The sequence below is a fragment of the Thamnophis sirtalis genome, unplaced genomic scaffold (assembly GCF_051295495.1).
Source record: "Thamnophis sirtalis isolate CommonGarterSnake01/CBP01778 unplaced genomic scaffold, rThaSir2_p1.2 scaffold_5, whole genome shotgun sequence".
NCBI classification, from domain to species: Eukaryota; Metazoa; Chordata; class Lepidosauria; order Squamata; family Natricidae; genus Thamnophis; species Thamnophis sirtalis.
In genome coordinates this window covers 29194684-29338862 of record NW_028261385.1, presented here as the reverse complement: position 1 = coordinate 29338862, position 144179 = coordinate 29194684, and the positions used below count along the sequence as shown (strand labels likewise).

The following is a 144179-nucleotide window of genomic DNA, read 5'->3' as shown; positions in this document are numbered from 1 at the left end:
CTCACACACACTCTCTCTCTCTCTCTCTCTCTCTCTCTCTCACACACACACACACACACACAGAGAGAGAGAGAGAGAGAGAGAGAGAGAGAGAGAGAGAGAGAGAGAGACGTGTTCTTTGGGGGGGGGTTGAATTACTCCGCCTCACTGCGCAAAGTCGGCTCAGCATGTGTTCGGCCCCTGCTTACGCTGAATCAAATCTGCAGCCGGCGGGACCATTTCAAAGCTGCCAGTCCTCTTGCTCCTTCTCCTTCACCGGCAAAGCAGCGGCGGTGGTGCCTCCCCCTTCGCTCGGAGCACCTCAGCTGGGCTCTGGGTTATCCCTGCCATCGCCTCCACCTCCGCCGCTTTCCTACTAGCTCCCGCGGCCTCAAAAGCATGGCAGAGGAGGAAGGGGGAGGGATAACGCGGGGGCCAGCTCAGGTGCTCCGCGTGGAGAGAGAGGCACCACTGCGGGAGCTTTGCTGGTGAAGGAGAAGAAGCAAGAGGACTGGCGGCTCATCAAAACAAGTCTGGGGAGGTCCTTTGCAAGCGGCCAGTTCTAGCTGCCTGCAAAGGACTTCTCCACGTTTGCTTTGGTAGAAAGCTCTGCGCGGCAGTTAGAAAGCTCTGCGCGGAGGTTTCTAGCGACGTGCGCGGCCGCGCACGCGCGCACCTTAGAGGGAACAGTGCATTGGACCATACCTAGTCACCAGTCCCAAAAGTAAATTGCTGATGGCGTTGATGAATGTTTCTTGTGTGAGAGAACAGGAAGGAAGAATTTGCAGTCAGACAGTGCAACAGCCATAGGACTAAAGGGCAATGATCAGTGAAGAGGTGGATATGGATTCCAGCGAATCAACTGCATAAGAATCTGCCTGGAATCCACACTGTATATCAGACATTAATACAATTGCAAGGGGCCAGAGGTATTTCACGAGAAGAATCCTTCACTCCTCTGCTCACAATAGAATCCCTTATGCCACCAGGCTTGAAATTTTGGGCTTGGACAAACTGGAACTACGCCGCCTACAGTCTGACTTAAGCATAGTACACAAAATTGTCTGCTACAATGTCCTACCTGCCAACAACTCCTTCAGCTTCAACCACAATAGTACATGGGCAAACAATCAATACAAACTCAAGGTAAACCGCTCCAAACTCGGTTGCAGAAAATACGACTTCAGCAACAGAGTGGTCAATGCCTGGAATGCTCTACCTGACTCCATTGTTACATCCTCTAACTCCCACAGCTTCAACCTTAAACTGTCTACCGTAGACCTCACCCCATTCCTAAGAGGTCCGTAAAGGGGGCGTGCCTATCTTTCCTGTCCTACTGTCCCCAATTTATTTGTACTCATTTCCTTTGTTCATGTGCATATATTTATATTTCTCTGTTAAATCCAAGTCATATTAGTAAGCGCTGCTCAATTAGCGAAGATTTAGGGAAGATATCAACAAAAAATGGATCCACATATTCAACCATATCACAAGACTCTTACTGGTGGTTGCTATTATTAGCGGGTTTTAGAATTTGGTCTTGGTGCTTCTGTATTATAGAATTTATTGGAGTGAGCAGAAGATAAGTATGAGGAAGCTAGTAGGCAATGGTGAACAATAGAAGGTTTGGTCTTTGCATATCACATGGCTTGCATATATCGATCCTATTTTCTCAATTACCAGGCATAATGCTGTTCCATCTTCTCTTTTGTAGTAAAGATAAACTGCTAATCTAGGCCGATTCTATATGTAAAACAAGACCGTGTGTGGTTTGTGTGTGTGTGTGTGTGTGTGTGTGTGTGAAAAAGGTGTTGGCCAGGCCATGAGCCATGTGACATTTTATAACTTCTCCTTAGGTCACTCGCATTGCTGCGAAAGTAAACTGCCTGGAATTGCACTGGCATTATGTTAATCGCCACCTGAATATTTTGCCGAGAACCTGGAAATCAGTCCCTCCAGAATGGAAGAACAAAACTCAGAACATTATGTACATGAATAAAAGTGATTAATCATTAATGTATCCAGGAAACAACTTGATCAAAGTAAAATGAGGCTAAGAACCACTAATCAAAGTGTGAAGCGTCTGTGGCTCCTGTGTTCACACACCTTGAAATATGCTCCTCCAAACAAATATGTATAGGACTTCACTGCAGAGTAACTAAATTACGCAAACCAAACATTTGCCATACAGGCTTCATGTTTCATGCCATGGTCTTTCCATGTTTTATTTCAGACATAAAAGTATATCTATGTAGTGTAAATCGGTAAAGATTTTACAATATAAGTGTTACAACACAAAACAAAACTTACAGCCACATGCTTTATTAGGTGGGAACGCTGAAAGATGCAGTCCATCACATCAGTAGAGCATCAGCCTGAGTATAGTCTCAGATTTCTCCCAGAAATTATTGTTATATGGGTTATGGTTTTAGCTCCGAGGTACTTTAAATGTTTCAGAAAAGCTGAGATTTTTATTTTGTCACTCGTCATTCTTCTCTTATCATTCTCTGTCTCTGTCTTTCTCTGTCTCTCTGTCTCTGTCTTTTCATCTCTGTCTCTCTCTGTCTCTCTGTCTTTGTCTTTCCATCTCTGTCTTTGTCTGTCTCTGTCTCTCTCTCTGTCTTTGTCCTCTCTCTGTCTCTCTGTCTCTCTGTGTCTTTCTGTCTCTGTCTTTCCATCTCCCTCTCTGTGTCTGTCTGTCTGTCTCTCTCTCTCTCTCTCTCTGTGTCTTTCTGTCTCTCTGTCTCTTTCTGTCTCTGTCTCTCTGTGTCTTTCTGTCTGTCTCTGTCTCTGTCTCTCTGTGTCTTTCTGTCTCTGTCTCTCTGTCTCTCTCTCGCTGGGCCTTTCTGTCTCTCTCTGTGTGTCTTTCTGTCTCTCTGTCTCTGTCTCTCTGTGTCTTTCTGTCTTTGTCTCTGTGTTTCTCTGTCTCTCTCTGTCTTCCTCTGTGTGTGTGTGTGTGTGTGTGTGTGTGTGTGTGTGTCTTTCTGTCTCTCTCTCTGTCTGTCTCTCTGTGTCATTCTGTCTCTGTCTCTTTCTCCGTCTCTCTGTGTCTGTGTCTGTGTCCGTGTCTGTCTGTCTGTCTCTCTCTCTGTCTTTCTCTCCCTCTGTCTGTGTTTCTCTGTCTCTCTCTGCCTTTCTGTCTCTCTCTGCCTTTCTGTCTCTGTCTCTATTTGTGTGTGTCTCTCTCTCCCTCACCCCTCTCTCTCTGCACACACATATATAATACCATGCTGTTTCTTTTCAGGACAAAACTAATGTTTTGGTCCTGAAAAAGGTCCTGAAAAAGAAAGTGTGTGTTTTTGTGTGTGTAGAGAAAGAGACACAGAGAGAGAGGAGGGAGGGAGGGAGGGAGGGAGGGAGGGAGGGAGGGAGGGAGGGAGAGAGAGAGAGAGAGAGAGAGAGAGAGAGAGAGAGAGAGAGAGAGAGAGAGAGAGAGAGAGAGAGAGAATGAAGACTGTAGTCAAGTAATCTGGTGTCATGTAAAATATGCGCCCTTTGGAAGACTAGACCATTCAATATACGCATTTCCAGTGCAATACAAGAAACCTGATCAGAAGCAGCCATGAGTTTTTGTAGTATCTCAGAATGTTCAGGTTTCTTCTGGAATAAACTAGCATGAAACAGTCAATGGTTACTACTTAAAGTAATACTACTTTACATATATCTATGTGTATATCTGAATGTTATGTAAAAAGTAAGGTCTGAAGAAAATAGAATACAAAACAATGCAGCAAGGAATACAATGTGTGTGTGGGGGGGAGGGAAGGTTCATGGATCAAGTGCACAGTCATGGCCCCAACTAAAATGTGTTGGATATCCATTCTAACAAAGATGACCCTGCTGTGCTGATTGAGCTATATGAGAACTGAAGTCAACCTACACCTTACATTATGTCACTTTCATATATCCTACTCCCCAACAGAGTTTCTTGCAAGGGGGAGAGGTGGGATCAATGGTGAGTTCCTACGGGTTCTGACCGGTTTGGATGAACCGGTAGTGGTTTAGCAGCCTGGGTCGCTGGAACAGTCAGCGGCCCAGGATGGCCACACCCCTGAACTGGTTCTCTGGGCAGCGCCTATGGTGTCGTCGTTTTGTTTTTTGCTTCTGTGCATGTGCAGAACAAATTTTATTGCACTGCGCATGCCCACGAGTGAACCGGCAGTAGTGACTGCAAGAACCCACCCCTGGGTGGGATTACTTTCTCCCAAGTTTTGGTCTAGAAAGGTTGGGAACTTTTTCTGGTTAGGTTTTATTGTTGCTGGTTGGATTCATGAATTGGTTTCATGCTATTATTCTCATTGCATATTTGTTAAGTATGTTGTGAGGTGCTCAAGTCAATGTAGAGTTTGGCAGTGCATAAACTGAATAAATTGTGTTTGCACTGCATTATATCAAAGCCTGGTGGATGATGGGAGATTTGAATTTCATCCAAAGCACCACCTGCACGTCTGCCACAAAGCAAAATCCAATGTGTGCTTCTTACATCAACAGCCCTGGCACAAGCGAGACAAACAGATTTTTGAAAAGATAAGCAGGTTGGAATTTTGTGTTGGCGGTGGTAGAAACATTTGTCTATGTTTGAGTTGATGCACTGTAGCCAAATATTTTGTTATTCATTTCCACCATCCAGATTGAATTTTTTTCTTCTTCCATGAACTGAGATGGAGATGCTTTTCTTTCATAAGTAAAATCATGTGACATTCACATTTGATCCTGTGAAATTCTAGTTAGATCGGGAGATACAGTTTTAATAGGCCGCCTTTGGACAAATTCACATTGATGCTCAGAAGTTCATGGTCCAAGCAGAAGTTAAACATGAAAGCAGTTGAGTAAAGTCAATCGTAGCTCATCCTCAGCAGAAGCAGAATGAAAATGCTGCTCCCACTGTGAATACAGGCCAGTAGGATGTCTGCACAGTGGGAGCCACATTGGTGCAGTGGTAAAAGCGGTGGCCTAGAAAGCAGGAGAGTGGGAGATTAGCCTCTCTTAAGCATGAAAGCCACCTGAGTGACAATGAGCCAGCCACTGTCTCTTAGCCTAACCCACGTTGCAGGTGTTTGTTATGAGGAAAAGAGGAAGAGGAAGGAATATTGGTATGCTCACTTCACTACCTTAAGTTGACCAAAACACATTACAAAGATGGGATAAAAGGATTATTATAGTTTGTCTCCCATAGTCAGCCAGATGTTCAGACTGGGATTTCTGTCCACCTATTGGATCTTCCCCAAGGGAAGATGTTGTTTGGTGATGATAAAGGCATCATTGCAGAGTGTAAGCTGTTCCAACTATACCTTCCTTCTGCAAATTGACTGATGGGGATTTTGTCAAAGCTGATGGTGATCAAGTGGTGCTTCAGATGTTTTGGGATTATATATAAGATGCCTAATACTATCACTAGTTTTACCTGTGAGGTAGGTTGCTTTGCTTTCTTCATGTTTTGTGATTTTCTCCAATTCTTCCTCTTGCAAAAAAGCTGAAGAAACAGTGAGCCACCTAATTAGCTGTCCACGTCTTCCCACTTGAGACTTGAAACTCTTAACTAAAGCCGTCTTTGGTATGCCTACACCAAATATGGTAGGACAGGTGATGGAGAGCATCTCAGAAGATTAGGAAGACTGGTGGGAAACAGCTTCTTCTTTATCTTTCTGGTATTTTGTGATTGTTCGTGGCAGCCTTTGAGTGAATCCTGCAGTACTGAGATGAAGACATTTGAATGGCAACTTCCCATTTTCCTAGTGTGAAACAATGAAAAAGGGGTGACAACAGTGTGATTCATAAGTCTGAAATGGGACTTAGCCCCACCGTTTCCTGAATGAGCTCATCTGCTCCTCATCTTGCGCTAAATAACTCCAAACAGCTTGTGTTCGACACCTCTATTTATATACTGCGTCATCTCTCTCTCTCTCTCTCTCTCTCCCTCTCTCTCTCTCTCCTTTTCTTTGAATCTTCAGCTTATCTGTCCAATATATTACAGGAGTTAATTATATGGTTTGTTTTGTTCCTTTAGGTAATCTTTTTTCTAACTTAAAAGACAGAAAATAACTAAATTAAAAATGAGGGGAAATGTTGTTTAAAACTGATTTTTAGAGATTTAGAGATTTTATTAATATTTGTAGGCCGCCCTTTTCCCTGAGGGGACTCAGGGCGGCTCACATAAAATCAGGGAGGGGGAATACGAAACAATGACAAAGACACATATAATAAAAGTAATAAGCAACATACATTCATCATTCGGGAGGGGCGGCTATCCTTGTCCCCAGGCCTGACGGGCTAGCCAGTTCTTAAGGGCTGTGCGGAAGGCCTGGACGGTGGCGAGGGTACGAATCTCCATGGGGAGTTCGTTCCAAAGGGTCGGGGCTACTACTGAGAAGGCCCTCCTCCTTGTGGTTGCCAGCCGGCATTGGCTGGCCGATGGGATACGGAGGAGGCCCAACCTGTGAGATCTAATTGGTCGCAGGGAGGTAATTGGCAGAAGGCGGTCTCTCAAGTATAGTAAGAGTCAATAAAATTTTCATTCATTTCATTTGCTTACTTTTAGATCAGAGAATTCAGCATACTTGTAGGATGTGCTCACATTAACAGAGTTTGTTTGGGCTGGTGCAATATGTGAAACCGGTCTACAGCCAGGAAAGATCATTATCAGTTCTCTAGAAGATGGTTGATACGTGTCATAAGGTTCCAAGAAATTTGGCATGCCACAAAGCCATTATTAATTCATCTAGCCCAGTTTGCCCTCAAGGTATTTTAGACATCAAACTTGTAACCTTGAGGTGTTGGGAAGGCTGGTCAATTCTGACAGACAGCAATTCTCTAGAGTCACAGGCAAGGTCATTTCCACTTCCATAATCCAAGAAGTTTTAGGATAAAAAACCTGGATGCTATATACACCGCCTCTCTCTTCAAAACAAACAACTCTTTCAACATTTTCCCATCTCACACGGTGCAAGGAGAGACTTCCTTCAGGGCAGATGATAGTGGAAGGAAGGTAATGTTATGGTGGACTTACAAAGGCTCATTTCATGCTCATTAATTTGTCCCAGAATCATCTGCACTAAACTCCTGTTGAATCCAGCAAAGTCCCAGCGCTGGTTCCTGGCAATGCACCACAGGCTGATCTTGCCTGTGTGTGTGTGTGTGTGAGAGAGAGAGAGAGAGAGAGAGAGAGAGAGAGAGAGAGAGAGAGGGAGGGAGGGAGAGAGGGAGGGAGAGGGAGAGGGAGAAACAGACAGACAGACAAAGAGAAAGTGATAAGAGAAGATTGACCAGTGGCAAAATAAAAATCTCAGATTTTCTGAAATGTTTAACATACCTCGGAGCTAACCAATATCCCATATAACAATAATTTCTGGGAGAAAAAAAACCCCTCCTCTTAGCCACAAGAGATTAATTTTAACAGCTTTGAGAGAGCTATTTTCTCCAAATTCTCTCCCATTGTTTCTCAATTAGATTTTGTTGCTGCCGCACAATGGAATTTTGACATGTACAGTGTCTCAGGGAACAAGCTCAGAGAAAAAGAAATTTGACCGGTACTGCAACCTTTATACATTGTCTGCTTTTGTTCTACTCTCTCTCCCCTTCCCTCTCCCCAATCTTTTAGCACTTCAAGCCTGGTAATGAAAAATGTTTACATCCTCCTCTGTACCTGACACTTCCTTCTTTTCACATGCCTCGGTCTTGCCACAATCACCAGAGAAGTGATACCGTCACTATTGACTACCCCCTCTGGGTCCCTCTGTGGAATCTGAAGAAAATCTGGGCATTCACTCTCAAACTTTCTAGCAAGGCTTCCCAGTTTCTCCTCGATCTTAGGATGGCAGATCATCCCCATTAAGATGATTTGTGTATATGTTGAACTTAGAAGGCAAAAGACCTGGTGCTTTTTCGAATAGGATGATTGCAGATGAACCAGTTGGCACCAGAAGCACTTCAAAAGAGAAAAAGCAGAAGTGGATTGAATCATGGTTTGCTGAGGGGATTACTGCACCGCATTTACTAAAAAAAACCACACATATTTGAGAGAGAAGACAGCTGGCTTTGCCTTGCGCGACCATTTTAACTCAGTTAATGAAAATTATTTTTGGAGGTACTGGCAAGAATCTCACTTACCTCAGTCTTGCACAGAGGCAGAAAGAGAGACAGAAAGAAAGAGAGACAGAGAGACAGAAAGAGAGAGAGACAGAGAGACAAAAAGAGAGACACACACAGAGAGACAGAGAGACACAGAGAGAGATACAGACAGACAGACAGACAGACAGACAGCAAGAGGCACACAAACAGAGATACAGAGAGAAAAACAGGGACAGAGAGACACAGAGAGAGACAGAAATAGAGAGAGGCAGAGAGAGAAAGAGAGAGAGAGAGAAAGAAAAAAAGAAAGAAAGAAAGACAGAGACAGCGAGAGACACACAGGGACAGAAACAGGGATAGAGAGACAGAAACAGAGAGTAAAAGAGACAGAAATAAAGAGAGAGACAGAGAGAGAGAGAGGCAGAAAGAGATATATATACACACACACACACACAGAGACACACAGACAGACAGCAAGAGGCACACACACACAGAGAGAAACAGAGTATTAATTTTTTTAAAAATATATTTTGTTGTATTTCCTCATCCTTCCACCTGCCTCTGTTCACAGTCAAATCTTCCTATTTCTCCAAAGAAACGATCTCTTCTTCCATTCCCATAAATGGAAAGCAAAAGAGGAGAAAGAGGGCAAAAGAACCTCCATGTTTCTAGGCACCCATACAAACCTCAGGACCTAATTATATCATCCAATCACCAAGCTCATTTCTAGAACCCAAAACCCCAAAGCTTTGGATGCCGGTACTTTTAGCCCCAATGAGAGAACAGCCAATGATCTAGTGGCAAGCAGTGATTGACGTATCGAGAATGGTTGCAGGAATTGGGTATCTCTGGTCTAACAAGGGATGACATGATAGTAGTGTTCCAATATCTAAGGAGCTCCCAAAAGGAAGAGGGAGGGGCACTCAACCTATTCTCCAAAGCACCTGAAGCAGGGGTGGGACTGAAAAAATTTAGCAACCAGTTTTCTGCCCGGTTCCTGGGTGGGCATGGCCATGATGGGTGCAGCCTCCTGCACCATGGCGGGGGGCGTTTTCACCCTCCCCAGGCTCCGGAAGTTTTCTTCGAGCCTCCAGTAGGGTGAAAATGGCCTCCCCCAGGTTCTGGAGGCCCTCTGGAGGCTGAAAATGGGCCCATTTCCAGACATCTGGGAGGCCCATTTTTCATCCTCCCCAGGCTCCAGAGCTTCCGAGAGGCCCAGTTTTTGCCTTCCCAGAGCCTCCGTGTGGGCCCTGCACTTCCTGGCATCCAAAACGGGCTGCGTGGAGACTCCTGGAAAGGGATGGAGCAGGGTGGAATAGAAGACCTCCAAGGTCCCTTGCAACTCTGTTATTCTGTTACGAAAAAAAAGCCTTAAATTATTTTCCACAGTAGCTGCCAATATGCTGCTACTTTGATTTTGTGTCTGTGTTAGGAAACACAGGGGAGCAGCGTGGTGAGGGTGAGACACCTAATTACTCCAAAAGTTATCTTTGGATATAAGATGAAAGTGGATGAATGAGCATGAAATAATCTGTAAATGGAAGAGGAGCTCTTTATTTCCCCCATCTACAACTCTTCCCTCAGATCTATTATTTTTTTCAGTTTGGCTGGGAGTTTGATTTTTTTTTTTTTTACTTTGCAGAACCTTAAGGTAAATCAATGAAATGAGTTGATTGAGTATGTTTTGTGAACTCAACCACTGCACCAAAAGTTTCTTCTCTAAAGCGACTGAACTAGGAACTTCAAAGGCAGGTTTCCAAGGAGCTTCCTAAATTATGTTATAGATACTGTTAGATGAATTCGGAATTGGGAATTGGTTCGGTTCCAAGTGGGGAAAAAGACACTGGGAACCTGGAGGCTGCTTGGAAAGATGGTTTAATGGTGGACAGCATCAGATGACTTGAGCTTCTGAACAGAAAAGGGGGATCACATGTTTCAAGATGCTGGGTGAAGAAGAAGAAAAAAGGGCAGAGATGCTGAAAGTCCCTGGTTTTATGCCCTCTCTGGCCTTTGATCTTGTATTCTAATTGGTTGTCAGACTCCCATGGGGCCATTCAGGGGCAACTGTAGGCTGTGCTTTGAGCCCAAGTTTGGTTGCCTTGCTGGCTGATGTAATTTTCCCAGGGGCCTTGTGATGTGTTTCTATGTAGGGTTAATCCTACCTTTGATATGTAGAGTAGACTAGCTCAGGCTTTAATGGCTCATTGACAAAGGTGGTGGCTGTTAAGAGTGAGTCTGTTTCCTGCCTAAAAACATGTTTCTCCATTTCTTATTCCGGGAAATATAATATTCTGCCTTTTCAATATTTCCCAGGATATTTCATTTTTGTAGGAGAGGGGTGGGTTTTAACTTCCTACAGTCTCACATTAGATGACCAAAATTTGGTGAGAGTAAGAATTGCACAATTTCATCAGGTTTTAGCAAGAGCTCAAGAAATTTCAGTATTTTTACTTGGGGTCTTATAAATAGGAAGGTTTGGTGGTTCCATGAAGACCCTGTGAGAAAGTTGAAATAGAAGAAATTGTGTGCTTTCATCATTTTATTTATATGAAATAAAAATATGCAAGATGAATGGTTTACCATTAAACAAAGTGGTCTAAATACCTAAAGATTTTCTTTACTGTCATTAAACACATATAGTTCTAGAAAACATGGAACCCAGGAAAAAGGAGAAAAGCAGAAGGCACCTCAGTCCCATGTTAGCTTTTAGATTGAGGATATAATGACTGCTCTGCCATGTATGTATCATTTCTGAGAAATGCTTCCATACTTTGGAGGGAATGAGGTTAAAAGAGGACAAAGCAAATGCTTGCGTCAACGGAACAGCTGTTGACACGCCATCTTGTGGTGAACATTAGCCAAGCAACATCATCATCCCAATGGGCACATTATAAGCAGCCCAGGCTGTTAGTCATTATACACACACAAACACAAACTCACACACAAACACACACACACACACACAAACACACATGTGTGTGTTTGTGTGTGTGTTGTGTTTTTGTATATGTATGCCCCCCCCTTTCTCTCCCCTCTATTGTCATTGTACAAAATAAATACAACGAAATTGATTGTATTTCATTGTAAATTCATTATTTATGACTATGGCTAAAAGGAGGTGGGGGTGAAAAACAGGAAGGGTGTATTTTCCTACATTTAGGGAATGAATTCAAGACTATTTATTTATCTCATTGATTTATAAGGCTGTCCAACTTACCCAATGTGACTCATACAAAATTGAGGAAAATAACTAACTCCATATATATTATAAAATACTGCACAGAATGGTGACCAAATGGAACAATCAGAACAACCAAAATATGTCTGTTCTTATTGTTGGTGGTGCTGGCCAACTCATTTATTCGTGTCTGACCTAAATCAGGATCTCCCAACAGATTACTCTAATGGTCATAGAATGCATTTGTGGGGACCTAGTAGGTCATCTACAAAAGTAATAGTCCTGGTCCTGTAAGAGAGAGAACTTACTTTTAAAAATAAAGAAGTCATAGATGTTTAAGTTTTGGGAAAGAAATTGCACTACAACTAGATCTGGGTGAAAAATAATTTTGGTTTCAATATTTTTTTTTTTTAAAGAATAGCACCCTAGACAAATTAGGAGGCAGCACATTTTTTTCAATAAATAGCTCTTAAAAATTAATACGGGACAGGGAAACAAAATAATATCTGTGCAAAGAAGTTCAGGACTATACGTCATACTCCTAATGTAGTTTTTCCTTCTTCCATACTTACAACAAAAAGAATATCTCACCAGTAATCAACCTTCAGAGAAGCTGGGATTGATACCAGGATTAACCTCACACAATCAAGCAATGAACAATACCCAAATCAAAGTACTATCAACCCAGATAAACAATCAAATGGTAAGCAACAGCCTAATCAAGGAGCTACCAAGGAGAAAACAGCACCTCCTGACAAGGAGAGTTACTGTATATAAACAGAAAGCAAACCTCACACCCTTCTAGCACTGAAGATGTTACCTAGTCAGGTAGTGAGATGTTTGCAACTAAACAACTAAGCTCAAAGGGCACCAAGGACTCAATAATTGAACCTTGAGTTACATATTCTCTTCAGTTGGTTGCTAAGAGTCAACACCACTTTGATGATACATAATTGATCGATCGATCAATCAATCAATTTTTTTAACCTGGTTTTCCTCAAAATTTCTCAATAAATTATTTTTTTTTAAAAATAAAGTAATTAAAACATGAAAGAAATTCAAAAAGAAATTTTCCATCGAAACTTTTATCACACCCAAGACTGCACTATGGTAGAGTTATGATTTTATGTAAGTATTCTCCAGTGGTCTGATCTGAAGCACTTCCTAAACTAGTTTCTTTTCTATTTTCCTAGAGGTGCATTAACTGGATAGCTGGACAGGATAGAGGCTATTCAGCCTAGCTAGTGACATCCTTGCTATAATTATCCTTTACTGGGAATACCTAGAAGAAGGGATCTTCTGGGGATATTTTAAATTATTCTCTTTTTCAGTATAACAATGTACCTTAGTTGCTGAAGGATTAAGGATCACTTTCTGGATGTCTAATTTTAGAAAATAGGTTGAAGGGAAATTACCTTAGAGGCTGAAAAGTCACTGCTTGTTAAGAATAGATGGTACCTATCTAGGTGGACCAATAAATAGTCTACCATATGAAATTGGCAGCTTCTAAATTTAGTTGAAATATTCTTGCAGCAGTTAATGTAAACAGTAATTACTAGATAGCTTGTAGCAATCCATAGTTATATCTAGTGCTTCCTGAAAATATGTGTCAGGAGCAGTAGGTGGGTTGCTATTTTCTCTGGGTTTGCATATGCCCTGAAGATTAATGGTATGGCAGCATTAACCCCACCAAGGAACTCTTACATTTCTGTGGTGTTTCTATTTGTAGACACATTGTTAGGAAGAAAGAAAGCTATTGTTGTGGGTGGCATTGGTGTTCTGATTCTCCAATATTTGAGGGCTGGTGAGCTCATTTCGAAATTTTTCAAACTTGTGGGCTTGGTTATATAGTTCCCTGGGGGACCTAATTAGCAATAGCAATAGCACTTATATACCGCTTCACAGTGCTTGACAGCCCTCTCTAAGCGGTTTACAGAATCTGCACATTGCCCCCAACGATCTGGGTCCTCATTTTACCCACCTCAGAAGGATGGAAGGCTGAGTCAACCTTGAGCCGGTGAGACTCGAACTGCCAAACTGCTGGCAGACAGTAATCAGCAGAAGTAGCCTGCAGTACTGCACTCTAACCACTGTACCTTCGTCGCTCTAGATTGATTCCAAAGCAAAGATTTGTTATAAGTCTATCTCCTACCGTGTTTAGACTAGACCCCCATTTTTTAGGACAGAAGTCCCCAACTTGTGGACTGCAGACTGGTTACAGTCCTTGGCCTGTTAGGAACTGTGCTGCACACATGGAAGGTGAGTGAGTGAAGCTTCATCTGCACATGTGCAAGACAGTGGTGGGATTCACTTACCTTCCCTACCAGTTCACAAATGTGAGCACTCCTCCCCTCATCTGCACATACACACCTCCTTCTGCGCATGTGCAGTGCCCACGCATTACATTGGGATTAGCCACCGCTACCAGTTTGCCCAAACTGGAGGGAACCGGCTGAATACCACCTCTGGTGCAAGAGCTAGTTTATGCGCAAAAACACACACCGCTCCATGGGAGAATTGTCTTCCACAAAACTGGTCCCTGGTATCAAACAGTTTGGGGGTCTGCTTAGAATGCCCCCCTCCCCTTGCTGTTCCTCTCGTCCCTTTTCCAGGCAAAAGAAAATTCAAGATAGCAATGATCCATCTTTTTAGTTTTTTAAAAGGAAGCTTAAGGGATCAATTTAGGACTCAGAGGTCTTGAAGATAAAGATTCCATTGGAGGCCAGTATCTTCTTCTTTTCATTAAAATTCTTAAAACTCATGTCAATCATGTAATTTGGTGAGGATTAACGGAGATGTCTGAAGTCATGTTGTCTATTTCGACACCTTCTGTGGATGCCCCTGGGAACAAAAAATTCCGAGTTACATTTAACAGCAATTCCTGATGGTATCACTGTTCAACATTTTTATTATGGATAGAAGATTCACTGGTTGATTTTTAAGAGAAGACCCCCATGGACGTCTAGCAGCAGGGATACTGTAGTCCTTGATTTCCTAAATCAGCAAAGAATTGGATTGGATGACGCTTTTTCTGAATATGATCAGAAATATTCTTGACCCAGTTAGCTATGCTGTTAACAATATGAGCTAAAGTCATACCTGAATAAAGAGCTACATCTATTTTTTCCCCATAAATCTCAGCATAATATACGAATAACAAATTCATTTATTTTCAGCAATATTTTTACACTACATATGTTCATTTGGAAATATTTTACCCCTCTCTCCCGCTCTGCTCACTCTTTCTCTCTCTCAAACACTCACACATCTAAAGTAATAAATTTACCTCCTGCGTCATCAGTTTCCAAAAATGTATTTTTGGCTTCAGCTGGCCTCCTGGAAGAAAGCTAGAGCTCTAGCCACAAAAATTGATATGAAATAGAATGACATTGTCTAATCGGTCTGAACTACCATCAGTTTCTGATAAATAATGTACTATGCACACACGTAAACAACTGTCTAATAAAACGGGGGACCATCTCGGATGATTTTTTTAAAAAAAATTGGAGTCTGTCAAAGAAATTTGGGCCTATACCCCACACAGATGTTTACAGGGACTTATACAGACTTTGACACATGCTAATTTACATGAATGTTTCTTGGAAAGGATTGAAAAAAAAGCAGATGGGCATACTACAAAATGTTAAAGCTAGGAATAAACTTGCTTATGACCCTACGCAAGGGTAGCTTATAGCAACTGTTTTCTGCCTTCATATTTCCCACCCCAGTCCCTGATTCAGAATTGGTGTTAAGTCAAGGACTGCTGATTCTAGCAGTGATATGCTTCACTGTTTTCCCAAAGTCCCCCCCTCCCCACCATATATAAACCTTTGGGGAGGGTTATCTCTCTTGGTAATGCCATTGCCATCAATAGCACTTACACCCAGAAATAGAGGGAAGAAGTGAGTTTGACTAAGTGAGTCATGCAGGGAACTTCTGTGACTGAGAGTAGTCTACAATTTAGGTCTCCCCACTAATAATTCTTAACTACTCGACCACACAGATTCTCTAAATACATATTTGGGAGTGGGGAGACTTATTCTAAGTTTTCTCTTATTTAATTTTTATCTGTCATAATTCTCCCATACAAGTAATGCTATAAACAAGAGACAAGCAAGGATTGTGAAGCCTTGCCACTCCAATCCTACCATTCCAGAACAGCTTAGTAAATCTGCTTTGAGCCCTAATTCAAACTCTAATTCTCAGACAGGTTGGTTATGCTGGATGTGGAATTGGGAAAAAATGTAGTCTGGCACACCTGGAATATATGAAATAGAGCAAATTTTAACTACCGGTATTTATTTATGTTTATTAATTTATTTAGTTTGTCACTCATGTACAAGATAACAGGAATAAGAATAAAACAAGAATAAGAACACAGGAAATGCGTACAAATAAATGGGGACATTGGGACAGGGACGGTAGGCATGCTGGTCTTATGCATGCCCCTACTGACCTCTTAGGAATGGGGTGAGGACAACAGTAGAAAGTTTAAGGTTAAAGTTATGGGGGTTTGAGGATGTAACAACAGTCAGGTAGCACATTCCAGGCATTGACCACTCTGTTGCTGAAGTCGTATTTTCTGCAATCGAGTTTGGTGTGGTTTACTTTGAGTTTGTATCTATTGTGTGTTCGTGTATTATTGCGGTTGAAGTTGAAGTAGTCATTGACAAGTAGGACATTGTAGCAGATAATTTTATGTACTATGCTTAGGTCAGACCATAGGTGGTGTAGTTCTAGGTTGTCCAAGCCCAAATTTTTGAGCCTGGTGGTGTAAGGTATTCTGTTGCGAGTAGAGGAGTGGAGTACTCTTCTTGTGAAATACCTCTGGACTCACTCAATTGTGTTAATGTTTGATATACAGTGCGTATTCCAGACAAACAAGCTGTGTTCGAGAATTGGTCTAGCAAAGGTTTTGTATGCCATTGTTTGCAGTACAATATTACTAGAGAAGAACTTCAAAAGATTAGGTTAACTACTCTTAATGCCTTTTTGGCAATGCTGTTACAGTGAGCTCTGGCACTTTACATCATTTGATATGAGTACGCCAAGGTCCTTGACAGAGGGTGGGGGGTGTCATCTATGAGGTTGTATCCGCCTAGCTTGTATTTGGTGTTCTGATTTCTTTTCCCAATATGTAAGACAGAGCATTTGTTAGTTGAGATTTGGAGTTGCCAATTGAACTAGTTGCTCATTTATTAATATTTTTTTCTCATACATGCAAGAAATTTGGAGTGGAAAAGCACGCAAATTGGTCAAGAGACATGGTGGCACAGTGGTTAGAATTCAGTATTGAAGGCTAATTCTGCCAACTGCCAGCAGTTCGATCCTTACCAGCTGAAGGTTGACTCAGCCTTTCATCCTTCCGAGGTCGATAAAATGAGGAGCCAGATTGTTGGGGGCAATATGCTAACTCTGTAAACAAAGAGGGCTGTAAAGCACTATGAAGCTGTATATAAATGTAAGTGCTATTGCTATAGTGCTAGTTCTATATAAATTAAAGCTGTCCAGATATTATTTAAGATTCCCATTGATCCTATCAGCTTAAGAATTGGCAAAGGACTTCAAGAATTGATCCCAAAAAATTGCTGGAGCTAAATTAGCCACCTTTGTTTTAGGTAAGTCCTGTCAATGGTGATTGACAGACAATGGTGATTGAAGGCATATTGGAAATAGATTGCAAAGATGTCCAGTGATTTCTACTTTTATTTTCTTTTAGAGAACTCTCTCTGTCCATTGAGCATAATGTGCCAGAGTCATATTCCCCAAAGTAGGTAGGTGCAAGAAGATCAGATGTGGCCTGGCAAAACTAATTTGACCTAATCCAATTCACGATTAATTAAAATAAAACCAATACATGCTGTTAATCTTCAAGCATTACATGTAGCAACTTGTGTAACTTTTTCTGGGGTTTATATCTTAGCCTTTTAGAGGAAGACATTCAGATTACGGCCTCTGTGAGACCAAACTGTCTAAAAATTCATTAAGGTGTAAAATCATGATGAATTTTCCTTCATTTCTTTGTCTCTGCAGCACCTGTTCTGAAGCACAATTCACAGATGCCCTCTTGTGTCCACTTAAAGCCATTCACAACCCCTTCAGACTGAATGCTAATCATTGTAAGGACTGCTCATAGGATTAAAATACTGAAATGTTGCTCTTTTACGTAGATAAAATGGGAAGAATGGTGGCTATATTTTTATTTTTATGTCTTGGCTTCTAAGAGGAGTAGAGCTTTTTGAAATGAAAACAGGCAATCCAAGGATTAAGGTTGGCTGGGAGGAGAAGGAAACATCTGCCTAGAGATGCTCCTGTTTCCATCAAATGACTTGCCAGGTATTATGTGCAACAAGATTTCTTCTGTCTCTTTATGTTTTCAAATAGAAATTTAACTTTTTTTGCATACAGTTCTCTGTGATCTCCTAACTTTTATATACTGCTTTCAGTACTACCTAAAGATAAAGATTCCCCTTGCACATATGTGCTAGTCGTTCTTGACTATATGGGGCGGTGTTCATCTCCATTTCAAAGCTGAAGAGCCAGCGCTGTCTGAAGACGTCTCCGTGGTCATGTGTCCGGCATGACTAAATGCCGAAGGCGCATGGAATGCTATTATTTTCCCACCAAAGGTGGTTCCTATTTTTCTACTTGCATTTTTACATGTTTTCGAACTGCTAGGTTGGCAGAAGCTGGGACAAGAAACGGGAGCCCTGAGTTCACTCCGTTATGTGGCGCTAGGGATTTGAACTGACAAACTGCCAACCTTTCTGATCGACAAGCTCAGCGTCTTAGCCACTGAACCACCCTGTTCAACGCTACCTGGAACAAGCTATATCATCGTCATCATCATCATCATCTTTTAACAAACCCATAATCCCTTGTGGGGTGGAGTCTGGGTAACTGAATGAAGCTGAGTGTTTACTGCCTGGATGCCCTTCCTGTCTCCAATGTGGAGGTTTTTTTCCCCCCAGCAGATATATTCTCAGTGTGCCCAGAAACAGAAATATCTGCCTCTACATAGGATTGAACTGATAGCCTCCTGATTGTGAGGTGAGAGCTCCACCTCTTGGCCACTGCACCACTCCTGGAACAAGCTATATGGTGACACTGAAATGCAAATGCTGCAATTATGTTCTAGCATTAAGGTGTTTGATGCAGACATATGAATTAGGGCATTTGCCTGATTACATTACCACTGATGTATTGCACTTTGTACCCAACTCCCTCAGGGGTACCATGGTTGTTTTGTATGTATGTATGTATGTATGTATGTATGTATGTATGTATGCATGCATGCATGCATGCATGCATGCATGCATATGATTGCAGTGATTCTGGAGATAAAACAGCATCCATGCATTCAGGGTGTGAGTCTTGTAAGTAATCTCAGAATTGTGTGACTAGTTGTATCATGGAGCAAGCCGAGGCTAAAATAGGCCATCCTGTATGTTCCAGAGTACACGGGACAGGTCTAAATTGAGACTGGATTATTTTCATAGGAATAGTCTGCTTCACAGGCAGAAAAATATGTTTAATATGTCTAGATTGGAATAGATTCCTTTTTTCTACAGAACCTATAAAGAAATAAATACTTGAACATGAGAAGCTGTTCAATAACCACAGATGGAACTTTTACAGAAGATTATTTACACATGATTACATTTGCTGGGTAATAAAACTTTCATGCAAAATTAGCTCCATCTAAGCCGAGGGAGATGTAGACTTGATGCTTTATCATACCCCCCCCCCCCCGCCTCTGTCCTAATTTCCCTCTTCTCAAAAGCTTTTTACTTTTCCCTACAGAAATTGTGAGGAAGAAAGTTCTGTTGCCTTTGCTAGTGGAAGAAAGGGCACAACAGATAAGGACGGGCAGAAGACACAATTTTCTTTGCTACTCTGGAATTGCACCATCTCTATTTTCTCTTTGAACTATCTGTTGAACTTTCCCGTTCAAAAGGCTTCACAGAGGAATACAATCCTTGGTCATTATTACTAGAAACTCCTATAGTATCATTGTTCATTGAAAGCGCAGTCTAGTTCAAGGGTCAGGACATGTGGACTTTATAGCTAATAAAGCTTTGTTGTCAGGTTCAGACAAAGTTTAGTATTTCCAGTCAGTTATAGTTTGTCATTAAAGAGATGAGGGTCATTAAAGAGATGAGGCTACTATTCTAACATTCACATGAACTCATGCAGACATTTTAATGAGAGCTCCCAGTTGTGGCCCGCCAGCGGCCAGTGGAGCTGGCAGCAGATCTGGACAGTGAGGAGGTTGGGGAGAAACATGGGTCAGTCCTAGAGTCTGGGGAAGGCTCTGATGAGGGCTCTGTGTCGGAGGCAGAGGGGGGGGGCAGAGCCATATGCCAGTTATCAGCTGTCTTCAGAGTCAGACATCAATGAGGCAGATTAGCAGCTGGAGCCTGTTCCCAATGTGCGCATGCGCAGAGTTACCAGTCAAAGTTAAAGAACAGGAGTTGACTTGGGAGTAAGGCCACAGGGAATGGCTCCTCCCAGAGGAAATAAAAGAGTGGTGAAAGGGGAGTGAAATTTGCAGGAGACCCATTAGTTCACTTAATTGGTTTGTGACTCTCCGAGAGTCCTCGCCAAGTTTTGCAGATATTGGCCTGGCAGCTCTTCAAGCCAGATAAGGTCTGTGGCTGTAAATCCTCCCTTGAAAGACTTTGCTATATGTGAATGAGCAGAATTCACAATAAATTAATAAAAGGGTTTTTTTTTTTTTGGTCAGAACAAGGAGTTTGCTTCATGCTCTCGGGAAGCCTCGATCGGAAAACTTTCTTTGAGCACAGCCAACATTGTTTAGACCAGTATACAACATTAATCTATTCAGGAGTGTTAGGAATATGATTTTAACGGTTGGGTTGGCAATATATAAATCATGTAACAATGTTGTTTCTGTTTCTTTAAACCATACTGTAAAATGTGATTGGTTGCTGTTTTCCTCAATCGGCCATAAGAGGGAGCCAGAACGACTGTTAGCTCTCTCTCTCTCTGTTTGTTAGATGCTGGGCTGAACTGATCTGAGTGCCGTGAGCTATTGTAAGTTTTGCAACTGTTAGCAAACTTTGAATGCTGAACTGATTATATGATACTGGACTATGTTATTTGGATTATCCCTTAACTGAACGACATTGATGACTGACTGAATTATCTGTGTATGACTTGGACTGTTTGATGGACTCTGATACCTCTATTTCCACAAAAGTAAAAGCCTATTTAAACTGCAATGTCTCTGTATGCTGGTTTGTGTGTTCTCCAACACAACTCTCACAACGCTTCGCTGAACGTACTCGCTCTCCCAACAGGGAGCTTACCTAACAAGGAGCAACAATTTACCCTTAATAGAGAGTTATTCTCAAGGGGCAAACTGCTTTTGATGTGAGCTGTTGAGTCTCCTATCGACTGGGTGCTCGGAACTCCTTATTTATCTTTCATCTAAGATAAGAATTCTGAAACTTGGTCTTGTTGTACATTGAGACATGACCTCATTGACATTGAAGATTTACATCCGAAAAAGATTTTCTAGTTGGTTTATACAATATAAATGATTAAAAAGTGAAAGCAGTGTGTCTGCAGGAGAACCTGAACAGTTAATCAAAGCAGATTTTCTAAGAGTTTCCAGGGCTCATAATACAGCTAGTCCTCAACGTACACAAGTTCATTTAGTGACCCTTCAAAGTTACAACGGCAATGAAAAAAGTGACTTATGACCATTTTTCACACTTTCGACTATTGCAGGATCCCCATGGCCACGTGATCAAAATTCAGACGCTTGACAAGTGATTCATATTTATGACGGCTGGCGTGTTCTGGGTTCACGTTCTGCTTTTGTGACCTGCTGACAAGTAAAGTCCATGGGGAAGCGAGATTCACTTAACAACCAGCATACCAACTTAAAAAATGCAATGAGTCACTTAACAACTGTGGCAAGAAAAGCCGTAAAATGAGGAAAACTCACTTAACAAAATGTTTCACTTAGCAACATAAATTTTGGGCTCAATTGTGGTCGTAACTCGAGGACTGCCTGTATAGCTTTCTGCCATGTAAAATAAATGTGTGATCTGGGGAAAGGAATGAAGAAGCATTTAAAAATAAATAATAAATCTTCCCATAGCAACCACACAATAAAGGATGACTATTAATCTGCTGACATACAAAGCTTTCTTGAGGGGAAAAAAGCAGCAGGGAAAAGACTCGACCCACAACAAGGTGTGAACAAAATGTCAGTGTCATTTTTCACACTGGCATCTATAAATGCCTTTGGATAATGAGCTAGGATAACTATTATGATGAGCTAAGACTTGTTCTTTAGGAAGCACCAGAATTTCTTCCCTTGGTTTTTAAAATGGAAATTCTCTTACTATTCACTGCAAAGGAGGTAGATCAGTGTTTCTCAACCTTGTCAACTTGAAGATGTCTGGACTTCAACTCCCAGAATTCCCCAGCCAGCGAATGCTGGCTGGGGAATTCTGGGAGTTGAAGTCCACACATCTTCAAGTTGACAAGGTTGAGAAACACTGAGGTAGATATTATGAATACACCAGACTCCTAATTGTGTTTTCAGTTTTCTCATCAATTGAATCAGAGGTGGGTTCCTACGAATTCGGCCGAATAGGTAGTAACTTGACCTGCCACGATACCGAACCGGTTCTCTCAGCACCGCTATAGGCACTGCCATCTTGTTTTTGGCTTCTGTGCATGTGCAGAAGGTTTTTTTTTTAGTACTGCGCATGCGCCCGCACGGCGAATCCCTGCACAAACCGCCAGTAGCAGCAGCTGGAACCCAGCCCTGAATTGAATCTTCCAGCAAGGCACAACTGCAGGTCAGTTCCAAATATGAGGAAGTTCTGGACAGGGTCTTGTGCTGGGACTCTAGGGTGATGGAGATCTGTTCCACTGTTCCTGCTTCTGGATGGTTGTGTGTTCAGACAACAAGGTTTTAATGCTGAGTCAGCAACTTACAGTCACAGAACCACAGTCACCTCCAACCATAACCTTTTATCTTTTGGAAGGTCCCTGGGGCCTGTTGCCAAAATTCATGGCAAATGGCCATTTAAAAACTCAGCACTTCTGATGTTTATTTTAATGAGCAGGACTTTTTTTTCAAGAGGGATATTTATACATACCGTATTTTTTGGAGTATAAGACAAACTGTTCCCCCAACCCACAAAAAAGAGGCTGAAAATCTGGGTGCGTCTTCCACACTGAATACAGCAATTTTGGCCTCCCGAAACCCTGCTCCCTTCACAAAAATGGATGTGCAGAGGTTTTGGGAGGCCTGCAAAGTGCTACTGGGGACTGGGGAGGGCAAAAATGACCAAAAACTGGGCCATATTCTGTTCATTTTTGTCCCCCCCCCAGTCAGTGGTGGGTTTCAATTTTTTTAGAACCTATTCTGTAGGTTTGGCCTATTTTGTGGGAGTGGCTTGGCAGTCATATGACGGGTGACAGTGGCCAACTTGATGTCACTCACCAGGAGATGTCATGGATTGGGTAAAATGTGGTGAAGCTCATTTAACAACGCTCTTGCTCAGCAACCAAAATTTTGGGCTCAATTGTAGTCATAAGTCAAGGACTATCTTTGCCTTCCTCTGTATGGCAGCCTTGTCCTAGTAAACTATTTTTCCTTTCTGGCAATTTTCCTCTCTGTTAGAGGCACTAAAATAATCCATACAATGTAGGGTTTCCTGCTGCAACAGGGGGTTGGACTAGATGACCTCCTAGTAGGCTTCTAACCCTAAATTGCTGTGCTGTTTTTCTTTCTTTCTGCTAACAAAGAAACCTGCCTGACGGCTCATTCCACATGCCTGACAGATAGAGATAATGACCCTAGAGAAAGTTTGGCTCCATTCACAAGCCTTTTAGAAACACAATGCTCATATTGCACAAACCCCAAAACTTCAAAAACATAAAACCATATAACATATAACCATATAACCAATTTGTTCTTTCCTGAACCTTTTCAATTTAAAATTATTGTGGACTTCAACTCCCAGAATTCCACAGCCAGGCATGCTCAGTTCCGATTTAAAGCGACAGCATTTGTTTTTCTCCTTTGCAAAAGAAGTTTCCTTCTTTATTTTTCTTTTTCTTCTATCTTCCCCTCCTTCCTCCCTCTCTCCCTCCCTCCCCCCTCTCTCAAACACACACACACAGAGAAGTTGGATTGGACTATCTCTCCTACCCCCTTCCCTCTCTCACTCACTCTCTCTCTCACTCAAACACACAGACACAAAAGTTGGATTGGATATCTCTTCCAATGGGTTGAAAGCAGATCCTCTGCCATCCCCCCATTCCATCGCTACCTTCCCCCAACACCTCCCCCATTGCAAATGCAGCCTGCTGTCTGGGTGGGAAATGCCTGGAAAGTAATAAAGCTCACCCATTCATCTCCTGCTGGCAGACTGGGGTGAGAGGAGAGGCAGAGAAGCTGGAGGGGAGCCGATCCAAGCCTTCCAAAAGAAAGAGGCTGGGGGAAAGTGTGTGTGCTACAGCATGGCTCTTTGTCTGGCTTCTTGCCTCCTCTTGTGGTCTCCTCAGTGCTTGCTTGTGCTCTCCCTCCTCAAGTGTAGTTTGATTGCAGGTGGAGCCACATTGTCTTTTCAAACTTGTAATCAGTGAAGCTGGGCTGGATTTTTATTTAGTTTTATCTAGCTCTGTGTGTGTGTGTGGAGGGGAGAAATGGATGGGGGCCTGGGGAGGAAGTCACTATATTTGGGGAGGGAGAGCATGAGCTAGCACTGAGGAGACAACCGGAGGAGGCTTTAAAAAGTTTTTTAAAAGTTCCAACGATCAGCTGTGTGACAATCAGCTGTGCCCAGGAATCATTGGAACTTTTAAAAAACTTTTTAAAAGCATTTCGTTAACCACCGATCAGCTGTGCAACAATCAACTGTGTCTGATTGTCTCTGAGATTCCTGCTTGTTGCAGGAGGCCATTTTGTGTAAAGTCCAGCTGCTTATGCATTGTGTGTGAGTCAGTTGTGCAACCACACTAGTGGTGGGTTGCAGGCAGTACGCCCTGATACGGGCGTACTGGAACCTGCCCGGAGAACCAGATACCATTCCGGTATGGTGCTTCAGAGGGCCCACCTGTCTGCCCGAGCTCCTTACCAGTCTTTTAAGTCTTCTGCGCTTCTGTGCATGTGCATGGCACATACAGCACCTGCGCGAAGCTCTGCTGGCTCACAGAGGTGCTCACGCGCCCATGTGGATGCCACTGGGCCAGTACAGTTGGAATGGGATCCGGAACCCACACCCGCCTGGTCACATGACCACCAATCCACACCCACCAAGTCACACCCACAAAACACGGTAGGAATTTTTCTTTGAATTTCACCATTGGGCTGCAGATGGATGAAGAGCAATAGAGCCATCTGAAAAACACCCCTAAAATATATTATAAACACCTAGAGTCTGAGGAGGAAAAATAGAAGCTTCTTCTGGAGGACAGAACTTGCTGCAATAATATTAGAAGTAATGGAAACTTCCATAAATTGTTTTAGGAATATAAAATAGTGATTTAGTCTGTCTCTTACTCAGTCTTAAATCTGCTTCACAGTCATACCTAAGTCATAGCCTGTTAACTGTGGCTTAATTAAGAAGCCCTAATTGGCAGTGCTCATATAGCACCCTGTGCTTTACAACACGTAATTGGCTGAGTTTTCAGTTCTAAGCCAAATCTCAGGAAACCACGTGGCATCTAGCAAAAATGTGAAGCCATGTTCTCCAAGTACCCAGTTCGCTAAACTGTTTTCCATTTTAGTTTGGAAAGACTAGACATTTAACCTAAGACGGTTTCATATAAAGTAGATGCTCCACCAAAACTGTGGCTGTAAGATAAAAATGCAGGCGATGTATCCTTTTTTAATATTAATATTCCTGTGCAAAGCTACTTAAATTCATTTCAAAGCAGAGGCTTGACCTCTGAGTGATGTGCTTTCTTTCATGGAAGAGAAGAAACGAGACTCATGTATTTTGAACTGTTTTCAGCCAATGCTAAAGAGAAGGCTTCTCTCAGTGCAATGGTATTTACTGAAACCACTCTGTCTGGAAGATTTTCTGCGCATTCTGAAGTTACTCCAGCTGGGTGGCTTCAGGGCACGACAGAGATTGCCCACAACACAACCAGCCTGGAAGATGTTTGGCACATGAGCTGCAAGCTGAACAGCTTCAGTGCAGGCTAGAATTTCCTGCAGTGTTTAGTAAAGCCACCCAGTGTTTGGTCAATGCAACAGAAGAAAGTGCCTCTAGTTTTCTTTCACAGTGTGAGCTCTGCAGAAGAAAGCTGAGAAGGAGGATACAAGCAGGACAATCCAAAGCAACACGGTCACTTTGCTTTTAAAGCGGTTGTGTTGCCTTAAACCGTTGCCCGGTCTTAGAATCAAAGTAACAGTGATTTTCACTTTATTATATTCAATGCACAAAACCTGAGTTTGAGGTGGGAAGAGCAGTCAGAGAAAAGAAAGCGAAGAAAGAATCTAAAGGCTAGATTATGAATCTAGCAGAAGCTATCGTTGGCCTTTTGAGAAATAACCATCCCCATCTAAGGGCTTCTGTCCACTCAAGAAGATCGAGATTGGTAGATTTACTTCAAGTACAGTATCTTCTCTTAAGTTTTTTTAAAAATTTAGCAACCGGTTTTCTGCCCAGTTGCTGGGTGGGTGTGGCCTTGGTGGGTGTTGCCAGGGTGGGTGTGGCATACTTGCCCTCCTGCGTCACAGGGGGGGCATTTTCACCCTCCCCAAGCTTTGAAAGCTTTTTTCGAGCCTCTATGAGGGCAAAAACGGCCTCCTGTGGGATACGAAGGCTCTCTGAAGGCCAGAAACTAGCCTGTTTCTGGACTTCTGGAACTTCTAAGAGGGCCATTTTTTGCCCTCTCAGTACCTCCGTGTGGTCCCTGCACTTACCTGGCATTCAAAATGGGCCACATGGAGACTCCTGGGAGGGGTGGGGTGGGTGGGGCCAGCCACCCCTTGCAACTACCAGTTTGGTGAACCAGATGTAAAATTAGCATCCAGTTTGGCCGAACCAGTCCAAACCAGCTGAATCCCACCCTGGGTTACTTCCTGGGATCAGATTAGCTCTTACCCAGTTGGGCTTCAAAGAAATAGCCATTAAAAGCTAGTTTTTAAAGAGAGTGGAACTGATCCGACCAGCCGCCCCATTCATGCTTTTATGTTTAAGTCTTCTTTGGATTGTCAAACTTTACCTAATTTAGTTGAAATTTTTCTTTTTTTGTTAGATACTTCTTCCTCATTGTTTTCGTTGAAAAGGAAGGAAGTGAATTGCTCGCTCATAGTCATTTTAGATTAAAGATAAGCCCTAAGAAGTAAATAACAATCAACATTAAAATGGACAGATTATTTTTTTTTATACCAGACACAAATATCATAAATGAATTCTTATAATAAATACAAACAAAAGAGAAAATGTATACTATATATTTTGTGCATCTGTTTGCATGTGTATGAAAATAAGAACATATATTTTGAAATATTTACGGATTATAGATTAGAAGGCTACTTTATGATAATCTGAAGAAAGAATGAGTGAATGTACCACCAACATTTCTATATTTTTTATTAACAGGTTAGATATTCTTGAGACAGTTATGAAGATAACAGCGCCCTCTGCTGTTTGAGGTCATGGCATAGGACAATGATGGTGAACCTTTTTGTCACTGAGTGACCAAAACAGAATGTGTGTGCATGGCAGTTTTTGCCTGCTTTTCAGGCCGTTTTCAGGTGGTCTGGCACTTGTGAAGACCAGCTGTCCAGTGCACATGTGCGCACCAGAAACCAAAAGTGCAGCTGGCGACAGCGCATGCCCACAGAAAGGGCTCTGCATGCCACCTCTGGAATGAGCACGCCATAAGTTCGCTATCATGGGCATAGGAGATGGTAAGCCCATTACTCAAGAATAAGTAATCAGATGTCCTGGTGAATTAAATATGCTGAAGGCTGAAGGCTGAAGGCTTTAAAGTTACCAGAGAAAAGAGCTTATTTCAGAACAAGTCCTTCTTCAGAAAAAGCTAAAGTGCTATTTTTGAAATCTGGAATGAAATCAATAGTGTGTTCCCATGTGGTCAATTGTCACTGAAGAATGTCTTGAACAAAGCACTTGGTTTAAAATATTTGCATTTACATCAAATAATGACCACCCTTTTAAATTCTGTACCACTGCAGTTTATCCTTTATAGCCCTATCAAAAAGTCACTACATATGGTATTAAGACCTTTAATCAATAATGTGAATTTGTATTCATTTGAGTGAGAATGAGAGTAGCTACAGAAAAAGATTGATTTACTTCAATTTAAATATAAACTGAGGTGTAAATGTTTGTTCTTAGTAAAAAAATCTAAATTTCTAAAATTAATAATGACAGTATATATAAACTATGGCTCATAGATACCTGTTGTGACTCAGCAGCAGTCTTCTGTGAGTCTTTTCAGAATCCAAGATTAACGATGCAGCTGGGGCTCATTAGTGGGGTTTTGGAGATAAAAGGACGGATGCTGCCATGCCCTAGTTGCAGGAGTCATTTTAGTCATTTTTTTTTTTTAGTCATTTTATTAAGATTTATAGGCCGCCCTTTTCCCTGAGGGGACTCAGGGCGGCTTACAATCACAAGGAAGGGGGTGCAATATCAAAGACAAACAAAATGTGAACAAAAGAAAAATAATAAAACACAACTTTCATTCAACAGTCAACACTCGGGCGGGTAAATTGGGAACCTATCCCCAGGCCTGATGGGAGAGCCAGGTCTTGAGGGCTGCGCGGAAGGTCTGGATGGTGGTGAGGGTACGGATCTCGACGGGGAGGTCGTTCCACAGGGTCGGAGCTGCAACAGAAAAGGCTCTCCTCCGTGTAGTCGCCAGTCGACATTGACTGGCGGATGGGATTCGGAGGAGGCCTACCCTGTGCGATCTAATCGGTCGGAGGCAGGTAATCGGCAGAAGGCGGTCTCTCAAGTACCCAGATCCACTACCATGGAGTGCTTTAAAGGTGGTCATCAGTACCCTGAAGCGCACCCGGAGACTGACAGGTAGCCAGTGCAGCTCGCGGAGGATGGGTGTAACGTGGGCGAACCGCGGTGCGCCCACTATCACTCGCGCGGCTGCATTCTGGACTAACTGCAGTCGCCGGATGCACTTCAAGGGCAACCCCATGTAGAGCCCATTGCAGTATTCCAGCCTAGAGATCACAAGGGCTCGAGTGACTGTTGCGAGAGCCTCCCGGTTTAGGTAGGGCCGCAACTGTCGGACCAGGCGAACCTGGGCAAATGCCCCCCTGGTCACAGCTGACAACTGGTGGTCAAAAGTCAGCTGTGGATCCAGGAGGACTCCTAAGTTGCGGACCCTATCTGAGGGGTATAAAATTTGACCCCCCAGCCTAAGTGTTGGAACATTAGCCAAATTGTTGGGAGGGAAACACAACAGCCACTCGGTCTTGTCCGGGTTGAGTACCAGTTTGTTAGCGCTCATCCAGTTCTTAACGGCCTCAAGACCCTGGTTCATCACGTCCACCGCTTCATTGAGTTGGCACGGGGCGGACAGATACAGTTGCGTATCGTCCGCATATTGGTGGTATTTTATCCCGTGCCTCCGAATGATCTCGCCCAGCGGTTTCATGTATATGTTAAATAGTAGGGGGGATAAGACCGAACCCTGCGGCACCCCGCATGTTAGGGGCCTCAGGGACGATCTCTGCCCCCCGACCAACACCGACTGCGACCTGTCCGAGAGGTAGGAGGAGAACCACTGCAAAACAGTGCCTCCCACCCCCACCTCCCGCGGTCGTCGCAGAAGGATACCATGGTCGATGGTCGATGAGTCAACATTCCTTCGTGCATTCCTTGGTTCGTACAACATTGCTTGATCATCAGTTGTGGTTTATGTAAGATACACTTGGATAAATGCTTTGTGTTTCCTGTAACCCTGATTCAAGAAGATACACTTGGAGAAGTGCTTTGATTTCTGTAACCCTGATTCTTAGAGACTTTGGAAGAAGTGTTTTGCTTTCGTTTTGTTCAACGTGTGTTGCCGTAAGAAAGATTTGTTTTCATTCCATTATCTGGTCAGAGACTGTATTTATGTTATTTTTGGGCTCGAAGCCAGTCTGAACCGAGAACTGATAAAGAAAGTTCCTTTTAAGTTTGTCTGCTCGCCGTTGGTTAACGAGCCGTGAAAGGGGGACAGAACAGATACCATATTGCAAAATGACTAACAATAACCCATTAAAGTCTTTGTTTTGCAGAATGTTATTTCCTAATCATTTTTTAAATTAAAAGAACCTAGAAACCTAACATTAGCTATAGCAATAGCACTTAGACTTATATACCGCTTCACAATGCTCTCTAAGTGATTTACAGAGTCAACATACAGCCCCCAACAATCCTCATTTTACCTCAGAAGGATGGAAGGCTGAGTCAATCTTGAGATGGTCAGGATCAAACTCATGGCAGTGAATAGTGAGTTAGCTTGCACTTCTGTATTCTAACCAGGGTCAAACAAGGAGTAGAAGGAGTAGAGTACCATGTGTTGGTAAAGACATTTTTTGGACATCAAGAAAGATGTTGCATGGATACTTTTACCCGCAAGCAAAATATTGGGGACTGAAACTCAAGAGAAAGTTATGTAGGGAAAAATGTGAAAAATTGCCAGTGAACTCATCAAAGCTTTAATGTTCTCATGAACCTTATTTGTAGCAGAGGCATCCAACAATGAACTTCTTCTACAGAGATGGAGGCTCCAGGTATGAAGAGACATCTAGGGTCTGCAAGAGGCCCTTTCAAGAGTTAGAGGACTCTTAGTAATAGAGACCTTTCCAAAACATAATAGAAAAAAGCGACAATAAGGTGACTTTTTCAGTAAATTCTTGCATACATCAGAAACTATAGCTCTATATAATATGTACTGGCTCCAGTTCTGTATTCAAAATTCTGGGTTCTTTATTTATAATCGGGCAGAGAAGAAATATGCTTTCAGAAATGGTCACTGACTCCCTGGCTTGTGTATGACAAAACAGATTCTCATGCCAGCTGCTATTTCTACCATTCATATTCTTGGCTAAGTACCTAAGTAGGAGAAGGAAAACTTTTCCAAATTTTGCTGAACAGAGGAATTAGATGAAATAGAATTTGCTTTTGAAATTTCTATCAAAGAAAAGAAATTTGAAATGCATGGAATGGTGTTCAAGGGGGCCAGCGTTTGAACATTAAGTTCTTGTTTTTCATTGTATAACCATTTCTCCAAAGATCTATGACGTTCCTTAGCTTTGACTAAATCCCAAGGGAAGAAATTATGACAGAATTTCTCCATATAGTGTTTTTGTCTGTGGTAGTGTTACCATTACCAATTAGGAAATGTCCTCCCTCTTAAAAAATGTTGAAGATCTGTTTTTTCATTTGGAGAAATTCAAATAAACCATCTACAGATAAATTTGGTGGGAAAAGTTTGAAAGGCTATCTGTACATGGCCTCTAGTTCGAATTGCCCTCTCCGGGTATGGTGGAAGCAAAATGGAAATGATCTAATTTTAGGAAAAGGAAGCATTCACATGGCAGATAACATAGAACAAGGAAAAAGGAGTCAGGTATTAATCATCTGTTAGGGATGTGCAACTCAACCAAGATCTGATCTTACTTTGTGATTCAAGAATCAACAGTGTGGAGATCTGATAAAATGTTCAACCAGATGCTATGCCTGACCAATGAGAAAAGTACTCTGATCCAACTTAAAAATAAAAACTTCCAAAAACTGTTAAAAAAAGTAAACTCTTATTAAAAATCAAAGACTTCATCAGTCTTGGACTGTTTGTTTTTCACAGTTGGCAAACTGGTTGGCATGGCTCATTGGCAGGTTGGTGATGCGGAAGGATGCCATTTAACTGGTCCTTGTGATTTAGTGCACAAAATTTCCAAAAAGGAGATCTTAAAAGATTTAAATTCACCCTTTTACCTTCTGACCATTCTCTTTCTTGGCAGCTAGGCTTGGCAAGAGTAAGGTTCTACATTTAGGCAACAAAAACGAAATGCACAGGTTCCAGTATAGGTGGTACCTTGCTCAACAGTAGTAACTGTGAGGGGGATCTTAGAGTCCTAGTGGACAACCATTTAAATATGAGCCAGCAGTGTGCAGCAGCTGCCAAAAAAGCCAACACAGTTCTAGGCTACATAAACAGAGGGATAGAATCAAGATCACGTGGTGTTACCACTTTATAATGCCTTGGTAAGGCCACACTTGGAATACTGCTTTCAGTTTTGGTCACTATGATGTAGAAAAGATGTGGAGTCTCTAGAAAGAGTGCAGAGAAGACCAACAAAGATGATTAGGGAACTGGAGACTAAAACATGAAGAATGGTTGCAGGAACTGGGTATGTCTAGTTTAATGAAAAGAAGGACCAGGGGAGACATGATAGCAGTGTTCCAATATCTCAGGGGTTGCCATAAAGAAGAGGGAGTCAAACTATTCTCCAAGACACCTGAGGGTAGAACAAGAAGCAATGGGTGGAAACTAATCAAGGAGAGAAGCAACTTAGAACTGAGGAGAAATTTCCTGACAGTTAGAACAATTAATCAGTGGAACAGCTTGCCTCCAGAAGTTGTGAATGCCCCAACACAAGTCTTTAAGAAGATGTTGGATAACCATTTGTCTGGAATGGTATAGGGTTTCCTGCCTAGGCAGGGGGTTGGACTAGAAGACCTCCAAGGTCCCTTCCAACTCTGCTATTGTATTGTATTGTATTGTATCTCATCTTTGGATCTGGGAAATGTTTCATTATGAGAATGAAAATGAAGAACATTACCATAAGTTGTGGTCGCACAGTGGTGAGGATGCAATATTGCAGGCTACTTCTGCTGCCTGCTGGCTGCCTTCAATTTGACAATTTGAAATCTCACCAGGCTCAAGATTGAACCATCCTTCCATCCTTCCGAGGTGGGTAAAATGAGAGCCCAAATTGTTGGGGGCAAAATGCTGACTTTGGAAAACCACTTAAAGAGGGTAAAAAATTGTGAAGCTGTATATAAGTCTAAATGCTACTGCTTTCTAATGTCAAGTCTTGACATTCTGATAGGCAGGATTTATGGAAGTAGCAAAACATTGGCTGGCTATTCATGGCACTATCAGAGACATCGTCACAGCACTATTTGTCATTACCTTGACCAGATAAGAACAGAAAGTTACAAACATGTTTGAGAATAAACAAAATCAAAAGCATTGGTGTAATGCTTGGTTGCCCAGGTTTGTGAGCAATGAAAGGTTCAGGTTTTTTTTTTTTTTTTGCTAATTCATCAACCCTTCCAAAAATGATAGGAAGTGTTGTGTAGGTAGAATTCAGTCTCTGTGATATGACCAGATGGACTGCCCCTATTTCTTATCCTGAATCCCAGAAACCCATAACATGGGACTTCTAATTCTGTGACCCAGACATCCTGTCTATGAGAGCTATGTAGTGAGATGAAAAAAGTTGAAAACCATCACGTTAAAGCAGTGATTTCAACCTTTGCAATTTTAAGGTATGTGGACGTTAACTTCAAGAATTTTCCTAGCCAGCTTTTAGTGCACTAAGTATGATTCAAGGACATTTGATCCAACTCATCACTTTAAATGGCCTTACAGACCAGACTCAAATTTCAATTCAAGGGATAAGTTGCTCGATTCACCTTCAAACTGAACTGCCCCATCCAAAACTGTGTAGTCCTTGCAACTCTAGGTATACTACATCACTTCCACATAGGGTTTGGGCACTGCTCCTCGATGCAGCTGGTTTTCTTTGATCCCATGCCATCAGTGTCTTTGGGCAGCCAAACTGATTTCCTTCTGGCATGACTGTCCCAAATTTCAAATGTCAAAAGCTGCACTTTGCTTGAGGTCTGAAATGCTTGGGTGAGTCATATTCTGCAATGGCTGTGCAAATAACATTGGAAGACAAGAGGAAGACCTGCAGTTAGACAATGGTCTGACAAAAAACATCTGAATCCAAAGCAGGGATGAGGTTGGAGAAAGCATCTGAGAAGGAACTCTCCCTAGTTCTCTGAAATGTAAAGGCAGGGGAGGGGGGAAAGCAAGCAGGGGTGGGATTCTACTGGTTTGGACTGGTTTGGCTGAACCGGTAGCTCTGACCATCAGCTGGAAGCAAATCGGTTGAACCGGCTCCCACAATGAAATAAGGCCACCTACCCACCTCTGCGCTTAACTCACCTATATCTTCTCAGCTGATTGCCATGCCTCAGCTGTTTTCCTCCCCAGCAGTAATGCCAAAGTTACTTTTTCTCAAAACTGTGCATGCGCGTACAGCGTGCGTCAGACGGGCGCACAAGTGAAGCGAACGTGCATGACGGAAGTGTGCGATCACCGAACTGGTTGTTAAACCAGTGGGATCCCACGACTGCTTGCAAGGTTCTGTTACTGCAATCTTAGACTCAAGCTCATGTTTTAGGACTCATGGTTTTTGTTTATTGTCTGGACTTCCTCAAAGGGCTGATAGAGATCCACTGGTAGGAACTCACACTAGCACTTGTACCTTAGCTCTCTTTTTCTGCCATTTGTAATATCTTGGCACTTCCATGTGACCCTTGCACCAGACTTTGGGCAGCCAGGCCAAAACTGCCTGGTAAGTAGATTGTGATGTCAGCTGGCTGTTCTTCCAGAGGTTGTATGAGTATCATCCTGGGCTGTTGCGACAACGGTGTTGACAGCTTGGGGAGGGCTTGGCTGTGCTCCTCTGGCCATTTGAAAGTGCCCCTAGACCACCCAGAAATCTAATGGCATGATGATTGCTCACTTGGAGCTGTTTATGGTGCTTTCAATTACTGTGTGCCTTACCACTGCTTGAGGCCTCTGAGGGAACAGAACGGGACACACGAAGGAAGCGTACACCAGTTAACCACATTTCTGGCAGGCTGACTGGCCCAGCATTCCTCCTCCTATGGAGGAACTCCAGCAAACCCACAGGAATGCAAATACAGCCACTTTTCAAGGTTGCCAAGTGTACAGGGCAGGAGGAGTCCATCATTCTTAGGATGGGTATCGGAACACCCTGAAACTGCCGTACTTGACTCTCCATTTTAAATGCATTGTTATATTTTACCTTGCTAGATTTGTTTCTAACAAAAAAAAAATGCCTGGCTTGAATTGGTTTTGAAGAACAGGCACCTCAGCTGAAAGATGCCATTCGAAAATAAACATCTTGTGCCCAGATTGTGAACTAAAGTGAGATTTTTTTTTCGAGACACAGCCCTTCAGTTTGACTTGAAAAGGTATAGTTAATCAGAACGTCTGCTTCTAAGTAATTCTGGCTCATGAATAGGATGGAGGTACTTTATTTCATGAACAAAAGACTGCTGCTAAAAATGTTCCCCTCTGCAGGTCAGTTTCCTATCGTCTACTCTGTTGTGTCTTGTCCTTCATATTCTTTATCTTGATACCATTATGAATTGGGTTACACTATTTTGGCTCCGAAGGAAACTGCTCTCCATTCTTAAGAAAAAACAGTTTTGTTATCCCTCTGCAGTAGCCATAGCAATAGCACTTAGACTTATATACCACTTCATAATGTTATACGGCCCTCTCTAAGTGGTTTACAGAGTCAGCCTATTGCCCCCAACAATCTGGGTTCTCATTTTACCAACCTCGGAAGGATGGAAGGGTGAGTCAACCTTGAGCCGGTCACGATCAAACTGCTGGCAGTTGGCAGAAGCTTCCCTTTTTTTCTGCAAATGAATTGAGGAAAGTCATATTTTTTTCCCGTGAAACAGTTGTTGGTTTTTTCAATCTTAAATTAAAGATTTAAACAAGTAAAAAGAAACTGAGTGGATTGTGCATGCTTCAGAAACGTTTTGAAAGACTTGCTTTTACATTGTGCAAGCACCGTGCCTGTCCTCTACTCCCTAAGACAGCTCCACTTTTTTCAGGCTATCACACAAACACGGCAAAAAAGCCCTGCCATTTTAATGAGATGGTTCCCTATAGTCAGGGGTGGGCTGCTACGGGTTCGCTTGGGTTTGGGAGAACCCATAGCTAACATGTTGGCCAGTTTGGAAAATCTCCAAATCCCACCACTGGATGGCCATGCCCACGCCCACTCCCACCCCTCCCCTCCTCTCCCAGGAGTCTCCATGCAGCCCATTTTGGATGTGAGGTAAGTGAAGGGCCCGCATGGAGGCTCGGAGAGGGGGAAAAATGGATCTCCTGGAAGTTCTGGAAGGCCAGAAACAGGAAAGCCTCCGGAGCCTGGGGAAGATGAAAACGCTCCACCTGGCTGTGGTGCAGGAGGCTGACTAGGCCATGCCCACCATGGCCATGCGCACAAGGCAGAGAACCCATTGCTGAAATTTTTGAAGCCCACCCCTGCTTATACCTGTTGGTTCTGCTAATGTCTCATGAAAATTAGCCCAATGACCAATGAGTATTTGTTTTAATGTACTTTGAATTAAAATGTGAAAGCAAAAGTTTATTTCAAAGGGTAGCATCAATTGAGAACCCAGGGCAGAAGGAGGTAGTCAACTATGGTCATCTAAGAGTCTCTGGCTTTGGATTAGATCATGCCCATACTCACACAACCTCTTTTCCCATGGATCCAAAACTTCTCTTGTTTTATGAAGGATCTGAAGGATGTGAAATAGTTGAAGGGACACCCAGAGCACCAAAGGAGGATAGGAAAGAGAAATCCAAACCAGCATGAGTAATAGCTGCTATTAAGGTCTATCTTGTGGTAGTAAGGGTGGTGAAATCAGTATTACATCAGAGGATAGTCATCTGGCTACCCTGTTCAAGGTAACATGGCTCTTCCGAGGATGACTGATTTGGAAATTTACTTGCAGGGCTACTGGGAGGAATCTGTTGGCATCTGTTGGACAAACTTGCTCAGATTTGCTCCTGGTTGGACAGTAAGTTAAATAAGTCCATCTACTTACCAGTCAAATCAATGAAGCTTATTTCTGAGTAAATCTGTCTCAGGCTGTATTAGAACACTTTAATGTTTTGTATAAATTTATTACACAGAACTGTGTTTTCAATATCTGTATAGTGAAAGATCTGGGGTTTTTTTAAGGGACATTTTAACACACTTTATTTATTTATTTATTTATTTATTTATTTATTTATTTATTTATTTATTTATTTATTTATTTATTTAGTACTCTCAAAAGTACTCAGGGCGGCTTACAATAAAAAGGGAGGGGGGGATATAAAAAATAAAACAACAGTTTAAAATTGCAACAACATTCACAACCTAGAATGGGGCTGGACAACTCAACAGCTCCAGGCCTGCCGGAACAGCCAGGTCTTAGTCGCTTTGCGGAAGGCTGGAAGGGTAGTAAGGGTCCGGATCTCAATGGGGAGATCATTCCAGAGGGAGCAGCTACAGAGAAGGCCCTCCCCCGGGGAGTCGCCAGCCGACATATAAGATGCATGTGCCAGGTTGTCTAACATACAGTACCAATGGTGGGTTTCAAATTTTTTTAGAACCTTTTCTGTAGGTGTGGCCTGTTTTGTGGGAGTGGCTTGCCAGCCATGTGACTGGGTGAGGGTAACTTGCCAGCCATGGGGCTGGGTGGGCGTGGCCAACTTTTAAAATGTGATGAAACTCACTTAACAATGCTCTTGCTTAGCAACCAAAATGTTGGCTCACAAACTGGCATTTGATGCACGCAAGTCTTAAAGCTGTCAAGTTAGAAGACTCTTGCACCCCTAACCCTTTAGAAAAAAAACCCAGGGGTGTTCAAACTTGACAGTTTTAAGACTTGTGGACGTCAACTCCCAGAATTCCTCCTCTCGCTCTTCATCTTGATGATGTGCAGACGGGCAGGGGGAGGGAGCTGGAACCTGTTCTAAACGGCACTGTGGATTTGTGGAACCTCTTATATAGAAGAGGTTAGAACTGGCAGGACCCCACCCCTGTACAGTACATATATATTTGGAATAATACAATGTTTCTAGAATACGTTTTAAGAATTAGAGCAGTGTTTCTCAACCTTGGGACTTTCAAGATGTGTGGACTGCAACTCCCAGAATTCCCCAGCCAGAAGTTCCATCCTGTTCTTCTTCTAGTGTCAGGCCAAGTAATAAGCTTCATTTGAAGACAATACTTATTCCAATAGAATGTGACCTAACATAATGGTGTTTTATAGTAGCTTTACCCAAAAACATTCTTCAGAAGTGTGGATGTCACGTCCAAAAATTCACTGCAAATATTGGTAAGAATTCTGGAAATTTACATTTAAAGAAAATAAGTAGTTTGAAGAAAGGTGTAGGGTAAGAGCTAAAATCATTTCTTTTTCAGTGGGAATAAGCTAGAAGATTTTATATATAACAATCTTAACAATCTTTCTGAAGAAATGTACTTGGAACTTCACTCGAAACCCATGAGCGCAGCACATTAGCAAGCACAAACATTTGAGCTGGTTCAACTAAAAATATTCTTCACTCTTTTTATTTTTAGCACAATCTTTTTTTAAAGATAGTTCTAGAAGTAAAATTAACATGCACTTGCAAAGAAGGAAACATGGACATTTTCATATGTGTGTGGGGGTGTATATATATTTATATAATTATCTCATATAAGAAAAATAATTTAACAGAATTAGGAATAGAATATTTTTGCACAACACTATCAATAGCATTTGTATGATATACACATGACTATCAGACACTTGACAGCTAATAGAAATTGTTGAAATAAGCCACACAGTCATCAAACAACAAGTGGAGGCATCTCATACATTCAACACAACTCTCTCTTCCACACAGGTTTATATACACTGAGTAGGTCGTTAAATATTGCACTGATTGGCCCAAGATCCCTCAGATTTGAGGTGTTCAAAAATAGAAAATAAATCTATTTTTAAGTAACATCTTCATGCAACATTTAAGACATTTCAGTTACACAAACACTATTAAAGAGTATATACATTCTGACAAGTCCAACTGAATCACAACACATTAGCTGACATTATTCACAATATGTTGAACAGGAATCACAGCACAGGTTCTATTTAACACTAGTTTGCAAGGTCACATGTCAGGATTCCCCATTCCTGCCAATTCATCATGGTTAGGTGGTAAGCAAATCCTAGGATCAGTTTCGTATGTTTGGAAAGAGAGATTAGGTGGTCAAAAAGTTAAGGTCAGTCTCTCCTTTAAAATGCCAAGTGGATCCTGTGTTCAGGAGCCTGCCATCTGCTGCCACTGTAAATATAGATTGTACAGGTTGGGAAGTTACTAGAGGCACTTGCTAGTGACCAGATGAATTTCTTGGCAAGTTCCACATAGCAGAAGAGACAAGGAGAGGAGAAGAAAAAGGAGGGGGACTAGAACTGTACAGAGATTGTCACCACTAAACTGAGAAGGGAAATGAGTTGCCATGAGAAATAAAATATATTTGGTAAAGTGGGACTTGAGCATTTACATACAGTAAATAAGCTTTAACAGTGATAACAACAAAGTTCTCTTAACCTGAATTGAGCATATTGAATTCAAGTCTTTCAAATGTAAAACTAAAAAAAACAAAAACCTACTTGCCTGTGGGAGGATGGGGGATGAGAATGAAATATGACTGACCTATTTACATGAAATAAATAAACATTAGCCAGCTATAATTATGGGAATTATAATGCTGGAATTCAGCATAATTTTTATGATTCCCATAGCTGTTAATACAAAACTATTTGCTGTATTTGGGAAACAATGTTCTATTGGCTACAGAACCAAGACTGGCCATATTCCTGTGAATTCCAATATGTCTTATCATTATCTAAGTTAGACAGGTCTGATTGGAGATTGGAGTTCAACATCTGGAGGGGCATATATGGCCCAATGCCCACCCCTGCTCTAAACTTTTTAGTAACTTATTAATTGAATGAAATGTATGTTTTATGAGTAACCAAAGCTACCTGAGATGTGAATGTTTTTGGCCTTTCTAATATACATATAAATATATGAGAATCTGCCCATATCAAAAACAAGCAAAATCTACAAAAGGACCCTCGGGGGTCTTGTCATTCCATAATAGCCCTGGTTTGACAAAATCAACATTCATAGTTGCCATACAGGCTTGTTTCAACAGACAAAAGTTCAAGCTGAGGACAGTTCAACATGGGTTCGTCTAGGATAATTCAGAGTTCAGTCCAGGTTTCACTGGATGTCTCTAGCACAATTTGGGTGGGGACATATGCAGATTTTGCCATCACAGAAGCAATTACATCATTTGATCCATATTCAAATGAAAATATAGTGGTACTTGACAGGAAGAACAAAACTTCAATCTACATTGAAAACTAGCTCTAGTAACTGTGATTGACAAAAACGGACATCAACAGACATGAATCTTGCACCGCCGTTACATTTTTTTAGAAAACAAGAAGGTTGCAAGTTAGGAGCAAACTCCAGTGAACGTAGTGCACCACAGCACTCTATTCTTAAAATAAGTAAGGTGCAGGCAGTACAGCTGGATGTATCAGAGCTGAGCTGACCAGAAAGAAAAATCGAATCTTTCAGACTCAAGCTCTGGAAAGGCCACATACTGTAGATCTAGCTATTCAGGTAGTGTTCCATGTCAATCATCCCTGACCAGGTGCCCTTTAGTGGCACTGAGCTAAAATATCCCTAACTCTCCAGCCAGCATGCTTGCTTGCTGGTGAATAATAACTGCAGTCAAGCATCTCTGAAAGTTGTTGGGTCAAGGGAGGCTGCACCATGCAGTGTACTGAAGGCTAATTAAGTTCACAATAATGCAAAACCATTTCACTTAAGATGGAGAAGAGTATTAAAGAAAGGTGAAAGCATGCTCAGGTCTTCACAAAGAAGGATTAGCTACATGAAGTGAACATGATTTCAGAGTGGCAAGGCAAAGTCCAGGAAGAATTTTTGAAGCAAGGTCTAAATATTTGCAATGAGTTGGGGAGAAGAGTTTAATCATGTCCAGCTCCTTTGGAAGCTCTCTCCTTCTTACCTTAGCAATGGACCAATCAAACCTACCACCCAGAGCAGTAAGTTACCTGTGCCACTCTTCTTTTGTGATGTCATTAGCACGATCGTATACGAATCTATGGTATATATACAATATAACTTTGTAATTCAGATAGTACTATAGCCTTGGAAAAAGAATCTCAGTTTTCCAGGAACAGTAATTTCTTGAATGTCAGGGAAATATACAATCCTGGCTAAAAAAGCACTTTACCAACACAGATAATTAATCCTCCAGAAAATACATTCCATTGCATTATTAATCATTTGGAAAAGCCCTCTGTATAAATACGAAAGTATAAATGGTTCCATTAACAGTCACATACGTTGCAGCTAAGAGAAAGGAAACATTTTGACAGAAAGGACAGACCAAGCTATTCTGCATTTTGTACATCAAGCAAACAGTTTTATATATAAGGTGTTTTTTTTCCTTTTTGTTTATGTGCTGCCTTGAATTAATGGCACACAAAATGACAAAGATCATTTGCAATTTCATAAAGTGAGTTTAAGCCCCAAATTATTAATTTATTGATAAGATACGTAAGACCTTTGATAGATTATGTTTGCATTATGTGTTTATGGACAATATATTGTAAGTGTTTGACTCACACATCTGTGGTAAAATTACCTACAAAAGGAGATTTTATGAAGAAACCTTATGCTCCTGCTGAGAGTAAAAACACTCAAGAATGTAATTTACTGCAATTTTCCTAATTAAATTTCTTGATTAAACATTGTTTTTCCCATTTCCTCCTCTTTTTTTCCCTCACTCAATCTCCACCTCAATTCTCTAACAATAAAGAAGCAAAATATTGGTTACTATCTGGTTTTCTAAACTTCAGTTTGATATTTTTGTAACCTTGTTGTATGTATTCTTAAATGATTTTAGTGCATTTAAAAGATTCTATCTAGACTAGCGAAAGTTGTTCAGTAGGAATCATGGAACGACAACAGCCAAATCACTCCTATTGTTTCAACTAATGACAGAGGAATTTTTAATTCGTTCTGTAACCTTTGCATGAATCAGCAACCTGCACTTTATTTGTAGAAAAGAAGAAATTATCCTGTGGATTATACCCTTCTTTGGAATGTATGTCACTTGTACATAGAATGCATATAATGTACCTCAGAAAGTTGCTTACTAGATTATATATATTAGGAAAAATTGTAAATATCATGCATATAAAAGCCTCCACCTACAGGCTGAAGTGGCGCAACCTGCACACATATATTTACCACTTCCATCGAGTCTAACCTACATTCGCTTTTTAAAAAATAGCTAATTTCTACATTCCAGTCTGAACCATCCCCTGTGCTGCAGTTTATCCTGACCCAAAGTTGTCGCTTGGCTATATAAATTGCAAAAACTGGTGGTCAAATCAGGACCACAGTGGATAAACAAAAAAAAATTAATTTTCCCTCCCCTTCTTTTAGGTTTTGATTTGGATTAGTTTTTTTGCACTTATTCTAGAGCACGGGTGTCAAACGTGCCACATCACGTTGATGTCAAATGACGTGTTGTGATGTTTTTCCCACTTGCAAAGCTGGAATGGGTGTGGCCCTGCGTGTGTCACATCGGCTCTGTGGGCCACCAGTTTGACACCCCTGTTCTAGAGTAAAACTCTCCTCCTCCACAACATAGTTTCTACCTAAAGAAATATATTAATGAGAGGCCAAAGTCAAAGGATGCTCTGAGACATTTGGGTCAGTTAAGACAAGAAAAACATAATAGTAGTGGTGAAGGGGTTGCCTGAACTATGTAAAAAATAGGGACATTGAATGTCCAAATGCTCCTTATTGGTGTATTGCACGTTTTTGTAATAGTCTCTTAGCATTTAAGGAGTTTAGTCCCAGATTCACACCTTTTAATTATCTGGGCACCAATTTGAAGTGGGAAAGAAAAATAGAGAGGCTAGTAATAAGGGTACTTTTATGTGTGTGTGTATATGTGTATATATATATATATATATATATATATATATATATATATATATGTGTGTGTGTGTGTGTGTGTGTGTGTGTGTGTGTGTGTGTGTGTGTGTGTGTGTGTGTGTGTGTGTGTGTGTGTGTTATGTGTGTGTGTGTATATATATATATACACATATACACACACACACACATAAAAGTGTGTGTGTGTATGTATGTATGTATGTATGTGTGTGTGTATATATATATATATATTCACAATATGTCACACATATATAAATAAGCAGGGCCAAAATAGAAGTGCCTGCCCTAATAATATGCATCCATGGTTATATAGGCCAGAAATTCAAGAAATACATCTATACATGGCATACATTGGGTTAAATCTTACTCTCCTTTTGTAGCAACAACCGATATATGGAAGATATTTCCTTGCAATTAACTATATTTTTAATTTCCATCTATTATTCTTGATCAATCAACCTGGAATTTAATCCATATTTAAAATGGGATGTAATGAAGAATGATAAACATGTAATATTTATTTGGGAGCCATGCTAAATTGAAGGCTTTTGACCCAAAGCAGTGAAGATGAAACATGCAGGTTGAGATAAAATTGCTTCCCACTTTCAGAAAGAGAACTAATTAACATAGTGTGAAGTAAATATCTTGGCACAGGGGACTATAATTAAAATATTTGGCACATTGCCCTGGTAAATTCATCCAGAGATTTCATAATCATTTGATGCAGTCTATGTTTTTGTGATTGTTGAATATTTTGTTGCTACTAATGTTGTTAATAATAATAATAATAATAATAATAATAATAATAATAATAATAATAATAATAATCAGAAACCATCCAAATTTAGATAATCTCTTTAAAAATTGCAAGAAAATAATCAGGGTCAAATTATTGCTAAAAGCTTATGATTCAGTCAAGATCTTTTATAGCTCCTGATGATATCAATGAAAGTGGAATGGAAAGGGAAAACAAAATTTTATAAGACCTGAAAAATGACTTTCCCATGAGAAATAGGGAATCTAGTTTTAGGAACCGGAAAAGCAGTTTTTCAATAGATGAGTCTCCACTGTTGTAATATTCCTTTAGAATAGATTTATCACATTGAAATTATAAGCGTGGTCCATGGACATGTTATAGTTACAGCTACTATCTTGCTGACTCTGGTTTCTAAGTGGAGGTCTTCATAATGTTTTAGGACCATGTAATGGCCAACATAAAGGAAATAAGTTGGAGCTACTGACCTAAACTTGTAGGAGAGCTTCTGTGGCAATGGAACATGAGATGTACAGTCTGTGATATGGCTGTAAGACTAATCAATTAATAAATGACTACCAATGTAAAACAGGATCACTGCAGATATCTTCAGCATCATCATGCTGTTAAGTTTGGCTGGACTTTTAGAAAACTAAAAGCCTTTACAATTTACTCTTTCATGACCAAGTATATTCCACAGGGACGATATTAAAAAAAAATGCATTTAAAGATCATAGAGTCCATGTATACAAAACAGATATGAAAAGAATTTAAATCACTTTCCTCTTATTATGCTCCTCCTGTGTTGAGGCTATTTGTATCTACTACCTGCAGTTTCTCATTAGTCAGGTATTATATGTACTTGTGAAGAGTTGTTTTGAATGAACTTGCTAAGCCCTTTAAAGATTGACTGCATTTAATTTTATATGTTTGTGTTTGATATGGAAATAAACATACAGACTGTATTGGAAATCTTAAAGTATTTTGCGTAGTGCAAGTAGGGGACAGCACCTGTTTTCTAGATGTCGGGCACCATTGTGCATTTCATATGACAGTGTGAATCCCTATTTTTAATGGGTTTTTTTAAAATGTCCCAGATCAAATCCCCTGAGATAATATGCAAAAATGCTGAAATCTCACAATTTTCTTTTTGCAGTCTCCTTAGATGCTATAAGAATCCAGATATCTGGAGATAGAATCTTCCTGTCTCCTTTTCTCTAATGAAAATAGGTACTATGGGGGCGGGAGGGGGGACAAGCTCTGTTACATTTTATTATTTGCATATGGACATTTGAATTAAACTTATTTTCCAAATGAAGCAGGACAGTCAGTTCTACTGATTGAATCAGATTGGAATTCTCTAAATCTTTTCAAATGATTTGGAAGTTTTCTCCAAATGGTTTCTGAATTTCAACTTGAATAAACATAATTAATTAGATTTGAGCATTGGAAAAAAATTGGATTAATTTTCCCTGAATCACATCGACAATTTAAACAGGATTTTGTCAGCTTCATACAGACTTAGTCCAATCTGTCTATCTTTCTTAGCAATTGTCTTCATGTGATCAGTAGGGAATATATATCGTTTTTTCTTAATGAAACTGAATTAAATGTTGCAATAAATGTGATCTAAATAAGCCAACTACTATGCAATAGTGTTTGGCTATGGATCCACTTTACCTGGGATTCTATGGTGAACTACAAAGAATTGGTGCACCAGACCAAAGAAATGGGCAACTAGAACAAACATTAAATGTAATACCATTTTAACTGAATGATAATGAAAATGAAAAACATGCAAGCAATGAGATTGCCATAGAATGTACAGGATTTAATAATTTTCTAATTCAGTCACATTAAGAATCATAATAGGATGGACATTTTTGGAAGGACTCTGGGAATTGCATCTAAGGTTTTAGAAGGACTGCATAGACAAATTCTGGTCTAATGATGGATGGGACCTTGCCAGATAATCAGTGCTGATACTAATTTTAAAAAATCCAATTAGAAGTAGGTAGCAGCAGGTTTTTGCAAAACCTATTTCTGAACTTCTATATCTTGGCTTTGAGTAGGAGACCTCACTTACGATGAAAATGAGAGCGTGGCATGCTTGTAATTATTTAGGGACACCGTATGATTTCTCTAAAAGTGCCAGATCCCTGCCACATGGAGCCACTCATCTTCTGGCAAGTTATTTAAATAATATACAGATAGTCCTCAACTTACGACCATTTGTTTAACAACCATTCAAAATTTGAACTGGTCCTTGCTCTTATGACTGCCGCAGCATCCTTGCAGTCACATGATTAAAATGCAGGCACTTGGCAACCACCATGTATATATGATGGTTGCAGCTTCCCATAGTCACCATATCACCATTTGTGGCTTTCCCAGAGGGCTTCTAATAAGCAAAGTCAATGGGAAAAGGGCGAGATTCGCTTCCTGACCACATGACGCAGTTAATGAATGTGGAAAAAAAGGTTAATCAAATCAGATGTAACTCTCTTAACGACTGCGTCGCTTAGCAATGGAAGTTCTGGTTGCAACTGTGGTTATAAGTTGAGGACTACTTACGGTTGCCTTTGCAGAATCGCATTGCTACACTTCAGCAGTTTTTATGTTGATCCAGAATGCTGAATAATAGGAGTCATATTTTTGAACTGCTTGGTCATTGCCCTGGAATAAATAGCAACAACTGAAAATGGGTGATGGAAGAGTCAACACCAGGCAGAATTTGTGACGGAGGTCACAGCACCAGCTGAAGCAGCGATAGATTTAGAAGGAACAAAGGAAAGATCACAGAGAAGACAAGCAGCCATCTAAGCGTTGAGGCCAAATGCAGAGAAATTAGAGTGTCCTTTCTTTACACATTTGTAACTCTGAATACATCTTTTACCAGGAGTGGACATTAAAGAAGAGGTATACTCCTCTGAAATGAACCAGTAAGACATTATAAATAAAGGCATATAGACCTAGGTAAATACTCTATTGGCCAAAGAACACACTGGAGTTGCCTTGGTTGACAATGATGTTATTAACAGCCACAGGTGGGTTGCTGCTGTGGTGGAGGGCTCTCCTTTAGTCTTGTGTTCTGTTTACCAGCAGCAATAGCAGGATCGGTCTCCAGACTTTCAGACATTTTGTCACAGATGATATCCACAAGCCGTTCAAAAGTCTGCTTGACGTTGATGTTGTCCTTGGCACTTGTCTCAAAGAATTCGAAACCTAGTGAAAGAGACCCAAAACACGGATATCATCAAACTTTAATCACCTCACTTTGGAATAAGGTTTGTAGACTGCAACTGAAAGGACTAAGGAAATCGATAAGGTAAATATAGATATGCATCTAGTCTTCCACTTAATGACAGTTCATTTAACAAGGGTCCAAAGTTACGTACGAGGGACTCTGAAACAATGAATGACCATCTGTATTTGCACTTACTATCATTGCAACACTGTCACAACACCCTTGCCGACACGTAATTGTCATTTGGGCACTTGGCAACGAGATCAAATTCATGATTGGTTACAGCATCCATGCTGTCGCATGATTACAATTTGTGACCTTTTTCTTTGGCAAAAAAAAGCCCATTGGGGAAGCTGGATTTGTTCAATGTCATAATTCATTTAACAACTGTTGTAAATGGTTGTAAAATCAGGTGTGGTCACATAGCATGACCAAAGATTCTGATCCCAATTGTGATTGTAGCGCAAGGGTTGCTTCTATCATCCTAGTTAAAACAATGATTGATATATTGTTTTGTTCCCCGTGTGACTAGGAGGAAAAAACCCATCTCCATCCATTTCTGATTAGTTCAGATCTTTGGGGGAAAGGAGAGAGCTAACCATGGAGTGCATCTAGATCAGCTGCCCACAACTTTTGGGGCACTAGGGACAAGTTCTATGGAGAGAGTTTTTCCCCATGGACTAGAGGCGGCATGGTTTGTGTGCTGCCTGCGTCCCACAGATGGGGCTTCGTTTGTTTGCACAGCCTGGTGTTGTGGCCCACCAGTGGCAAGCAGACCTGGCAGCAGAGTTGGACAGTGAGGAGGTTGGGGAGGAACATGGGTCAGTCCTGGAGGCTGGGGAAGGCTTGGATGAGGGTTCCACGTTAAAGGCAGAGATGGGGCCAAGACCGTCTGGCAGTTCTCAGCTGCCTTCAGAGCTAGACAGCAGTGAAGCAGAGGAACAGCTGGAGCCTGTCCCTAGTGTACGCATGCATAGAGCTGCCAGAAGAAAAGAACAGCTAAGAATCAGGGTCAACTTAGGAGTAAAGCCACAGGCGGACAGTGAATGGCCCCTCCCATAGGAAATAAAAGAGAAGTGAAAGGGGAGTGGGCTTTTGCAGGAAACCATTCATTCATTCATTTGTTCATTTCAGGAGTGTAAAGATCTGTCCGTGAATCTCAGAGACTCTGAGCCAAGTCTTTCCTTGCACAGCACTTCAGTTTTGAAAATATTTACATGGCAGCTTTCCAAGCTAGATAAGGTCTGTGGTCTTAAATCCACCTGTTTACCAGGCCTTTGCTGAATGTGAATGAGGGCAATTCACATTCATTTAATAAAAGGGGTTTTGTTGGGTCCAGGAATCTGCCTCATGCTTTTTGGGGAAGCCTAGGTCAGAACATCTGGTTTCTGGCATGCTGCAGATCAGTGCCGGTCCACGGATCAGGGTTTGGGGACCCATGATCTATATTATATTGTTACAAAATCCAAAATCCATATTATAAAGTAGGACAATGCTCTGGATTTGAACAGAGAAAAAGGACATCAGGACTGTAATGACATATGCAACTTTGGCTAGCAACTCTTTATAGAAGCTGTGTCTTCCCCCAGGATTGTGCAGTTGGCTTTGCATAATCTTGAGTAAAGATGTGATTAGTGTACAGAGGCACTGACAGGTTTTACATTCACATCCAAATAGACTTCAGAGCATTATTTCCCTTCCTGTCTAAAGCTATGCACAAATCCATTAGGGATGAGGGGATATCTTCAAGCCCATGGTTAATTCCTGTTGATTGCTTGGACTAGTCCTTGCAGTTTCCTTGGAAAGATTTTAGACAGGTTCGCTATTGCCTGCTTCCTAGGGCTAAGAAAGTATGATTGGCCCAAGATCTCCCAGCTGGGAGGGACTAGAACTCCCAATCTCCCAGAGTTCTATCTTATCCATTTCATCAAACTGGCTCTCCAATAGGGAATAAATATTTTCATTAGATCTAATCAAGGATTGCAAGGGTTAAGTACTCATGTTTTTGAGTTCTCTAAAGTTAGTGACCTGTATTTTCACATTGCTTGTGAAACTGCAGCTGTGCTTTATTATTTCTTCCTTTCTTATCCAAATTCTATGCCACTCATTTTGCCAAGAGGATTCTAATGCAGTGGTCATAAAATTACTTTTTCATCACTAATGTAAATGCAAACACTCCCTAAGCAAAGTCTCCTTGTATATACTATATTATATTATACATGTGCACCACTTCACTCCAACTAGATTTTAGGTAGTTAAAATCATCTGTAGCCAGAAGTGGTATTCAGCCGGTTCAGACTGGTTCGGTCGAACCGCTAGTGGAAGTCGCGGGTGGGCGGGTGGGACATGGGCACTCACATTTGCAAACCAGTAGGAAAAGTAAGTGAATATCACCTCTGTCTGTAGCCACCAAAGCTCTCAGTAACTGCAATCACATCAGTTTATCTATTACCCTTTCAAAAAGGGGAGATAGAGATCGAATGGGAGTTATTCATATTCACTGAATCTAGGGTGAATTTCTTGAGTATTGGGCAGATCAACACTGTCTTTAAACCTCTGTTTCTCTCAAGGAATTACTGATGGATGTCAAAGCTCTTTTGTTAAATGGAAGTTGGCCAGAATTAAAGGCAAGAGGTGGCATTCAGGCATTATGATCTCCTCTGTAATTAAAATCCACTGGGAAAAATGAGGACATAAGTGCCACCACTTCTGCTATCAATCCTCCACTACAAGAGAACCTTCCTCTACTATATTTGTTGAATGGGATACATTGGAAAGTTATTCTGATGAAGATTAAGTACTAGACAACTATTTATGGGTGGAGAAAATACTCCAAATAATCTGCACCCACCATATGGACGTTTGCCTCAGATATTCAATATCTCTTTATCCGGTATCTTTATTACACACTAGCCATTAACCTGGCATTGCCCGGGTATTTATTGGAGCCCCCTTGTGGAAAACTGTGAAGCCATTACCATGACAACTCCACGGTGCTGTACAGTAGACGCCATCGTAAGGCACAACAAGCTGTATCCTAATATTATCACACTACTGCACACTATCACTGTCAAAAGTACTGTGATTTGATACTATAGATATAATTCATTCCTTTTCGTTTCAGCGGCCCAGGCATTCCAGAGTTATGCTGAAACACAGACATAGACATAGACACACACACTGAGGGGTGTTATGGGTGTCTTAGTCCCACAGTATTTGCTTCTAGAGAGTAAGTCATCTGTGTACCAAATTTGATTGAAATTGCTCAAGATGTTCCAGAGTTATGCTGGAACACACACACACACACACACACACACACACACACACACACACACAGAACCATTTATATATTTACATATATACACATACATACATACAAACGTATATACATACATACATATATACATACATCATATATATCTCCCTTTATTTATTTATCAGCACAAATACAACACACACACACACACACACACACACACACACACACACACACACAGCATTGCTCCTGGAAGCACGAAGCCGAGCAAACAAGCCTGAAGATGACGAATGAGACTTTGTCAAAACGTCGCTAAGACACTTCCAATTTTACATGGGAGAAAACCCGAATATCTTAAGATCTACATGCTAACACCCACGAAAACCTCAGAAAACAAACATACATACATACATACATACATACATACATACATACATACATACATACATTTGGGTCTTTTCCTGTGTAAGATTGAGATTTGGCAACGTTTTAGCGAGGTCTCATTTGCCATCTTCAGGCTGGTGTTTTCGGCTTAAAGCGTGGTCGGAGCTGCCGTCTTTCTATAAATCTTGGTGGGGGTGTATGGAGTGCTGGCCTTGTTTCAGTAAGTGGAATGATTGGTTGTGTGGTTGTATCATGATTAGTAGATTGGTGCTGATTGGTGCTGGCTGTGTGTCCGTTGTTGTTTTGTGTTGTAATGGGCTGGGTGGTGGGTGGGGCTCATTTGTTGACTAGGGCTGGTTTCCAGATGTCTGGTAGGCAGGAGGTATCATCACGTTTATTCATGGGAGGGTGTTTCTCTATTTCGATAGCTTCCATTATAGAGAAACACCACCACAACATGAATAAACGTGACGATACCTCCCGCCTATCAGACATCTGAAAACCAGCCCTAGTGTTTGATCTATTTTGACAGTCATATTTTTCAGTTCATTTTCTTTGGCTATTAGGAGAACTAGGCATATTACACTATGTATGTATGAACCCTGTCCAGAAGTTCTATCCAGACAAATATGGAGAAGGATGGGCAAACCTTCTCCGGAATGGATTGTAGAATTCCCTGCTGTCAGGACTTTTCTTACCAAGTTGCTCTGCTAAATGTTTGCCTCTGTCAGCAGAGATTACACGTTCCTCTTCCATGTCACATTTATTGCCGACCAAAATAACCTGGGCATTGTCCCAAGAATACGTTTTTATTTGGGTAGACCTTATGAAAGACAGAGAAAGAAAACAAATCCGTTAATGGAGCAGCAAATTTACAAAACTGATCTTACCTTTATACAGACTTGGACAACAGCAAAATGCAGTTTTTGATTTTTCATAGCAGAACGAACATTTTATATGCGCTTACAGGTAGTCCTTGACTTATGACCACAATTGTAACAAGAGTGATGCAGTCAATAAGTGAAGCAATCATCATGTCATTGACATGATTTTATGACCATTTTTTAATCGCAATCATTAAGGAAATCACATGATTGTGAAGTGAATCCAGCTTCTCCAATTGACTTTGGTTGGAAGCCGACTAGGAATATTGCAAATCACAAATACATAATTGCAAGATGCTGCAACCCACATATATGTGAGCTGATTGCCAAGAACCTGAATTGCAATCACATGACTGCAGGGTGCATGTTTGAGGGTCGTAACTTTGAGGATGGGACCCAAGTCACTTTTTCCAAGGCTGTCATAATTTTTGAACCTTCATTAAATGAATGGTCATAAGTCAAGAACTACCTGTATATTAACAGATGAGTAAATTGCAATTGGATTTTCTAATTCAGAATCCCAAAGAACTTTTAACAGATTAGCAGAGTTGGAAGGGACATTGTAGGTCATCTAGTCCAACCCCCTCCCCCAAGCAGGAGACCCTATCTATAGCTGAGGCTTACCCCAGACTGAAAACTTCCATCTTTCTTTCATAATCAATAACACTGCATTTGTTTTGAAAACCTGACCAACTATGCACAACCATTTTATCACAGAAAATCACAGAACTATTGTCTAAGCCCTGCACAGGAATCCTCATACTATCCCAGGCAAATGTCTCTCCAAAGTCTCTTTGAAAACCCCCAATGATGGAACGCTCACAATTTAATTTAATTTTTTTTTAATTTGTGTTTATTTGTATGCCGCCCTTTTCCCTGGGGGGACTCAGGGCGGCTCACAATCAAAAACAACTCCAACAACTCCAGGAGGCAGGTTCTTCTACTGTATAATAGTTCTCAAGTCTATGACCTTCCTTCTCATTATGTCTCCCTGTGTGAAGTTCCCATTCACAGAGTCTTTTCTTAACTTCAGATGCTATGGAAAATAAATCTATACCTTCTTCCCTATCACAGTCCTTAAAGCATTAGAAGATTGCTATCGAGTAGTCTCCATATCTTTCTCTCCTTTAGGCTAAATGTACCCAGGTCCTTTAATTGTTATTCATAGGATTTAGTCTCCAAACTCATCTGATATGATTAGTATTATCAGTCTCTCTGACTCTGACACCATGACTCTATTAACGCAGCCCATGTATTTATCCCCTTTGGCTGCTGCAACACATTGCTTGCTTGTGCTTAGTCTGTGGTCTACCAAGATATCCATATCTCTCTCAGAAATACTATTGCTAAACCAAGTACAGGTTACCTTGCCTCTGTGCATCTAGTTATTCCTGTCTAAGTGCTGAACCCTTAGTTGGATAAGACCTAATGTCCAAGTCTATTAAGATCTTTTAAAAACTTGAGTCTGCTTTCCAGGGTATTAGCAATCCTTCCTCCCCAGTTTTGTGTCATCTAAAACTTTTATGAGGACCTGTATACTGCATGAGTCAAAAAGAGGGCCGTAAAAAAATATTTATAGACCCCTCACATCCTGGACATTAATTGTTTCAACTCCTACCCTCAAAAGGAAGGTATAGAGCACTGCACACCAAGACAACTAGAGACAAGGACAGTTTTTTCCTGATCACCATCACTCTGCTAAACAAATAATTCCCTCAACCCTGTGAAACTATTCATTAAGGCTGCATTACTATTACTATTAATCTTCTCATCGTTCCTATCACCTATCTCCTCCCACTTATGACTGCATGACTGTAACTTTGTTGCTTGTATCCTTACGATTTATATTGATATTGATTGTTTCCTGATTGCTTATTTGTACCGTATGGCTGTCTATCAGTGTTGATGAATGTGTCTTTGTCTTTTTATGTACACTGAGAGCAATATGCACCAAAGACAAATTCCTTGTGTGTTCATTCACACTTGGCCAATAAAGAATTCTATTCTATTCTATTCTATTCTATTCTATTCTATTCTATTCTATTCTATTCTATTCTAAAATGGCCAAATTTCAGCAAGATTTGCTTCCCAGGGGTCTCCTATTCACATTCTTAACGAAGGTTCCACCACAATACCGCGAAGCCCTTATCCGCGGAGACATAAGCGCGAACCCTAATCCGTGCCGTCCGAATCGCTAAAGCAAATGCAACCTTACCGCGCTGACATAAGGGCGGAGGGCAAATCCGCGCCTTCCGAAGCACTCAGCACCCTAACCCTAACCCTAACCCTAACCCTAACCCTAACCCTAACCCTAACCCTAACCCCAACCCTAACCCTAACCCTAAACCTAAACCTAAACCTAACCCTAAAGCAAACCCCTAAACCTAATCCTAACCTTAATTTAAATCGGCTTTCTGCCGCCGTGCTGTTTTAAAGCGCCCTTCTGTCGCCACGCTTTTGTCATGGCGGTGATGACGCGTGATGATAATGTCGCGGCTTTAGTGACGCGGTTTTATCACCGCTATTTTGACGAGCGCGGTTTTGTCATGCCACACTTAACGAAAGCTAACTACCTGATCCAAAAGTGTTGTTCTTGTCTCTGCTAAGGTTGTCACCATATCACCACATAATCTCTTTAGCTCTCTGGAAGGTTGGGAGGTTAAGCTACACTCCCATTGTCTGAACTCTTTCACCTGGTTTAGATGGCCCACATCACAATTGCAAGCTTCTTCTATCAACAGGAGGGTTACAAATGGATGAATACTAAATTCTACAAGTAGTAAGCATACAGATAGATAAAAATATTATCAGTGCTAAGTTTACAAACTTCTCTGGTGGCTTGGTTATTGCATAAAGTATTCCTTCAGTTCTTTTCTCAAATTATCTCATTCAACCTCATGGGAAAATATGCATTGATTTTGGACTACTTTTCAAAGGAAAAAAAAATACTGAAATGCTATCATGGTAGGATGTAGCGTGGAGAGTTGAGTGTCCAGTCTTTCATTGTATAATCATTTCTCAGAAGTCTTCAACCACACTGGTCTCCCTATGTTATGATTAAATTCTAAGGGAAGACATTATGAAATCACATGGCCCTTTTTTAGATGAGGAATATATGTAGTCAGAGACACTGCAAAGAAATGGAAATGGAATAATAAAAAAAGAAAAGAATAACATATCACTGCCTCCTCTGCCTGTTTATAACAATCTAACTTCAAAACTGCAATAAAAACCTTCTAAATAAATAAGAATGAGGTGAAAAATAGAAATATTTTTCAGAGAAGATCTAATTTTCTGAGAAACCAGAGGGATAGATTTGTTCAGAATATTAGTTTCTATATCACTGGCTGGTTTGTAATTTTTGGATTGTTCAGTGCTTTTGATTTTCTTTGTGATTCTAATATACAGATGTTTCTTATCTGGAGTGAACATTCAAAATAAAAAAAGTCAAAATTAAATTGGGTGCAATAATACCTTATAGAACATCTCCCCTTGTTTCCTTGGAAATTGTGTGGGTTTTTTTGGGGGGGGGGAGACTGTTTGCTTTCAGCATGAGGTGATGTTCCCAGAAAATTAGATTAGGACATCTCCTGTTTCAAATTAGTTCTGTTTATACTAGGTCACATGCAGAACTTTTACCAGATGAAGACATTTTATTACGAACAGATCCATTGAATATGAAAAGTACATTTTATGAAGAACAGATTCATGTATGCATGTACATGGGTAAAATTTCTGCAGATCAGTTTGAAGATGGACATACCGCTAAAAAAAATCCTAAGCCATCTCTAAATACATGTGCATAACTATGGCCAACTGTGCTGGAAAATTATTTATTTCGTATACATGAGATATATTTTCATGTATTTAAATATATATGAAATTCATAAATATATATGAAATGTATTTACTGGAGTTATATGCCTCTCCAAATCAATAGGACTTTGAAATGTTTGTGCTATGCCACACAAGCTGATAATAAAATGGTTAGTGACTGGCAAAGTCCTTTCTCCATTTTTGCAAAACAATTCGGCCTCTACCAACATTGAGGGAGAGGGGGTTGCTCAGAGATAGTGGGTTGGACTTGAGTATTTAGACAGAATTCTCAAGTACTGGGTTAGGTTTTATATACAGGTTCGTTCATTCATTCATTCATTCATTCATTCATTCATTCATTCATTCATTCATTCATTCATTCATTCATTCATTCATTCATTCATTCAAAAACATTCAAATCAACAACTGGCCAGCCACAATCAATAGCTAGATACCTTCATTGCTTCCCTGCCTTCCTCTGGCCCTGTGAGTGATGTGTCAATGCCAGATTACCACAGTAATGGAGCAGTGTTCAGGTCAGAAAGAATTTAGGACATTACAAGGACACAACCTCTAGCTTCTGGTTATAAATAAAGTGCCTTCCTTTCCCCAATTATTTTTAAAATAAAAATCCTTTACAATAGCTTTATTGAATATGCTCTTATTTTTTTCTATACTGTATGCCTGTTTTTGCATACAGTATAGAAAATGTTTCCCTAAAACAATGTGCTTTTTACTAATTATTATACCTTTTCAATACCTCAATTGAAAATTTTCAATTTCAGCACATAACTGTATTTCCAATCGTATCTACACTTAGTAAATGTACTTGGGAACTCAACGAACCTCTCTTCCATCCTTCCCATTTACATAACATCTTTTCTTGCCATAAATAAAAACAATGCTTACCCCAGTTAGCAAAGCCAAACAGTATTTCCTGATATGTATTCAATTGTAACTTCATGTTCTAGTTATGCTGTCCAGTGTCATAAAGGGACGGAGAATAGAGACACATGAAAATGGTCTAAAGTTTCCATCATGTTAATAGAGATTTTGTATTCAGACACAATGGTGTATTGTATGTCCAACTGTGAATTTGACGGTTCATGGATTGTAGAGAAGAGCAACAATGATGATTAGAGGTCTGGAGGCAAAAACATATAATGAACTGTTGCAGGAACTAGATATCTCCAATCTATCAAAGAGAAAGACTAGGGGTGCCGCAATAGCAGTCCTCCAATATTTGAAAGATTGCCACAATGAAGAGATGGACAATCTATTCTCCAAAACACTTGAGGGCAAGACAAGACGTAACAGACAGAAACTTATCAAAGAGAGATCCAACTTAGAACTAAAGATAAATTTCTTGAGGGTGAGAATTATTCAGTGGAACGGCTTTTGCCTTCAGAAGTTATGGGTGCTCCAACACTGGAGGTTTTATAGAAGAGATTGGTATAGAAACTCCTTCTCGGGCAAAGGGTTGGGTTAGAAAATCTCCAAGATCCCTTCCAACTCCCTTCCAATGTTCATCAAAGGCCACTTGCAAATACAATAACATGTGATGTTTTTATGTATTTAATGTATTATATTTCTAGTTCATTCTTATTATTCTGCATGTAAATCTAATTGTCTGAACATGGACTTATAAATGGCCAAATGTGGATCAATGACACAGATGCCAATTTTCTCCTATGACCTTCTTTGGTGGAAATGATTGGCAAAAATTCATTGAGTCCCTTCCTTCCTTCCTTCCTTCCTTCCTTCCTTCCTTCCTTCCTTCCTTCCTTCCTTCCTTCCTTCCTTCCTTCCTTCCTTCCTTCCTTCCTTCTTCACCATAATTGTTCAGTAGAATTTTGACCTGAAAGAGACAAACACTAAGCAGACTCCAATTAGTTCTGCTGTCTGCGGCTTGAGCACAATTTATTTTCTGGGTCTTGTCAAAGAGTTCCCAAAGAAATATTTTAAAACCTTATTTGACACCACAAAAAGAGTAATGTTTCAGTACCCTCCACGTAATGTCTAGGCTTGTCTTCAAAAACTTTGCTTCTTTCTTAGTCTACTTTGAAATGCTGTCTCTATAGTAATGACAAATTAGGCAGCAGAAGTTGTCATGAGATCATGGAATTGAATCCAATACTAATTAAAAATCCAGAATTCAGGAGACATTTTGTGGAAACTTAGATTTGCTTGCAAAAGGACACTCATCCACCACATTCAGTTATATGAAAAATCTTGGTTGATTGGGTAAATGCTGTATATGTTACATGTAAAAGTAATAGAATATAGTGATTATACCTGCAATATTCCTGATTGTGTAAGAAAAACCTACTAAACTATTATCCCAAAATATAAAGTACAATTATGTAAAAATGGTATACTGGTTCAACATTGTTCTCTTATGCCCATTCACCAACTCTCCTGTCTGCCTGTTATATCTTTTGTGGTCTCTTCCCTCCAACATATCTGTGCATCTAGAGCAGACAAAATACACATGCACCAGAACCAGAACACATTTCCACACTTTAGGTCCTTCTGGAGTCTCTCCCCTCCCATTCCCCCTCCACTTACACATAGACCATCTTGAACCAAATTGGCTTTGCCTCATGGTAAGGCCAATGATCCTGAATAAAACTTTATAAAGTTTTATGAGCCAAGAGGACAGAAAAAGCAGGAGAGATGCAGCTTTTCTTTCAGATGTGTACCAGAGGTGGTACACAGCGAGTTCTTACCGGTTTGGGTGAACTAGTAGCGGCTGCTGCTGGAGGCTCTGCCACCCGCCCTGATATAATGCGGACCTTCTGCGCGAGCGCGCTCATATTTGCAAACCGGTAGTGAAGGTAAGTGAATCCCACCACTGACGTGTACTCATTTGTGTACTACTATCATATCCACATTTCACACATTCATCACAGATGTTACTGTGCATGAAAGGAAAAGTCCTGGAGGCCCAGCTATGAATCTTTCTAAATAGCCAAGGTAGACTAAATACAATCCAGGCTAAACCATGTTCACTCAACATTTGCACATAGCTTGAATGGTTTTTTTTAAGGACTTATGGAAAACAATTTAATCTTGGGGCAAGAAATCAGAAAATCAAGATGTGTACATTATTTTATCCCAAGGCTCAATATCCCATTTCCCTCCTCCTCTTTTTTTTTTTAGTGGCCTCCTTTTTTCCAGTCTTAGTTCTTTCATATACTTCATTTTGTTGCCTGTTCTGGCTTCCTCCTTCAGGCCAACAGATTGAATGAGCAACAGGTGAATACTCAAACAAATGGAAGAAGTAAACCTTTTAACATAAAATGAGACAAAAAAGGAGGGTTAAGCTGCACATCACTCGGAGTGCTTTTGATTTTTAAGTCACAGTGGCAGTAAACTCTTCCATTCCCAGATGCTACCCTTGGATTCAGAATCTGTAGACCTTACGGTTCTAAAGAGTAGAACCAAAGACCTAACACCAAGGCATCAACAAAGCAGTTCACTCAAATTAACCCTCAACAGAGATAGCAGCACAATGCTATTTTCACGAGGAATGTTCTTTTTGTTTTGCTTTGTTTCTGTGATCCAAATCTACTATATGACTCAGTATAAAAAAAATGGAAAGGTAAAATAAACAGTAAAACCTATACAGAAATTGCATATTCCGAAGGAAGTTAACACAGGAAGTGCCATGAATCATCCCCACACTGAATGCTATGTACCCAATGACTGAACCATGTATGGAGTTATACTCAGAGTCCAGCTAGAGCTGGAATTGCAATGCAAACTGCAATAAATATATTGCTTCCTTTTTACAGTAAAATATTGCATACAGCCTTCTGCTGCGAGTTCCAAGAACATGCTAAGGAAAATAGAGAAGGCGCAAAAGAGACATTGAGGATTCTCTTTGGGATTCTATACGCAGAATATTTTAAATAGAATTCCAATCAACATGTTTGCTTTGTTTTGCCATTAAATGTATCCCATTTCTTTTTAAAAAATCTGCAAACAGAATTGTTTGTTCATTCTCTTTCTTTTATTTGTCTGGGAATGGGGAGCGGGGGAGGAGGAGGGGGGAGGCAGCAACAATAGAAGGGGCATCAAATAAAGAGAATCCTCTCGGGAGATGGAGAAAGAAGTTAAGAACCTGAATTTGACTTACCTGCAGGAAGGCATGAATGAAGGAAAGGAATGCGGTGGTACATAGAAGCCAGAACAGAGTGGGGCCTAAAGCACATGGAAGATAACAAAGCCATTTTGGGCTGTTTTCAAGAGAGGCAGGGTGCTGCGGGAAGATGCCACAGAGTCCTTATATGGCAAGAAGAAGACGGCGTGGAGCAGCATGCAAAGTAGGATGAATTAAGTGTGTGCAGATTAGAAACGAGCAGCTTACTTTTTTTAAAAAAAATGTGCATCTATTTCTCTGCTGACATCTCTCTAGGCAGGTTAGGCACTGACAATAATAACAATGACTTGGCTACAAAGCCACTGTGCAGAAGAAGGAAACGATATTTTATAATGCAGCATTGAGCTTTTTAAAAATTTCATTGCTATTCTTTGTTGTGCCGCTGCTTCAGTTGTGTTCTTTGCTCCACGCACACTACCTATTGTCAGCCTTCTAGTATGCAATCAATCTTAGGGCTGCTTGGGTTGATCTGTCTCAGTAGGAACAATGGATTCTTAAAAAAAGAAAAGAATGCAGGAAAAAATGTCACATGAAATAGAAAATAGCAGTAGCCAGCCCTAGTCTAGTGCTGGTGTGTAGTGCAGATGTAGTGCAGATGTGTCCAACCTGCGTCCCATGGGTCGCATCCAGCCTTGGACAGCTAGTAATGCAGCCCCACAAGATTTTATTAAAAAAATATTTAAAAATAAAAGAAGTTTGTTATAGACCTGTATAAACTTTAACTATATCGTATGTTTTATATGTGGCCCAAGACAATTCCTCTTCACTCAATGCAGCCCAGGCAAATCAAAAGGTTGAACACGCCTGAATTAGTAGTGCCTTGTCCCATGCACTTATAAAAGAACTTGGAATACTGCATTCAGTTTTGGCCACCACGATGTAGAAAAGATGTGGAGAGTGCAGAGAAGAGCAACAAAGATGATTAGGGGAGACTAAAACATATGAAGAACGGTTGCAGGAACTGGGTATGTCTAGTTTAATGAAAAGAAGGACTAGGGGAGACATGATAGCAGTGTTCCAATATCTCAGGGGTTGCCACAAAGAAGAGGGAGTCAAACTATTTTCCAAGGCACCTGAGGGTAGAATAAGAAGCAATGGGTGGAAACTAATCAAGAAGAGAAACAACTTAGAACTGAGGAGAAATTTCCTGACAGTTAGAACAATTAATCAGTGGAACAGCTTGCCTCCAGAAGTTGTGAATGCCCCAACACTGGAAGTCTTTAAGAAGATGTTGGATAGCCATTTGTCTGGAACAGGGTTTCCTGCCTAGGCAGGGGGTTGGACTAGAAGACCTCCAAGGTCTTCTATTGCATTATTGTAAGTTGTTTCTGATGAAGTATAGGTAAAACATGTAATTCTTGCTTAACTTTGGTAATTGGAACAGGAATTCCCAACACTAAGCAATGGGGGCATAAAATTTAATGTCAGGTACCAGTTGTCATTGTTAAGCAATTGCCATGGCTCATTCAGCGAGGGCCACATGTGACCAGGACTAGCTTCTAATCGGCAAATGGGGAAGCTGGCAAGAAGTGACAAGTTCCAGTCATAGCATGCCCTAGTGGGCAGCTGAGTGGTACAAAGCGGGGGAAATCATAAGAGGGGAGGTTTTGGTGCATCATGAATGCAGGAAGGCCCAGGTGGTTGGCGCAGTGTGGCCAGAGCACAGAAAGGACAGGTGGTGGATGGTGGGGTGTGAGTGCCACCTAGTGGATGGCAGCCACTAGGGTCTGCACTCATCTTGCCACTCAGGAGCTGGCAGGGTCTGCACTCATCTTGCCACTCAGGAGCTCCTCAAGGGGAAAAGTGGTCGGTAAAGGAATGACTTAACAGAGCGACTTGCAACCTTCCTTGCTGGCTTCCCCATTGACTTTGCTTTTGTTGGGAGCTAGTAAGGAAAGTCACAAATAGTGATCACAGGACAACTGTTGTAAGTGCAAGCCAGTTGCCAAGCTACAGTTGTCAGCTGTGATCATATGATTGCAGAGTCGCTACCATGGCCAAAACTTCAAGGACAAGCTAAGTACCCTTCATTTATGCAGGTTTGGACATGAATTCAGAAAAGAAATTTGGAATAAGGTTGCTACCTTATAAGAGTGGTTTGCTGAAGTATTACTTTGTCCCAATAGAATTAGGATAGTGATTCCACATAGTATTTTCTATGTGAATTATATGATCCAGTAGGATCTTTTTTCATGATGTTTGCTCAACATTCTCCCATTCAACAAAGATATTTCTGAAATTGTTTGGTCATGAGACATTCTATCTGATTTACATAAATACAAACATACATACATACATACATACATACATACATACATACATACATACATACATACATGGATTCTGCAGCCACACATCCCAACAAATGACGCAAGCAGCATTGTGGCACCAGCTTCACCCCTTTTGTATATCTGTGTGATGTCACAATTCAAGTAGCAAAAGGGCAGAGTTTATATCACAGGTGGGTTGCAAATTCTGGCACTACCGGTTCGTTCCTGCATGCCACATGCACAGAATGCCACATGTCCAGGTGGCCTCCTGCCACCACCACTACCCATTTGCCCAATCCAGGCTGAACTGGGAGCAACCCACTTCTGGTTTATATGGCAGGACTCCTTTTATCATTCTGTCTACTTTTCCTCTCCAAAGATGTTGTCTATTCCTAGTTTCCATTTCTAATTTATGTGTATGTTAGCCATGACATTGTTCAACGTCATCAAATTTTGGAAGGAGGTCTCTTTTGATTCTCTAGCATCCCACTTATTGCTTCATGTCAAATTTGGCAACTCCCATGCATAGGTCGAACCCCCTGGTGACTTCTTTAGGCACTATCATAATTGCAAAGGACTACATCTTGATTTTCAACATTTATGCTTGCTATTTTCAGAAATAAATTGCATTATGCTATGTGAGCAGAGAAAACAAAACCTTATTTGCCTGTAAGAACTGAATTGCTTCCAGTTAATTCTCATGCCAGAGAGTTTGAGCCAAGCCATGATTAATTCTTATTACTAAAGAACCAAATCAGTAACATAAATTCATAGTAGATCTTTATGAAGATTTTGGTAAGAAATCATTGGAAAAGAGAGGCCATTCTGAGCTAAGAGGCCAAACTGCTCAGATTAGAAATTACCTAAAAGTCATAGAGAAAATTGTAAGGGAACTCCAATCAATATTTATAATCACAATCACTAGTCAGTAATAAATTGTAACAATAATGCTGCAAGGTAAGATTCCTACTAGTATGAATCATAAATAATGCAAATTGACTAGTTCTCATATCTTATGAAAATAACTGTAAGTCAGAAAGAAGCTGGCATCAGAAAAGCCATATTCCACTCCAGACCAGTATGCATCATTGCAAACTTGGCAACCTAGAGGTAAGTTGTTGGAGCCTGAAACTGATATTCAACAGCCTGAAGCTGTTATGGTGTTATCCAACACAAGCAAAACTCAAGGCTCTTGCCAATTGTTGGGGCAGCAACATCTCAATTTGTTTTGCTAGCGAAAAATATTGTTTTCCCTTCAGAATCTTGCTGTGCCTTTCAGATATCAACTTCTAATACAATACAATATAATACAATACAATACAATACAATACAATACAATACAATACAATACAAAACAATACAATACAATACAATACAATACAATACAATACAATACAATACAATACAATAGATTAGCATACAATAGCATTCAGGAGACAACTGGACTTTCTTGTTTTTTCTTTGAAAATAGAATAGAATAACGGAGTTGGAAGGGACCTTGGAAGTATTCTATTCCAAACCCCTGCTTAGGCAGGAAACCCTACACCACTTCAGACAAATGGTTGTCCAATCTTTTCTTAAAAACATCTAGTGGTGGAGTCTTCACAACTTCTGGAGGCTAGTTGTTCCACTGATTAATTGTTCTAACTGTTAGGAAATTTCTTCTTAGTTCTAAGTTGCTTCTCTCCTTGACCAGTTTCCACCCATTGGTTCTTCTCCTACCTTTGGGTGCTTTGGAGAATAGCTTGACTCCCTCTTACGTTTTGCTTCTTATCCAAGGATCTTCTTCAGCTCTGCTGGGGAATGGAAGAAATCCTTCCATTCCCCACCATCCAGTCATAGCTGAAGAAGATTCTTGGATGAGAAGTGAAACATCTTCAAAGAAAAAAACAAGAAAGCCCATTTGCCTCCTGAAAAAAGCATCTTTGGGACAACCATGACCTGGATGACTGAGAATCTCCATAGACTTGGGGGTATGTAATTCATGAAGATAACTTCAAAACTTTGAATTGTAGACAACAGATATGACGGATTGAAAGATCCCCAGCTAAACCTTTTGGATGACAGTCTGTTCCTTGACTATTTTTTAAAAAAATATATACTGTCACCCTTCAAAATACTTTGTTTGGCAGAGAAAAGGTAATAGTATATGCACTAAGTACCTTCTCATTGCAGGTGTTTTCTTCTGTAAAAATAAATAGATGTGGCCTTAATTTAACCCATAGGGTATAGCAATAGCAGTAGACTTATATACCGCTTCATAGGCCTTTCAGGCCTCTCTAAGCGGTTTACAGAGAGTCAGCATATTGCCCCCAACAATCTGGGTATGTGTTTTGATCACAATTTTATTGAGTGGCCATCTGTTTCATACAAAAAATAATTCAGCCCTGTGATGAAGCAGGGTTTATTTCACTATTGCCGTTGATTGGAAATTTGGTAGTAATGAGTTTGTGGTCAATTAAGCTTCACACCATTGTCAAGTTATTGTGTAGAAAGATAGCTACACTCACAGCTGGCAACATGGAATATTGCCAAGGGCCACCCACCCTCTCTGGATAATTGATTCGACTTTATTTACTGTTCTGTTAGGAAATTAGGTTCTTTTTTTTAAAAAACCCATTAAATCAGAATCTATTTTTCTGTAGTTTACATCCCTTATTCTAGAATGAAAGAGAACAACTTTGACCTTCTACTACGAAACAACCTTTCAGGTATTTGAAAACTATAACTATATTCCCTCTAACCCTTCTTTTGACAAGACTACATGATTTCTTCTTCTTGTGCCATATCCATCATCGGACATTGGTGATTATGTTAGTGTTCTTATTTTTATCAACAGCCACACGAAAAAGTGCTGCTGAGTTTTGTCTAAACCAGTCCCTTAGATTTTGAAGCCATGGTGTTTTTTTTCTGCCTGGACCTCATTTGCCTTCTATCTTTCCCTGGATGATTAAGTGAAGTATGCCGCATTTTTGGGAGGTCGCATCACGTGTCCAAATTATTCTAACTTTTGCTTTTTTATGGTTTGATGATTTCCCTCAGCTTTCCCATGTAGCTTAGCATCTCCTTATTTCTGATTTTGTCAACCCAGTTTATATGTAACAAACAGCCACATGTAAATCCACATTCCAAATGCTTCTAGACTCTTCAAGTGGCTTTCTATCAGAGACCAACTCTCTACTCCATAGAGCAGGATAAAAAAGATGTAACATCCGATAAGGCTACATGACACTCAACAGTTTCAATCACTATAGTTTCTAGTGCCCTGACAAGTGGTAGGTTCCGGATCACGTCGCAACCGGTACGCTGCGACGTGGCTGGGCATCCACTTCGGGCACGCATGCTGCGCATGCATGCATACCCACCACTCTGCGACATTCTAGCTGTTCAGCAGAGGTCGCGCAGTATGTAGCCGTATGCTACACATCCGTGTCCAAATAGCCCGGTTGGCTTAAATACAGGTAAGGAACGCAGATGTGCGGGTGGGCCCTCCAAAATACTATTCCGGTACCCAGCTGCTCCCAGTATGCTTGTACTGGGGCATACCGCTCGGAACCTACCACTGCCCTGCTCATCTTAAATGCCCTTCTTCATATCTTTCTCAGAAAGATTTTTTTGAAATAATGTTTATGCCTAGTTGATAGAAATTATGTTGATGCAACAGCTGCATTTTCCTTTTATGCAGCCACATCCTACATCTTGCAATCAATTATATTCCAAGATTTATTTTTTTCATATGGTTTATTGCCCTAGGCTGCATCAACAGAGGGCTAGCATCAAAATGACAAGAAGTGATAGTTCCACTCTATATTTGCACTAGTAAGACCACACTTGGAATATTGTGTCCGGTTCTAGGTACCACAATACCAAATAGCTCTAGAAAGCGTGCAGAGAAGAGCAACAAAGATGATAAGGGGACTGGAGGCTAAACTATACCAGGAACAACCAAGAGAACTAGGTATGTTTAGTCTAACAAAGAGAAGGCTTAGTAGAGATAACAATAGCCATCTTTCAATACTTGAAGGACCATCACAGAGAAAAGGGGGTTGATTTATTCTCCAAAACAGCAGAGGATAGGACAAGAAGCAAAGAGTGGAAGCTTGTCAGAGGGAGACCCAACCTGAAACTAAGGAAAAATTTCTTGACAGTGAGAACAGTTAGTCAATGGAACTCCTTGCCTCCTGGAGTCATGTGTGCTCCATCATTGATGGATTTTAAGATTTGTCTAGGATGGCATAGAGACTCTTGCCTTGGGCATGGAGTTAGACTAGAAGACCACTAAGGTTGCTCCCAACCTTATAACTCTATTTGTATCTCTATTACTACAAAGCTCTGGGTATCAGCACCTCTTGCCTGTAGCTGGAGGAAGTTCATATAGAACAGTGATGGCAAAACTTTTTTCCCTTGGGTGCCAAATGTGCAAGCAGGGATGCTGACACCCATAATCCAATGCCCCACAGGTCCCACTCCTGTGCATGCGCACTGGACACCCCCTGCTTCCCCCAACCCTGTGCATGCATGCACAACTCCCATTTTGGTGCTCGCAGGCCTCCCTGAAGTTTCCTGGAACCAAAAATGGGTGTGGGGGGCTACTGCTTCAGGGAGGCCTGCGAGCACCAAAATGGGGCGGGGGGTAGGGGATGCCCTGCACTCCCTACCCCCGATTGTGGTGCTAGCAGGCTTCTGTGAAGCCTCCTGGAACCAAAAATGGGGGCCGCTGCATCCACCCCACCACCCAGGCATGCAAGTGTAACCCCCCACCACCACCCCCAGGCATGCATGCGCTTTTCCCAGCAGAGACCCGAAAATCAACTGGCTGGTGGGAGGCATGTGCGCATGCGCAGTGGAGCTGACCAGGCTCACATGCCTGCAAGATGGTTCCATGTCCCACCTGTGCGTGCCATAGGTTTGCCATCGTGGATACAGAAGCTGGTGTCACAAGGCTGTGTTCAAAATGGGAACAGTAGAACTAATCTTTTGTTTTAAGAGACTATACTGTGATTTGCAGATTTGGTTTTATTTCCTTATTTGTGTTTGGTCTTGAGAGTAGGGTTAAGAGCCTCATTGGGCAGGCTGGTAATGCCAAGTGGCAATTGGCATAGATGAGACTAAATTGACTATTCCTTTATTTTTCACTCATGTTTCGGTAGGAGCAAAATGCCTTTTTTGTTGTTGTTAAAGCTATTTTATACCTTCTCTGCAGGTTTTTTTGTCATCTCAAATAAATGAGAAGCTATGTTGCAGAGTTTCAGCAATTTTTGGTTGGTTAGGATTATAGAACTTTAAAAATGAGTTCATTCCATGTGTCCCTGGAGAACTTAGATTGCCTATATTTGATATAAAATATTTTTTTTAAAAAAGAAGAAGTTAGGAACAGCAATTCCTGGCCCTTATTTATCAGCCGAGCCCCAGCAAACTAACAATAACAAGAAGCCTGTGACTGGTCTTTGTCATCTTGCAAAAGACATTCATCCTTTATTGATAATATCTTCTTATTCCGTTTAAAATTGAGTTGTTTTCTCCAGCAGCCATTTAAATGCAGAACAAAGGAAACTATTAAGAGCCAGAAAGTAGAGAGCCTTGAATAGTGCCAAGATTAATCCACCTTTCCTAGAAAAGCAATTTGTTTAAGTGTTAGTTACCATCAGAAGCTAGTGGCCACTGAATAATGTAAATATTAACTTGCTTTCCATTTGCTTTCATTTTTAAGTAGCAAAGGTAAATCTAGAGAAATGTGTTTATATATTTTTTTAAATAGGAAAGGAGAAAATAATTCCAAGAATCTGGGAATGGAAACAATCAAATTCATCTGAAACAGGTGACACCAAGGCAGAGCCTGCTAAATGATGAGATTGGTTACCTTGGAAACAAGCTTGGAATCCTTCATCAGATAACAATATGATGCAGAATGTTGGCCTCTCTCCCTCCCCCCTCTCCCCAAGTTGTTACAAGGATTTAAGATGGCATATTATAGAAAGGAAGACATTTACTCCAAATTCTGCATTATTATTTTGTGCGCTCTTCTCTTGAGAGTTATCTAATTACTCAACTTCTACCAGGGGTGGGTTCCAGCCAGCACTATTGCTGGTTCGTTCATGTGTTCACTTTGCAAATGCACTGCATACGCATGCACAGTGAAATTAAAATTGTTCTGTGCATGCGCAGAACTGGAAAACAAAATGGCACCGCCAACTAGGGAACTGGTTCAGGGGTGTGGCAAGCCTGGGTCGCTGCCAGTTCCAGCGACCCAGGCCACCAAACTACTACTGGTTCAGCCGAACCAATCCGAACCGGTAGGAACCCGCCACTGACTTCCACATACAATATATGCAGGGGAAAAATATGATTGCTTCCACATTTTGTTTTGCACCAAATGTATTTTTTTAATCAGTGTTAAAAGAAATACATCTTGAAAAAGAAATTGTCCATAATCCTACAACAAATGTTTCATCCAAAGGCAATTCTGACCTGACAGGTATTCACACTGATGATGGATTAGACTAAATGAAAAATCCCAGAGGCGCAGCGCCCTCCAAACCACACAGATATAGATTTAGGAAAAGGCTGCTTTTTGCTTGAGAAAATTGGCAAAACCTTCCCTGATGATCTCATTTCCTTCCCTGAATACCGTAACTGCGCTCAGATGGGGAATCTGCACTCCTGAATATAAGGAGGAATTCAAAATATAAGTAAATTGCTCACAGATTATGTCCATGCTTTCTACTCAAAAGATTTTCTCTTTGGGTATAGAAGACAGATTTACCAGGCAAGAGAGGCAATAAGGTGATTCAGGAAAAGGATGGGAACGTGAGAAGAAAAATGTCAGCATTCCAAGTAATGCACCCATAGAAAATAGAACTCAGAAGCAGGTAGATTCCTCAAAGAACAAATTTATTGGATACATCATATTGGGAACAACTGGTGAAAACCAACTCTGAAAGTTCCTGTGGTTTTCACCTAATTAAAACAGAAAGATTTCCCCCTTCCCCAAGTCATGAATCACATGGTCCAATCAAGGTGCTGCACACTTGTTTGGTTACCTTGCTCCTCCTCTCTCAGCCACCTATTGGAATGACCTTGGTTCCCACAGGAAAACCTTTTGTTTTGGCTGCAAAACCCCAGCTAACTATTTCCCTCCCCCTCCCATCTAGTGGCAATCCTGAAGCCTCAAAGATGGCCCCAGCCAGGTTCGCTTCAGGGTTGACAAACGATATGTGAGGAACAAGCTTGAAGCCCAAACTGTGAGATTGTCTTCCAATGAACTGAAAATGAAAATGTTCTGGATGTTCAGCTGAAAGGCAAGACATCCGAGTCTTAATCTTTTTCATGGTAAAGCTCTGGACTATCTAATTTCTGTGAAGACCATAGCAGTATCTATATGTTTAGAGTTATTTTGGGCAGAAGTGGAATATTAATGCAATAAATAAAATAAAAATCAATTACCACCACCCAAAAAATACTATCCTGCTATTTAATCAAAACTACAACCTGGGGACTTGGGATTCTCATTAGCCATCACAAACTTGCTCTCTAGGTAGAATTATTATCCTCAAAATAGACTTGGAACTTAGTCCTCATAGATAAAATTTAATGGAAAATCACCACACTGATATACTATATTAACATGAGGTTATATATACAGTATTAAGCTACGAAACTAGGATTCTCATTCCATGTTTCCAATTTTAGGGACAGTAAGCTAAATCACAGTTCATATATGAAGTATAAAACCAGGACTGGTATGCCCATGCAATGATCTGGATTTAGAGCCGAGGTGGCGCAATGGTTAAATGCAGCACTTCAGGCTACTTCAGCTGACTGCAGTTCTGCAGTTCGGCTGTTCAAATCTCACCAGCTCAGGGTTGACTTAGCCTTCCATCCTTCCGAGGTGGGTAAAATGAGGACCCGGATTGTTGTTGGGGGCAATATGCTGACTCTGTAAACCGCTTAGAGAGGGCTGAAAGCCCTATGAAGCAATATATAAATCTAACTACTATTGCTATTGCTATTGAAAGAAAAAAGAGTGTATCAGATCAAATGAATGCATATTGCACTAAAAAAGATGCAGCATTTTTAAGGGAGTTGTCAACAGGCATGAAGTGCATCATTATATGGCTATAAATCATCTTCTCCCACCTCACCTTCTGAGCTTGGGTCACTCCACCGTCCTAATACTTCTCCAATCCCATATTGTACGTGAAATATCACGGTGCAAAAAACATTTGCATAAGATTCCCTCCATCACATCATTCTCTGTTAACAGCCAGGACCAGCTCATACAGTACAGGTAGTCCTCAATGTATGACCATAATTGAACCCAAAATTTATGTTATTAAGTAAGACATTGGTTAAGTGAGTTTTGGCCCATTGTATGATTTTGCTGCCACAGTAGTTAAGTGAATCACTGCAGTTGATAAGTTAAGTGAACTAGTGACCTAGTGAATGTAGCTTCCCCATTGGCCTTGCTTGTCAGAAGATCGCAAAAGGGGATCACATGATTCTGGGATACAGCAACGGTCATAAATGTGAATCAGTTGCCAAACATCATAATTTTGATCACATGACCACGAAGATGCTGCAAAGATCATAACTGTGAAAAACAGTCAGAAGTCACATTTTTCAGTGCCATTGTAACTTTGAACAGTCACTAAACGAACTGTTGTTAAGTCAAGGACTATCCGAATAGCACTATATAATCTATATATATATAAAATAGCTCTGTGTGTTTGTGTGTGTGTGTGTGTGTGTGTTCCAGCATAACTCTGGAACGCCTCAAGCAATTTCAATCAAACTTGGTACCAAGATGACTTACTCTCTGAAAACAAATATTGTGGGGGTAAGACACTCCTAACACTGTTTGGGAAGACACTCCTAACACTGTTTGGGATGTATTTTCTGTTATGATACAGTCTGTTGTGCCTTCAAATGGCTTCTACTGTACTGCTGTAAAATGGCTTCTACTGTAGAGTGCAGTGGAGTTGCTATGGTAACAGCTTCACAGTACTCCACAAGGGTGCTCCCTCTGGTAAGGGGGAAAATCCGACATTAAAAATTTGTCCTGATGTTTTCACCCTATAAATAAATACCTGGACAACGCCGGGTTATCAGCTAGTCAACTATAAAGTATTTAATGTGAGACATGTATTTTAAGGCAAAGATATAAACTTTTTTTTAAAAAAGAAAGAAAACCAGGGGTAAATGCATGGTACCCACATATAATATTATGAGCCCAAAGATCAGAATCTGATACTTCTTTGTCATCCTGCTATTTCATTGCAACACAGTTCTAAATAGAAATGCATTTGTAAGGGTGTTTTTGAGAAAATTATAAAATAATTTTCAGTCCTATATGGAAAAAAATCATATAAATTAACCTCTGAAATGAATACACTTTCACATGTAATTTTAGGTTCAGGTTTGACTGTAAGGAGATATAATCAGAACTGAGATTCACTGAAGAAAAGTGTGTAAGCAGCATCCAGCAGTTTTTTTTCCTCAACTTTTTAATTTCCAGTATAAGGCTAGACAATCTGTGACTTTTGTACCGTGCTAAACCCCTGTGGTGGCTCAGTGATTAGAATGCAGTATTGCAGGATAATTCTGCTGACTGCCAGCAGTTTGATTCTCACTGGCTGAAGGTTGACTCAGCCTTCCATTCTTTGTTTTTAAACATATTTTTATTATTTTTATATTTAAAACAATGGAGTACCACGAAGTCAAAGTGACCATACATTCACATTATATACAGCTAGTCTCAACCATTAACAATTAGCCTACTTAATACATCGTCTATCCTTCTGTCCAATCACAATATATACAGTTTGTTCCAGTCTTGTCACCTTGTCTTATACCAATCATAAAATCTGTTCCAGACTTCAAAATATTCTGATTCCCCTTTATTTTTAAGTTCAAGAGTGAGTCTATCTGCTTCCTCACAGGCCAACACTTTTCTGATTATATCTAGCTCTGATGGTGCATTTTCTTTTTTCCAATATTGTGCATAAGTTATGTGCGCTGCAGTTAGTACATGTATAATTAGATACAGTATATCTTTCTTAAACCCCTCCGGTATTATACCTAGGAGAAACATTTCTGGTTTAAACAAGATTTGGTCTCCCACCATTTGTTCTAACTATGATTGAATCATTTTCCAATAATTTTTTGCCTCATTGCACGTCCACCACATATGATAAAAAGTGCCTGGTGTTTTTTTACACTTCCAACAATTTGGGGCCAGATTTTTAAACATTTTGGAGAGCCGTGCTGGGGGGAGATGCCATCTATAGAACATCTTATAAAGATTTTCTTTATACGCCGTAGCCATTGTTAGTTTCTGATTAAGTATCCAAAGTTTTTCCCACTTAGTCAATTCCACATAGTAACTGAAATTTTTCACCCAGGCGACCATAGTTTCTTTGACATGTTCCTTCTCTAGTTTATATTCCAACAAAAATCTATACAACACTTTGATCAGCCTGTTTTCTGTCTGTATCAAAGCCTTCCATCCTTCTGAGGTGAGTAAAGTGAGGAGCCAGATTGTTCGGGGCAATGTGTAGACTCTGCACACCTCTTAGAGAGGGCTGTAGAGTACTGTGAAGCAGTATTATAAGTGCTACTGCTACATGCTATTTCATGCATCAGCATCAGCGGCCATATTTCTGAGGGATTCTGGGAAATTTCACTGAAGAGGCTGTCAACATCTGGAGGGACATAGATTTCTATCCTGCTAGTACTTTATTTTGGAGAGTTGTGTGGAGAGCAAAAAAACCCCAGGAGATCTTTTCAGATCAATAAATTTTATTAAAAGGCATAAGCTTCACCTTAGGGAAGCTAATCCCTTTTAATAAAAAATTGATAGTCAGAAAAAGATGCTGCTAGAGTCATCCTGATTTATTATCCTGGCACTTAAATTAACAGTGTTATCACTTAGACTTTACAGTCATGGCCATAATCTTGTGTAGCACATCAATCAATATTCTTTAAAATGAACCGAAGAAATTATTGAGAGAGCTGCTGTTACTAAGGCTAGAAACACCTTGGTGATGATATTAGGCGTCTAGAATTCTACATGAAAGAATATCTACTGTGTGTTCTCATTCTTCAGGAGAACAACAGATAGTTCTTACTAAGACAGCCCTTCACTTTTGATTTGGGGATATCATAGATTTGAAGTCTGATACTATAATCCAGGGAGTGTATTGTTCTCAACTACTTATTGCACTTACATTTTAGTATTGTCAATCAAAGCTCTAGATTCTTAGTAATGTATTGCAACATGTTCAGGATCTATTCAATTCAGCAGAATGAAGTTGTGCTTTACTGATTGCTATCATATATAATGATTGTTTTACTTGGATAAATTGTGAAAGAGCTGTGATTTTTGGTTGTCGTTCTTTAAATATTCTATAAATACTAATGCCATAATACTTAAGCTTTATTCTGATGGATCTAAGGCAATGTACACTACAGACATTAGCTGATAGTTGCCCTTATAGATCAATTTATACTCTGTACAGCCAGACTGTAATTTTTTAAAAAAACCTGAAACACTGAAGTATTTAATTTTACTCATCTATATAACCAATGCCACAATTTTTATGTTTCTTTCTTTTGTGGGAATAACACTGTCTTTTTTCACTGTATACTTATTAACTTTTCTTTCAGGCATGACAGTTATTAATCGTTCTGCATGTTCATCAATTTACTTTATTTTAAAAGTGTTCATCATAGTGTCCCTCTGTAAAAGGCTCAAAACTAGAAATGGGCACTAGATTTTGAAGAGAAGCAACTTGAATAAATATATTTATCCTTAATTGTGATGTTTATACCTATTTTCTTGTTTCTCTCTCATCTCTAAATAAAAGAGATGGTGCAGAGATGGTATTCAGCCAGTTCTTACTGGTTCAACTGAACTGGTAACGGTGGCTGCTGGAGGCTCCACCCACCTGCCCCAAAGTAATGCGCAGCCTTCTGCGCATGTGCCGAAGGTGGCGCAGGCAAGCAAAGCAAGCGTGCATGTGAGCATGCTCATATTTACAAACTGTTAGCAAAAGTAAGTGAATCCCACCACTGGCGCAGTAGTTAATAGACACTCTGGAGTTAGCCTGGAGTTCGATCCTGATGGGCTCAAGGTTGATTCAACCTTCCATCCTTCTGAGGTTGGTGAAATGAGGACCTGGATTGTTGGGAGCAATCTAGTGACATTGTAAACTGCTCAAAGAGTGCTGTTAAGTACTATGGATAGTAAATATAAGTCTACATGTTAAGTGCTATCTCTAAATAAAAACAAAAATGGCTCTGCGAGACTTCTATTGTCCTCCAGAAACCTGCAAGTTCAATTGGAGTTCATGTAAAGGCATTCCCCCCCCCCTTCAGATTATCCCTGCTGCAAACTTGGAAATGCTAATTAAAAATGTGCTAGACATTGCTGCAAATTATAAAATCCTCTGAGTACCCTTCTAAGAAATCATAACTCCCCCCCCCAACTGTTAATTAGGGAAGATTTTCTGAAAGCATTCTTGATGATTATCACATGCTCAATTCAATCTTATTTAAATAAGTAAGTAAAAGGGGATCTGAAACTGTCTGGAAATGATTTATTATGAAATGCCTGCTCAAGGTTGTCAGTGCTTATCATATTGATTGATTCACAAACTAAATCTTGGAAATTAGAGTTTGCTGAGAAAAAAAATGCCTATTAGTGTAACCCTAACCTTTCCCTCAAAGGCTGAAAATATCTCACATCACTAAGAGGGGGGGGAGGTGTGTATTGCACTAAGGTGTACATGCCTTAGATATGAAGACCCAGCAAGTCACAATCTCCCAAAATGAGTGCATGTAAATGGCCAGGTGGGACATGCACTCATGCCACTTTTCATATATTGGATATTAATCTTGGATCTAGAAACAGAACTTTTAGAGTAACCTTCATAACTTCCTTTTAATGAGAGATTTATATTTAACATACAGTAATGCACTGATATCTTTTCTTATGATGCAGGCAAAGTTTGCAGAGCTTATGTGATTTCTTTCTGTAAAGCATTCTGACGGCAGAAAATTAAAAAACTATATTTTTTTTTTACTTGAGCTCCAGGACAGCCTTTATTGCCAGAAATGTAAAATAAAGCACTCTTTCATAGCTTGTAATCATAGTTACTGCACTGTGACAGTTTAATATGAAAAATTTCCCAGAGGCTGCTAAAGTATTTCAAAATGTAGTCATGTTTGACCTAGCAATGAAACGACCTAGTTCAGTGATGGCGAACCTTTTTTGGCTCCTTTGCCAAAAGCGGGGGGGAGCACAGGGGTTAGGGAAGTCACTACCGGTTTGCTCATAGGGCATGTTTTTGCCCTCTGCAGCCTTCAGGGAAGCCTCCTGAAGGCTCCGGAGGGCGAAAAACGGACCTACAGACAAACTGGAAGTCAGTTCCGGTCTGCTCGTAGGGCCCTTTTTGCCCTCCGGAGCCTTCAGGGAACCCGGAAGTTTGGGAATGGTGATTTCCGGTTTGTCCAGATGGCCAATTTTCGACCTCCGGAGCCTTCAGGGGCCTTCAGGAGGCTTCCTTGAAAACCCTGGACGGCAAAAAACAGTCCTATGAGCAAACCAGAAGTCTGTTCCCGAACATCCGGTTTGCCCGTAGGGGTGGTTTTTCACACTCCGGAGGCTTCAAGGAAGCCTCTGGAGGGCAAAAAACAGCTTCAAAAGAAGGCTCAAGTCAACTGGCCAGCGCATGCATGTGCCTGGCCAGCTGACAGGGAAACACCTCACGTGTCCCTAAAAATGGCTCCACATTCCACATAGGTTCAGCGTCATGGACCTAGTCCATATTAATCAGACTTTAGAGCTTTTCTCAGAGATAGCTTTATTGGAATTGTGGGAAGCCATCTCCCCTCCTGGAAGAATGAAATATTTTAAGGAATATTTAAAAAGGCAGAATATAATATTTTCGTAAAGGAGAAATATGTTTTTAAAGACAGAAAGCAGCCCCACGTCTTTCTTAATAGCCCTAGCAGGACTGGGCAACCTTTCTACAAGACAAAAGACCTTCAGCTCAGGATGATGGGATTAAGACATGACTTTTCAGAACATAACAGGATTATCCAGCAGCAGAGCTCACTACATCGCACAATCTCCTATGGACATTGCATCATCCAGCATACTTCAAGCAAACTTGGCTCAGACAAACATTGCCCCTCATGGTCCCATGGGAGTTTGACAACAACCAATAGAATACATGTTCTTGCACAGGAACAGGAAGTTCAAGTGCAAAGCACAAGAGAAGGTATAATCCCCCTCACTCTTAACTCCTTGTGATCAGCTGCACAGAATCACCCTTGTGGTTCTGCTTCATCAATAAATGGACCCTCTTTCCAATCAGCCTCCAGCCTCCATTTTGTCTCCAGTGCCTTTCTCCCAGATTGGAACAGAACCAGATGGATATTTTTTCCAACAGAATGGATAAACACTCCGTTCTAAATTCTCTGGAATACATGTTCTCTATACCATAACTGAGAATAAAATAATATTCTTTATAGGTAGTCCTCAACTTATAGTCAATTTCCAATTTTGCAGACCAGCAAGGGGGGGAGAGTAATGATTCTGTGTGAGTGGCAGGTGTGCCTGCTTGCATGAGCATCTTCATTTGCACGAGCGACTGGCACTCGTGCACATGCATGAAGCTCCATTTGGAAACATGCTGCTCACACAATTAGAACTTCAAGTATGTGCAGGGTACCCACCACTCGTACAAATGGAGCTGCATGCGTTCACCCGACACATTGCACAGCCTGATTCTGAATGGGCCACAGCCCAGTAACAGGCTATGACCCAGGGATTGGGGACCACTCTTTTAGTGAATGTTTGAACTTACAACAGTACTGAAAAAGTGACTCACAACTGTTTTTCACACTTAATGACCATCACAATATCCCCAAGTTCATGTGTTCAAAATTTGGTCAATGGGCAACTGTCATGAATTTGGGGTACCTTATTGCCACTAAATGTGCTTTAGAAACAGGGGCTGAACCAGATCTATCCACACATTTTAGCCAGGAATGAGAACTGGTTCATGATGCATTGGTACCTGATGTAAAAAATAAGTTGCTTCTTTATCTGAACTGACAAAAAAAAACTAACTAAAAAGGAAGAGTTAAAACAAAAGCTGAGCTTTATTTTAGGAGATATTTACTCAGGATCTTTAGCAGGCAATTCTTCATTACAGGAAAAATCCGAAATGTTTGCTTTGGGAAATAATTTGCCCAGCTGGAGTAGATTTTGGTATTCAGGTTAACTCTTTCCTCCAAAAGGGTTAAGTATGAACATATCTTCAATCTGCTCATGAAGAAGAAAAAGTGTTAAAGATGGCATGTGCATATTGATGCATGTCTGTATGCCTTATGTATAACTCATGTTTTATGCTATACTAGCTGATAACCCGATGCTGTCCAGGTATTTATTTATCCCAACCCTTACCCGAGGGAGCTCCCTTGTGTATTGTGAAGCCATTACCATGGCAACTCCACAGTGCTGCATAGTACAAGCCATTTTACTGCAGTACGGTAGAAGTCATTTTAAGACACAACAGGCTGTATCTTAACAGAACACACACACCCTGAGGGGTATTAGGTGTGTCTTACCCCCACAATATTTGTTTCCAGAGAGTAAGTAACCTGTGTATCAAGTTTGGTTGAAATTGCTTGAGACGTTCCAGAGCTTTGCTGGAAAATACACACACACACACACACACACACACACACACACACACACACACACACAAAGAGGGAGAGAGAGAGAGAGAGAGAGACAGACAGACAGACATTTTTATATATAGATACGATGTTATCACTTATAAATTACAAAGCAGTCATGAATTTTCAAACAAGAGATGATAAAAACTGTAGGGAAATAAATGAAGAACTGTACCATTTTTCTGGAATGTAATGCCTCCTTTTCTTTCTTAATTCTGATTTTTAAAAGGCACATCTCCACTTTCCCCCTGCATTTATTTTAAAATACAGTTCAGAAAATACCATATTGAAAGCAGCCTGGTGATTTGATATTCTATATCTAGCAAGTGTGGTACATCTAGTACTCTGTATTAAGATGCAACATACGGTAGAATAAATTAATAATACTATTGTTCTCACAACCTTTAGATTCTGAAATGTGCTGGCTATACTGGATACTTTCTTGTGGAAGGAAAATACCTTTTTTTCCATATTTGAACCCATACATAATTTTAATTGATCATTTAATTGTGAACGAAGGTATAACTAATTGATCATTTAATTGTAAAGTAATTGTGAACTGAGCATACTCTGGAGGTCTACTTTAGTTTATAATAATTTTATAATTATTAAAAATCATTATAATAATTAGTGAAAATTAAAAAAAAAAGTATAATGCATCGTAAGAAGACAGGAAATGATAAAAAATATTCCAAAAAATATTCCAAATAATTCTACGCAACCTGAATAACATGTACTTCAGCTTGGGATTTATATTCAGATTTATTGCAGCTCAACAGAAAAGATCTCCATGGTGACCAAGGAACCATTTTAAATATTTTGGTTTTGAAAGACAGTCCTGAGAATGTACTTCACTGAGAAATCACTGAATGTGCATCACATACTTTTTCTTTGTTGTTCTTTTATTTTGCATACTACATTAAGTTACATTTATTAATGAGCAGTGATTATGTTAGGTTTCTTGTTATGTGCACCCATCTCCTTATGATGACAACAATTTACTTGAAGAAGTAATATTTCTTTTCATGAATTCTGGGGACTGAAGTCCACACATCTTATTGTTGCTGAGGCAGAGAGTTAGACAACAGATACAAATAGTACCTAGGACTAGACTAGACTAGACTAGAATACTAGTTGGAAAGAATACTTGCCAGGTGGTTCTTGACTTACAACACAATTGAGACTGGAGTTTCCATTTTAAGTTATTTGGTCATAGGTCAAGTTACCTAATTGTGCAACAATTTTTATGGTGGTCACTTAAAGAAATCCCATGGTTAAGTGAATGGATCTTCCTCAATGGGAATTTCCTTCTGGAAGTTGACAAAAAAGATTGCAAGCCATGATCATGTGTCTGGAGAATAGCGCAACCGGGTGTAAAGGTGAGTCAGTTGCCAAATTGCAAGCCCATGTCTGTGGAGGTGGTGTAATGATTGTACGTATGAGTACACATTGTAAGTGGCGTACGTCGTAAGTGGTAACTTTGAACCATTGTTAAATAAATGCTCACAAGTTGAGAACTAACTATACAGTCTTTCCCTTTAGGATAGCTATTGCTCATATTCAGAATATACTCTAGGATAGAAAGCCATAATGCAAAGATTCACATTAGTGATGTTGCATGGATAGACAGACAGGTATTTAGAAAGGAATTGGCATGGGTATAAAAAAAATCTCACGATGCTTTTCCACAAAGATTCAAATGGAAATAGCTACTTCAGAAATTTGTATTGTATTTTTCGCAACACTGAATACCACAATTACAATTTAAAAGCAGGCACAATGCAGAATAGCAAAACCAAACCAGCAACCTAAAATATGATCTTTTTGCTTTAATTGGGTAGAACAGTTGATAAAGACGATCAGACTTTATTTAATGGTCAATTAGCTGCAGTAGAAGCTCTTTTAGATCTTGCAATATGCCTAGAATGAATCATGAAAGTTGATGTGGGGCTGGTTTTTAACCTCTTTAGTTGCTCAACAAAACCAAGCTCCATCTGTCTATGTCTTTGTCAGATGGGGCGAGGGTGGGGAACATAATTGTTTTCAGTACATAATGTTCTATTTTGAGACAGGAAATGTCCACCTGCATTTTCTGTATGTCTATTTGAGTATGTGTACTCTTGAAATTAGTAACAGATAACTCCAGTTTAGCATGATCATGCCTGGAGGAATCTTCCTATCAATTTACATGTCACAGATTTCTTGACTGTCACTAAATATCAGGGATGTCAAACTCCCAAACCATGGGCTGGATGCGTCACACGCTGGCCATGACCACACCTAGGCCTGGTTTAGTAAAGGGGAAAAAAGTCATGACACGTTACATGACGATGCCATGACAACTTGAGTTTGACATCCCTGATAAACATGGTAAAAGATGCTGCTGATTTGGGCTTGGGACAAAATGCAAAACCATTTCAAATCAACATATATTAATTAACTATATCTGAGAAAAGAAAACACAATACAATCACCACAAGTCCCATAAGAGATTATTTTCAATAAATTAAAGAGTTTTCAAATTTATACTTGTCAAATAATCCATGAAAAAGTTTGTTAGTTGATGCCTTGAAAAAAATCAGTATGCTTCTTTATTTTGTTTGTTGTTTCTTATTTCCTTTCAAACAAAAATGAAAGTCAAGCCAAGTTAAGACAATAAGTGTGGTTGATCTATTTTTCTTAATCTATTAAAAAAAATATGGCTTGCATTATTATTCAGTAGCTGAGTTCATCCCTTATGTTTACTCATGGTTCAATGAACAATTTGCTGTTTTGTAGTTGATATATTAAGCCAAGAACATGGTTTAAAAACCATGCTTAGACTTACAAGTCATGCTAAACTATGATTTGATTAACAATGCTTTACTGAATAAATGTTTTTCAGTTGGCACGTGTCTGTTATGCAACATGTTAGGTCAAAATGAAACAAATCACATTAGGGTTTAATGTGTGGACGTAGATAATTTTTAAAAAGGGAAACACTATGGACCATTCTATTTTTGATAATTATCACTATGCCTCTAGCCTTTCTGGAGAACATTATACATATTGTTGTTGACATACAGAAATAGAGTACCCTAGAGAAAACAGATTACCTGGACCCATTTTAGTCAGGATTCAGACCTAGTCTAGGATGGAGAGACAGCACTGATCGTATTTATGGATAATTACTAGGATGAACAAGGGATGCGGTGGCTCAGTGGCTAAGATGCTGAGCTTGTCAATCAGAAGGTTGGCAGTTCAGCAGTTCGAATCTCTAGCACCGTGTAACAGGGTGAGCTCCCGTTACTTGTCCCAGCTACCACCAACCTAGCAGTTCGAAAGCATGTAAAAATGCAAGTAGACAACAGCCCTCCGTGCACCTTCGCCTTTTAGTCATGCCGGCCACATGACTATGGAGATGTCTTTGGACAGGTCTGGCTCTTCAGGTTAGAAACGGAGATAAGCACCGCCCCCTAGAGCTGGAAATGACTAGTATGCATGTGTGGGGGAACCTTTATCTTTACTTACTAGGATGAAGGAACTGTACCCCTCCTGGTGATGTTGGACCTTCTTAACAGTGTTCAAAAACATCAACCATGGTATCCCTCTGGACCACCTGTAGATTTGGAGGTTGGCGACACTACTTTGTAATGTTCATTCTTAATAGGCAGTTCCAAACTTGAGTACATGTGAAAGTAACCCAACGTGGGAGACATATGGTGTGCACAGAAGGGACTCCAGGCTGACCACCTCTAAAGTTTCATTCAAGATTGTCCCCAACTGTAATCCTGGAAAATCTTTAGCAAGTGGTGCAGAAAAGGCTGCAGGCTAGTTGCTATTGGCACACACAGCAGAAAATCCTTCAATAGTGGAAGCCATCCAATTTGATCAGCACAAAGAAGTCCACAGCTTGTTCCTTTGCCTTTATAGTTAGAAGCAAAGGGACTGCATCCCCCTCCCCCCCAAAAAAGCAGCTTTCAATTTATTAATGACTGGAAATCTCTTATGAGTTTTTGCTGAAGAAAAAAAAAGCAATGAAGTTGGATTTATGAGTTTAATTATTAGAAAAGGTAAATTATAGTGGGGGGAATTATGTTGCAACCTTAGAGAAAGAGGGTAAAATGTAAATGAACTTGTAACTGCTGAAAGCTACTTCTTTATAATTTTTTTCTTTTCTTTTCTCTGTTTCTTTGCTCAGCTGATAAGGAGGAGAACCCTGTGGCTTAGTGGTTAACACATCTGCCTAATATGTAATACAGCCCAGGTTCGAATCCCAGTAAGGGTATGGCTAGCTGATGAGAGCTAAATAGCTTGAAATAGATCTATACTAGTCTCCCTTTATTTATTTATTAGCACAAATACAACACAAATGTAACAAAGGCAACAGTAAAAATATTGGGTTTCTGTCTGGATGGTCTCTTGTGACGAGCCGATGGACAGAGAATGGAAGCAGTAAGCTTCCTCCCATATTTGGGCATACCAGGGGTTGTAACACTAATTACATACCTATTTCCCTGGCTCAGCTGATAAGGAGGAGAACCCTGTGGCTTAGTGGTTAACACATCTGCCTAATATGTAATACAGCCCAGGTTCAAATCCCAGTAAGGGTATGGCTAGCTGATGAGAGCTAAATAGCTTGAAATAGATCTATACTAGTCTCCCTTTATTTATTTATCAGCACAAATACAACACACACACACACACACACACACACATGTTGTATTTGTGCTGATAAATAAATAAAGGGAGACACAAATACAGCACAAATACAACACAAATGTAACAAAGGCAACAGTAAAAATATTGGGTTTCTGTCGTGATGGTCTCTTGTGACGAGCCGATAGATAGAGAATGGAAGCAGTCTGCTTCCTCCAATATTTGGGCATACCAGGGGTTGTGACACTAAATACACACATGTATGTATGTATGTATGTATGTATGTATGTATGTATGTATGTATGTATGTATAATTTACAGCCAGTTCTGAAGCTGATTGTGTGCATCTACAGTATTCATTTTTTTTCCAGGATTCACTCTTAGAAACACTACAATATTTCAATCTTTTCTTTTCAAAATGTCTGTATGGATATCCAGCAGAAAAACAGAATCCTATGTGAGTGTAGGAATTGCTTTCGCACAAGCTGGGAACCCATACAGGAAGATTTTTCAAGCATCTTCCCTGCCTGCTTGTGACCATCTTGTGTGCAATTTCCTGAAAAGGTGGGTCAGATGTGCTGAGTCACCAAGTTAATAAGCAACAGCATCAATTTTCTCAAGACAATTCAGAACACAGGCAAATGTTCACAGAGCAGAGCAGCATGTAAAGAGTTAACAGCTGCCATGTCATCTACGCCAGAACTAATTCAATAATGTACATGAGAGCAGCATGAAATGGCTCTTGGCATTCATTTATTTCATGTTTGAATTTGGTTAAAGTAATTAGTAGAAATAAATCAAATCCAGCAGTTCCAATTATATGGTGCTTGCAGATGTTGTATATAGAACTCAGCAGCATGGAAGTTTGAAGCTTAAAATGTACTTGAGACAATGCTAAAAAAATGTGGGTTTCCCCTCCCCCTCAGCACTTTTGCATACCTACTAAAAGAGGAAGGGGTGAAAAATCACATTGTTCTAATGGGAGCTAACAGTTACAAACCAAGATAGAATATGCCACAAATGGTGTTTTAATTGCAACTAGCCAATAACCCAGCGTTGCCTGGGTATTTATTTATAGGGGGAAAATGTCTGGACCAAATGTAATTTCTAATGTTGGATTTCCCCCCTTACCATAGAGAGCTCTCTTGTGGACTACTGTGAAGCCATTACCATGGCAACTGCACTGCGCTGTACAGTAGAAGTCTGTATGGCACAACAGGCTGTATCTTAACAGAACCACACCCTGAGGGGTGTTAGGGGTGTCTTACCCCCAAAGTATTTTTTTCCAGAGAGTAAGTCATCTGTGTACCAAGTTTGGTTGAAATTGCTTGAGGCGCTCTAGAGTAATGCTGGAACACACACACCAGAGGTGGGTTGCACGTGGTACACCCCGGTACACGAGTACCAGAGCCTGCTCAGAGTACCGGATACCGTTCCGGTACGGTGCTCCGGAGGCCCACCCGCCAGTCGAGCTCCTTACCTGTCTTTTAAGAATTCTGCTCTTTTTTTTTTTTAAATATATATTTTATTATGTTTTCATTCTATACAATCACATATTCACTATGCTTAATCAGGGCATATAACATTGAATAATAAACACGGCCCTCACTTATATAGAAAATGCCCTCTACAATACAAACCCAGTATACCACCTTAGCCTGCCATACACCCTCTTTCAACCCCCTCCAACTTTCATTCTTCCTTCTCACACACCCCTCTACGCCTACTTCCCCTCCCCTTCTTTCTAACCTTAACCCTATCACTCCCTCTCCATTCCCTCCCTCCCTTCTCCTCCTCCTCTCTCTCACCCTCTCCACCCTCCTTCTTCTTTCACTCGACTCTTTCCTTCGGTATCTATTACCTTCCAGTATATTCGGTTTGTTCTATTTTCGCACTAACATTGAAAAGCCACAGTATACAAATACAATCATGGAATTTAACACATATTGTATTTCCCCCCTCCCCCTAAATCCCCACCTCCCTTCCCTCCCCCCGACTTCCCAAAGACCATACGTGGTATAATTTTTGAACAATCACAGTCTAAAATATCTCTACATTGAACTCAGCTTCTTACTGTTACCCAAATTTTAAACAATTTAAATTATTACTGATACTAAGCATAAGCTATCTGGAGTTTCTTAGTCCCATATTTACTTTTTATGTAATCAATCCACTTTTTCCAGTCTCGTTTATATCTCTCGTTTGAATGTTCTTTGAGATATGCTGAGATTTTGGCCATTTCGGCTAAGTTCATAACTTTCAAAGTCCATTCTTGAATTGTAGGTAAATCTTTCTTCTTCCAATACTGCGCCACCAAGAGTCTTGCTGCCGTTATTAAATACAGAATCAAATTAGTCTCTGCTACTGTAAAATCAATACATATACCCAGTAAAAACAACTGGGGGGTAAATTTTATCCTTCTTTTAAAGATGTTTTGCAGGATCCACCATATTTTTATCCAAAATGCCTTAACATTACGACATGTCCACCATATATGAAAATATGTAGCATCACAAGAACCACATCTCCAACATTTAGGTTGAACATTTGGATACATAGAGGCAAGCTTTTTAGGATCTAGGTGCCATCTATAAAACATCTTATAAAAATTTTCTCTGCTCTTCTGCGCATCCGCATGGCACATACAGTGCCTGCGCGATGCTCCGCAGAGCAGCTGGAGCATCGCAGAGGCTTGCGGGGGCACTAAGATGCATGCATGTGCTGCACTGGTTGGAACGGGATCCGGAACCCACCACTGACACACACACACACACACAAACAGAGCCAGATAGATAGATAGATAGATAGATAGATAGATAGATAGATAGATAGATAGATAGATAGATAGATATAGATAACATAGTCCTCTTGTTAGATAGGAAAGAAAATGAGAAACTACCCTGTTTCCCTGAAAACAAGACCTCCCAGGTTAATAAGGCCAGTCTGCTTTTGAGCACATGCACTAAAATAAGCCCTCCCCCTGAAAATAACCCCTCCCTGAAAATATTGCAACATAGCAGCAGCCATGAGGTGACCACGCCCGCTGCAGCTCAAAAATAATAAACCTCCCCCAAAATAAAGCCAAGTGCTTATTTTGAGGGTCAAAAGAAAATAAGACCCGGTCTTATTTTTGGAGAAGTAGAAAGTAACGGAACAGTAAGAATGAAGTTTAGCTGTAATTTGGATGTAGAATGAACAACTTCAGAAGATACAATCTTAGCCTATATCACAGAGCCTAGACACATTTTTTAATTAGTCAAATCATAGTCTGGGGATAGAAAGGCACAAATGGTATGTTGATTTTAAAGGCACATATTGCTTGACTTTGAAACCAAGATGCTATTTTGCTTTTGCTTTTTGTTTTGTTTTAGCAATAGCAATAGCAGTTAGACTTATATACCACTTCATAGGGCTTTCAGCCCTCTCTAAGCGGTTTACAGAGTCAGCATATTGCCCCCAACAACAATCCGGGTCCTCATTTTCCCCACCTCGGAAGGATGGAAGGCTGAGTCAACCCTGAGCCGGTGAGATTTGAACAGCCGAACTGCAGAACTGCAGTCAGCTGAAGTATGAGCCGAGGTGGCACAGTGGTTAGGGTGCAGTACTGCAGGCCACTTCAGCTGACTGTTATCTGCAGTTCAGCGGTTCAAATCTCACCGGCTCAGGGTTGATTCAGCCTTCCATCCTTCCAAGGTGGGTAAAATGAGGACCCAGACTGTGGGGGCGATATGCTGACTCTGTAAACTGCTTACAGAGGGCTGAAAGCTCTATGAAGCGGTATATAAGTCTAACTGCTATTGCTAACTGCTATTGCTAAGTAGCCTGCAGTGCTGCATTTAACCACCACCTCTTACTTTATATTTCACACACATTTATGACAATTCTTTCCTTTCAGGCTAAACAACTCAGGCAAAGTACAGAAAAGGAATGAGAGATAAGGAACAGAAGAAATGAAAAGAAATAGCAATAACACTTAAATTTAGATACTGCTTCATAGTGCTTTAAAGGCCTCTCTATTAAGCAGTTTACAGAGTCAGCCTATTGTCCTCAACAATCTGGGTCCTCATTTTACCCACCTCTAAAGGATGGAAGGCTGAGTCAACCTTGAGCCCGGTGAGATTTGAACTGCCGAAGTGCTGGCAGCTGGCAAGGAGCAGAACTAACCTGCAGTACTGCACTCTAACCACTGCACCACCACAGGTCATATTAAATGAAAGATGGTAGAAAAGAAAAAGAAATGTAGCTTACCCTAGTATTCATTATGCCTCTCACAGGTTTTCATCCTTCCATGTGTAAAAAATATAACAACTATATACTAAAATATTTGGATCGAAAGACTGAATCTGTATTAAAAATTGATACAAAAATTGATAGAATACGACCACCTCGTTGGCTCTGAAACATTTTCTTGCTTAAAAAATGGAAATGTTGCACACTTTAGTACTACAAGTCTTCTTTTCCCCCCACAATAACAAAAAAAAATCCTTTTTTAAAAAAGAAAGATGAGAATGGGATGGAACAAGTGGATTGGCAATTCTTGGGGGAAATGCTTAAGGACAAGTATCTTTTTTTGAATCATTAACATATAAATCAGTCCTAGGGTGCATCAAGAGAGGAATAGTACCACAAAATGTGTGAAGTATTAGTATCGTATATATCACCTTGGTGAGATCAAACCTGGACTACTGCATCCAGTTCTGGTTATCATGATACAAAAAATGATGATGAGACTCTTGAAAAAGTCCAGAAAAGAGCAATAAAGATAATTAAAGGACTGGAGGCTAAAACATAGGATGAATGGTTGCAGGAATTGACTATAACAAATCAAATGAAGAGAAGGACTTATAGTCTTTTGATACTTGAAAGGGTGTCACAAAAAAGAGGGTGACAATTTATTCTCCAAAGCACTTGAGGGTAAAACAAGATGTAATCAGAGGTGGGTTGCTGCTGGTTTGGGCTGGATCGGCCGTACCAATAGTAGCAGTGATGGGAGGCTCCACCCACCCACCTGGACACTTCTGCATATGCGCAAAAGCATCGTGCACATGCGGAAGCACGGAGGTGCACGCCTGAACCGATAATAAAAAGATTAGCAACCCACCTTTGGATGTAATGGATGGAAATTTGTCAAACAGAGATCCAACCTAGAACTAAGAAGAAATTTCTTGACAGTGAGAATAATTAATCAGTGGAATGACTTCCTTTCAGAAGTTGTTTATAGAGGTTTTTTAAAAAGAGATTGGATAGCCATTTGTGCAGATGGGTAGAGGCCTCTTGCTTGGGTAGAGGATTGTACAATAAGACCGCCAGTGTCCCTGTTATTCTGTATTCTGTATAATGGTTGGGTCCTGCTTTCAAAAAATCTTCAGGCAGACTTCTACTGGAAATGCTCCAGAGCCTCTAGATCAGGGGGTGTCAAACTCAATTTCATTAAGGGCTGCATCAAGGTTGTGTTTGACCTGAGGGGGTGGGGGGGAATGGCCAGGGTGGGCATGGCTTCGACATCACTCATGCCAGGGGCACCTGTGGTGGCCAAGTGCTAAGGCAGGACTCCCCTCAGGACCTCCCTCCCTCTCATTATAATCTCCTTCCTTTCTTCCTTTCTTCCTTTCTTCCTTTCTTCCTTTCTTCCTTTCTTCCTTTCTTCCTTCCTTCCTTCCTTCCTTCCTTCCTCATTCTCCTTCCTTCTTCCTATTCTCTCTTTCCTTATTTTTCCCTCCTTGCTCTCTTCCCATCTTTCCTTCTTCTTCTTTCCCTTTCTCCTCTCCTGAAACATTTCTCCTTTTGTTTTGTTTTTAGTTTGTTTTGCTAGCCCTCTGCCAGCAAAAACAGAGCCCATGTTTGGCTGCAACAGCCTCCTGCAGCCCTCTTCTAGAGAAAAGAGAGCTGGGGTGTGTATCTTTTTGCTGGCCGAAGTTGCAGGAGGCCATCAGGGCCAAAAATAGGGCTTGAGAGGGCCATATGAGGCCCCACTAAGCTCTGTTTTTGCTGGCAGAGGCACCACGGGTCAGTGCTTTGCTGTTTCCAGGGTGGCCCCACAGGCCAGATTTAAGCACCCCATGGACCCTCCCATGAGCCTTGAGTTTGACGCCCCTGCTCTAGATTTTCTGGACCAACTTTTAGGTTGGACAAGTTTAGATTAGGTGACTTCCAAGGTTTTCTTTAAAAAAATGATTCCATGCTCTTTGAATAAAATATCTCAGAGGAAAAAATAAGTGCTATGATAGGTTTTCCCCCCAGTTTTCCACAATCATGGTGTGCACCATGATAGCTTATCTTGTTGCTCTGTACTGGTGAAGCATTGGATTCAATTCTATAAATAATCAATGGGCAGAAAAGATGTAAATCTTAAAATATTAACGGAACAGAATGTTCTGCGTATGATAGTTACAAAGCTGAGAGTGCTCTTTTCCCAGCATAGGAAAATGTCTTCCGGGGTACACATGCTTTTAATAAAATAAGAGAAAGGGTATCTATTAAATCAAATGACAAGTTTTAAATATTGTTATATGCAAACTAAGTTTGAAACATGGAAGATGGTTTGGGAAGTAGAATGACGAGAAGGAGCTAGGTGGTTGTTGTTAGTTGTGAAGTCATGTCCAATCCATCACAAACCCATGGACAACGTTCCTCCAGGCCTTCTTGACCTCTGCCATCCACTGGAGTCCATTTAAGCTCACACTTACTGCTTTGGTGACTCCATCCAGCCAGCTCATTCTCTGTCATCCCTTTCTTCTTTTGCCCTCAATCTTTCCCAGAATTAGGCTCTTCTCCAGTGAGTCCTTCCTTCTCATTAGGTGCCCAAAGTATTTGAGTTTCATCTTCAGGATCTGGCCTTCTAAAGAGCAGTCAGGGTTTATCTCCTCCAGGACTGACCAGTTTGATCGCCTTGCAGTCCAAGGGAGTCGCAAGAGTCTTCTCCAGCATCATAGTTCAAAGGTCTCAATTCTTTGGAGCTCAGCCTTTTTTATGGCTCAATCTTTACAGCCATATATTGCAACTGGGGAAACCATAGCCTTCACCATACACACTTTTGTGGGCAGGGAGATAGCTCTTGTTTTTTAGTATGCTGTCTAGATTTGCCATAGCTTTCCTCCCCAGGAGCAAGTGTCTTTTAATTTCTTGGCTGCAGTCTCCATCTGCAATGATCTTGGAGCCCAGGAAAATAAAATCTGTCACTACCTCCATTTCTTCCCCATCTATTTGCCAGGAATTGGGAGGGCTGGGTGGGTTAGAAAGTTCCTATTTTAAACCTTGCTTTTGTAACATCTCTTCTAAATGATGGATTTACAGCACCTAAACTGGACAATATCCTACAGTGCTGAGCCAAAGGTGGGATCTCTGGCCTTGGAAGATATTTGTTGTAGGTTGAAAAATCATATAATAACCCAGCAGGAAAAAGGCAAGGGCAAACTTCTTCTGAAAAGTTTTGCCAAAAATCCTACAGGAGAGGAACTTGCCAGGAATCAGTGGGTATCCATTGATTGGAAGATGTGTTATAGTCTCTTTCCTTTTTTTGATGTTCTGAGTTGCTGCTGTGTGTTGGTACTCATCTGAATAATGTTTTTATGCCTCTTACACCAATATTATTCAGACAAATATAAATGAGATGTGGTGGTGCAGTGGTTAGAGTACAATACTGCAGGCTACTTCTGCTGCCTGCTGGTTGCCTGCAATTTGGCAGTTTGGATCTCACCAGGCCAGTGGTGGATTTCACATTTTTTAGAACCTCTTCTGTAGGTGTGGCCTATTTTGTGGGAGTGGCTTGCAACCATGTGACCGGGTTGGCATGGCCAACTTGTAAAATGTGGTGAAACTCACTTAACAATGCTCTTGCTTAGCAACCAAAATGTTGGCTCAGAAACTCTGGTATTTGAAGCACGCAACTCTTAAAGCTGTCAAGTTACAAGACCCTTGCACCCCTAACCCTTTAGGGAAAAAAACCCAGGGGTGTTCAAACTTGACAGCTTTAAGATTTGTGGACTTCAACTCCCAGAATTCCTCCTCTCACTCTTCATCTTGATGATGTACAGACAGGCGGGGGAGGGAGCTAGAACCGGTTCTAAATGGCACAGTAGATTTGTGGAACCTCTTCTATAGAAGAGGTTAGAACTGGCAGGAACCCACCTCTGCCCCAGGCTCAAGATTGACTCAGCCTTCCATCCTTCCGAGGTGGGTAAAATGAGATTGTTGGGGCAATATGCTGACTCTGTAATCTGCTTAGAGAGCCCTGTGAAGTGGTATGTAAGTCTAGAGCTATTGCTATAAATGTACTGCAGCAAGTCAGAAAACTAAAAAAAAGAAAAGAAAATAGAAGAAATTACAGTATTAAAGTTATACCGTACTTATGGGACTTTTCAAAACTTACAATACAAACATGGGATTTAAAAACTATAATTTAATATATGAAAGGTCCGAAATCCCCACAAGAATGAAAACAATCTTTTCATTATTTAATATATTTATAAGAAATGCAATAAAAAAGAAAAAAAACCCTTCAACTATACATAACAAACTTATGAAAATATGATGAAACCAGAATGTTTTTGATCAAAGACTTATGCACTTTGAACTAGAAAACAAATACGAGAAATTAATATCATATATGATAACTGCAGCAAGATTACCGTTCCAGATGTACAAAGATAGAAGAACAGTGAAATATCCACAGTGGAAGACTGCATTATAAAATTGTTGGAATTTACAGGAATGATGAAATTGACCAGCATGGTCAGAGGAGAAATGATATAGACCTTTTGAAAGACTGGAAACCTCGTATGGACTTTTTGTTGAAAGAAGGAAAGACTGTATTGATTGCATTGATAAGAATTTGAGTGGGGGAGGGTTAACAGGGAGGAGGAAAAAAAAAGGAGGGAAGGGAAGTAACAAAATCACCATCAATCAAAGGCAGTTTTACTTGGAACAGCTTACATCCTTCAACAATATATTCAACACTATCAAACAACAACAACTGCCTTATCCCAAGCCCTTGCGGAGGACTCAACACATGGATTAAAAATGCCAAACCAGTCTAAACATCTGGCCTATTGTGTAACTTACCATAACAATAACAGTGTACATTAAGAGCTAGCAATGACTGATGAAGAAAGAGATCTTGGAGTAATGGCAAATAATGCAATTAAGGTATTCACACGGTATACATTCATTGTAAAAAAAAAGGTGAACAGCATGTTAGACATAAAAGAAATGGGACTGAAAATAGTCCCATAATATCATGATGCCCTTCTATAAATCAATGAGAGAGCATCTGGTTTGTGTGTGTTGTGAACATTTCTGGTCATGACATCTCAAAAAGGATATAAGGGCACTAGAGACGGTCAGGGGAATCAACTAAGTTGGTGAAGCGGTTGGAGAACTTCCCCATGTGGAAACGTAACATTTAGAGTTTTTTGATCTAGAAAGAAGGTGAATTAGATGAGACATGATGGAGGTATACAAACTTGTGTATGGTGTAGACTTAGTTTGGTGTAGTGGTTAAAGCATCCTGCTAGAAAGCCAGAGATGATTAAGTTCAAGTCCTGTCTTAGCCATGAAAGCCAATGGGTGACCTTAGGCCATTCGCTCTCTCCCAGCCCTCTCACTTCACAGGGTTGTTGTCGGGGCAAAAATAGGAGGAGGAAGATGTATTGGATCTGTTCACTACCTTGAGCTATTTGTAAAAATAATAAAGGAGGGATTAAAAAAAACAACCAAAGTGGACAAGGAAAAGCTATTTCCCTCTTCCCAAAGAACTAGAACTCAGTGAAACAGAATCTTGGGAGAATCAGGACAAAAGGATTTTTTTTTCAATGTAAAATGCACAATTAAACTTTTGTACTTGCTACTATAAGATGTGGTGCTGGCTATCTGGCTTTAAAAAAGGGGTAGCACCAATTCATGAAAGTCATGGGGATCAAAGTCTATTAGCTGTGATGGCACTGCGACTACCTCTGAAGATTTTCTGGAAGGCTAGTGTGCTTCCTTGTGTAGTTGGTTGGCTGCTGTGAGAACACACCACTGGATTAGAGTAGAGTAGAGTAGAGTAGAGTAGAGTAGAGTAGAGTAGAGTAGAATAGAATAGAATAGAATAGAGTTGGAATGGACCTTGGAGGGCTTCTAATCCAACCCAGGGAGGAAACACTATACCATTTCAGACAAATGGTTATCCAATCTCTTCTTAAAAACTTCCAGTATTGGAGCATTCACAACTTCTGGAGGCAAGCTGTTCCACTGATTAATTGTTCTAACTGTCAGGAAATTTCTCCTTAGTTTTAAGTTGCTTCTCTCCTTGATTAGCTTCCCCCCTTTGCTTCTAGTCCTACCTTCAGGTGGTTTGAAGAATAGTTTGACTCCCTCTTCTTTGTGGCAGCCCCTGAGATATTGGAACACTGTTATTATGTCACCCCTAGACTAGATGAGTCAAATGTCCAATCCAGCAGAGCACTTCTTATGTTGTTTTGAAGACATTTGAATTTGTCACTAATGAGGAGGGGAAACGTTTAAAGTTTTGTAGTTGGCATGAGGCACAGCTTAATCCAGAATAAATAATTCTCAAAATCAGATTCATGCTAATAAGAAAGGCACCTTTAGCCAACTCTTATAACAACAAGAGTCAAAATGAGGTTGTCGGGTCAACTATCCTTTATTTCCAATGGATTCCTAAATATATTTTACTTACCAGTCTTGTACAGCATTGAAAGATTCTTCATTGGTGATGTCATACATTAAAATGAAGCCCATAGCGCCCCGATAGTAGGCTGTAGTAATTGTCCTATATCTCTCTTGACCTGCTGTATCCTAAAACCATGAAATATCAATAGTTAATGTCTAATAATAAGTAGTGAAATTCAACACTTACATCAGCCCCATACTGATGGCATTTCAAAATATTATTTTCAACAAAAATAACATTTCAGGAGACCAAACACCCTTTTCCACTGTTTGATAGTTATATGTATGGTATATCTAGGCAAAAGCTGGAACTAAGTTACTTCAGATCATGGATCTTGAAGTCATTGTTAGCTTCCATTGCTTCAACTGTGATTTATTTTCATCTGATAAGTAAGTGGTGAGTCTCAATATGAAATGATAAGCCCAAAGATATTCAAATGCACGTGAGAAAATAAGCCTTCAGCCATCTTTATCTGTCAACATATTTGATGTTGACTGCATTTTGGGGCAAATTACAAATTATATTAGAGCCATGGCAAAGACATTTGCTTCTCCATTGCAAGGTCCCCTGGAGGGCAGATTTCATCACAGAAATATCAAGAGGGGAAAGTATGTAATATCTTTTCCTTGAGAAGAGTTTTCTCCCTCATTAAAGTTGCTTTTATTCTTCTGGTAGGTCTGGTAGGTGATGGTTAAGTGTAAATGGAAAATCATATGGGAAGAATAACATTTAGTACAACTTTCTTACAACTTCTGCGCATGTGGCATTTGTTCTGCTCCAGGTTTATACAGGTAGTTTGCAACTTATGATCACAACTAAGCCCAAAATTTCTATTGTTAAGTGACTTTTACTCCATTTTATGACTTTTCTTGCCACAAATGTTCAGGGAATCACTTAAGCAGTTGTTAAGTTAGTAACATGGTTGTTAAGTGAATCTGACTTCCCCATTGACTACTTGTCAGAAGGTCGCAAAAGGTGATCCTAGGACCCTGAGACACTGAAACTGTCATACATATGAGACAGTTGCCTGTCTCTTATGTATGGCATCTGAATTTTGATCATGTGACCACAGAGGTACTGCGATAGTCATAAGTGTGAACATGGTCATAAGTGTGAAAATGGTCATGTCACTTTTTTCAGTGCTGTTGTAACTTTGAATGGTTACTTAATGAACTGTTATAAGTTGAGGACTACTGTTCTTAATTCACTTCTGCTTTGTTTTCAAAATCTTGGGCTCCACTGAATTTGGATGTGGAACATTATTCCCACTGAGTGGAACTCCCATCTCCCAGATTTGGAGCATCCTGTTATTTTGTCACCAGTCACATTTCTTTTAATGAAAGGATGACACTGTGATGCCTGCAGGCACTCTATAAAGCCCCAAGGAGTATGATGATGTTGGATACTGTTTTATGCTGTCACACTAGTTGGTGAGAGGAATCATTGGTTGGTTGGAGGTTCTCATATGATGAGACAAATCACTAATTAACCTGATTCCAACATACAAACTTTAGATGCTGTTATAGAAGTTATCTTAGCTACAGTTCACACTTCCTAGAATTTCTTTTTACATAAAGAGGCCAGTTAAATTTTATTATAAAGTACTGTATGGGAAACTGTGTGTTTGCACCCATGGCTATGTTACTGGAGGAGGAGGAGGAAATTGTAATCCAAACAGCTGGATGGTGCTGAATAAACAAATAACATTTGTTTGTCTTCAGGCAGTTTTGTCTAACTGCAGTTTTATCTAGTTACAAAACAAAGACTTTCCCAAAATGCAGCATTGCTTATATAAGTCTGTTAAATAGGCTTTACATTAATTTTTCCCTGATGCACATTTAAATAGGTTTTACAGATTATATATCTCCTCTGTCCCAATTATTGCATTCATATTCATGAATTGTTCCTGCAACATTAAACAAATGTAACCATAAGAAGAAAATGTCCAGTGTATTGCAGAGTCCATTGTCATGAACGACACCTTCATTACAATTGATGTACATGGGGAAATGTCATAGTAGATAGTCCATACACAAGGTATTTCTGGAAAAAATTAACCAAGTACTTAAATTTCATTTATGACAAAATGCTTTAGTGACAACTGATACATTCATAATTTATTAGAACCATGTGAAGAACTAGTGTGAACATGAATGCAATTAAATATGACTTCATTTACTATGCTAACATTTTGCCATCAATTTCCCTGCTCAGTGAACTTTGCAGTCCTTTTGTTGCATGTTGTATGTCTAGTTATTATGCTAATAGACCATTCAGAATAATTAATTCCATATTTCATTTATACTTCTTACTAAAAATTAATCCTGATTTTTTTCATTAAATCTTGACATAGGTTTCTATGGAAAACCAGTTAGGTTATCAATTCAATCTTCCTTATTCATTGGTGCTAATTTACCCACTGATCAGATTATTCTAACACTGAAATGCCATGGTCCCTTTCTACTTTCAGAGTAATTTTCTAAGCAAAAGTCTAACAGCATACAATAAGCCTGACAAATATTGATAAAAACGTGCCCTATTTTCCATTATGATGTTACCATGGCAATCCATCTTTTTCCTGGTTGAATGGTGAAAATGCATAAAGATTTTTGAAGGAGCTTTTTCTTTTCTTTGGTACCAGACAGTCAGTCGGGTGTTGTAATTGTAGCTATAGATACACACCATACAGAAAGCGCATAATAAATGTCCTTTGATAATGATTGCTGTTGGGTATGTAGTGATGATTCATGTAGAAGTAAAGCTAGAAGAATCTAATTTTTACTCTAAATCAGGTGGTCGTTTACTCAATTGTAAGTCTTGCTGTACTAGTGAATATGCTTATAAATATACATAGGTCTTATAATCGAATTGTATGTATATATACATATACGTACAATTCGATTATAAATATCCCATGTTTCTCCAAAAATAAGAGAGTCTTATTTTCCTTTGACCCCCAAAATAAGCATTTGTCCTTATTTTGGGGGAGGTCTTATTATTTTTAGGTGCAGGAGGCCCCTTAACCTCAGCCCACGGCCCGCGGATCAGCTGATCCAGAGAGGACCAGAGGTTCTGTTTCTGTTTTTGGCACACTCTTGCCAGCCCTAGCGTCGCTGGGCCTGCCACCCTTTTTGCGGCTGCCACTAAGAAAAGGGGCGCAGTAGCTAGAGTTTGCGGGAGTGTCCTTTGCGAAGCTGTTCTGCATGGATGGCAGGTGCATATGGGACAGATGGGGCATATTACCCTCCTTCCCCCCAGGATATGGCAGGGACTGGCTGCACTTGTGTTTAAATATTTTAGGGGAGGGCTTATTTTCAGGGAGGTCTTATTTTAGTGCAAGCCCAATTGGACTTATTCTCCAGGGAGGTCTTATTTTGGGGAAAACAGGGTATATAGGACTACAGCCTGACAATTCAATCTCAAGAAAGCTTGCTTATAAGTAAAATTCCTCTCAAGACCAAAACTGCTCATAAGACACCAGCATCCCTATCCGCAATAGGCTTGTGAATCAGCAATTGCTCCTTTGTTTAACAATTTGCCAATTCCAAAATATTTCAAGGTTTTGCTTAAAATCCTTAGTTAAGACAAAGTGTTTAGTCAAGATTTACTGACAGTTTTATGGCACAAGTCCCAGTTTCTCATAGTGCAAAGCAGGAAACATCAATAGCTGGGTTCATATATCATGTTTAGCCAAAGTTGAACAAACCACATTATCTCTGAACATGTTCCTGGGATCCAGTCATGCAATTTGGGATTATTGTTTATCCCAATTCCCAAAGCTTGATGCAGGAAATCAAACATTACAGCAATCTATAACAACAGATAAAATATGCTAGCTTTAGCTAAAAACAATAAAATCCAAAGAAAGGCAGTGTTCACTCTCGACTAATAATAATCCCATTTTCACACTGATTATTTTCAGAATTAAGAAGTCTCTCATAGTGTTAAATTGGAATGTAATCTCTAATTTAAAGTCCACTTCTACTTTCTGAAGAAGCAGATAAGAAACTTTATCCTCTAGTTCTCAGAAATATAACCTAGGAGATGAATCTGTTTCTGTGGGGTATTCAAACTGAATCATACTAAAAACAGATAAGTCCTTGACTTACGACCACAATTGAGCTGAATTTTTCTGTTTCTAAGTAAGACAGTTGTTGAGTGAATCACTGCAGTTTTTAAATTAGTAAAATGGTTGTTAAGTGAATCGGGCTTCCTCACTGATAGTTTGTCATAAGGTCACAATATGTGATCATATGACCTGGGACCATCATAAAGATGAGTCAGTTGCCAAACATCTGAATTTTGATCACATGACCATGGGGATGCTGCAATGGTCATAAGTGTGAAAAACAGTCATAAGTCACTTTTTGATGTTGTAATTTTGAAGGATCACTAAATGAATTGTTGTAAGTCGGGGACTACATGTACTTCTCAGCATCAAAATAAACTAACTGAATTTTTAAATTAAAAATTCTAGCAGGTTAGCCAGAAAGAGAGGTTAGTATTCTATGCAAATACTTTCCCACGTTTTCTGCAGAGAAATATCCAGGCATTTAGCCTTCTGAGCTAGCATAATCCAAGCACAACTTTATTCCCTAAACAAGGACAGTATCAGGTCTGAAAGCCATCTTTTGCATTGGGCCTTAAGGCCTGCCACATTTAATGCTGTGGGAAATTGGGAGGGGAGATTATAGGGAGTGTAATAGATATAGTCAAAATAGCATTCCTTTCTCAGAAACTCAAGGACATCTTGCCCTGCACCTGGAGTGGTGTGACTGGGAGGCATCTCCAGTTGGAATGGTGCCTGATTGGACCATGTGATGGACACATGGGTCCTGGGCAGGGACTTGGACTTTCATTTGGGTGGAAACTTTTAGATTTGGGTTTTCCCAGATTTGCCAATATGACATCTCTAGTAAAATGGAACTTTGAGGAAACACAAGCCTTGGAGTCTTCTAGTCCAACCCCCTGCCTAGGCAGGAAACCCTATACCGTGTGTGTGTGTGTGTGTGTGTGTGTGTGTGTGTGTGTGTGTATGTATGTGTGTGTATATATGTTTTAAATGGACCAAGGTCACCCGCAAGTTGGTATGTTTCATTCATACTATATATATGGTCCATTTAAAAGGTATTACAAATGAAACTGACAAATATGAATCCAGAAAAAAATTCTATGCCAGACAGGTGTTGGCATTCCTGCTTCACTGAAAGGGTGCAGAACAATATATGGAGTCAAAATTCAATCTTCATTTATTAATAAGTCAAAGTAAAAAATGAGATACTTTTTCATATACTACAAAGGTGATATAACATGCAGGAGTGACTCGTATTGTATTGGGCATAATTCCTTTATAAAATCCATGAATTCCTTCTTTCCTCCACGTTCTATGGATGACATCAAGTACTCCAGAGTATCTGTTGTGCTGATCCTGGAGACGTGCCCTCACAACCTGATATGGGTATATTGCTGTGACAGCAAATATTTGGGATAATGCTGCCATGGTAATATATTTAAAGTGTTCCATTTCATATATGATGGTCTAGTTTTATATTTATTATATCGGGATTTTAAATTTTCATAAGCCATAAACTGAAGGGCTCCATGTGAGATTCCAAACAGACCAGGCACAAATACCTTATATAGCCCATGTATACCTTCATGCCTGTATATTTTAATAAGAGCATCAAACATTCCTTCTTTGACAGGTCAGCACCAGCTTCATATAGGCTAGACATAGTGGTGGAATTATTAATAAGGTCTACATGATAGGAATCAGAGAGAAGAAAACATATTTCTTCAGTGATTGCATTAATAGAAAACCATCCCATGGATGGCCTAGCCTCCAATTATTTCAGCAATGCTTTGATACCATCTGAGTTCAACTATGTTATGAACAACTTGTAAAATTCTCCAGAGATAAAATCACTCAGATTCATGTAGGATCAGTATCACTTTGGGAAATGTTTTGTCTAGGGTATTTATCACACTCTAATAATATCTTTTTGAATAAGTTCTATTACTTTTCCTATAAGGTAGCAGTTAAGACTCTTACAGCACTAATTATGTGTAGGATTCTTTCATGCCTTGGTTAATAAGAGCATCAAAGAATACCATCCTAATGTTTCTTTGCAAAAGATACATTGGGGTCTCACCCCTAATGCTTAAGATTGCCACTGGACCTATCCATTTTTGAACTTCATTTATTATCTAGCATTGAGCAAAGCCTGTAAAGATGGTGGTAGCACTGTAGCTCTTAGAGGAAATAGGTTAGATATGGAGATTCTGACCCACTGAATGCATTGAGAAGCAGACCACAGAAAGTTGACTTTTTTGTAACTTCTGTCATTTTTTCATGACTTAAGATTTTCTTAATGATAGCATCTTGTTGGAGCTCTTGCATTGTAGGAGGGAACTATTGCTTAGAACCACTATTTGAGGAATATGTATTATACTAGGAAACATCTGTTCAACCAATTGAGAACTTTCTTTACTTAATAGTACATGTCAACAGCAGAGAGGATTAGGTTTGTACAGTACTGGAAAAATGAAGATATATCTCGAGATAAAGAGATAACTAGGAAGATACTAGATTATGCAGAAATGCATAGATTGACATTGAAAATTAAGCAGAAAAAAGATGTAGAATATTATCAAACATGGAATCTATTTTATCAATGATTTGAAAAAAGGTGTGGAGATTAAGAATGCAAATTTGTATTGTTAAGCAAATTAAATACCCAGACAACACAATGTTTATTAAGCATTAAGAAATGTATTTAATAGAAAATCAATTTAAAAAATAAAAGAACTTTTTAAGGTGATCTTGCAATATTCCATTTTGCATCCCATGTTATTTAATGACTTTAATGAAGTTGTTGGAGATGATCATTTATGGCTTTGGAGATAACTGTCATCAAAATGCAAGTGAAAGCTTTACATTCATTTCCTGAAGATTCAGAGTAGGTATCATCAAAATTGTCACATGTCCCCAATCTGTAAAGGCTATTTATGATAAAATGAAGCTAAATTCTGACAAGATGGAACTGTTATTGATTCTTGAGGCTGGATTTCAGGATTAAGAGTCACCCCTTCTGCAAAAATGGTTGAAGAGTAATGGCATGAATCTCTTTTCTAAATATTTAGCTACTCTCAATTATTGTTGGGCATTTAAAGATGACATTAGTTTCTTAACTTGTTCTCCACCAAATGTATGATTTTGAAGAAACAAAGAAGTGAAGCAGAGTAGAACCACAACCTGGCACATTCCTATTATTTGAGGTATTAATTTCACGAGGACATAAATATAGTCATGTAAAGATCTGACAAAAATTAAAATACTAACTTTGGGGTTGGTGGTGGAATTATATTTAAGACAAACCAGCACATAAGTTTTTGGTAAGAGAAAATTTATCCTAACTGAGGCCTCTGATAGCAATAGCAATAGCACTTAAATTTAAATACCGCTTCATAGTGCTTTTACAGCTCTCTCTAAGCAGTTTACAGAGTCAACATATTGCCCCCCCAAAATCCGGTCCACATTTTACCAACCTTGGAAGGATGGAAGGCTGAGTCGACCTTGAGCCCGGTGAGATTCGATCCGCCAAACTGCAGGTAGCCAGTGATCAGCAAAAGTAGCCTGCAGTACTGCACTCTGACCACTGTGCCACTGCGGCTGATCCCAAAAGACTGGATGAAAACTGCATGTTCCAATAATGTTCCTATTATTGTCAGTACCATTAGGGAGACCAGTATTAGACGGCCACATCTATGAAATGCCCATGACAAGCTTCAGTTTTGGAAATTGCATTCATTATTTTTGATGATAAATTTATTTGAAAGTATCCACAGTTCTCAGCTTATAAAAAGAATTTTATGATAAACTTTAAAATTACTATGGCATGTGAAAGTTTATTTATATTCTACTCATCAGAGATTCTCTGGTATGAAGAAACAGATTTACAATAAACCTATTCAGTCATCCCTGACAGCAATTTACTCAAGTTTTGGCAGACATTAGTCTCCAAAGGGTATGTCTGTTGTTAACAAAATGGCCCAATAAACATATTCAAGTCATTGACATTCCAAATTTTGGGATCCTGGAGTGAATGAAAAGATGCTTCAATGCTTCCTGTAATGTGTGGCAACCTTAAAGAGCCTAGGTTCTTAGCAATAGCAGTTAGACTTATATACCGCTTCATAGGGCTTTCAGCCCTCTCTAAGCGGTTTACAGAGTCAGCATATTTCCCCCAACAACAATCCGGGTCCTCATTTTACCCACCTCAGAAGGATGGAAGGCTAAGTCAACCTTGAGCCGGTGAGATTTGAATAGCCGAACTGCAGAACTGCAGTCAGCTGAAGTAGCCTGCAGTGCTGCATTTAACCACTGCGCCACCTCGGCTCTTAGCAATACAAGTATATACCCTACCTCAATACACTGACACACAGACTTAAACTGAAACATTAAGTACAAATCATTAACATCTGCAAATATCTGATCTTGTGAGTATTATAACAAAAAGGACAACTAAACTATAGCAAGCATTAGCAAATCACTGTCTATGAAGCTGCAGCCTGCTTTCATCAAAATTCCAAAGGTGAATATGTTTAATTGCTATATTTTAAAACAATTATCCTGAGTTTCTACTTTCAAGGAGGTTTATATTCTCTTCTAAATAAAAAAGAAGTAGAGTGAGGCACACATACATGTGTAGTATATAGATCACAGGTTGTTTGCTAAATTATGGGGATATGTCTTGTAGAGGTGTACAAAGAAAGATTCAGGTCAGCCCCGTCTTTCTAAAGCTGTAATAAAAAAGCTGTTAACCAAGCAAATCAAAACAAAGAGGAAGCCCCTCAGTTGACTAGGAACAGGGCACCACTTTCCTTTGTGAGGTGTTACTTTGATGGGATGTTCCATTATGAATTGTCACAGAAGCCCTAACTGTTTATTTCTGAGGGAATGCAGCCCTTGAAGGAAAGAAAGCTGTTCTGAGTAGCCAGATGGGGCACAAGCAGGGGCGGCTGCTACAGAAGAACCCGTAGCTAACATTATGGCCAGTTTGGAGAACCTCCAAATCCCACCCCTCGCTATCCCTGCCCACCCCACCCCTCCCAGGAGTCTCCACATGGCCCATTTTGGATGAGAAGTAAGTGCTAGGCCCATGCGGAGGGTCGGGGAGGGGGGGGGAAATGGGCTTCCTGGAAACTCCCAAGCCCTGGAGCCCAGAGGAGGCAGTTTTCGCCCTCTCAGAGGCTCGAGGAAAACATCCAGAGCCTGGGGAAGGTGAAAATGCCCTGCCCTCCATGGGACAGAAGGCTGACTATGCCATGCCCACCATGGACACACACACCCAGCAACCAGGCAGAGAACCCGTTGCTGAAATTTTTGAAGCCTACCCCTGGGCACGAGTGTTACAAGACCAGTCAGCTCTCAATGAAGAATAGTGGTTGAATGTCCTAGATTCACTTAATCGACTCAGCAGACGGATGGAACAAGGAAAAACCTTCAATTTTATTTTCCTCCCAAACAGAGGAGTAAAAGTGTAATATTTTGCATTTGAAAGAACTCAGTGTACACATGCATCTATGTAACCTCTGGCTGAAATTCCTTGTCCAGAGACAAGTGTTTGTGACCGTACACAATGATGAGAATATTTGTAGCTTGGACTTGAACTATCTCTGTGGCCCCCAGAGAACACCAAGGATTCTCCAGTTGCTCATAGTATATAGAAGCCCAACTCAAACTATCTCCATGCCCTTTGCAGTGATCTAGAAATAGCTTGATTGGAAGCGTTCTCCTGAATCCGAAATATACTGAGAAGTTTACAATATCTTTCTCCCTCAAAATGCCTGAAAGGATTGCAATTTTCTAATGTTTCAGTGTAAGGAGGTGATTGCCAACAAGTTCTAGAGCTATTTAGATGATGAAATGTGTTCTCCCAAAACATACATAGACATTACTGTATGTTTAATTTTTCATCCCTTTAAATAAGGGGTGAAATCCAGCAGGTTCTGACAAGTTCTGGAGAACCAGACATGGAAATTTTGAATAGTTTGGAGAAACAGCAGTGGAAATTTTGAGTAGTTCGGAGAACTAGCAAACACCATCTCTGGCTGGCCCCAGAGTGGGGTGGGAATGGAGATTTTGCAGTATCCTTCCCCTGCCACTCCCACCAAGCCACGCCCGCAGAACCTGTAGTAAAAAAATTGAATTTTACCACTGCTTTAAATCTTTTGGTTTTTAAATATTGCCTAGTATTATATTTATTCTAATAACAAAAATTTGCAGTGATGATATGGTTTTTGGTGTGGAAATATTCATAACATGTTTCAGATAAACAGGCAGTGATCTTTTTAAGGGGCAGCACTAGGATCTGATTCTTACACAAACATAAGGGATAAAGTCCCTGGTCTTCTCTTCCATAGAAATAAGTAAACCAGTTTCAAATGCTCCAAAGAAAAGGTCAGAAACTGAATGGAAATCCAATATTAGAACGAAGACAGAAATCTATCTACTTAGTCCTGAAATCTGGTTTTGGCCAAAGTCAGTGCACATTAGAAGCAGGAATAATTGCTTCTAATTTTAGGATGGCCACCACTGGTTGATGGCAATGGTCTGTCTCAGTTATATCTCCTTCCAGTAAAGATGGCTGGTAATCGGACTGCTTACTCTTTGTTTCTTGATTCATGTGATTTATTGGCATTTCTATCTTATTTTATTTTTCTCTTGTCAGTTGCCCCGGGGAAAGGAAAACCCTGCCAGCTGTGAAGTGGTCCTCCTCAATTTATCTTGGTTAAGCTGCAAGAGGACGTGTTTATAATTCTCTCAACAACCCTCCTCTGCTCTGAACTGGGCAGCTGCTCCCTCTTTAATCCAAACCTTGCATCCAAATGATTTGCAGCTACCCTTTTTTCCACTTAATTTAAAAACTCATAGAAAATAAAAAGAATAAATCAATCAAGGACTTTAAAAAAAAAACACCAAGCTGTATATTGATTAAGTGCACTAAAACTGCTTTAGCATAATCCATAAAAACCAATAAGAGTAATTGAATTTAGGACTTTCTCCTGGCCTTGTTCAGGCAGGGGCTAATGTTATCATTCATTGCAGAGAGTGGTAGCTTAGGAACATTCAGAGCTTGCTTATACTGTTGTTCAAGATATTCAGGACCTTGTTTTGATTAGTACTTGTGCTATATTTATATGTTGCATCTGAAATGAGGCTGAATTTTAAGTATGAGTCTGCCTTCGTTGCCTGAGGAATTTCTCCCATCTTGCATATTTGTCTTTCAGCCTGCACAACATTGGTCAAAACTGCTCTGCCTGCAGAGCAAATAACCTTCGCAGGTTTTTCACGGCTGGCATTCATTATTAGAATGGAAGGGTATCAGTCTCCCTCATTTCTCCCTTGTTCTGAAAACATTTCAAATAATTTATTTCAAAATGCATCCATATTAATGCATTTTACCATTTTTATAACCTGCCCCAATCTGGGCAGTGAACAACAAACTCACAAAGAAATCTGGGAACAAAATTAAATGGGCAATGTGAGATTATGTGCCTGAGGATTATTATTATTTTTTTTATTATATATATATATATATATATATATATATATATATATATATATATATATATATATATATATATATATATATATATATATATATATATATATATATATATATATATATATATATATATATATATATATATATATATATATATATATATATTAGTAAAAGAAAAATACAACAACCAATAGCTGGTAAAAGACAATACAACATCCACTGTTTTGCTTTACATTTGTCTGCATTTCAAGACATTCCCATAATATCAAATTCCTTATGGACATCAAAGGTTAGATATCTTCTTCCCTCCCTCCCTCTCTCCTTCCCTTGTTTCTTCTTTCCCACTCCCCTTCCTTCCCTCCCTCCTTCTCTCCTTCCTTCCCACCTTTCTTTTCCTTTCCTCCTTTCCTTCCCCTTCCCTTTCCTCTCTTCATCCCCCCTCCTTCTCTCATACCTTCCCTCCCTCTTTCCTCCTTCCCTCCTTCCTTTCTCTTCTCTTAAGTTCCCTCCTTTCTTCCCTCCTTCCCTCCTTCCTATCTACTCTCCTTCACTCCTTCCTTTCCTCCTTCTTTCCCACCTTGCTTCCCTACCCTCTTCCCTCCCTCCTTCCTCTCCCACTTTCTTCTCTTTCTTCTCTCTTCCCTTCTTTCCACCTCTCCCTTCCCTTCTCTTCTTTCTTTTCGCCTGAGGATTATTTAAAGTGCACTAAGTTTAATATATTCCTTGTGTATCATTGTAGGAAAATGTGTTTTGCGGGAGATAGTGGAATATTCAGAGAAAATTCTAAATAAGCCCTTATCGGAAGTTGAACGAGGAAGACGTCTCCTTTAAAGATGTTTGGAGATTAATATTCAGCAGGAAACTTTAGAACAGAGGTCACCAACCTTTCAGACCTCAGGGACCACTAAATTCATAATTTTAAATCCCGCAGACCACTAATATGATCTGTCTAATGATTGGCTGGGTGGGCATGGCTGGGTGGTCATGTGACTGGGTGGGAGTGGACAACTCAATGTCACTCACATCGAGGGGCACCTCGTCAGCCCCTACTCACCCCTCCCCTCCCAGTAACTCCTCACCTCACCACCAAGGTTCCTTAGGGCCCCAACAGGAAGCAATTGTTGGAAGTAAGTACCACCACAAGAAAATGTTGGCAAAATAGCTCAGTTTAAATTGGATCTGACTTAGAAGGAGGCTCAATAGAAGCACCTCACTGAGGATTACGAGCATAGGTTTTCCAGGCAGAAAGCAGACCAGGAGTGCAAGGCCAAGTATCGGTGCCTGGAGGCTCAGCAGGCTGAGATGGTCAGCCAATTCCAGGCCATGATGCAGTCCCAGTCTTTGCCACCAGTGGCACTTCCATCCAGCCTTCGCCCAGAGTCCCGTACCAGGAAACCGAAGCAGACCCCAAGTTGGAATTTCTGCCCCCCTCCGACCTACCCAAAAAGACCCCAAAGGGGGAGACTCTCTGCAGCAACACAAATGTTCATTGCAGGTAACCATCCCAGGGGGCATAGTTTGAGGACCTCTAATTTAGTGAAATATAAAAAATGCAAATAATTTTTTGACCACTGTTCTAGAACATATACAGAGTGAAGGAATACTGGGTAATTAAGTGGAAGTCTATCCCACCTTTATTTAATGGCCATAATATGATTTTCTTGAATGTAGAATATGAATGCTAACAAATGTTCATTATATTTGAAGTGAAATGTAGATATATTAATAAAAACATGTATTAGTATATTTTACCCATATTTTATGTCCTGAAATAGAGGACAAGAGTGAGAAACAAAATTGTCTTTATTTTTAAACCCAGAAACTCACTAAACCAGATGAGAAACAGACAATACTATTCTCTATTATGGAATGGTCAAATTAGGTTCATAGTTATAGAGGGTTGCAATCTCTTTGCAATAAAGGTTGGCTTAGTTTGAATTTGCACAATGAATCACAGAATTGCAAAGGTTCTCAATCTGATTCAACCTTCTGCTCAGTGCAGGATCATCTAAAGCAGATGACCATTCAGTCTCTGTTTGAAGACTGTCAGTGAAGGGAACACACCATGGTAGCATAGGGTGGGACCATTACTTACTGAGATCTGAATTATATGCTCCTGTAGCTAATACTTTCAGAAAAATAGCATTTACTTTTTAAAAGGTGCAATCATACTGGTAGCTCTGTTTAACCTGCAATTTACTAGAACACTAAGTCTCTTATTGCATGAGTTACTGTACTGTACTGCTTCATCCCATACCTATGTCTTTCATTTTTATTTCCTCTCCAAAAGCTGGATATTACCATTTTTCCTGGTAAATTCCATCCTGTTTCAGTCTAATGGTCAAGTCTATCTTGATTTTTTTTGAACTTTCACATTCTCTTCTAAAGCTATCCTTCCAAGTTTTGTGTCTTCTACAGATTTGATAACAAACAGTTCAATATTATCTAGAAAAGAGTGCAGAGAAGAGCAACAAAGATGATTAGGGGACTGGAGGCTAAAACATATGAAGAAAGGTTGCAGGAACTGGGTGTGTCTAGTTTAATAGAAAGAAGGACTAGTGGAGACATGATAGCAGTGTTCCAATATCTCAGGGGTTGCCACAAAGAAGAGGGAGTCAAACTATTCTCCAAGGCACCTGAGGGCAGGACAAGAAGCAAGGGGGGGGGGGTGTGGGACTAATCAAGGAGAGAAGCAACTTAGAACTGAGGAGAAATTTCCTCACAGTTAGAACAATTAATCAGTGGAACAACTTGCCTCCAGAAGTTGTGAATGCTCCAACACTAGAAGTTTTTAAGAAGATGCTGGATAACCAGCATGGTGTAGGGTTTCCTGCCTAAGCAGGGGGTTGGACTAGAAGACCTCCAAGGTCCCTTCCAACTCTGTTATTCTATTCTATTCTATTCTATTCTATTCTATTCTATTCTATTCTATTCTATTCTATTCTATTCTATTCTATTCTATTCTATTCTATTCTATTCTATTCTATTAGTCTCTGCTTTCTTGGAGATAAGGGCCCATCTTTTGGAACCTGACTGATTCGCCAACATTTCTAAAAAAAATGCAATTAATGATTCTGCTTTCTTTTTTAGGATTCTTGGCTCCATCAGACTATGGATCAGGGATATTCTCTGCCCCTTTGTATCTATATGTGCATATAACTTTAAGCATATAGAAAATGGCAGAGCTTTGATGTGCATTTGTGCCTGCTATAGGGTTCCACCTCATCCTGAGTTGTGGATACCTCTGATTGCCTTTGAATTAGAGCTTAGTCTTCTTTTATTATCACCTACTTTAGCCTGAGCTGTATTTCTCTTCATCCACTAGAGGTATATCAATGGCCAGTTATGGCTTTGTTTCCCTTTTGAGAGAAGACAGATGTAAAATTTGAATTATTTCTTGCCATCAGCCACTAATCCACTCTTTCCTCTTGGCTGCAGACTTCTTGGCTTTTCTTTGTTTCCCCCTCCCCAAGCATTGTTGCTTTGAGCATTTTTTTGCATGCCTCATCGCATTCTGAGCTTTAGCCTTTCTGACACAATCCCTACAGTTTCTGATGACTGCCTTCTTCGATTGCCTTTGTATGTCTATTTTTCTTTTCTTCAAGCTCCTTCATATTCACACTCGTTTCTTAAGATGTCACCCATTTTTTATCCCTTCCCTGACCATAACAATTCTGGTGGAGGCACTGTCTCAAAACATTCTGCTTCACTCTGTGAATAACAAAATTAAATACTGTGGGATAGTTGGAAATTTTAGTACAATGCTTTCTAAATCATCCTAGAAGAGAGATATGTCAAGCCCTCTTTCAAAGCCTCGAGTGAGTCTATCTTACTTCTTCTTTCCTAATAGTTAGCTTTTCTATCGATCTTATTAGATGCTTGCTATAAGTGTAGTGCTGTGTGTAGAGCAATGTTTCCAATCTCGGCACCATGGCTGGTAGGAGAATTCTGAAAGTTGAAGTCCCTAGATTTTCACACTGCCATGGTTGAGAAACCTGGTTTATATAGAGTCTTAATGGAACTGGTTGAACGTCTAAGTTTGAGAAATAAATAAATATAGGCATACTTCATAGGTTTCTATAGATAAGCTCATCACCCCCAAAATTCTACAATAAATGCAAAAACATCAATATAAAAATTGGCGCCTGTTTATTTATTGGTAAATTGCCTCCAAGAGATTTATTTATAATCTGTTTTTTTTTCCTTCTCTGCTGCAAAGCTGGGAGAATTAAGATTGATGAAAAGCAGCCAACATCTTCAGTTTGGCCCTGTTAATTTTCTCCACCTAAATCTACAATTAGTTAATTGTAAAAGGAATTGTGCACTCAACAGCACTGGAAGGTAATCTCTGGCGTCACTCAGGGATGGGTTTTGGAAATCAAAGGAAATTATAATAAGCAAATAGAACAAGTGGAAATTGGAACAAATTTGCTAGAGGAAACTCCATTCAGTATAAACATTAATAATTTTTTTTCAGTTCTTCTGTGGATAATTTTCTTTTCAGATTTCCTGATTGCCTCTCTGTTTGGGTAGCATACCAGTGGGAGACATCAGGTCATCACAATTTAGCAGGTTCAGACTTTGTTTCCTTTTAGCCAACAGGATAGATATCACAAATCCTTGTTAGTGTGCCTTTTATAATTTTGAGATTTGGCTGCTTCTCAGCATGATCCATTGAAGCTTCTACTGTGCAAGTAATGAGTTACATTTAGCAACTAAATCTAAAGCACTAAACGTCTATGGAGATTCTCAATCATCCAGGTCCTGGTTGTCCAAAAGGTGCTTTTTCAGGAGGCCACTGGACTTTCTCATTTTTCTTTGAAGATGCTGAAGAAGCTCCTTGGATGAGAAGCGAAATATCTTCAAAGAAAAACAAAGTCCAGTGGCCTCCTGAAAAAGCACCTTTGGGACAACCAGGACCTGGATGACTAAGAATCTCTATAGGGTTTTAGCTACGCATGTTGGGATGAACACCCTTCAAACAGTGTGGGAGTATGAATGGATTTCCAGAAAAATAGCAGACTACAGGAACCATTTGCACTTTAGTTTGAGATGCAGACAACACAGGCTCTTCTCCAACAGCCTGCACCTGTCTTCAACAGTGAAGGGACACAGGGCAGAAAACATCCTGCAACCAAGAAGGATCCACTCCAGGGATGGTTTCCAGCTGCTGCTACTGCCACTTTGCTCAGAGGATGCACCACATGCGTGCTTGATGCATGCTACACATGCATGTGCAGTACTAAAAAATGCTTCTGTGCATGCGCAGAAGCCAAGAACAAGATGGTGGCACCTATGGTGCTACCGAGAGAACTGGTTCGGGGGCGTGGCAGGCCTGGGTCACTGCTGGTTCCAGTGACCCAGGCTGCCAAGTTGCTACCTATTTGGCCGAACCGGTCCGGTAGGAACCCACCTCTGCTCCACACCCATTTACACTACTCACGTGACCCTGAGGACACAGAAAAACCTTCAATGACTTCCACGATCCTCTAAAGCATAGTTGTCAAACTCACGGTGTCACGTTGCTGTCATGTGATATAGTGCAACGTGTTTTTCCTGGAACTGGGGTGGGCGTGGCCTATGCATGACGCACCCAGCCCACAGCCCTCCAGTTTGACACTAAAAGGATGCAAATGACCAGCTGTCTGCAAGGAATATAAATCTTTCCATTCCCCACCATCCAGTCAGAACCGAAGAAGCTTGAATGAGAAGCAAAACCTCTTCAAAAAGAAACAAGAAAGTCCAGTTGCCTCCTGAAAAAGCACCTTTGGGATTAAAGCATGAAAAGTAAAACCTCATTCAGGATTTATCAAATGGGGTTCAGCTACCTTGCTTGTTCCATATTCTATATCCGTGATGGTGAACCTATGGCACTTGTGCCACAGGTGCCATGCACCGTCCTCTCTGTGGGCACGCAAGCCGTCATCCTAGTTCAGCTCCACCATGCATGCATGTGTACCTCCCGCTGGCCAGTTGGTCATTGGGTCTCTGGAGCACATGTGCGGGGGGTAAGGTGTGTGTGTGCAAGAGGCTGTGCGTGCATGCACTGGGGACAGGGTGTGTGCAGGGGGCTGGTGTGCATGCATGGAGGCACATGCATGGGAGCCGCACATGCATTGCATCTTGGGGTTTGGGCGCATGCACACTTTGGGCACTCGCTCTGGAAAAGGTTAGCCATCACCGTTCTATAATTAGTTCACCAGACAAATTATCTGGTAATAAAAAATCACAATAGAACAACATAGCAGAGGGCACAATTAGCTACAGACACAGCTGTAGCAAGGAAGTTTTTTCCCCCTCTCATCTATGGTTCTTTCCTTGCAGCTTCCTCCAATAGATGCTAGACTGCCACTTAAATCCCAGTGTTTCCATTGCAAATAAGTTAGCTGGAACCTCAAACAGGGTGAAAAAATGGAAGGCACAAAAGATCTCCCATTGGGAGGGGGAACAGCCACTGCCATCACTTACCCAGTTACCCACATTTGGACCTGCTGCTTATTTTCCTCACTTGCAGGCTGTATTACCATCATCTGCTAATCATTCTTTCCTGCAGAAAAGTCACTAGCAATGTTTTAACAGCAGACACTAGGCTAAAATGTATCCTCAAAAGGGGGGCTCCAAATGAAGCTTTATGGAATAGTGTGGCTCATTCTGATTGTCCTCTCTGATGAGTAGAGCACAGCTGTCTATTTATATAGGCCTGTGAACTACTGTGCTAATTTTCTACAAGAAAATGGCGAATACAGCTCTCCCAGGTATGTACTGCTCCTAATAACTTTCAGAAAAAGTTATGACTGTCAGGCCTGCAGCATCTTTTCTTTTGGGTCTTTGGCCTGCCACACTTTCTATTATTCTGCTATGCATTTTCTATTGTGGGAAAATTGGAGGGGGGATTGTAAGGAGTCGCATACTATGTAGCCACAACAAAATTCTTTCTAGAAAGCCAAGGTCATCCTTTGTCTCTGCACCTGACCCGAATTGGATGGGTGGAACTGCCAGCATGGCAGTGGGAGATTGGACCATGTGATGGACTTGTAGGTATGGGAGCAAGATCTTGAACTTTCAACTAGGTGGGGAAAATTGGGAAGTTTTCAGATTTCAGTTTCCGCAGATGTGCCAACATGGCTCTTTCAATAAATTGCAACTTTGAGGAACTTATTGCCTTGGAGTTTGATTTGTTTAATGATGCTATTTGGAACCCTGACAATGACATTTGAGTGGCTCACTTCTATCAAGCTATGCCCTCTGCCCGTCTCGCTCTTAGACGTTCTTAGAGCACAACCATGGGCAAAGGAGCCTCTTCAGCAGACAGAATGGTAGGTTGAAACATAACCTTGATCTGTCATCCTTCTCAATCTTTCACCTGAGATGACTACCTCATGCCAGTCTAGAAAAGAACAGCAAGAGATGGAGAAAATTGCCCAAAGAAGCTGGCAGAAAGAAAAAACCTTAATTGACATCTGTCAGATCAAAGTTTTGCCAGTGCAGTTAGCAGGCCAACTTTTTTTAAAATTCAATTTAGACAAGAGAAATAGTGTTTAGTACTAATTATAAAAAGTTGGAACAGTGCAGGGAGATTCACCTAAGGATTTTTTTTGTCTACTCTGAAATCATAGTGTTTTTATGTGTGTAGGCAACCAAACATCCAAAGGCAGATACATCAATTAGTTTTTCTCGGAACAGCCACCCTTAATTGGAACAAAATATTATTAGTATTTTTAATTGAGGAGACATTAGTGGCCTTAGCAGAATAAATCACTTTTTGTAGATGGTAAACTGGCAGAAAATAGTAGCCCCACTCTATCAAGAGGACAAAACTAATTATTTCCATTCAAGCAAATAGGCAGAACAAAGAAAAAAAAAACCCACAATGAATGCTGGAAAATTGCATCTGTTACCTAATAAGATGCTTATTTCCTCCCATTTTCTCTCCGAGAGAAATGACTCAGCATATTCTAAACTGAAATGTGGTCTAGTCACTTAGCCCAAAGTACTTTCACCCCAGACGGCAGGGGTGGGCTTCAAAATTTTTAGCAAGGTGTTCTCTTCCTGATTGCTGGGTGGGTGTGGCCTAATCAGCCCTCTCCACCACAGGGGGTGGGGGTTCGCCCTCCCTGGGCTTCGGAGGCTTTTCTCGAGCCTGTGGGAGGGCGAAAACATTCTCCCCAGGCTCTAGAGGGCCTCTGAAGTCCGAACATCTGGAGGTCCATTTTTTGCTCTCCCCAAATCTCTGTGCGTGCCCTGCACTTACCTACATCCAAAATGGGCCATGTGGGGACTTCTGTGAGGGGCGGGGTGGGCGGGGCCAGCCAGGATTGGGATTTAGGGGTTCTCTGAACTGCAAAGAATCGTAGCTAGAGGTTCTCATAAACCCCTGCAAACCCCAACCAGCCCACCCCTGGCAGATGGTATCCTCTCTTGAATGCCTCCAAAGTATTTTGAAGTCATATTTACTTCTGATGGCCCTTGAAAAGATGAGGTAATGAACACCACGATCAATGTTCCTTCCAGCTGATCAAGAAGCAATTACAGAAAACATTTACTCATTACTTTCTTCTCTGAACTGTAGCACTGTCTGGAAGTGGAAAAATATCATGGTTTTCACTCTACACAGAATGGGGAAAAATTGCTATCTTGCACCTTCACATGGTTTTGTTGTATATGTTTGTTTTACATGTGTGTGTTTGTCTGAGTGAGATTGCTAAGAAATTAGGGATGCCTGACTGTCAAGATGTCATTTTTCCTGAATACAATTCCTACTGAAAGTTGAAACATGTTTAAGCTATAAAAAATAGCATAACACACTGTATATCGGACATTAATACAATTGAGTGGGTTCAGAAGTATTTCACGAGAAGAGTACTCCACTCCTCTACTCACAATAGAATTCCCTATGCCACCAAGCTTGAAATTTTGGGCTTGGACAATCTGGAGCGAATCCACCTGCAGTATGATCTAAGCACAGTACACAAAATCATCTGTTACAACGTCTTACCTGTCAATGACTTCTTCAGCTTCAACCTCAATAATCCACAGGCAAACAATCGATACAAACTCAAAGTAAACAATTTCAAACTCGATTGCAGAAAATATAACTTCAGCAACAGAGTGGTCAATGCCTGGAATGCTCTAGCTGACTCCATTGTTACATCCTCAAACCCCCACAGCTTCAACCTTAAACTGTCTACCGGGGACCTCACCCCATTCCTAAGAGGTCCATAAAGGGGGTGTGTATAAGTGCACCAGCGTGCCTACCTTCCCTGTCCTACTGTCCCCATTTATTTGTATTTATTTCTTTCGTTCATGTCCATGTTTATATTTATACCTGCTATCTTGTACATGTTTGACAAACTAATAAATGCAAATCGATCAGAAAGGTTGGTGGTTCGGCTGTTTGAAACCCTAGTACAGGTCTCCTGTGTGAGCAGGAGGTTGAACTAGATGATCTCCAAGGTCCCTTCCAACTCTGTTACTGTTTACTGTTTACAAATACAAACATTTGGAAGCAGTGAAGGCAGATGCCTCCCTGAATCACTGAAGTATAAGGGGTGGGAGCACAGTTTTCCCAAAATTTAAAAAGGTGATATCAAACTCGAACATCAATGAAGAGTAACCCCATCTCTAAACGAAGTAACATTTTTAAATGCATCTTGGAACTGCAAGGATGGCTCTAATAAACGTAGACTTAATGGTTTCAAGGATGTTATGTCAGCAAGAACTTTCCTGAGCTGTCTGCTGTTCTGCCCCTGCTTTCCTGTTTCTTAAGAGGCAATATTACAAGCCACATCAAATATCCAACAGAGTAACTGAAGGATGGGTGGCTACATAAATGTTTTAAATAAAATAAAATCTAGCTGCAAGCTTCCAAAGAGGGAGGGAGGAAAAGGGAAGAATCAAAAGTTTTGTGAAGAGATCTCCCTACGTAAAAAGAAACACCGCAGAGCCAGTCTAGCTGTAGGGAAATCAGCTCGCACTTCGACTCTTAATAGGTCTGAGGCGCCTGAATGGGAACTTCAAAGGGAAGTAGAAAAATAACAGTTGCTGGAAGTCTCAGCTTCTTTTAGAGACGATTTAACCAGTAGTCTAACTTCCAGCCAGACTAATTCACTTATTGTTTGCACAAAAAACAAGGCAATGCAGAAGCAAGACTCCAAGGTTGTTCCAATAGAGTTGGCGAGCTGATTTTATGGTTAAACTGTAGTCGACATTTCTTCTTATAGTTCAGCCATTTCATTGTTTGAGCAATTGATTTCTATTGGAAAAAAACATGGACTCATTAAAATGTGACTTTGCAGCTTTGGCTCCAAAGCACCCCAAGAGACTTTTTATTTTTATTGAAGTCCATGTGTCATATTTCGATTCCTTGGGAATCCTTGAAATTCCTTGAGGAAGAGACACAACTTCAGGTCAATTGTGATGTGCAAACTCTGTTTTCCTTTTCACTGTAAAGGCAAGTGGCTCCATGTATGTTCAACACAACATTATTTTAGCCACAAAAGAAACCACCTCATTATAATACACTCAGTCCTTCCTAATAAACCAAACTGTGCTTCATTCTGCGCTGAAGAATGTAAATTCTTGCTGTGTCACAAACAGGTCAATTGTGAATTAATTTAAACCCCTAGAACTCTGATTCATTAGATCTTTGGGTACCCATGATACTTTCTGATATTCAGTTTGGCCCTAAGTATATTGTTTTTGAGGATTGTGAAGAATTGATAAAATGACCGAAAGCTAGAAGAAGCAAATATTATTCATCTTCAGAAGAGGAAGGTCACAATTCAAAAGAGGAACATCACAATTGACTTGAAGTTGTATCTCTTTCTCAAGATTGCTTGTCTAATATCAACATCTGGAAAGATTCCAGAAGGGATCATAAAAAGATGGATCTGTAAGTACATTGAAAACAATAAACATCAGAATGGATTTGCCTGATTTTTTAAAAAATTGGATTGGATAAGTTTCTTAAGAGATTGTGGAAACGCTATCGATATATCTTCATCTCAGTAATGCATTTGACAAAGTATATCATGATATTAGCAATGTAATTGTACTGGCCGAATGCATGATAATTAAATGAATGCATAGCTGGCTCATAAATCATACCCAAAATCTGTTCATAAATCATTTCTCATCCAATTGGACTTAGATATCTAGTGTGCTGCCAAAATTCTACTCCTTAATATTTGTATTAATGCCTAGGATGATTACTTATGAAATATACAGATAATTCAAGATTTGGTGGAATCATTAATTATCTAAAATTCATTAATAAACACATTCCAATCTTAAGGGCATAGCAGTAGACTTATATACCGCTTCATAGGGCTTTCAGCCCTCTCTAAGCGGTTTACAGAGAGTCAGCATATTGCCCCCAACAATCTGGGTCCTCATTTTACCCACCTCGGAAGGATGGAAGGCTGAGTCAACCCTGAGCCGGTGGGATTTGAACCGCTGAACTGCTGATCTAGCAGTAGCCTGCAGTGCTGCATTTAACCACTGCGCCACCTCGGCTCATAAAGAAAATGCAAATAAATTTAGAGAAATTGACTGAAATCAACAATGAATTTTAAGTGAAAAATACAAAATTCTTTGTTGAGGAAACAAAAATAAAATTCATTAATATCACATAGGATGCACCCTATATGGTAATAGTTCTTGTGAAAAAAATATATACTAGAAGTGTAAGTGATTGAAAATTAATTATAAGCCACTAGTATGATGAGGTTGCAAAGAAACAAATGCAATTTTAGGTTGCATGAAATTTTCCTCTCTGAAGTACTGCATCCATTTCTGGACACCATACCGTATAGCTTCAGAGAAATTATAATAGGTTCATGTTGAACGTGAACCTGCTACCTAGAAAGAGAAATATTTCTCTACGAAGAGAAATATTTGAGGATACTTGAGAAAGAAGCGATTGCAAGGAAAATATAATACTTTTCAAATATTTGAAGGGAATCCACTGAAAGTTAGAAAAAAAAACTTCCTAAAAGTAAGAGTATTTCAAAAGTGGAGTCAATTATCTGGCATGTTAGTGGGCTCCCTTTCACTGAATATATCTATCATAAATTATTCCATCTGTCATAGATCCTTTAAACTGGATTTTTGTGAAGACAGGCCATTGATAGCCTAAGGCACCCCTTCTGACTCTACAATTCTGCCTACATCTTTCTGCAGCTTCACTGTCAGTGCTTCTTAATTTCAAAAATAGCCATGAGAGAAATTTTCTTATGATGTTTTCCTGTTGGATTTAATTTGACTTTGGAATCAAGGAAAGCTGAAGAGGGACAAAGATAATTCTGTAAAATAAAAGGTAAGACTTTAACCGATTCATTAATTTACTTGTAATTAAAACAATATTGCATAGTTCTAATATTGTAGTAATCAAGATTACTACAATAATAGTACTAACTATTGGTAAAGGGATGAGCCAATTTTAAGGCTACTCTTAACCAAGGAAATTCTCTGGGTGACATTAGGTCCAATCGCCAATATTTTCCATGGGCAAAGATGGGAAAAGGAAACACGAGGTCCTTGTTATGAATTTTTAACAAGTGCTTTTTAGTAAGGTCTAATAAATATAGACCTCACACGTCTCTATATTTTATAAACATTGAAAACGTATGTTTTTAAAGATCCAGATTTAACCCATTGCTATTATGCAGCACAAAAGTATTTTGTGCTCCAAAGCCAGCATTTGCATAGACTGTGCAACATCACTACAGGCAGAAGAATTTAGAGAAATGTGTTCGCAACATCTTTTATCCATACTTTCTTTATAAGATGAATGTGTTGTAAATACCTTAATTGTCACTTTTAAAGGAACTTATAGGATTTGTAGTGTAAAGATCCTGAACTTGTTGTGTGAAATAACTACAATGTCTTCGTTCCTTGCAAGTGTAAGTAACATTGAAAATTATTGTATCTAGTTTTCATAACAGGTAAACAGTTTCCAAGTATATCTTTAGATATTGAGAATTATTACAATAAGGCTTAGCTTCTGCATCTGCATCCTTTTATTTAGGTGTAAGCAGCATCGAACCCAGTCAAACTATTTCTATTTGAATAGACACATTCAGGATAGTGACAAAGTATTGTCACTTTCTTGGATTTCTGCCGCCAAAAGCAACAGATTCAGATAGCAAGAATGGACGCACATTTCATAAAAATTAAGGAATAGAATTTGCTTTGAGATTTCTTTGCAATCAATGAAGTGACATTTCCTGATCATCATAATGGTTTCACAACATGGTATTCCCATGGGATATTTCCAGAGATAAATTGAAGAGTGAATTTAATTAAAAGTCACAATTCTTGCATAGAGAGCTTCCTTTATCCTCCCTCTTTCCCCCAACAGGGGAAAGGATAGTCTAATACACAAAACCTCTACAATATGTTTCTGTTAAGAAGAGCTCTCCCTCTCCTTAAATACTTCCACAACTGCCTGAGACAGTCTGTTCTTTCAAATTATTCTCCCCCTCAGCTCCACAGAAAGATATAAAGAACAAAATAAACATGAACAATGAAATTCAAAATTTTTACCTGATGCCTAACTAAAATATACTTCTATATAATTGTCCTATCTTCTACATGCCTCCCTCACCATCTTCTTTTCAGCAGGCTAAACATATTCAATATCTCTAATCATTGTAGTTACTCTTCTTGGAACCTAGATCGTTTGGTTGCTGTATTTCCTAAAATGCAGTACTAAGTGTTGGATGCTATCTTCTAGCTGTGGTCTGACCAAAACAGGATTTATGGCAATGATGACCTACAGAACCTAGATTTTGATACTAATAGGCATTGGATTAGTGATTTTGCAGAACTCTTACTTTATCCTTTAGGGATATGCACCACTTTGGACTTGACTGCCAAAATGTGGTTAAGAGTTCAGGCAACATGAATGTAACACTGGACTAAATTTATTTTTAAAGCTATAATATTTCCTGGGATCACATGATAGTTAAAGAGAGTGATGCAGTAGCCTAGAGGTGGAGTTCTCACCTTACAATCAGGAGGCTGTGAGTTCGATTCTAAGTAGAGGCAGATATTTCTCTCTCTGGGCCCAATGAGTATATATCTGCTGAATATAACTCTGCATTGGCGATAGGAAGGGCATCTGGCCAGTAAACACTCAGCTCCATTCAGTTGCCCAGACTCCACCCCACAAGGGATTATGGGGTTATTAAAAGAAGATTACATGGTAGTTAAAGAAAGATATGTGACTGCTTAACTAGTGGCAGAGAGATGCTACAGTTGCATCCTTGTACTTGTCTAAGGCACATTTTCTTAATTATTTCCAAAGAGTTGCATATCTGTATGATCTATATCTACTTATCTCTACTTTGCTAAATCTGTAAATAAGCCTGAATATTATTGAATGCCATTAACCATATGGAATCATTTTGCAAAAGCAGTCTAAGAATGAATATAATGTGGGAATTCAGTTTACAGCACAATCCTTGAGTCAACTATCCTATGTCTCTTTAAAATCAAGGAAACCAGTTGGGTTTACACTTCTGCCTAAGAGGATGCACAAAATCTGTGTCATGTCTCAGGCAGGTAACTCAAACCTTCAAATCCTAGTTTAAAACATAATAGAAATAAAACATTTTCTTGTAGCAGTTACGGAATATTAGGGCTGTGCAAAACTTCAGTGGGGTATTTTATTTTGCTGATGCTTCAAGCTATTTGATGAGGCAATTCAGTTCTCAACAGTCAGTTCACAGACTGATTACGACCTAGGAGAAGGTTCTGTCAATAAGCTGAAAGTTCTTCCCTTATTAGTAAAACTACCCACCACCTCACTAGTTCACAGAAAATCTGATTCTGCTTTAATCTAAGAGGAGATAAATTGGTTCTCACTGGAAAATAGTTCCATCACTGAAATTCTTGTCACATTATCCTCTTCATTTTGATAAATTTTGTTAAAGAAGAACATGGCGGAACTTCCTGATTTAGAAGATTTATATTCACATTGAGGAAGCTGCAAAAAAAAAACCCTGACTTCCCACTCCTAAATAATGAAATAAAGCTGCTACATTGCTTTATTTTATTCTTGCAGTAGCAGGAAGGAGTATCTGTCTATCTCTCTTTTGGTAGTCCCAATGACCTACTTAATGAATACTGGAAAAAATCACTGGAGGTGTTGGCGCCTTAGTCAGACAAATCACATCATTACTGCAGCTTGTTAAAGCAAATATCTCTGCAACATATAATGCCTTGTTCAGACAATAAGAGCCACAGTGGTGCAGTGGTTAGAATTCAGTACTGCGGGCTACTTCTGCTACCTGCCGGCTGCCTGCAATTTGACAGATCGAATGTCATCAGCTGAAGGTTGATTCAGCCTTCCACCCTTCCGAGGTGGGTAAAATGAGGACCCAGATTGTTGGGTGCAATAAGCTGACTCTGTAAACCACTTAGAGAAGGCTGTAAAGCTCTGTAAACTGGTATATAAGACTAAGTGCTATTGCTATATGTGGGTGGCTCACACAGGTAATAGAAAGCATGAGAACAAGGGTGTTCGTGTATTCACGTGCTTCAGGTTGGTAGCTAGTGGATCATTGTGGAAAGGAAATGCTAGAGTAGAAGGTGGTGTGCCTGTCCAGCTTGGTTCTTCTGTTCCTATGGACACAAAAATAGTCCTTGCTACATCAGATTAAGGGTATTTCTAGTTGGAAACTTACAGGTAGCTAAAATGAGAATATTGATTTGCTACAATTAGATCCTCAGTTCTAAGTTGCTTCTCTCGATTAATTTCCACCCATTGCTTCTTGTTCTACCCTCAGGTGTCTTGGAGAATAGTTTGACTCCCTCTTCTTTGTGGCAACCCCTGAGATATTGGAACACTGCTATCATGTCTTCCCTAGTCCATCTTTGAATTAAACTAGACATACCTAGTTCCTGCAACCGTTCTTCATATGTTTTAACCTCCAGTTCCCTAATGATCTTTGTTGCTCTTCTCTGCACTCTTTCTAGAGTCTCCACATCTTTTTCACATCGTGGCGACCAAAACTGAATGCAGTATTCCAAGTGTGGCCTTACCAAGGCATTATAAAGTGGTATTAACACTTCATGTGATCTTAATTCTTTCCCTCTGTTTATGCAGCCTAGAACTTTGTTAGCTTTTTTGGCAACTGCTGCACACTGTTGGCTCATATTTAAATGGTTGTCCACTAGGATTCCAAGATCCCTCTCACAGTTATTACTATTGATCAAGGTACCACTTATACTGTATCTGTGCATTTCATTTTTCTTGCCTAAATGTAGAACCTTACCCTTTTCACCATTGAATTTCATTTTATTAGATAGTGCCCAATGTTCAATGTTTGTCAAGATCCTTCTTAAGCCTATTTACATCCTTATCTTTCTCCAAGAGTTCAAGATGGTAATTATACTTATTTATATCCCCACAACAATAAGAGCCCTGTGGGCTAACACTAACTTTCCCATCCAACTTCAAACCTTTAGCCTACCGAAGCTCCATCTTAATATTTGGAGGGAAGAAGGAGAAAGGTTGCTCTGTTACTGGTAAGTGATGAAAAAGAAATATCAGAAAGTGTAAGGGTAGTGGGAAGCTGGCAGAGAGAAAAAATTAGAAGAGGAAAGATCCAAAAGTATGCATTGGGATGGGACTTCCAGAATATTTTGAAGGGGTGCCCTTCAAAAACTAAATAAAACATTAAGCAATCGCTCCCTAGCTATTGGTTTTTAATAGGTAATTTCATCACTGGTAGTCTCATCTCTTTCCTTTCCCTACATCCACTTCAGACATATCAAACTGATGCCTTTCTCTTTACCTTAGCTTTCTGATGATCTACAAAAGAACTTGAAGATTTCAAAGTCTGTTAGGTCTACCTGTGTGAAATTGAATGAAGTCAGCCACTATTTACAGGACAGATTGCTGTTCGCTGAATCATTTGAGTCAACACAGATTTGCTGGCTCATGGTCTAAGTTCTGTAATTCTATTTGGCCAGAAATGCTTGGTGAACATTCTGGTTTTAATGAGGTATTATGGCAACTTCAACATTATTGCTTATTGCTTTAAATTTATTTCAATGGACTGGCCTGCCCTGACTCTGCTGTTAGAAATCTTATTTACTTCAATGGTGTCTCAATGGTGCCTATCGATGTTTAATTTTGGGGTTTTACTCCAGTTGTGGGATTCAAAGTTTTTACTACTGGTTCTGTGGGCATGGCTTGCTGGGTGTGACATGTCTTGGTGGGTGTGGCTTGTGGATGTGGTAGGGGAAGGATACTGTAAAATCTCCATTCTCTTCCCACACCAGGGGAAGGTTACTGCAAAATCCCAATTTCCTCCTGATCAGCTGGAACTCTGGAGGCAGAGAATAGATGGGGGCGGGGCCAGTCAGAGATGGTATTTACCGGTTCTCTGAACTTCTCAAAATTTCTGCTACCGGTTCTCCAGAACTGATCAGAACCTGCTGAATACCACCTCTGTTTTACTCCCAAAAGACTGAATAGCAGACTTCCTGATGAGTCACTGAAGCTTTAGAGAATGACAGAAAGTCTCACCAATTTCTACTAAATGTTGTGGTTCTTAATGAGTCAGAATACATCAGGAGTGATAGGAACAGAGAGATCAGGAATGGTACAACATGCAATGCTAGCCTGTGCTTATGCATCACAGGAAAGGAGCAGAACAACTGATTTTCCACAGCCAATCTACCAAAATATTCTTCTTGCTTCTACCCAAATTGCTTGGCACATTTTTGGATGCAACTCATCAGCGGATGCAGTAAGAAAGACCTGACACCAGAATATTAATTAAATAGTGATTGACCAATTTATCTGAAAATGCCTATTAAGATTTTTAGTTTTAAACAACTCTGATTAAATTAAGTGGACAATCCAGTATAGGTTTCCAACCCAAAAAATGCACACTGCATCCTGTAATCCAACATCTCAAAACCAATGAAAGTCCTAATCCATTCTAAAAGCACTGTACACTAAAAAAACCATAGTGTTAAAAGGAAGAGTATCATCAGTTATGGTTTAATCATATCACTGAACTACTTTGAACTTCTTAAGATAGGACTTTCATTGGTATAAAAAATGAAGTGCAGAACAGAGCAGATGTGTAGGAATACAAAATGCTTTTATTTATATTCAATTTTAGACTTATTATCAAGGCTTTTAATCTTGTTGACTAGAATTAGGACAGTTAAAGTCATGTACAACTAACAGGCAGTTTATGCTGCCTTACTGAGCTGAACTATTATCTGTTCTTACTGACAGTGACTCTAAAAATTGTTTTAAAAAGTTCATCTACAAAGTTCATCTTTTTAAAATGGCAGAATCTAGAGGAATTTGGAAGCTTCTGTATTGGGGCTGGATAAGGTCTGGATTTAAAGGACAAAATATGATTCATGAGTATCCATGCAGTACCTCTCAAGAACACCTTAAACCAAACTCAAGTTTGCAAAACATCTATATTCAAACTACATGAACCCAAGAAAGGATATAATAACTACCTTGAAGAATAATCTATGTGTTTACTCATGTGACTCTGTCTGGCCTTATTCTGCACAATCAGGCTAGAAGCCCATGTGGGTAATCTAGTTCCATGGGTTAATATCTGTAAAATGTCAGGTACATGCACCTTGCCTTCCTTGGCTATACAGCCACAATAACAAAAGTTGCCATAAAACAAACAAAATAATGCAATATTTTTCTCTATGTTTATACAAACTAATATTGTACTTTAACTTGAAAATATACATATGAGCAGGAATTGGAGCCACTACACAACTCACATTAAATATTCCAATATGTTTCTTGAAATACGTGTCTGATGCAAATTACCATCACTTTCAATTATAAATGCATACTGTGTGTGAAGCATGCAATTGCCTTATAATATAATTTCAAATGTAAATGAATGGATCACAAGCGCTGTTTATTTAATAAGGTAGTTTGGAGAAAGCTGTGCATTGAACTATTTAGTTATCAAATTTGCAGTATATATTTGCCCATCAAAAATAAGGGATTCCAGGTGGCATATAACAAAGCTAAAACATGGTCAAAACATATCCAAAACAATTCTGTGAGAAATGTACAGTTAGATCCTCAGTCTAAGACTGCTGGAAACTAATGATTCAAATCAGAGGTGGTATTCAGCAGTTTTTGACTAGTTTTGGAGAATTGGTAGCAGAAATTTTGAATAGTTCGGAGAACCAGTAAATAACACCTCTGACTGGCCCCGCCCCCATCTATTCTCTGCCTCCTGAGTCCCAGATGATAAGGATAGGGATTTTGCAGTAACCTTCCCCTGGAGTGGGGAGGGAATGAAGATTTTACAGTATCCTTCCCTTGCCACACCCACCAAGCCATGGCCACCAGGGCATGCCACGCCCACCAAGTCGCACCCACAGAACTGATAGTAAACATTTTTTAATCCACCACTGGAGTAAAACCAAGAAATTAAACATCAATAGGCACCATTGAGACACCACTGATTCAAATCCCACGGACCTAGGAACTACCAAGTTTCTAAGAATATAGGCAGTTCAAAGCAGGGTAGATTTTTTTTTTTTTTTGCAAAATCATGCTGTTCAGGTCTGATAAATTCAACTTTCTAGGTATTCAGGAAGTCCATTCTAGATATTGAAGTATCACTTTATTGTTATTGCAGTTAATTGTTTGTCATCAGGATGGTTAGATTGGATTTGGCATTTTTATCCATCTACCAACTTCTTCTCAAGAACCTGGGATGGGTACATGTTTGATGGTATTAGAGATCTCATTGCAGGATGTAAACTGTTTCAAGTAAAACTGCTTTTTGCAATTGACTGATGGTGAATTTGTCAATGCTGATGGTATTTTAAGTGATGCTCCAGTTGTTTTGGGATTGCACCCAAGAATCCTCTACTATTGGCACTACCTTTGGTTTCTTTTGCCACAATCATTCTATTTCTATTTGCTTGTCTTTATATTTTGTTATCTTCTCCAGTTATTTGTCTTTTATTCTGCTCTGTCCAGATGCTGGCATGTCCATTATCCAGATTTTTTTGTCTTTCTTATTAACAATAATTAAGTTTGAGATGTTATGTGGAAGATGCATGTCTGTTTGAATTCTAAAGTCCCAGAGCACTTTAGCTTCATTTATTATCAACATATTAAAAACTATAAAAATAAAGCTAAAAAGAAGAAATAATGGGTGAAGAGATGTTAATAATAATGGAGCATCCTCACTAGAACTATACAGCAATGCTATAGGCATGGTTCATATTATAACTATTATTGTAGGTTATAATGCAACAGGAACACCTTTATTTGAAATCTGTTCCACAGAATAACTCTTTCAAGATTCATATCTTATTTTCATCAGTAGCCTTGGGGTGTATCCATCATCCAATTGTATTCCAGCTGCATTAACAAATCACTTAATGCAGAAGTCTAAAATTGCACAAGAGGACAACAATATGGAACATTCACTTACAATGGCTTTTTGAGAGACAATGCTCAAAATTTTCATGAATTCTGTTCCTATTAAACAATGCAGAAACCATAAAGATGTGCTCGATGCATCAACTATCCCGTTCTGTTCTTTGTTTTCTTTAATTTGATCTCCTTGGCTCTTTGGCTACAACTAGAAGTCTTTCACTTTTTTGTTTCATTGGATAGAATAAACTTTTCCCCTACAAAAATTCATTCCAACTTTAGAAAGCCTACAAGAACTATGTCCTCACCAGGAGATAGCAATAGCAATAGCAATAGCAGTTAGACTTATATACCGCTTCATAGGGCTTTCAGCCCTCTCTAAGCGGTTTACAGAGTCAGCATATTGCCCCCAACAACATTCCGGGTCCTCATTTTACCCACCTCGGAAGGATGGAAGGCTGAGTCAACCCTGAGTCAGTGAGATTTGAACAGCCGAACTGCAGAACTGCAGTCAGCTGAAGTAGCCTGCAGTGCTGCATTTAACCACTGTGCCACCTTGGCTCTTGAACCTGGAGACATTTGAGTATGGGTTTCAGCACTTGCAAAGAGAAAAGAGGCATGAACCGTCTACTTATTACTAGACTCAAGGAACCTGTGGTCCTTTTGGAAGCCTCAAATTTCTATGTAGCTGAGGATATGGAATGATCAGGTTCTAAATCCAAGCAATCAGATAATGGAAGAACAATATTCTTAGGTGTTATTGTTCAAAAGGATACACATAAATATTCTTTTAAATTGGAACTACCATGCAAACTGATTCACATCTACCTTATATGAAACTCAGTTGTCAAGCTGGCAAATCCAGAAAAAGAAACTCCTGGGACATTATTTTATAAACTTTACTGATTAAATTCACATTGGCACAGAAGAAGCCAAGCCAGCACTGGGCTTCCTGTGCAAATGCACACATAGTTCATTTCCTCATGGACCACCCACAATCCATTATATCCACCAATCATTTCTATTAATTTTGTTTTGGGAACCAGCTGACCACATTATGGCATCTACCCTGGGTGTCCTTGAAGGGGGGTGAGCAATGTCTCATGGGCACCAATGATGCTTGGAGGCCATTCACCCCCCTTGCATTCTAATCAACCCCACCCCCATTCTTTGTAAAACTGTGAGCAAAGCAAAATACAGGGGAAAGTTTGATTCAGTTTTGACATATTTCATTTACCAGATGAAAAAAATGGAAATAATGCTTTGCTGATATTTATCTGTAAACATATTAGTGTAAATTATAAGACCCTGCATTCATGTTAGCTGTTTTTGCATTATGAGACTTATCAATAACATGCATACTAATAGGATACACAGTAAAAAAGGAAGTGCATCTCCTGTAGCTGAAAGACAATTTATTGCTGCATAATAAGCAGGTAATGACGAGGCATCAGCAAGAGTTAGTATGCATCTCAATAGCTTATAATCTTCTTCTAAAACAATATGCATATATTAGCCTTCCCTAGGCACTTACAATTATCTGGGATAGTGTACAGGATACAACAACAAGGATAATTGCTAAATATGAATGAGGGGGTACATGTGAGTTTTTAGCCCATACACATATGCTCAAATACACGTTTTAAGTCCTTAATAAGGTGAAATTGAGTTGTGATGGGAAAGTCTTTAGCTGACCTGAAAAAATGGGCTCCCACATTTGGGTCAAAGGGCTTTGAAAGGTATGCTGAGATTTGTACTCAAAACAAGATGTGGGACTTACCTAAATGGGAAAGTTCAGAACAACACCTAAATTTTAACTCTATTACATTTTATTTATTTACTAAAATGTTTCTGGAATAGAATAGAATAGAATTCTTTATAGGTCAAGTGTGATTGGACACATAAGGAATTTGTTATTGGTGCGATTCTTGAAGATTCTTGGAGCTCTCAGAGTACATAAAAAGACAAGATACATTTGTCAAGAATCATAAGGTGCAACACTTAATGATAGTCATAGGGTATAAATAATCAATCAGGAAACAATCAATATCAATATAAATCGTAAGGATGTAAGCAACAAAGTTACAGTCCTGCAGTCATAAGTGGGAGGAGGTGGGTGATAGGAATGATGAGAAGATTAATAGTAATAGTAATGCAGCCTTAGTAAATAGTTTGACAGGGATGAGGGAAATATTTGTTTAGCAGAGTGATGGTGTTCAGGAAAAAACTAAAAAACTAATTATATTGACTTATTGAAATAAGATAGTTTGAGTGCTCCCTGTGAATTAAGGCATTTTATCAATATGGTGGTGACATTTGAAGAGATTCTTGGAGTTCCTTGGAGGTTCTTGTTTAGTCCTGTTCTGAGAGAAGCCTCTGAAGTAAAACCTTACCAATTTATAAGAGCTGGCTTTGCTTAAGACCCCATTAGATGCTTTCATTTGTAGCACTTATTTCAACTGCATATATAAAGAAATTGAACGCCATATATTTAGAATTCTAGCTTCGGAACTCTACCTTCAGATGATTAGGGAGAAGGAGATATTTTTAAAGATGGGCCCACAGCAGCCCATATTAGTAGAAAGGGTATTCTGTAAGATAGGAAGACTAGGTTCCAGCTTTTACATTCTAATGTGTTTGTGTATTTCCAGGAAACAAATATTAATGACTTCCACGACTAATGTGTCAAAGCAGTGAGATGAGAAAACTCATGAAAAATCCAGGCCTCTAAAACTGTAAACCAGTCAATCTGAGTAAAATATTGTCTCTCTTTTTCCAAATAGTAAAAGGAAAAGAATATCAGATGTCATGATCATCACCATTTAAAGACTAGAACAGGAGCTGAAGGACCTACTTCATAATATTAGGAAAACTAGCACTATGCTTGCGAACATTTGCAGAAGCTTGCACGTCAGATCATGCTGTACTTCCTTTTTCTTCTGATAAGTCAATGAATTAGAGACATGTTTACCTGAATCATATCTGAATGTCATCTTATTCTTTGTGGACTTATAAAATGCTTCAGCTCTTTTTCCTTAGGTAACAATTCCCAAATATCTTCACTAAAGTAATTTTCCCTGCTCCATGCAGCTATAAGCAGAACCACTCAAACATCAATCCTTTAAAATACAGGTGTCAAACTTGCAGCGTTACGTTTCCATCACATGATGTTTCATGATATTTTTTTCCATTCGCGGAGCTGGGGTGGACATGGCCTGTGCATGATGCAGCCAGCTCGTGGACTGCCAGTTTCACACCCCTGCTTTAAAAGCAAAGTCATATATAATAAATATCAGATTGTCCCATCGTCAGAGAAGGATGTATTCCAGAAGATGGAAACTAAGATGGAAGCAAACTAAGGTAGATTCAGTACTATTTGAAGACAGTTTGCTTCCGAACAAAGAGAATGATAGCTTCTCCATTCTACTTGTAGGTCACGTAATTCATAAATCCTCCATCAAGGCAGCTACCAGGGCTAAATCATCCAGCATAAGAGGACAAGACATCATTTACTGGACAAACTATATGGTATGTATCATTCTGTCCTTCTATGTTTCCTTATTTCCCTCCTCACCATTTCCTGCTCGAAGCAACCACATCGCTCTACCAAATGGTGAGCTTGGACTGGTCAAATGCAAGAAAGGTAAACGGAAGAATAATCAAGATTAATTAATACAATTGTGAAGAAAGATTAAAATAGAGCTGTGTTTCTCAGTCTTGGAAACTTTAATAAATGTGGATTTCAACTCCCAGAATTCCCCATCTAGCATGAATTCTGGGATTTAAAGTCCAGATGTCTTAAAGTTGCCAAGAAACACTGAAATAGAGTAATTTGCCTTTAACATTTAATATATAAACCTGAAAAGCAGAGATAAACCATACACATATACAGTAGGCTTGCTTACCCAGATCTGTAGCTTAATTCTTTTTTCATTTTTGAAGACTGTTTTCACTTTGAAATCGATCCCAACAGTGCTTACAAAAGCTGAAGTAAAAGAATCATCAGCATAACGGAATAAGAAGGAGGTTTTCCCAACACTGCTGTTACCAATGATGAGAAGTTTGAACATATAATCAAAGTTCTGATCAGACGTTTCCTTTTGGCCATGTCGGGTATCTTGCGCAGATGCCATCTGTAGATTGGAGATGAGGAAAGAGAGAGATATTTTTTTAAAAAAAAATTAAATGTTATGTTTGCTTCATGTAACTCCAAAGTGCTTATCTTTTCACCACCCTTCTCAGGAGTAGGTGCCCAAGTATTTGTGTAGAAATTGAAGGAGATCGTACGATATTCAAATAACACCAATAATCAGAGTGAACATTTTGGTTCCAGAAAATAAGTGGCAACCTTCTCCTCCAAAAGGGAGCAGTGCTAATTAATTCTGTTATCCAAATGGCTAAGATTGTGTATATTCACAGAAGTGTTTTTAAGCATTCCTAAAATAGCAACACAACCATCAAAATCAATTGCTATGAAAAGGAGAATTCTAGTGCCCTGGCCCCAAGAAGACGAAATGACAAAGCAGTTGAAAAAGCAGGGGGAAAAATCTTGCTTAGCTTTTTGAATACAAACATCCCGGGCGCATATCGGGTGAAGCCCCGCCCCTACCTTGGCTACTCAGACCACATCTCTGTTATGCTAATTCCAGCATACAGACCATTCAATAGGTGTTCAAGACCAGTTCAGAAGCAGGTGAGGACCTGGCCAGCAAGAGCCATCTCTGCTCTTCAAGACTGCTTTGAATGCACTGACTGGGACATGTTCAGGGAGTCTGCAACCATTGGTGACTCTATTGACTTGGAGGAATACACATCGTCAGTGACCGGCTACATCAGCAAGTGCATTGATGAGTCACAGTCTCCAAGAAAATTATCTCACACTCCAACCAGAAGCTGTGGATAACTGGAGAGGTGAGTGCTCTACTATAAACCCAAGATTCTGCATTCAGGGCAGTAATAAAGCAGCCCTAAGAATAGCGAGAGCCAATCTGTCCTGGGCCATCAGAAAAGCAAAGCATGCACATGCCCAGAGCATCCACCAACACTTCATGAACAGCGGCGACACACGGAGTATGTGGCAGGCCATCCAAGCCATCACTAATTACAGAATATCACCAAATGTCTGTGAGAGTGATGGTTTACTTCCAGATGTGTTAAACAGCTTTTATGCCCGTTTCAAAACACAGAACGCTATGACAGCGAGGAAGACTACACCTCCTTCCAACGAGCAGATACTTTGTCTCTCCACTACTGACATGAGGAAAGCTCTAAGCAGAGTCAACCCACGGAAAGCTGCGGGACCAGACAATATTCCTGGCAGAGTACTCAGAGGATGTGCAGACCAACTGGCAAATGTTTTCACTAACATCTTCAACATCTCTCTGAGCACCACTGTTGTCCCAAAGTACTTCAAGACAACGACCAACATCCCTGTGCCAAAGAAACCATCAGTGCCTTTCTTAATGACTACCGTCCCATTGCACTTACTCCCATCATCATGAAGTGCTTTGAGAGGCTCGTCATGAGGCATATAAAGACCCTGCTGCCCATAACATTGGATCCACTGCAATTTGCATACCACTCAAATTGCTCTGCCGACGACGCCATCTCCACTAAGCTCCATCTAGCCCTCACTCACCTAGAAAACAAAGACTCATATGTACGAATGCTCTTCATAGACTTTAGTTCAGCATTCAACACTACCATTCCCCAACATCTGATGGGGAAGCTGACCCTGTTGGGCCTGAACACCTCCTTCTGTAACTGGATCCTGGACTTTTTGACTGGAAGACCTCAGACAGTCCGGATCATGGATAACACTTCTAACACCATCATACTGAGCACTGGAGCCCCTCAGGGCTGTGTGCTCAGTCCCCTGCTATTCACCTTGCTGATGCACGAATGTGTAGCAATGCACAGTTCGAATCACATCATAAAGTTTGCTGATGACACGACCGTGGTGGGTCTTATCAGCAGGAACGATGAGACAGCATACAGAGAGGAGGTGGAGAGGTTAACGAATTGGTGTAAAGCCAACAACCTGTCTCTGAATGTAGACAAGAGAAGACTTCAGAAGGATACAACGCGACCACTCCCCGCTGAAGATCAATGGCTTCTCTGTGGAGATTGTAGAGAGAGCACCAAATTCCTTGGTGTTCATCTGGCAGAGAATCTCACCTGGTCCCTCAACACCGGTTTCATAACAAGGAAGGCCCAGCAGCATCTTTACTTTCTTAGGAAACTGAGGAAGACACAGCTTCCACCACACATCCTCACAACCTTCTACAGAGGGACTATCGAGAGCACCCTGAGCAGCTGCATCACCATCTGGTTTGGGAATTGCACCGTTTCGGATTGCAAGACCCTACAGCAAATAGTGAGGACGGAGTTGTTCTTCCCTCTGTCATGGACATATACACTACACGCTGCAGAAACATTGCGGCTGACCACACACACCCTATACACACTCTCTTTACTCTCCTGCCATCTGGAAAAAGATACAGAAGCATTCAGGCCTGCACAAACAGACTGTGTAACAGTTTCTTTCCACAAGCCATCAGACTCCTCAACACTCTCTAAATTCTTAGATTTAGAGCTATATGTAGTTCTGTGTTCTGCTCTTTTTCTTTTTATCTATGCTGTCTGATGTAGCACCTTGGTCCTGGGGAAACATTGTTTCATCTCACTGTGTACTGTACTGTATATTGTTGAAATGACAATAAAACCTACTTGAGTTGACTTGAATTGTCTCCATCTTTTCTTGTTGTATTATAATCTTGCTATATCAAATTGATATCCTGTTTTCCCCTCCAGGAACGTAAAATCGTGTATACATAGCATAATTGGGGGTGGGTGGGCTGGCTTTGAGTAATATAATGGGATTGTAATTTTAAAAGTATGCAAGGACAGGAGGGTGAGCAAATATGGGATAATAGCTGTATATATAGTTTAATTTCAATTGGATTATAATTGCATTTTATTCATCTGCTGTTTTTACTTCTAGTTTATATTCCTTTCTATTTCCAAAGACACAATGGCATATAAATAGAAATAAATGAATAAATAAATAGCACATTATAGGTGTTTCGTTGATACAGGTAGTAAAGATATGAAATGAATTCAAAAGAATTATATTTAGGAAAGCGCAAAAAAAAAAGAATAGTTGTCATCATTAAATGAGGTTTTTTTTAATAGTTCGCCTCTGGCTATTTAGGGTTTAAATTTATGTAAATATGTATAAATACATATTTACATACATCTGCCAGGACAAAAGATTCTGACTTCTAATTTGGCCAGTAGGAATTTCAAAGCATGTATTTTGATGTGAGCTTTCTGAATGTTCACTCAGCTTTGGTTAATTTCTGCCACTGTTGAACGTATATCCTAAATATGTGATTTTCTGCTCTTCTGGGGAAAAAAATCCTAATAATTCTTCACTATAATGAAAATGAATTTGGTTTTATGTTTAAAAAAACAATATAACATTGTGATAAACCTCTAACTGACTGGGAAATTCAGGGAGTTGAAGTCCAGATATCTTAAAGTTGCTAATGAAGGTGGATAGTATGCAGAGTTTCTTGCACTTGCTGTAAGTGTCAGATGTTCTCCTGCCTTATTCATTTTTTTCCAATGATGATCTATATCTTCTTTGGCTTCCCATATATCAATCAATAGTCCTAAGTGAAAACATAATAAGGAACACCTCCCATGGTGCTTTTTCAGTTCAGGAATATGGGAAATCAGGGAATTTCATCTCCATCAAGTGTGTACAAACTAGATTGAATCCGATATGAAATGTCAGTTTGACTTGACAATTCAGAAAGCTGTTTGGAGTTTTGAAGCAGATAGTTTCTTTTCTAAATCAAATGCATCTGCCTTAACATCAGTTATCCAGCTAATATTATACCAAAGGAGAACTGGTATAGCAATACAGGATGATTGCTTTGCCTTGCACAAATGCCAAGACAGACTCAAATAGTGGGGGGCTAGGTAGCAATACCAATAGCAGACTTATATACCGCTTCATAGTGCTTTTACAGCCTTCTCTAAGCGGTTTACAGAGTCAGCATATTGCCCCCAACAATCTGGGTCCTCAGGAAGGATGGAAAGCTGAGTTAACCTTGAGCTGGTGAGATTTGAACCACTGAACTGCAGCTGGCAGTCATCTGAATTAGCCTGCAATGCTGCACTCTAACCACTGTGCCATCTTGGTAATTAAAGGTCTGCCATGGTATGAAAATACAGGCTCATAAAAAATGTTGTGGGCTTTTCAGTGTCTGGGATTTAATCCCAAAGACCTAAGGACCACATTAGAGTGTGAGCATAGCTCCTGTCATCCTGCAGGTGTATCTTTTAGCAGAATCATATGGCAGCTGCTTTAAAGAGTCCTGCAGTGGCCTAGAGGTAGAGCTTTCACCTCACAATCAGGAGGCTGTGAGTTCGATCCTAGATAGGCAGTTATTTCTCTTTCTGGGCACAATGAGTATATATCTGCTGAACAAAACTCTGCATTGTTTACAGGAAGGGCATCCGGCCATTAAACACTCAACTCCAGTTGCCCAGACTCCACCCGCAAGGATTATGGAGTCATTAAAAGATGATGATGATGATATGGCAGCTGCTTTAAAGAGTTTCAGACAGAGGCTACATTGGCTGAATTGAACCTGAAACAGAGCACGTCATAGAAAGCACAGTCTGTTGAAAAGGGTAGGTGGAAATTATGAGTGGCATTTTAGAAAACATTAACCTAAAAATGTTCATATCCTTATTTCTTCCATGTAGCACTAGGAGCCATAGTTTATTCCCTACTCTCATTTTATCTTTGTAACAATGTTGGAAGATGCAACAGACTTAAACTTGCCTACACCAGTGGTGGGTTCCTATCGGTTTGGACCAGTTCAGCTGAACCGGTAGTGGTTTGGTGGCCTGGGTCATTGGAACCAGCAGCAACCCAGGCCTGCCACATCCCCAAACCGGTTCCCCAGTTGGTGCCATTGGGCCCACTATCTAACTTTTCAGTTTTGTGCATGCGCAGAATAATTTTAATTGCACTATGCATGCACGCACAGCGTGCATCAACTGCGTACGCGAATCGCGCATGTGAGCGAACCAGCAGTAGTGCTGGCTGGAACCCACCCCTGACCTACACTATTGAAGATTTGGACCTAGTTCTCTTCATTTCTAGACCAACAGAAAACCAACAGAATATCACAGTAGTTATGGGAATGAATAGCTGATAGTGATAGGAAGGATGTTGTCAGCCTTTATGAGCAGACTTTGAGTTTTCTGCTATTACAATACGAATGCTACAACATAAAGCACAATTTCAAGGTGGTGATATTTTTCAAATGCTATTGAGGCTTTTCAGTCCTTCTACGTGTAATTGATCCCCTCGGCCTCCTTTTTGAAAACAGTTCTTAACTGGTAACATCTGCTTTCACTGTTGCAAAATTGGGGTGCTTGACTTTCATTTTCAGACAAGTGCAAAACACTTTAAAGGACAGGATTTCATTCTCTCTATATATCAAGATTCAGAAATCACTATTGTTATCACTACACTGAAATATACTCATTTCTTTCATGGAATGTAACTACAGTATTCCCTTCTTAAAGGTGTGTGTGGTGTTCACTCACTTTTTGCCAATGATTAACAGCTGTGTTGGGAATATGAGCCGAGGTGGCACAGTGGTTAAATGCAGCACTGCAGGCTACTTCAGCTGACTGCAGTTCTGCAGTTCGGCTGTTCAAATCTCACCGGCTCAGGGTTGACTCAGCCTTCCATCCTTCCGAGGTGGGTAAAATGAGGACCCGTATTGTTGTTGGGGGCAATATGCTGACTCGGTAAACCGCTTAGAGAGGGCTGAAAGCCCTATGAAGCAGTATATAAGTCTAACTGCTATTGCTATTGCTAATATCACGATGGAACTGAGTCATAATAATAAGCATTAACTATCCATGTGCCTGCTTGAATGATGTTTGGCCTTTTATAAGCATGGACAGAAACTGACTACAGAAATATGGATGATTGGATGGTTATCTATAAAGAGGGGTGGGCTTCAAAATTTTTAGCAAGGGTTCTCTGCCCGATTGCTGGGTGGGCATGGCCATTATGGGCATGGCCTAGTCAGCCTCCTGCACCACGGTGGGGTGGGGAGGTGTTTTTGCCCTCCCTGGGCTCCGGAGGCTTTCCTCGAGCCTCTGGGAAGGTGAAAATGGCTTCCCCAGGCTCCGGAGGCCTCTGGAGGCTGGAAATGGGCCTGTTTCCTGCCTTCCTGAACTTCCAGTAGGCCTGTTTTTCATCCTCCCCAAGCCTCTGTGTGCGCCCTGCATCCAAAATGGGCTGCGTGGGGACTCCTGGGAGGGGAGGGGTTGGCAGGGCCAGCCATGAGTGGGATTGGGGGTTTTCCAAACTGCACAGAATCTTAGCTAGAGGTTTCCCCAAATCCCTGTGAACCCTCAGCATTTCATCCTGTGTATAAATCCATTTTTAGGACCTGGAGGCTGAAGTTATAATCAGAATCTAGAAGGGATATTTCAAGATTCCACAAAGAATATTTTTCATTGAGGTAGTTAGAATGTTTTGTCCATTAAGTGACTTACATGATGGATATGACTAGCCATTGAACAAATATTGATCAGAATGGTCAGTTGACAATATTTTCCATTTTTTCTTAGATCCCTGAAATGTTCTATATCTCTCGGCTTCTTTTTCAATGTTGGAAAAGTGGCAATAGTTTGAAAATGGCTATCAATTACTTATTTTGCTTTGGGATTTGTTGAGGACCCAGAAGCTTCCTTGTGAATGCATTGGTCTGCCACGTGCCATGTTCCTGGTTTTTATTTGTAATTAAAATCTTGAAATCTTCTTTCAAAAAAGATTTTTTTTAAAAAAAGATGAGATAAAGGTCTTGAAGAAGATCAAAAAGATGTTCAAATCATCATATTGTCTAATTCTGAAAAAGGAGGTGTTAAGTAGACAAAGAATGATTCCTTGACACTATCACATGTAAGCAGAGGAAGTCATGGTAAAACTAATTTCATAATTAAGTATATTATTTGGCATTATTGTAATCTTCTGCAGTGAGATATTTTCTTGCTTATTGATTGGTTTCCAGTTCGGTTCAGGATGATGAATTAAAACTTTAAAGCTTTGATCTGCATGGTAAGTGATAACAAGGGACAATTTGTCTCATTATCATGTTGCCTGGATGTTAAGTCTGAAAGGGCAATTTCTATACATTCCTGAATTGCTTTTTCTCAGAATATTATGGTTGATCAAGCAGTCAGGGAGATGTTTAGACTGGATTTGGCATTTTTTTGTCCGTCTATCAAGTTCTTGCCAAGGAACAGGAAGGTGTTTTTTGAATAATATTAAAGGTATTGTTACAGGATGTAAGTTATTCCAAGGAAAGCTGCCTTTTGCAATTAACTGGTGGTGATATTACCAATGCCAATAGTGTTAAAGTGGTGCTTTAACACTGTTGTTTTAGGAATGCACCCAAAACAATGGCGTGGCACTTGGCACTTAGACTTATATACTGCTTTACAGTGCTTTACAGCCCTGTCTAAGCGGTTTACAGAGTCAGCCTGTTGCCCCCACCTCAGACGGATGGAAAGCTGAGTCACCCTTGAGCCTTGTGAGATTTGAACTGCTAAATTGCAGGCAGCCAGCAGCCAGAAGAAGTAGCCTGCAGTACTGCACTCTAACCACTGAGCTACTGTGGCTCATTCAATCTAATACTATTGATTCTATCTTTGCTTTCTTTGCCACAGTTGTTCTACTTCTATTTGCAGGTTTTTATATATATTTTTCTGATTCTTTCTTTTCTATTCTGCTATTGTCATGTTCACTATACAGACTTGTTTTTCTTATCCACAATTGTTAAAAATCTGGGATGTTATATGGCAGGTGCCTGTAGGTTGGAATTCTAAGGTTCCAGAGAAATTTAGCTTCTTCATTTTCTATTACTTTCTGTTTTATGGTCATACTGGTCTTGTTTACAAGCAAACGGCATTTCTTACAGATATTTCAATGCGCCATTGTTTCTACTTTGTCAAGTGGCATATGGTAGCCTAATAGTGAAGACACTGGCTTCCCACTCAGAAGGTTGAATGTTCAGTCTCAGATAGCAGCAGAAGTTTTTTCATAGAGCACAAAGAAAAAAATATCTTCTGCAAACTCCACATAGGCATCAGGAAGGACAGTAAATGCTCAGCTCCATCCAGTCACCCTAACTCTACCATGAATTTAGGCTCTATAAGAAAAAAAAAGGGGGGGGGAAATGTTGTACTTGGTCATTCTGTTGTTTGCAGCCAGTCTGAATGATCTTCTTAGAGCAGCTAACTAGGTGGTCCATTATTTCTTCACCTTCTTTGTAGAGATGGCATTTGCTACTTGTCGCTCTCTTCTCAATTCCAGGTTTGTATGCATTTGTTAAGGTTTGGTCTTATGCAACCAGAATTAATCCCTCTTTCTCTTTAATTTCCCTGTTTTTAGCCATTGCCAGATGTTGCTGCTGTTGTTCCCACTAGGGCACTTTGGTATGTTTTGACTTAGATATTCCCCCCCCCCCCCACACACACACACTACTTTCCCCTCGGCAAACATTTGGAGCTCCCTGGTCTTCCTGGATTCCTTTGCATGGATTATACTCTTTGTGTTACAAAACATGGACCCACCCGAGTTTACCTGAGAATAATCCCACAATATTCAGTCAGTATGCTGTGCTTTAGCAGTGATTTCCCCCCCTTAGATTCCTCACTAGAGATTTTTTAATAAAAAAGAAATACTTCATACTTCTATACATCTCTGGACTCTCCTCTAGCATGGAGATCCTATTGCTTAGGCTTCAATTCATATCTATCAGTGGTGAAATTCAAATTTTTTTTTACTACCGGTTCTGTGGGCATGGCTTGGTGGGCATGGCTGGTGAAGGATAGTGCAAAATCTCCATTCCCACCCCACTCTGGGGCCAGCCAGAGTTGGTATTTGCCAGTTCTTCAAACTACTCAAAATTTTGGCTATCGGTTCTCCAGAACCTGTCAGAACCTGCTGAATTTCACCCCTGATATCTATACATTGGAATAAAGTGCCAAATACTGTCATGCATTTGTAACCCATTGTTCTTCCAAACACTTGCACAAATTTGATAACTATTCCATTGCTCTGAACTCTGTAACATAACCAGAGGTTCTTCTATGGCCTAGGACACTCTTCACCATAGGAACAATCTTTTAGTCACATATAACATTCATAAATAAAAGCAGATGGCAAATGTGTAGAGGTTACCTACCACCAGAAACCACCAGAAGTCTGTGTTAATGTTGATAATGCACAAAATATTTGTTGCCGACTTTGCTAAAGAGACAATCTGTATTCATATGACAAATGAGACAGTTGTTCTATCATATTGCCTGTCAGCTTCTATCATACCCTAAGAGGCTAGTGCAAGCATGCTGGCTTATACCAATATTTGCTATCTTCAAAGTGGCCCTTATGAATTAAGGAGGCCACACAGAAGACTATTTATCCATAGTTCATTTTCATTTTTAAAAAATTTCTCTGAATTTTAATAGCTGCATGGTTCATACTGAAGATCTTTGATCTCTGAAAGCCCATAAATTCTCCCCTACATAACCTTCATTATGCAAGAACTAATACTAATTGTGGTGAAATTTCCTGACTCCAAGGAAACTTGTGTGACATCACTGTGACTCCTCATACCAATCATTATTTCTCTTTTCAGGCTGGCAAATACCTAATCAAAAGCAGCTTCCTGTCAGCCTTCCCATGTAAACGAGACAGACATGAAACACAACCAGATGTTCCAACTTTTTACTTTACTGTAAGGCTACATTAACAGAATTTTGTAAGTCTGAAAGTACAAATCTCCTGCCACGCCTGTGACAGCCCAAGATGCTAGCTTCCGCATCTCTGTCCATTATGCAGCTGTGGGCTATGCCATCTCTTATCTGGCCATTCCCTAGGCAGTACTTCCTCACCCCACCTCTCAAAGCCTTTCTCTCATACCATTATACTTCCTGAGTTCCAGCCATCATATTCAATTATTCACAGTATTTCAAGTCTTTTTCTGAATAACAATTCATCTTCAGCTCCTCCTTTTCCAAGCATCAGAAGATTATGAGGACAATGATATCAAATTATTAGAATTATTATTTTTTGTGATGTTGCTTCCCCATATTTCTGGATCCGCTCAAATCCTGACTGAAGATGTTCGAATGAGCCAGGCAACACACAACAGAGAAAAGCCCAGATCATTTCAGTTCTGAGATTCCCTGTGTATTTTGAACAGATAAAATTTCTGATGACGTGGAAAAGAAATATGAATGGAGGCAAATTTACCTAATCAATTCTGAAAGTTTCAGAGTATTATACTGATCTCATTCGTGAAAACTGGGCCTCCCAGATACGGATTTTCCTCATCTGTATTTCTTTAATGAATGTCTGATATGAGCTATTTGAGATAGCTACTGTTTCATCAGAACTAAAGGAAAGAAGTGTGACACACTGATTGGAATCTTAGATACCAGTGGGAAGATTAACCCCATGGCTTTATCCTGTCATGAAGCTGATAGGGTTCAATCACCTATGTTTTCTTGGCCTGGACCTATCTAAAAGGTTTCGTGAAAAAAACATAGGGTGAGGGTGACCATGAAAAATATATCCAATTCTATGGAAGAAGATAGATAATAATTCTATTATCTAAGGAACAGGTCTAAGAAATCCAGGAGAAATCAGCATTTTCGACAAATGTTTATCCAATCTTGGCTGACCTTTAAAAAAATGTACAATGGGATCTGGTTAGTACCTGAATGGAAGAACCAGAGCAGGAGAATTAGGACAACTCAGGATTCTAAATTAAACTGAAAAATAAAATATTGGAAGATGGCAAAGGCTTACCATACATACTGTTGTTAAGAAAACTGTGTAGAAATGTTCATGAAGATGTCAGGCATCTAGCTCAACTCAAATATTTTTATTTTTGTGTTTTAATCTCTAGCCACTTAAAATTTTGGGCAGAAAAGGAAAATTGGGTAATTTGGGGTTCTAGTCTTCTTATAGGCAGTCCTTTATTTGCAATTGTTTACCAACCATTTGAAGTTACAATATTGCTAAAACGTACCTTAGACTGGTCCTCCCAGGGTCATGTGATCAAAATCTGTGCAGTTGCCAAATGTCATATATTACAATGATTACCCAGATTCTGGGCTCATGTGATCACCATTTGGAAATCTTCCCAGCTGACTTCCAACAAGCAAAGTCAATGGGGGTGGGTAATGGGGGGTGGGATTCCAGATTCACTTAATGACCATGTGATTCATTTAATGACCATTGTGATTTGCTTAATGACCACACCAAAATGTCATCATATTGAATGTAGTTCACTTAATGGCTGCCTGATTTAACGACAGAAGTTCCAGTCACAAGTTCTGCATCTGGCAGTAAATTGGCTTAGTGAGGCTAATTTGACAAAATCAAATGAATCCAACCAGCCTTTGATTTTTGTAAAAAAAAAAAAAAAAGGAAAAAAAGATTCTTTTCAGGGGGAAAAAAAGTAATCAGAAACCTACATCCCAACAAAATTCAAACTCATAATACAATCTGGAATAGCTTGAGGCTTGAATAATTATCAACATATTCAGTACGGCTAGACAAATCTTCAATAGAGTGTTTGATAAAACTTCAAATAATACTATCAAAGCAGACTGTCAAATCAAAGTGGATATTTTAATGACCTCTGCACACCTTCTGTGCATGCAGAAAAAAACCTTGTAAAGCAAAGCAAAACAGCTGGCCACATTGATTCAGCTCACCTCTATGCTGTATTTTATTTTGGGACTCTGAGGCAGATTGACTCAATTTTCCAAGTTGTGGGCTAGATAGTCTGGAATTGGATATGTGCTGTTTTGATAGGTCTAATTTTCAGCAGAGGACTGGGAGGAGGGAAAGTATTTGATGCTAATCAGAAGTACTTTGCATGATTGCAATTTTTTTTTGCATCTCTGAGAATCCTTGATACTCTCTAATTATAATTACATACCAGACATGCAAATTTGTATTATTAGTCTCTTTCAATCCTCCGCAGCTTTGCTTTGACAGTTCTGTTGCATCTGGTTTATATAAAATCAGTGCTTGTGCTCCTTTGAGAAGCAGCAAAAACTTTTTTTTTGTGCATAATGCCATGACAGCAAGACGTGTGTGTAGAAGAAAAGGTTCCCCTTCATCAAAACCAACAGATGGATCTTCAAAAACAAAAGAATTGGGTTTTCTGAAAAAGGTTCTCCAATAAGACTGTTGATTCCAATATTGAATATTACTTAGCTATACTATTTAATTTCTAACTAGTGGTGGAAGCCTCAGAAGTAAAATTATTGCAACATCACTGTGATTTCACTTCCTAAACCCTTCTTTGGTTTTCTTTAGTATCCTTTGTTGATCCAATTGTGCTGTAATTAGTGGTCGAAAGCTATCCTGCTCAGTGGAAAAACTCTTCCCTGTTGTTGCTGCCTCTAAATCTTAATTCACTTACGTATTTCCCTTAAAGCAACCTTGGGAATTTTATGATTTGTAGATTTTAGCTCCCAGAATTCCTCAGGCAGTCATTAAGTACATGCTGGCTGAGTAATTCTGGGAATTAAAGTCTACAAGTCATAAAGTTGCAAAGATTGGAGACCTGGCTTTAAAAGACACCTTAAAACTGGGTGTCCCCCCCCCATGGCTTTTGCTTGATAGTCTCATCCTAATACTTACTGTAGCTAAACCAAATTATGAGTAATTTAAATGATAGAATCCTCCTTGACTTAATCTCGTTTGATTCTCCTCCATTTCCAATTAATTTACCTGTGTCTTTTAAGCCTATAGGATATAGAGAGAACAGGGAGCTCTATATATTTAAAGCAATGTTGTTATTGATAATGACACTTGAAACCAATGTTCTTGTTCTGCTTTAATGCCACAATTTTGTTTAGGACCCAAGCTTTAAAAATTTATTCAAAACTAAATAAAAATGTAACAATGTGTTTTCTGAACAAATGCAATTCTTGTAACTGATCCAGAAGCAAAATAAGCCTATAACTTTCACTTTTACTATGAAAATATGTAATATTTTTATTCAGCTGTAGGGTTCTAATTCTTTCTTTTAAAATTGCCTAACAATATGAAGATATATTTGATATATACACATATATTCACTTGTAAAGAGTTCGTATTCTTTTGCATTTAATTCTTGCAGATGGATATATTTATAATTACTTCTGGGGTAAATAGATCTCATCATGTAACATAACACTAGTAATCGATCTGAATACACACCCTACAGAGATGTTATGTAGGGGGACACAGTAAACAAGAAATAATTCTGTTAAAAATTTTGAATTTTGACCTTCGATGAACAATCCCTACAGAATCATTTTTGCAAAATTAAAACCTTGTAAATATTCTGTAGCTGATAATATTTTGTAAATCTGGTTGCAAAATTTCTAATACTAGACAGCAATATTTGTCAATAGATATGATACAACTACTATGGCAAGCTATACACTAAAAATACAGAAATTAACAAAACATCTTTATGCACGTCTACACTCAAGTCCCATTAGGACCAGTGGATTTTACCTCCAAATTGGACTAGATAGAAAGTAGGGTATGTAGTTTACCTTTGGGCTGTCGAAATGCTCAGCCTTGTCAATTTCCAAAGATGGAGCTTTATTTTGTGCTTAAAAGTAAAACAAGACTTTCCTGGGAAGGAGAATCAAACTAATTCTCAATTTTAATAAGCTATTACTTCGACACTCACAGCGCTTCTTTAAAAATAGATATCCTTTTCTTCGTATTTATTATATTTTAATTTTTCCCTTGCTCAATGCAGCTGTGATTAAAGACAATGCTTTGAAAATTTAGTAATTCAAATGCAAAAGTGACTTCTAGGAAGATTTAAGTAGCACAGAGTTGGGCTGCAATATTCAAATGACCACTAGGCAGTAGTAAAGAGATAGTGGAAACTCTTAACACTATTTTTCCATCTAGTGGCCATCCAGAATTTTCCAGCAGCAGATCCATCGCTCATCAAAGATCCATCAATATTTAATGTTATTGAAATATTAAGGTAGCAAGCTATGCTTACCTATAAGACTCATTCAGCACAATTGGATTTCTTTTTGGCTACATGTGACTGCATCTTGCACAATATAGAGTCAGAAATTAGACTTAATATGTTCAAGTGTTACTCCGTAGGCAATGATTTAGGATGGCTACCTAAATTTGGAGGCTTCACGTAGAAAGGGAGAAGGAAAGAAGGAAAAGAAGAAAGGATCCATATACAAAGAATAAGAGTAGAAGCCTCTTTCCTTTATGGTGTTAAAACGCTAATGTTCTGTTCTTGCCCTGAATCAGCCTTTGCAAATGGAGTTGTCAGCTGAAAGACAGTTCTATCAAATTACATGTGGTCCTCAATGCTTTGAATTCCTCAGTAATCTCTGAGTTTAATGCCTTGCTCTCCCCTTAGTCGGCCAAAGAGAACAAATGAAGGGATCAGAATGTTTGAGGAAGACACAAGGGAAAACTGACACACGGTGTTTGCGATGGGAATTAACACGTGATGTTTGCCTGAGTACCGTCCGTCCTTTCCTCTCCCTCCTGTTTGCAAATGAGATCTCCGAATTACTCAACCACAGGTTCCCGTTTTGGGCGCCGCAGCCCTTCCCCTCCTAGCCGCTGGCCCCTGGCCCCGATCATGTGAATCTAGGCGGCCAGGGTCCCTTTTTTAAGGGATATTCCCGGTTCCCCTTTGACGTGCCACTAACCTGCATAGCACCTTCGTGCCTCATTGTCAACCGCACGTCTTTTCTTCCCCTCTCCGCTTTCTTCCACCTCGCGGATTTACTATCGCTAGGATCCAAGCAGCAGATCGAGCCCACAGCCAAGACCGCTCGGCTCAAGGCGGGAGCAACAGCAGCGGACGACGCGCTCAGCCGCTGCTCCGCCAGGGATCCAGAGCAGACCGATCAGCACGGGAGCTGTCCACGGTGTCATTCCTCTCCTCCCCCCCCCACCCGCTTCGCAACGATCTGTGGGAATTGTAGTCAGAACCGACTAAAGGCTGCCCAATCGAAGAGGAACCTTCCATACCCACAACTACGTCTCCCAGACCCGCTCGCGGGCTTTTCGCTTCGCCCTTTCGTTCCCCTCCCCAATGTAATCGCTCCATGATGGAAACGGAAACAAGGGTCTCCTCGGCTTTATAGTTTCCCAGCTGTTGGGCAAGTCTTTGCTTGGGCTGCTGCTGGCTGAACTTTCTGAGGAGGGGGGGGAGCCTTCAACCCCTCCTCCCCCAAAAAACCCCCGGGTTTCTCCATTAAACTAGCCGGAGGTGAAGTGGACCTCGCCCACTCCCCACGTTTTCTAGCCGGATTCAACCTCCATTCCCCAAATGGGTTGCCTTCCATTCTGGCGCCTTCGGGTGGAAGGCGCTTCGTTGGGTAGGAAACCTGCCTCCAGCAGAGATCAGCGCGTTCCTTCGCTTAGCGTGGACCTATCGAGGCATCCCCTTGCTTTGGGGGTGGGGGGGGGAGAGAGAATTCGAGCAGTTTCATCGATGCTGGACTCCCCCCCCCTTTAAAAAAACAGAGGGAAAAGAGCCCTACCTTGCCGTACAGCTCCATCTCGGCCTCGCCAAACGAGAGCCCAGAGCCCAGCGGGCAACTCGTCGTCCTGGTTTTCGCACACAAAAGACCGGCGAAGGCACCGAGCGAGGCTGAGGGAAACTGGGGAGGAGGGGGGAGGGGGGAGAGAAGAGCCAAGGCAGAGCGTGGAACTCTCTCGTCCCTTGGAAGCTGGGATCCAGTGGCGCCTTTTTTGTTTGGAGCCTCGGCCGCCTCAGCTCCGAGCAGAGTTTCCTAGCACCGCTCTTTGGCGCTCGCGCCACCCGGGAGAGCTCCCTTTAGGCACCTTTGGTTTAATTAGCCCCCGAGCAGAAGAAGAGCAGGTGCGGGAGGAGGGGGCGGGAGGGGGCAATCAGAGGCAGCGCGTTGTGGAAACGGCAACCTGCTCAAGAGCAAAACAAAAGAAGTGCCGAAGCCAGGATGACGAGGGAGGTTTGGACCGAGTTAGCTGCTCGTCAAAGGCTAGAGGAAAAGGTTGGGGAGTCTTTCCCCCTGCTCTTAATGCTTTCCAGCTGGATCGGATCCCCTCAAT

General features: G+C 40.1%; 1 protein-coding gene across 1 annotated transcript; it reads right to left on the bottom strand.

Moving 5' to 3' along the window:
* Window positions 1-44174: 44174 nt before the first annotated feature.
* RAB3C (RAB3C, member RAS oncogene family) lies at window positions 44175-142945 on the bottom strand. The gene is made up of 5 exons (XM_087715531.1): window positions 142790-142945; window positions 127873-128100; window positions 91997-92115; window positions 50497-50621; window positions 44175-46136 (listed from the first exon to the last, which is right to left on the bottom strand). The coding sequence occupies exons 1-5, from the start codon at window positions 142811-142813 to the stop codon at window positions 45946-45948; spliced, it is 687 nt and encodes a 228-aa protein (XP_087571657.1). The 5' UTR covers window positions 142814-142945; the 3' UTR covers window positions 44175-45945.
* Window positions 142946-144179: the final 1234 nt, after the last annotated feature.

What these genes read in the sequence shown, in the direction of transcription:
- RAB3C (XM_087715531.1), bottom strand. Translation starts at nt 142,813, where the DNA reads ATGAGGCACGAAGGTGCTATGCAG. An exon ending in GAATTAAGCTACAGATCTGG is followed by an intron (nt 92,116 to 127,872) that starts GTAAGCAAGCCT and finishes TCATGGTTTTAG; the next exon opens with GATACAGCAGGTCAAGAGAG. An exon ending in ACATTTAGCAGAGCAACTTG is followed by an intron (nt 46,137 to 50,496) that starts GTAAGAAAAGTC and finishes CTCTTTCACTAG; the next exon opens with GTTTCGAATTCTTTGAGACA.